This window comes from Heterocephalus glaber, unplaced genomic scaffold, assembly GCF_053883595.1.
Source record: "Heterocephalus glaber isolate CG9 unplaced genomic scaffold, H.glaber_assembly_v1.0 deba00000281, whole genome shotgun sequence".
In the NCBI taxonomy this organism is placed as follows: Eukaryota; Metazoa; Chordata; class Mammalia; order Rodentia; family Bathyergidae; genus Heterocephalus; species Heterocephalus glaber.
This window is the reverse complement of record NW_028258139.1, coordinates 28,884,768-29,028,946: the sequence shown is the minus strand read 5'-3', so window position 1 is coordinate 29,028,946 and position 144,179 is coordinate 28,884,768. Positions and strand designations below refer to the sequence as shown.

Here is a 144,179-nt window from a genome sequence, read left to right as displayed (position 1 = left end):
CCATGCATTGTGAGGAAAAGGCCAAACTGGACCTTCAGGTGCCACTGGGTCTTTCCACTACCAATTAAAGAAACTCCTACCGTGAGACTCAAGCCCATTCCACTGGAGTTGGTGTGCAACTGGGCACAGGTGGGTTCGCAGAGAGGAATAAGATGATTTCCAAGGCCAGTGAAAACCCAGACACATTAACTTTGAGTCAGCCTGAGATTTTTTCACAGCCCCACTATCAACCAATTTGTGTGGTACACGAAGGCACTGGGAGGGGTTTCAAGGCTACGTCTAGAGTCTCTGGTAGCCAAACCAGAGCAGCAGCCAGGCTGACGGTCCTTGGAAGGGAAGTAGCAGCCCGTGTGTCCAGCAGGCTGGGTAGCTCCTGACATCAGGAGAGCTAAGTGTGGCAGTGATGGTGATGGCTGCACAGTTAGGCTTTGCCTTCTCAGCTGGGCCACCTGCTGGGAGCAAAGTGGGGAGGCTGTTAACCTGCCAAAGGACACTCCAGCCAGCACCCAGCCTCCAGAAATGCATTTCCCGTTCCTGCTGTCATTAACACACAGCAGACCCCCTCTTCTCCACAGGTCCCACAGACCACCACTTCAGTCCTGCTTGATTTACCACTTTGGGAAGACTTCCTAGATTCAGCTCCTTCCCCAAAAGCCCACAGGATCCTTTCTTGGCTCAGGCTCAGAACTGCTGTCTTTCTCCTCTCTATCCTGGTCTAAGACTTAAGGACTCAACCTGTTCTTCTGGTGCCTCATGGCTGCCACACCTCATTTTTGGGGTCCTCCTTCTAAGGATAGAGGGAGGTTCAGCAAGTGGGGAACATTTGGAAGTTTCATCATGGGCCATATGTCTCAGCTCTGCAGAAGGGTGTCACCATGCAGCACACCCAGAGACAGGACCTAGGTTCTGGACCTCCAACCTTGGCAGAGGTCCCTGAAACTAGGCTTCAGCTGGTCTCACATGGTAACCTCATCAGAAAATCCATGTGGAGGAGAGGCTGGTGGGGGATTTTTGGATGCTAGGCACATAAGACTGCTGGGATCCTCATGTGACCTCAGCTAAGGGGCTGAGAAGAAGATTCCAGTGGGGTCGGGGATTGAATTCCTTGCCACCAAGTAGGGAAGTGGCTTAAAGCAGATTAAAATTTGATTTGGGAATGTGAAATTTCTTATATCCACAGTTACAATGTCTCTAATTTCCTTTTAGATACTTCAGCATCACAGTGTGATTTAATATATGCATCAATTAGTTTAAACCACACCCTACATGCATTCAGTTACCAATAAATCAGGAAGTCTCCCAGGAGTGGACTGCAAGTAATCTAATCAGAAAGCTCACATTCTAGAAATGGCTATGATAATTTCTTTTGCTAGTTTTTCTTCTTTTAGTACCAGGGACTTTGCTAATTAGTGCAATGAGTTAAGAAAGGGGTTTTCATTGGTGACACAGATGGGTTATTAATTAGCATAATGGGTGTAGCAAGGGACTCATACTGGCAAAATTAGTACCTTTCACAGTATATTCATTGAGTTAAATATCTTAAAGAAAATCCTCACACTTACAAGGCTGAGGTTGAAGAATGTAGCAAGCTCTAGAGTCTGCATCATTAGGACCAGTGTCCAGTCCTTGAGGTCTAACAGCTCCTCTCACAGCTGGGCTGAAGATTCTGTTGCCTGATTCCAATTAGAAGAACAAGTCGGGTCTGGGAGTATAGCTCAGTTGTAGAGTACTTGCCCACCATACATGAGGCCCTAGGTTCAATTCCTAGTACTGGAAAAACCCCTGATTTTTAGGATATTACTTTTATTTTGGAATGCAAAATGGTTACATAATGGAGAGAGACCTAGGCTTTCTTTGAGCTTATAGGTCAAATTGGATGGATTGCTTCTGCTTTTGTATTAATAGATGCTTGTTTAATAAATCATTGTATGTGAGGCACTATATTGGCAGGACTCTCCAGAGTAGCAGAACCAATTGTGTGTGTATGTGTGTGTGTGTGTGTGTGTGTGTGTGTGTATCCCCACCCCCTGCTGCTATAACAAATACCCAATAGTGGATAATTTATGAGGAACAGACATTTATTTTCTCATAGTCCTTGAGGCTGGAAAGTCCAAAGTCCAGGTGCCACATCTGATACCTGGTGAGGGCCTTCTTACTGTGTCCTCATATGGGAGAAGGAAGAAGGACAAAAAAGGTATATTCCCTCCATAAAGCCCTCTTCTAAGGACAAGTAAGTGGAATCCTCATGTGTCAATCATTTCTTTAAGTGCGTACCTCACAATACTGTCACATATCACATTGGAATTGAAGTTTAACATAAATTTTAAAGGTGACAAAAATATGCAAACTATAATTTGTTCTATTATCTATCTATCTATCTATCTATCTATCTATCTATCAGTTTATTTTAAGGAATTGGTTTGCACAACTGTGGAAGCTGGCAAGCCCAAACTCATTAGGCATGTTGGCAGGCTGGAGACACAGGGAAGAGCTGATATTGCAGCTTGAGTCCAGAGGCCATTTCTGAGCAGAATTCACTTTTAACCAGGGGACCTCAGTCTGTTTTCTCTTAAGGCCATAACCTGATTGATGAAGCCCATTCACATTATAGAAGGTACTATAATTTATGCAGAGTCTACTGATGCAAATGTTCATCCCATTTGAAACACACATGCAGAGCAACATATAGACTGATGTTTGGCCAAATATCTGGGTGCCACAGCCTACCCAAGTCAACACATAAAAAATTAGTCATCAGACACACAAGGTAAGGCCCTAGCGCTGGGAGCTCCAGGGAGAAATGGCTGTTGTGAACTGCAAAAGCAGTGTGGGTTTTTTTCTCCAAGGTGATTCTTTCCACAGAGCAGGCAATAGCCAGAGAGGGAATTCAGTGCAGTTCCTGCCATATTGCCAGAGAATGCTTAATTGAGCACCATTTCAGGAAGGGGTTGATTATTGAAGACTGAGATGCAGAACAAGGAAAAAAATAACCTCACTTCAGGGTTCCCAGTGTCACCATCCCACAGTGACTGGGTAAGAGACAGCTACTGCAGACTGGGATGGAGAGGGTGTGAACTAGATATAGAACCTCCAAAAAGTTTAAGCTCAGGTCAGGAAGGACAGAGCCTCCATCCTTCATGGTGAGAAGTCAGGCTGGCTTGTGTCACACTTAAAAACTGCTTAGGTCTGAAAGTGGCAGCATTGAGTACAACAAGCTGCTTGAAACTTTGTCCTGCTGCCTACATCTAGCACAGATATGAAGTCTGATTGCCTTCCCCATCTACCAGTGTGAGTAAGGAGAATGCTTCCCCAAACTCCCAACTGCCCCAAAGCTGATCCACAGGGCATGGAGAGGAAAGCAAAAGTCACACAACCCAATTTTTTGAAAAGATATCAGAGGAGATTCAATAACAGATTTTAAGGTGCTTGGTAAATTCAAAGAAACTATAATTAAATAGATAATGGATATAGTAAATGAAATGATCAGGAAGTTCACAGAAGATGCTAATAAAAAGCTAGCTGACCTAAACAAAACAATACAAAACATGAATGATCAGTTTATCAAAGACTTAGAATCCATGAGGTTTCAAACAGAAATCCAAGAGGTTAAAATTTCTCTTGAAACTATAGGCAGCAGAAGTGATCAGAGTGAGGACAGTGTTAGAACTAGAAGACAGGACTGCTATCAGAGATACTTTAAAAATAACAAGAGAACGTGAGAAATGGATTCAACAGCTGCTAGATGATACAAAGAACACTAATCTAGATCTACTTGCAATTAATTAAAAAATCAAAAGACAGCACAAATGGCATAAAAAATCATTTACAGAAATAATAGCAGAAAAATTTCCAACTGTAATAGAAGGATCAAATATACAGATAAGTGAGGTATATAAGACCCTAAATAACCACAATAAAAAAGATCCTACAAAAGAAAAAAAGAGCCTCTCCATGACAAATCATACTCAAAGTCCAACACAGGGATGGAATCAAACTGTCAGAGAAAAGCAATGACTCACTTATAAAGGAAAACCTATTAGAATTACAGCATTTCTAACATAAGCCTTAAAGGGCAGGAAAGCTTGGAGTGTTTCAAGCCCTAAAGGAAAACAACTTCAAATCCAGGCTTCTATCTTCTACAAAAGTACCTTTCCAAATTGATGGAGAAATATGGTATTTCCATGATGAATCACACGTCAGGAAATTTATGATCATTTTACCCACACTCTAAAAATTCTCAATGATATCCTAGAAAGAGACAATAAAATCAACAGCGTCAAAAAGTCTAATAAGTGAATACACCAGATAAGGTGAACAGTTAAGTGGAGGAAGAGGAGGCAAGGAGCAACTCGAAAGTAATGCAATGACAGGAGTCAATACCTTTCAGTAATAACTCTTAATTTGAATGGTTTCAATTCTCAAGTCAAAAGACACAGATTAGCAGACTGCATCAAAAAACAAACCCAATGATAATGCTGTACATGAGAAGGGCCGCAGATTTAGCTCAGTGGTTTCGCTGCCTGCTGTGCAAGGGCAAGGACCCAAGTTTGATCCCCGGTACCAAAAAAAAAAAAAAAATGCTGTACATGAGAAACACATTTAATCTCCCAAAAATTCACATACTAAAAATTGAAGGACAGAAAACAATATCCCATGCAATAGGAACCTGGAAAAAAGCAAGAGTAGTTATTCTAATTTCAGACAAAGTGGACTTCAAACCAACACTCATCAGGAGAGGAAAAGAAGGCCACTACATACTAGTTAAGAAAACTATTCAATGGGAATGGATAACAATTATGAACATTTGGGCCGGGGAGCTAGCTCAGTGGGTGGAGCACTTGCCTAGCATGCCATAGGCTCTAGGTTTAATCCCCAGGATGATCAAACAAACAAACAAACAACAACAACAAAAAACCCCTCTCAATTATGAGCATATATGCACCAAACACCAGTGCATCCGGCTTCATGAAACAAATACCACTGGACATCAAAGACCAGGTAAACACCAACATAAGCATGTCACAAATAGACAGATCAACTACACAAAAAACTCAACAAAGAAATATCAGGCTTGAACCAAACATTCAAACAAATGGACTTAATAGATGTCTACAGAGTTGCACCTAACAACCACAGAATATACATTCTTCTTAGCAGCACACAGACTTTCTCCAAAATGACCATATGCTCACCCATAAAGCATGGTTCAATAAATGTAAGGAATCAAAATTATTTCATGCACACTATCAGATCATAGTGCAATGAAACTAGAAATTAATGGCAAAAGAATCCACAGACATTATGAAAACATATGGAAGTTAAGCAGCATGTCTTGCATAATCCATAGGTCATAAAAGAAATCTAGGAAGAAATTAGACAGTTTCTAGAATCAAACAATACTGCCAGAAAAACATACTACAATCTATGTGAAACAGTGAAAGCAGTCCTAAGAGAGGAGTTTATAGCTTTGAATTCTCATATAAGAACAAAAGAGCAAGTTCCAATAAATAACCTAATGATGCACAGGAAAGTCCTAAAAAAGCAAGAACTATCCAAATCCAAAGCTAGTATGGGAAGAAAATTATAAAGATCAGAGCAGAAATTAATGAAATTGAGACCAAAATAATTTATAATCAATGAATCAAAGAGCTGGTTCTTTGAAAGAATAGACAAATAGCCCCCTTCAAAGACAAGAAAAGTCAGTGCAATTAAAAAAGGAAAAGGCAAAATTACAATGACACTGCTGAAATTCAGAAAACTCTCAGTAACTACTTTGAGAACTTGTAATCTAATAAATTGAAAAATTCAAAAGAAATGGATAGATTCCTTGATATGCATGAATTATCAAAACTGAACCAAAACAATGTAAGAATCATAAACAACTTAATAACAGGGAATGGAACTGAAGAAGTAAAAACAAAGAAACAAACTACCAGCTGACAAAGGCTCTCGTTGGAAGAAAGATAGTCTGCTCAACAAATGGTGCTGGGATGCAGAAGATTGAAACTGGACCCTTACCTCTCACCATGTGGCAAATTAGAATCAAAATGGATCAAAGATCTAAACATTAAAACAGAAGCACTAAACCTCCTGGAAGATAAAATAGGTAAAACACTTGAAGACATAGGTGTAGGAAAGGATTTTCTAAACAGAACCTCAATTGCACAAGAAATAACACCAAGAGTCAACAAACAGGGTTATATCAGACTAAAAAGCTTCTGTACAGCAAAACAATCAATGAGTAGCGTGAATAGATGCCTACAGAATGGGAAAAAATTTTGCCAGCTACTCCTCAGACAGGGGACTAATATCTAGAATATACAAAGATCTAAAAAAAAGAAAATTAAACTACCTAAAATTAAAGTCCCAGTCAAGAAATGGGCAAAGAAGTGAACAGACTCTTCACAGAGGAAGAAACACAAATGGCCAACAAATATATGAAAAAATGTTCAACATGTCTGGCCATTAGAGAAATTCAAATTAAAACAACACTAAGATTCCATCTTACTCTGGAAGGAATAGCAATCATTAGGAAATCAAGCAATAACAAATGCTGGCTTGGCTGTGGTGGAAAAGGAACCCCCCTTCACTGTTGGTGGGAATGCAAACTAATACAACCATTATGGAAATCAATATGGAGATTTGAAAGAATTGAAGTGAAATTAGAAATTCGATACAAGCTAGCTATCCATCTGCAAGGTATCTTCCCCAAAGAGCTTAAGTCATCCTATTACAGTGATACATGCATACCAATGTTATAGCAGCCCAGTCTTTTTGGTAATGGGGATTGAACTCAGGACCTTGCACTTGCGAGGCAGGTGGTGGAACCACTGAGCTAAATCCCCAGCCCTATAGCAGCACAGTTTGTAATAGCTAAATCCTGGAAGCAGCCTGTACACCTATCAACAGATGATTGGATAAAGAAAATGTGCTGTCTATATATAATGGAATACTACTCAGCTATAAAGAATGACAGATTTGAGACTTGTAGGAAAATAGATGGACCTGGAAAATATAATGTTAAGTGAAACAAACCAGACACACAAGCTGAAATACCATATGGTATCTCTCATTTGTGTGAGATAAAATACAAACAAAGAAAATGATAAAAGATGGTGAGAAAGGTACAAGGGGATGGATCTCTTGCAATAGGGAAGTAGTCCAAGGGAACAAGGGTGAAGGGTGAGGAGAAGGAGAAGGGAAAATAAGAAGAATAAAGATATGGTGTGTACAGGAACCTAATAACTCCAATTAATGTGAACAGTATAGGCCATAACAAGAGCTAAGACAAATAACATCAATAGGATTGAAAAATGGGACAGGGGAACTGGAGGAGGGAGCGGAGGGGAAGTGGATTTAAAAAAAGGAAAGAAACAAGCTGTAATATGTACATGTAACCATTCCCCAAGATAACTGTAAACTACATGAAGTGTAAACATGTACAAATAAAATAGAAAATTGAAAACAAAACAAAACAACAACAGAAAAGCCCAGGTCCTAATGGATTCATTGCTGAATTCTACAAGAACTTTAGCAAAGTTCTCATGCCAATCCTCCTCAAAGTCTTTAATGAAGTCAAAAGGGAAGGAGCACTCCCAAAATCATTCTTGGAAGCCAGCATTATCCTGATTCCCAAACAGGAAAGGACCCAACCAAAAAAGAGAACTACAGGCCAATCTCTTTAATGAACATAGAGGCAAAAATCTTCAACAAGACACTGGCACGAAGAATGCAACAAATTATCAAGAACATCATATACCATGACCAAGTAGAATTGTTCAGCATATGCAAATCAATGAATGTAATACATCACATAAGCAGAAGCAAGTACAAATATCACTTGATCATCTCAGCCGATACAGAAAAAGCCTTTGACAAAATCCAGCATCCATTCATGATAAAAACCCTAAAGAAAACAGGTATAGAAGGATCTTCTTTCTTTTTTTCCCTCTTATATTCTTTTATTGGTACATTTTAGGTATACAATACATTTACATTCATCACTGGGAACTTGTATCTTTACATGATATATCTTGGTTCTTATTTTTTCCCCATTCCTCTGCTCTCCCTTCAAACCCTCCACCCCTCCCTATTTACAAAGGCTTTGTTTCCATTTTGTATCTTATTTCAATCTGATAAAACCCACTTATGACAATCCAATGGCCAGCATCATACAGAATGGGAAAAGCCGGAAGCTGTCCTTCTAAAATCAAGACCAAGATAAGGGTGTCCACTGTCACCAGTCCTGTTCAACATAGTCCCCAAACCATTAACCCGAGCAATCAGGCAAGAGCAAGAAACAAAAGAGATATGTATAGAAAAGGAAGAAGTCAAATTATCATTATACTACATAGAAGACCCCCCAAATCCCACCAAAATGCTCCTAGGATTAATAATCAAATTCAGCAATGTAGCAGGATACAGTTTCAGTACATCAGAATAAGTAATGTTCCTGTACAGCAATAATGAATTCACCAAGAAAGAAATTAGAAAATCAATACCATTCACAATAGCATCAAGAAAAATTTAATATTTAGGAATTAATCTAACCAAGGAAGTGAAAGACCTCTACAATGAAAACTATAGCACTCTGATAAAGGACATCAGAAAATGAAAAGACATCCCCTGTTTCTGGATAGGTAGAACTAATATAGCCAAATAAAAATGTCTATACTTCCAAAACTGATATACAGGTTTAATGCAATCCCAATCAAAATACTAATAGCAAGGAACTAGAGAAAACAATCCTAAATTTCATATGAAACCAGAAGAGACCTAGAATAACAAAAGCGATCCTGGGCAACAAGGGCAAAGCAAAAAGCATGAAAGTCATGGACTTCAAGTTATATTATAAAGCTACAGTGATAAAACAGTATGGTATTGGCAAAAAGCAGACATGTGGATCAACAGAACAGAAGAGAGGACACAGAAACAACTCCAGGCACATTCAGCTGCCTGATCTTTGGCAAAGAAGCCAAAAACATAAGCTGGAAGAAAGACAGACTCTAACAAACGATGCTGGGAAAACTGGCTATCCACATATAGAAGTCTGAGTCTAGACCCATATCTCTCTCCAGGTACTAAGTGAAATCAAAATGGATTAAACATTTAAATGTTAAAACAAACATTAACCTCCTGGAAGGTAACATAGATAAAACTCTGGAAGACATCAGTGCTGGCAAGGAATTTCTGAACAGAACCCCATTTACACAACAAAAATACCAAGAGTCAATGTTTGGGATCATATCAAATAAAAAGCTCCTGCACAGCAAAGGAAACAACCAATGGAGTGAAGAGACACCTACAGAATGTGAAAATTTTTTTACCAGCTATTCCTTGGACTGAGGACTGATATCTAGAATATATAAAAAACTCAAAAAAATTAGCCCCCCAAAATAAAAGACCCAGTCAAAAAAACTGAAATCAAGAGACACTACTTGGAGGAAGAAGTGCTCATGGCCAGTAAAGACATGGAAAAATGGTCAGCATCGCTACCACTGGAAAAGTGCAGATAAAAACCACACTGAGATTCTATGTCACTCCAGAAAGAATGGCCATCATCAAGAAATCAAGTAACAGCAAATGCTTATGAGATTGCAGGGGAAAAGGAGCACTTCTGCACTGTTAGTGGGAATGTAGACTAGAATAACCAGTATGGAAATCTGTATGGAGATGCTTCAAAAAACGAAAATTAGAAATTCCATTTGACCCAGCTATTCCCCTTCTAGGTATTTTCCCATAAAAGTTAAAGACATCACATTACAGTGATACAGGCATACCCCTGTTTATAGCAGCACAATTCATAATAGCTAAATTTTGGAGGCAATCTGTATGTCCATCAGTAGATGAATGGATAAAGAAAATGTGATATTTACACACAATGGAGTACTACTCTGCCATAAAGAAGGATAAACATGCATCATTCATAGGAAAATGGATGCACTTTGAGACCACAATGTCAAGTGAAATAAATTAGAGACGTAAGTATAAATATTGCATGGTTTCCCTTATATGATAAGCCAAAAATATAAATAAAGACAAAATAAAAGATAGATAATAGAAAATAGGGATAGATCTTTTGCAAAAGGGAAGTGGGCCAGGAGATGAGGGGCAGGGTGGAAGGGAATAAAAAAGAATTAAAATGTGCTCTGCACAAGTACCAACTTCCTACAAGGAATTTGACCATTATGTACTACAAACATGTAGTAAGAAAAAAATCTAAAAAACCCAAGCTATAGTTACAAAAAAGATTGAATTCCTCCCTAGCTCCTTGCTTTAGGGGCGAGCGGCTGTCAGCAGGACATCTCTACCCTGCTGCTTCATTTCTCTCTACTACCTGAGACCTCCTCGTCATCCAGCTCTGTGCACCTCACCTTCTATTGCCAGTTGCAATGGTGCAGTCATGTGACCTGTGTTGCTTAGATTTATGGAGTGTCTGTGTTTATAACATTTTCTCCGGGCAGCGGAGCAGTCGTGTTTATTAAATACTTCCTCCTAACACGATTGGCTTGAGGTTACAAACTAGGTTTATGTACCTTCATTTGATAGCAGGAGATTTTTTTTGTTGTTGTTTGGGATCGAACTCAGGACCTTGTGCTTGTGAGGCAGAGGTGGTGCCACTGAGCTAAATCCCTGGCTGATAGCAGGAGATTTAATAGCACAAGAGTTGATACATTGTCCTCCTCCAGAAGAACAGTAGAATATCCTAGATACCTGAGTTATAAATATATATATTAGTCTTAAGACAAATATTAATCATTGTCTTGTAGAAATTTGAGGCAAAGACAAATAAAAAGCAATGAGTCTCCACCAGCATGTTCTGGACTGAATTGTACTTTAAGACAATTTGCTAGTGAACTTAACCTGCCTTCTCCTCTCACCTTTGATCAGTCCTGGCCCACTCTTGTTTACCAGAAGGACCCAAGGTTGGCCATACCGGAACTGGCTTGCAGCATCCAGACGCAAGCTGTCAGTTCACAGCACTGGGCGCTGGACCGAAGTGCATGCCCAGTGTGACCACAGCTCTGCACATGCTGTCACCTCCATTTCCAGTGTGAAACCTCAGAGTCTGCTCCTTGTGAATTGCCTGGGGTTGTGTAGCTTGAATGTGGCCAGGCAAAGTCCCAGCCCCGTGATACCATGTAGCATTTTTTCACTGATGAGCAAAGAAAGGGGCCCAGGCGGTTGTTGTCATAGCTACAAAGGGTATTAAAAAAAAGGTGACGCGCTGCCCCTGCCTGGGAAGTGCTTGGTGTGCCCTTGCTGGCCCTCCCGATGCTGCAAACTCTGAGCCGCTGGCTGTGAATGGAATTGACTTTGGCCGCCTTTAAGTCTCTGGGTGTTGGACTCAGGCATGGAGATAGTGTAAGACCCAGTGGGGTGACTAATGTGCTGATGGGCTTGTGCACCGCGACTCAGTTCCTGCCAGCTTTTCCCAGGCAAGGCTGGATGGCAGATGCTTTGGCCCCACAGGCTGTGCAGCCCGCTGCAGTTCGGCAGCTCCGCCCTGTGTGGGACACACCGCAGACCGGAGGCAAGTGGTGCACACTGTGGCCCGATAGACAGGAACGGACACTAGTGTTACATGAGTCTCGTGTGTCACAGACTAGTACTATTGATTTTATTTTTACCCTAGTGATTTAAAAACACAAAAACCATTCTCAGCTCGTGGGTCATTTCGAAGCAGGCATGAGTTGGACTTGACAAACGAGCCCTGTTTTGCCGGCCTCTCCTCTGAATCTTTGCTGCCTCCATCAAATTTCCCTGTCTGGTCTCGTTCCTCGGCATTTTATTCATTCCCAGGTGTCAATTACAGTCTTTAATAAAACAGTCTGTTCCGCAACCCAAGACATCAGCTTCCTCTGAAAATGTGCATTTTAACTGAGACTTCTGTGAGAATCCCTTCCTCCAAGAATAGCAGTCATCTTTCCTTTTGGGGTGAAGAAGTTCAGGATTCACCACCTAAAATTTGCTGCCTTGGAATATCGGTTAGTGTGAGCTGAAGGCACTTGAGAAACAGCGGCTGCAGGGAGAGCCTTGCTCTGCAGTCCCCATATGCTCCGAGCTCAGAGCCACAGGGAACTCAGTTGTCATCAGTCTGACAACCAGGAAGGCGAGCTCTGCTGCAGAAGAGGAGCCGAAAGTTATGTCACAGCTAAGCTCACAGCTGGACCGGGCCTTTGGGAAGCCTTGGACTCCTCTCTTCTCAGGACAAGGAGTCAGTTCTTCCGATGGTTACCCCTGAGCGCATGCATCATCCCTCCATTTGTGCCCCTGTTTTATTGATCAGTGGATTTATTTGCTTTTATTTTTCTTTCCTGCTAGATGATTAACATGTCAAGGGCTGTGACCATGCATTGTGACGTATCATCTTGGCTGAGAACTACCCAGCAGATTAGTAAAGTTCCAGTGTGTCTAAGGATGATAGACACAGGGGACAGCAACCTAACCTTTTTATTCCTGGGTGGGATGGGAAGGGAGAGAGGGAGGAAGCCTTCCTTGCTTAGGAGTGCTCTGGACTTCGCCATTGGCTTTGGATGCTGGTCTCCAGGGTCATCAGCCTTCCAGTGCCGACTCTTCAGGGGTGGCACCATGAGCTTCAGGCCTTCAGCCCTCAGCTGCCACTGGGTCCTCCAGCTCCCAGCATGCATGGCTGCTTTGGATTCTCACGCTTCTGATCAGCAGGTGGCCACAGTGACCCCTCTACCTCTGACCCTGTGAGCCCACTGGTGAAGCCCTGTGCATAATTACACAGTATTTGACACTGATTCTGCTCCTCCGGGGATTCTAACTAATACAAAGCTATCTTCTTCACCCTGAACCCTGGAGCTAGACACACAGCAGATGCTCACAAGTGTGTCCCTTCATCTATTCATTCCATGGATACTTTTGACCCCCTACCATGTATCGGGCACTATTTAGAACAAGGAACAGAACAGATGAAAACTGCTGCCATCCCAGAACTTTCTACCATCTGGGGTAAAAGGAGGGACAGAGAATAACTGAAGTGAGCAAGTTACATAGTACGTTAGAAGCTGAAATGCTATGGACAAAAATAAACCAGTGAAGGGCCCCCCATGGAGTGAGCATGTGATTGTCAACAATCATGTGATTATCAACAATCATGTGATCAGCGAATTCTGGAAGCCTAGGAGGAGAGAGCCATGTTCTCTTCGAGGGGAGGAAAACCAGTACGAAATCCCAAAGCCTGCTTGTGTTGGACTGTCTGAGACACACCATGGAGGCCCGTATGGTTAGAACTGAGAATGCAAGGAAAGAAGAGAATCTCACCGCATTAATTTGAAAGGTGCAGAGAACGTTCTCCTTGCTCCCAGGGACACTGAGGCCAGAGAGTGAAGGATGTTTTGGATCCCGTAGCACAGCTGGTAGTGAGGAGCTGTGGGACTGTACCTGTCTGTCAGAGAGGCCACTGCAGATGCCCTCCTGGTAGTGCAGGTGCACAGGGAGACCCGCCCAGACCACAGAAGCAAAAGGCCTCATTTCCTAGCAGGAACTGTGCCCTCACGGCCTATCCTGATGAAAGGGCAAGATAAGGCGCAGCCAGGCACTGGGTCCAGGGAGAGGGGCCCATATTTCTGCTCTGGCAGAATGTTTTCTTGTTCTGAAACTTTTTAGTGGTTGACAAGTTCTGGCCCCTGGTGCATCCCAGAATACAAGTCTTTGTTAAAGTGGTTGGACAGACACTTCCTTTCAAAGCCAGGGGCTGCCCAGGGGCTGAGATTCACATTTGCAAAATGTTGCTCTAACATGATACAATTTGTTTCTCTGAACAGCTCAGGGGACTGGAGAGCATTCTCAGATGCTTGGTACATCTGGAAGAGAAGGAGCAAGGGCCTGCTGATCTGTTGGTGGCCATTACTGTGGTTGGCGAGGTTGTCATCATCAGCATTATGTTTGTTGACTGTGAGATACAGAAAGGTATAAAGGCATGGTTCTTGCTTATAAGAAATTTATAATGTAGTTAGGTAGATGAATCTATCTATCCATCCATCATCCATCCATCCATCCATCCATCCACTCACAGGTTCACTCACATAATGCCTTGACTTTGCAAGCTTTTATTGAACTCTTGTTATACTCTAGATAATTACTGTAGATCCATATGTATACCCCAAAAGTATAAGGAATGGGTACTACCTGTGAGAAATATACAATCTACTTGGCTTTGTAAAATTATTCATTCATTCCTTCATTCACATATTTTTTTTTTGGTACCGGGGATCGAACTTAGGACCTTGCACTTGTGAGGCAGGCAGCGGAACCACTGAGCTAAATCCCCAGCCCGGATTCACATATTTATTCAATAAGGCTTTCATTCCCAAAGCTTTTATTGCGCTCCTACTGCATTTCAGAAAATCACTGGAGACTTGAATTATACTCCCTGCACTGGGGCCAGTGTCAGCAGAAGGCTTCCTGGAGAAGGGAAACTTTACTTAGACTTGCAGGAGGTACAGATTTGTAAATGGAAAGAAGAATTAGAAAGGGATGCTTGGCTCAGGCCAAAGGAGCAGCAGGAGTGGAGAGGAAGAGGCGAGGCAAGGTGGGGTTGGTTCAGGGAAGGTGGGGCAGGTTTTCCTTTCCACGTGGACGGGCTGCCTTTGAGCACACCCAGCACATGTCTCTGGCCGGATGAGGGGTATGGGGCCTGCAGCAGGTCCACAAGACCAACTGGATAGCTCTGTCAACTTCTGGGCTTCAGGATTAGGAATCCTACTTTAATTTTTGACTCTCCAGTGTCATTTTTATCAGGAAAAACATGATGTGCTGTTTCTCTGTAAGTTGACTCTTTTGTTTTATTTCTCAGTCAATTCAGACTTGGGCAGGGAAGAGGGTATAGCACAGGTCCTCCTCAAAGAGCCAAGAGAACAGCCCGATGCTGACCCGCTCACTGTTGAGCTACTGAATAAATGTTGGCTGCTACTTATAGATTACAAGCTCTGCTTGTAGAGTTCTATATCAACCTTCCTGATAAATTGAGAGAATGCGTTTCTGATACAGAAGGGTCATGACATCGTTAGAGAGGACAGGGTGAAGATTGAGGTTTGGAAGCCAGCAGTGTTCAGACAGAGGTGGGAGTCACATTGTTAGGTATAAGGGAGCACGGTGGGGGGGGCACCTACTCCACCGCAAGTAGCACCTGAGGGGACCCTGTATGCCTGGCAGTGAGGGTGGCTCTACCGTTGGCTTCTGAATCTTCAGGTGCTCTGTGCAACCTAGTGCTCTTCCTCATGAGATGCAAATGGACAGCAGACAATGTCTCTTCCTTCTTTTCTCCTCCCTCATATGCAGCAGCTGCATGAAACCTTGAAGCATTAAGCCGGGGAAAAAGTTGGGAAAACAGCCTTGATTCTGGCCTTAACATTATTGAGCTGCTGAATGAATGCCAGTAGCTACTAACCTCCAGATTATCTGAAACGTGAGCAAGAGGGAGCCCTGCTTGTTTAAATGAGGAGGTTCATCAGGCTTTCTGATGAACAGAATGACTGCAGTCCTAACTGATACAGGAAGGTTGTGATACCAGCAGATCCCGTCCTCTAGAGAGGGCAGGGTGAAGATGTGCTGGCGGTCACTAGTGTTCAGATAAAGTTATGGGTGGGACGAGTGCAGAGTGACAAGCGAAGAGCCCAGAATGACTGATTTTTCAGAGCCAGAACGCTGGGATAAATGAGGGAAGGTCACTGCTAGTCTACAATAAGAAACAGCAGACAGTGGCGTGCTGTCTCTCCGGGCTTCAAATCAATCATTTATTCATTGCCAAAGGACACCTTTTACATGGGCACCAGCAACAGTTTAGAAAGCAGTCCTATGGGAACGGGGTGGGCAGTGTGAGTTCAGGGATCTGGATGCAGCGTTTCCACCATTTCAAGCAAGCACCAGGCAGCGGCTGCACACAGTGCTTAGGGATCTCCCCTGGGCAGAGAGCAGGGGCTGGAAGATGCTGATTGGTCTTACACGATCCAAGAGTTGACTGTGTGATCCCTAGAAGTGTTTGAAAACAGTCATGAGATATCAGTTCTGGTTTTGCCTTTGGAAATGTCACTCGAGAATGGTAAAATTCAGCAGGTCTCAGGGACCCCAGTGTTTCTTTTCTGAACCACTCCCAGGCCCTTTCCCTTCTCGGTGCAGAGGGAGTTTGCTGACACAACCAGGTGGTGCGGCAGAACCTAGCATTTGCGGGTCACCAACGCACCTGGACAGCGTTCTGAGACCCAAGCGGCACCCAGAGTCTGCCTGTGAGGAGGGACAGTGCTCGTCTGTCAGTTTGCTGGTTGCAGAACAGTGTGGTGGTCGTGGATCATTAGACTCCACTCTCCTATATTTTAAGTTTGCTTTTGCTTGTTTTTTGAGACGGGGTCTCGCTACGTAGTTCAGGCTGGTCTTGAACTCACTGTGTGGTCCAAGCTTCGCAGTGATCCTTCAGCTTCAGTCTGGAGGGTGCTGAGATTACTGTCCTATTAATGTTGGTTTCCATTCTGCAGCATGTAGTTTTTCTTTCTGCCAAAAGATGGTGCTATTGAGAGCCATATTCGATTGCAGAGAGCTCCAGCTACTTGAGTTCTGGGAGATCCCCCTAGCTGCTCCCCTTGGACACTTTGAGTGTGAACTTTTGGCCACTCTGTGGGTCCTGGCTATTCTCCCCCGACCCTTCCCAGCCCTGCCAGCCCTGGCTGCAGTCGGCCCAGCTCTCTTCATATCTCAGAACAGGCCTCTCCTGTCTCAGCTACACTCAGCTCAGCCCCAGGAGGCTGGGAGCATCCGCCCATCCAGGTATGAGCTGATGGGGATCTGAAGGCTGAGCCCCAGACCGTGGCTGGTGCAGCCCTGACTTGAGCGAGCCAAAGGCTGTGGTGGGCATGATGTTCGGGCCTGGTCAGCTCCCAGGGCCCCTTAGTGTCCCCGAGTCCCTCCCCGGCCTGCCAGTGGGAGTGAGTTCTCAGGATTGGAACTGCAGGTCTCAGCAGATCTGAGGATGTGTGGCTAACTGTCCTGCCATCCCCTGGGTTTCTGTGGGGTTGAGGTGCTTTCCAGGAGAGAGCCTAGCAGACAGTCACGGTACCAGCAGCGGGCTCTTGCTGGTGCAGCCCTCTTCAGAGCTCTGGACGCCATGGTAACCATGACTTCGCTGGCTCTCTGACACAGCGTTGGTCAGGGCGGACCTGTCCAGAAGACCAATGCGCATGAGCAGGCGCCAGCTCCGGGGTCTGCCTGCCAAGGCAGTCCTGTGCTGGACTTGTCAGTTTCCTCTGCCATCAGAGGCTGTTCCCCTCTTCTAAGGCCTCTGCCCCGGGAGCGTTTTCTCCCCTCAAGCCCAGCTCAGAAACCCACTGCGGTCAAATCAGCCTGCCTGTCCTTGCTCTCCGGGAGGAAAAGTTGTGTGTTCTTGGGCTTCAGGCTTTTTCTGAGGGTTACTTGGGAAAACAGGGTGGCTGACATTTCAACGTGGGAGCCAGGCGCGGCAATGGGGCCTGGGCAGTGCCCCAGTTCTGCTGTCCCGCCTGGGCCAGCAGTGTCTCCATGCTTTTTAATTTCTCTGTTAAGCTCCAGTCTTTTATTGGTAAAAAGATAACAGCGCCTATTTATAGAGTTAGATAGAAAACTTTGATTTAAAAAATGATTTTTTGAAAACTGACTGTTTTAGGTTCTCTGTTAAATATGCTCTGCAACAGTGTTGTTAAATCAAGGCAGTATGAGCTACATAGGAATTAAAACATGTTTGTTTTCACATTAAAATTGTATGTGAGTGTATGACATAGCATGTCTTTACAAGGGTTGTTCACATTACTAAAATGAAAGGAAACAGATGAAATTAATTCTGAGTCTTTTTTTACCTAACCCAATATACCCAAAACATTATAATTTCAGTCTGTGCCACTAGCACCCTGTGTAGGCAGTGCTGCTGCCTGTGTAGACATCACATACACGGTCCCTTGTGGCCCTTTGAATGGGGCCCAAAGTCCTGTGTTGGAAACAGTGCGAGAGGCGGGCAATTTAGGAGCCTCATGAACCATGAACACCATTATTTTGGGACTGGATTGACTGGCAGAAGTGAGTTCCTGGTCAAAGGGAGCATTAACCTACTTCCCGCTGTGTCCTTGTCCTCTGCCCTCTGACAGGTGGGGACACAACTACAGGGAGCTGGACTCCTGTCCCTGAACGGGCCAGCTCCAGAACTATAAGAGATGAGTCTCGGTTCTTTATGAATTATCTAGTCTCAGCTGTTTTGTCACAACACTCTAAGAGTCATCCAAACAGTCTAAGAGACACACAGATACACATATACTGCACCTCCACTATATATTTTACATTTTCACACAGTGTTTGAACATTCTGTGGTAAAATGTTTGAGAAACACTTGTATCCTAATTTTCTAATAATAATTAATTCTTAGCAGGAAATATGCTAAGTGTTCAGTGATATCAACTTACTGAACTTGCCTGTACGTTCTGGAGATCTGAAGTGGAGGCCTGGGGAGAATGACAGGGAGGAGGAAAAGCCAAACCCGCTGGCTTTCCTGTTGGCAACCACACCCTGATCCTGTGGGCCGTTGTTTTGGAAGTGTTCCCAGGGCTCTGTTTCTCATGCAGGGTCCTAGAGCTTCCTTTGCAGTGCTGGTTTGCAGCTCCTAAGGTGAGAGGCCTCCGTACAAAGCGAGAGAGGCCTGAAGGGGTGCAGAAGGTGCTGTAGCTTGTTGCTTTTTCAAGGGTCAAAACAAATGGTGGCCAAGAGGATGAGTGGCTGACAGGCATCAGAGCTGGCAGGGAGGATCCCAGACCTTGTGTGTCATTCCGGAAACCCACACAGGGGAGAGACCCTGCAGGGCCCTCCGTGTGCCCCATGAGGCCACCTTCCTCCCTCTTAATTCCTTCCCTTGGCTTTCCATTGCTCCCGGAGAAGCTGGAGGTGGCAGAGGAGGAGGCAGGGCGGACTGCGTGTGCCCTCCCCACCTCGGTCTTCAGGCCCAGAGAAGCTGAGCCGAAGCGGGGTGGAGGGTAGGTGAGCACCAAATTAAACATGACACTGTGCTTTTAGGTGAAGTGGACTGACTTTTAATATCTAACAGTAACTGGAAAATTATGGGGTGTCGCTAAGGGATGCAAAAGGAGATTTAACACAGCAGCATCGAAGGCAGTGATTAAGTTTCATGCTTGTAGGTTTAGATTGTGCAAATGCTGACCAAATCATTATTTATCTATTATCTCATAGGGCAACTGAGTTAGCAACACTCAGTTTTCTGGAAAGCAGGCTTGTTGGTTTAGGCAGTGTTATATATGCACACTACCAGCAGCATCAAGGAGAAGGACTATTTTATGATGTTGGTTTCAGCCTCTAGTGCTCTGAGCAACTGGGCTGGTAGCAGCCTAAGGGAGACTCTGTGGCTGGGACTGAGAATCAGAGAGCTCCTGTCCTACTCAGAGGGGTGGGCTCTGTCCAGGTCCAGGCTGCTGCCCGACAGAAACAGCAGGGTCGGGTGTTCGTGTTATTATCATGGCTGCCAGATGCTTAGTGGTGGCTGGGTCACCACTCCGTCTTGGTCCCTGTCCATCTCTGTGTCAGATTGCACTAGTGCCCCCAATGCTTGGCCCCTCTCTGCAACCAGCCCTGTGTAATATAATTTTGCAATGTCCCCCACTGTGGGTGGGGCTACTTCCTCACTTCCTGTCTCGGGGCTCTTCTTGTGCTTTCTGCCCAATGGCGTGTGAGCAGACGAGGCCCAGATAGAGGCTCGGACTGCACTTGAATGAGTGGGACCGTCCACTGCAGCTCCTCCTTTGCTGCAAGTCCTGCTTGAGCCAGCCTGGGGACTCATCCTGGGGGAGGAGGATTCCCACAGCCAAATGCACTCTTAGTGCTGACCTGCAGATGGTCAGAACCCATGCTGGTGTTCCTGAGCCCGTGGTCTGGAGTGCTTGGCTATGTAGTGATTTTGAGCAGAAGAGAGACCAATGCCACACCCACAGCAGATGTGGGTAATGAGGGTTTCTTTCCTGCTGAGCCTCTGGTGGCCTCGGATCCTGCACCCGCAGCCATTCAGGCAGCTACTCTTAGTCCAACAAACAGAGAGGTGAACTGCCTGCCAGGCCCTGGAGGGCCAGGGGGCCTCTGAAGGCTGGCCCTGGGGTGGGAACATCATGGTGCCCTTGGCTCCCCTTCCTCCTTTGCCTAGAACTATGCCACTTGTCCTCAGAGGGCTGGTGATGCTACACCATGATGAGCTCTGCAGCATTACAGGGAATCTGATTTAGTCCGTTTGGTTCACTTTCCTAGCATTTGTACTCTGGGCTTTTTACAACTTCAAAGGGCTCTCACCCATATTCACTAATTAATTCATTACTCTTGTGAGTAAAACCTGCAGTGTGAGAGGAGAATGTCATTAGCAAGAATACCAGAGGCTCATTATTTAAAAGAGATTGCTCAAAGCTGGTCCTCCTCCAGCAGAGCTGTTAACCCTTTTGAAGCAGGCTGGGCCCCCAGCAAGCGGGTGCCAGGCAGCCACTGAGCAGCTACTGTGTGCTGAGCTTCCTGGCACCACTGGGATATGAGATGTCTCTAACAGGGTCTCTAACAGGGCTTGTTAGACCTTTAGTCTAGTGAAAATGTGGACTTTGGAGGTTGTGTAGACCTAAGTGTGAATCCTGAAGATTTATAAGCTGTGTGGCTTTGGGCTAAGCGGCCCCTATAAGGCTCAGTTTCCATGTCTCTGCAAGGGAACACTAATAGGATTTAGGGGCTAAGTGAGGACAGCAGCTTTGTGTAAATGAAAGCTTCAGGTCTTAAGTGGAAGAGGTCCTATTAGGAGAGGGGACCTGGAGAGGAAAGGTGAGGGCAAGAAAACATGGTAGGGAAGGTGGATACAACTATAGCTTGCATATTTTAAATGTCACAGTGAAACCTATTAATTTGTGCAATTAATATGAGTTAATATTCATAATAAAAAGGCCAGATCCTCTGGATTTCTACTGGATCTGTTGGAATTTCACCTTTTTACTCCCTAAGTACATGGATTTAAGCCTTTTCTTTCCTTTTTTGATAAGGTTGGCTGAGTTTGTTAATTTTATTTATTCTTTTGAAGCTCTTTGAGTCATTGAGTTTTTTGTATTGTTCTCTTAGTCTCCCTTGCATTGATTTCTGCTCTTATCTTTATAATTTCCTGTCTTGTATGAGCTTTGGATTTGTCTTGCTCTTTTTTTTTCTAGAAGCTTGAGGTTCAGCATTAGGTTGTTTATTTGAGCTTACTGTGTTTTCCTAATATGAGCATTCACTGCTATGAATTTCCCTTGTAGAATTGCTTTCATTGTGTCCCATAAATTCCAGTATGTTGTTGTAATGGCATTATCATTTAATTGCAGAAACTGTCTAATTTCTTCTGTGATCCATTGGTTGTTCAGGAGGGTGTTATTCAATATCCATGTGTTTATGAAGTTCTTGTGATTTCTTTTGCTATTGATCTCCAATTTCATTGTGCTATGGTCTAACAATTTACAGGGGATAATTTCAATTCCTTTGCATTTACTTAGGCATGTTCTATGAGCTAGCATGTGGTCTGTTTTGGAGAATGACCCATGTTCAGCTGAGAAGTATGTGTATTCTGATCATGTGGGGTGGAAACACTCTGAAGACATTAAATGGACATTAAATCCATTTGTTCAAAAGTTTGGTTCAATTCTAGTATTTGGTTGTTGATTTTTTATCTAGTTGCTCTGTCTATTTGTGATAGTGTATTAGGTCCCCCACTACTATTGTATTAGTGCTTATTTAATATTTCATGTCTGTTAATATTTGTTTTATATAGTTGGGTGCACTACTATTTGGTACACATATATTTATGATTGTCATTTCTTCTTCTTGGATTGTTTCCTTTACAAGGATGTAGTGACCTTCGTCTCTCTTAATTAGTTTTGGTTTAAAATCCACTTTGCCTGCAAATAGGATAGCTACCCTTGCTTTTTTCTGGGTTCCTGTCACATGAAGTATTGTTTTCTATCCTTTAACTGAATTTCTTTTTTGAATTAAATGTGTTTCTTGTATGCAGCATATTGTTGGATCTTGCTTCTTGATCCATTCTGCCAGTCTATTTCTTTTGATTGGTGAATTGACACCATTAACATTGATGACTATAACTGATATGTATTGACTTATCATTGTCATGATATTTTCCTGTTCTTGGCTCTTTTATTTTTTTTATTTTCCCCCCTTTCTATTTCATCTCTTCCCTTGCCTGATGGCTTCATTCTGTTGGGGTTCATGGAGTTGTAATCCTCATTGTCTTTTTCTAGGATATTGTTTAGAATTTTTTTGAGTGCTGGTTTGATATTCATGAAGTTCCTCAGTGTTCTTTGTTGTGAAAGTATCTTATTTCTCTATTGATTTTGAAAGATAGTTTTGCAGTGGCCAGGGATTTAGCTCAGTGGTTTCAGTGCCTGCTGCACAAGTGCAAGGACCCAAGTTTAATCCCTGGTACCAAAAAAACCCCCAAAACAAACAAACAAAAAAAGATAGTTTTGCAGGATACAATCTGGCCTGGAGGTGGTTTTCTTGTAGGGGTTGAAATACATCACTCCAAGCTCTTCTTGACTCGAGGGTTTGTGTTGAGAAGTCTGCTGTAATTCTGATGGGCTTTCCTCTGTATGTGATTTGTTTCTTTTCTCTAACTGCTTTTAGTATGTGGTTCTTCTGTTGGATTCTGGAATCTTGACTATTATATGGTGAGGTGTAGATTTTTTTGATCACATCTAGTTGGAGACCTATATGCCTCATTTATCTGTATATCAGACTCTTTTCCCCTACTTGGGAAGTTTTCTGCCATTACTTCTATGAATAGGTTTTTTATGTCATTTGTGCTGTCTTCTGCTTTTTTCATTGACTCTGATTTTATGTTATTCTTCTTTGCATCATGTAGCAGCTGCTGGATTGATTTCTCATGGTTTCTTGCTATTTTTAAGAAATTTCCCTTTTCATGGTCACTAACCACAATCTTGTCTTCTATATCTGATATTCTGTCCTCACATTGGCTCATTGTACTGCACATACTTTTGATGGAGTTTTTAATCTCTTGGATATCTGTTTGGATCTGTTTCATGGATTCTATTTCTTTCCTGTGCTGGGTGTTCATGACTTCCATCATGTTCCTGAGCTCCTCTGTTTTTTTAATTTGTTTCTGTTCTAGAGTCACTAAACATATCTTTTTTTTGGAGGTGGGGATCAAACTTGGGCCCTTGCATTTGTGAGGCAGGTGGCAGAACCACTGAGCTAAATCCCCAGCCCCACTAAGCATATCTTCATTCTGGTCACCATCTCTGTAGTTATCTGGGAAATTATTTCTCCTTTGATTTTTTTAGAGACCTGTTCATCTGTTTTGTTACTTCCTTTGTTATCAGTTCAGAGAGTCTAGGTGGTTGACTTTTGGATTGTTCTACCTCATTGACCACTGGATTTGCCTTTGGTGAGCTTGAAGCCTGGGTTTGCGTCTTGTTTAGGGTCTTCCCATGTCTATTTTTGTTGTTGCTGTTGATGTTTTTGGTTTAATTCCTGGGTTGATGCTTGCATATTGCTTATTGTGAATATCTTTATTGGTAGCATTTAGCACCCCCTAGGGAATAACTACTTCTCAGAGGTGTCTTCCAGGTATAGCTGGTCTTTGGGTTTTGAGTCTGTAATCACCCTCATGCAATCTCAGTTTTGGTATACAATGAAGGTCAACTGACTAGAATAATCATGTCACCTTGGCCAAAGTAATACAATCAGCATCCACAATAGCATCAAATACAGCTTAGAAAATGACAAATTGTGGTGACTATTAATCTGTCACCTTAAACCACATGAACTAGACTTGTGGTTATATATCAAAATCTGGAACCAACCAGAAATATGGTTACAGTAAATAAGCCCTTCAATATAGCAAGTTTACCCTCTGGGAAGAAGACTTAGGAATTGAGGGGGAAGTAGAGAAATAGAAGAAGAGGGAAAGGTTAAAAGTAGGGCTAGAGGACACAGGAAGATCATGCAAACTTTGGGAAACTGGTGCAGCCAAGAGAAAAGGAAGGAACGAAAAGAACAGAATAAACTAACAGCAATAGGAAAACTAGAAACTGTATTCATGCTCCTATAAAAATAAGAACAATCAAGAAAAAACAAACCAGGACAAAACCAGGAACAATAAGGGAGAGAAATGAAGAAGAAGAAAAGTGAAGAAAATAAAATAAAGAAAAAAGAAATGAGAAAAAAGGAAAGAAAAAGAAAAGCAAAAATATCCCCTTCAAGACATGTTTCTGTTGTTGGGGGAAGAAATTCCTTGCTGGTGTAATTAAGGATCTTGAGATGAGCTCATGTCTGTTCCCTGGATGGACCCTGGCTCCAGTATCCCACCCTCTTATAAGAGGCCAGAGAAGACACAGAGACACCTGAGGGGTGAAGATAACCGAGCCAGAGTCAAGGAAGCCCAGGATCACTGGGCTCGACCAGAGCCAGTAGAGGGAAGGCAGCATGGCTAACAACGTGAAGTAGGGTTTGTGGTCTCTGGGACTCTGATGGAATACACTGCAGCTGCTTTGGGACACAAGTCTGTGATGCTGTTATGCAGCACGGCTCTAGGAAACCAGTGCAGACACCATCAACCCGAAGTGACTCCCTCCCTCCCCGGAGCATGGGGCTCTCCTTGTATGGGGTGCTTGTGGTACCCTGGCTCATCTGTGTTATGGAAGATGAACCCCCTGGGCTTTGGAACACAGCCCTTCCCCCTTGCTGTGAGATGATCCCCACGCCTCAGCATATCTCAGGTCTCCCTCCTTGTGGCCTGAAGGTTCTGATTTACACAGAGAATTTACCTAGGCCCGGGACCTGGTATGTGTTTGACCAATGTCCCTTCACTGACCTCAGTGGGTTGTATTCATTTTTGCACCCCCATAAGAGTTCCTGGGTATAATAAATACACAGTGAAGATTGGTTGAGATTGTGATTTGTTGTTGTTAATGGTAGAAGTATCTATTTATTGAGTAACTGCTGTGTGTCAGACTTCATCTCAGCATTTAAATGATGTGTTTATTTAATTCTCACAGCAATGCCAAGATCCAGACATTATTATCTTTGTTTTATGGCTGAGAAAAAAGAGGTGTAGTCACGGTTGGCTCCCAGATCTGATTGCTATGTCTTCCACCACACCGATGAGGAAGGTTTGGCCTGGGCTCTTGCTCAGTTTCCTGAGTGCTGGCCTAAATTCTGCTAGTGCCTGTCTGCATACCCCTGCTATGCCCCAGAGCCACACGCTGTTCTGGTTCTAGTCCAGCTCTCTCTACCCGTGTTTGTCCCTTTCTTCTCCCAGTATGGGTGCAGGGTGAAAACCTATTGCTGGAACTGTGTCTCCTCATGGATCTTTTTGCATAACATTTAATTGCTGGTAATGACTGTGACCGTAGCAGCAGTCATCTAGCAAACTTCAAGTTGGCATTTCAATTAGCTGTACTGATTGCTGGGTCTGGGCATTTCGGATATTTGTAAGGAAGCTTAGCTGAAGAGCAGTCAGCTGAGGGACTTATTACCACAGTGCTTCTTGGGGGAATAAATAACCTCATTACAGCTCCTTTTGCTCTGCTTGGAAGAAGGGAAGAAAAGCTGAATCTCTGTGCTGTCATGTGGATGTGGAAGGCCTCAGTGCCCACAGTGGCAGTACCAGGAAGGAGGGCTTTCCTCCCTCTCCTTTCCTGCCTACCCTTTCTTTCACCTTCTGTTCCTTTCCTCCCCTTTTTTCTCTCCCCTTTTGTTAAAGATCTTGGTGGAATAATGGGAGTTTAATGCCCCCAGGCCTCACTAGTCCATGGGTGCAGATAGGTCACATTAACAGCTAAACCAGAAGCTGTACACCTCCCCACAGGTAAGCCCCAAATGCTCTTGCAGGCTCTCATGCCCCTGTGAAGGAAAGTCCTTCTCTTCCTCAGATGGGAGGACAGTGCCCCTGGGAACACCATAACCCTGCTGCCTGCTCAACTCAGCTGTCCTAAGGTAGGGCCACCTGGAGTCTTTGGGTTGCCCAAGCACTGCAGCATGGAGATGTGGACTTGGGCCTTGGTTACAAGGCTTAGACACACTCTGCCCTTCATTTCCCCCTCTTCTTTTCCCATGCCTGTGCCCCATGGCTCTTCTCCCCTGTCCACTCCTCAGTCTCAGATAAACCACAGCCCATGTGACAGTGAACTTGGGCAGATGCCCAGACTCTACATGCACACAGTGGGACCTGCTGCCACTTCAGTGAGAATCATTAAGATGGAATCTTACTTTCAATTTTGAGCCACTCCGTACTCTGTACTCTCCATAAAGGTCATGAAAAGTTTTCCAAGAAGAACACCTGTGTGTGGCACAGAATGAGTTTTGGACCTGGTAGAATGGGGGACCCTGATTTCAATTCTTTAATCACTTTAAATTTGTATGAGTTGGGCCTCTTAATAAGTTTTCCCTTCATTTCTTCATCTGGAAGCTCCTTGGGTAAAACACAATAGTTTGAGTAAAACATTTTCCTATTAGGAAGCCATGTAGATATTTTTAAGCAACCTTAAAACTTACTATACTGCTTCAGAATGTGCAGTTGCCTGTGGTAATGGATCCAACCTCCTTTGGCTGCTGCTTGCCACGGTGGTCTCCTGGAGTCCTCATGCCGGCCGTCACCCCTCCCACCCCCCCGCCTGGCAGCTTTCATCTTCCTCAGCATGAGGAGCTGGAAAAGGTAGAGGATTTGGCTAAAGGGGCCCGGGCTTTAATCAGCTTTACTGCTTATAGCACTGGAGCTCTGCAAAGGTTCCCTTATCTCCAGCGAGGAGCAAATGAGGTGTGAACGTAGAGTCTTTGGCATGAAGAGGGCCTTGATGCCTGTGACTAGACTCTTCCTTTTCATTGCAGGGTGATCCTCACCATGTTTCCTTAAGGTCGCATCACATTACTGAGGAAAGAGGAGCTCATGTCCAGTGCATCTTTTCCTTCATTTCGTCTCCAAGAGGAGGGAGTTCCAGGGTGTTCTGTGCTTTTGCACATCCCTTGGCGAGAGGTGAATGCCCCTTCTTCTGGTTTTCTTTTCTTTCTTTCTTTTTTGTTAAATTCTTTTATTGGTACACATTAGGTATACAACACAATTACATTTCTCATTGGGGATTGAACCTTTACATGATGCATCTTGGTTCTTATTTTTTTCCCATTCCTAGCCCTCCCTTTACCCCCTCCACCTTTCCCTATTTACAAAGACTTGATTTCCATTTTTTCCATTTCTCATCATTTTTCCTTTCCCTTCTTTCCTTTCCCCTGCCCCTCCCACTACCCCTACCCCTTTGGACCTTTTCTTCCTATTTTGTATTATTGATTATTCATTCTAATCATTGGTACATTTTAGGTGTACAATATAATGACATTCATCATTGGAAATTTGCACCTTTACATCGTCTCTCTTGGTTCTTGTTTTTCACCCTTGCCCAGCCCTCCCTTGAACCCCTCCATTCTTCACTATTTACAAAGATTTTGTTTCCATTTTTCCATTTTCTCATATTAATCTCATTCCCTTCTATCCTTTCCCCATCCCTCCCACTTCCTTCCCCTTTGCCCCTTTTCTTCCTATTTCACATTACCTATTGTACATTTTTTATGGCTGAGTAGTACTCCATTTTATAAAAACCCCCCATATTTTCTTTATCCAGTCTCCAGTTGATGGGCATTTGGGCTGTTTCCAAGTTTTGGCTATCACAAACTGTGCTGCTATGAGTATGGGTGCACATATATCACTGTGGTATGATACTTTTAACTCTTTGGGGAAGATCCCCACAGTGGAATTGCAGGGTCAAATGAGACTTCCAGTCCTAGTTCTTTGAGGTATCTCCATACTGATTTCCACAGTGCTTGCACCAGTCTACACTCCCACCAGCAGTGGAGCAGGGTTCCTCTTTCCCCACAGCCCCGCTAGCATTTGTTACTGGTTGATTTCATGATAGCAGCCATTTTTTTCTGGAGTGAGGTGGAATCTCCACGTTGTTTTTTTTATAAAATGGAGTATTACTCAGCCATAAAAAATGAGAAATTAGAGACATTTATAGCTAAGTGGATGCACATTGAGGCGATACTCTTAAGTGAAATAAATAGGACACACAAGTATAAATACCGAATAGTTTCTCTGGTGTGAGAAACTGAAAGTGTAAATAAGGACTTCCTCTGCTTTTCAAGTTCCAGGTGGTGCTCAGGTTAAGCTCTGGAGGGAGCCCCTTGAGAGCTCTCTCATTGCTTCAGCATACAGAGAAGTCTGCACCCTAGTGGAGGAGATCAGTAGTGCACAATGTATCGTCATGAGCATCAAGAAATCTACTCTCCAAACTCTTCAACTTCAGTGCTTGCGCAGTCAGAGAACACGGGCAGAACAGATTTGAGGCAGCTCTGCCCACACGTCCTGTAGGGACAGCCCAGCACCTATCTTTACAATACGACATATTTGGTTATTACTGTTTTTTCTCAACTTTTGGTGACTTTGTTTAAAAACCAAAATAGCACAAAACATCACATCTTACCTTCTGGCCCCATGGTTTGGTGGCCCCCCTCGGTCTAGCAGTAGGGTTACACTGCAACCCCATGCATGGACGTTTCATGTCCACAGAGATCCCTGATAATCCCACTTCCTTCTGACCACACATACTTGCAACCACCCAACTGACTCCCTAGTCGCCTAAATCTTTCCTAATCCTCAAGAGAGGACTTGGCACTTAAGAAATAGTTCCATAATAATTGACCTGACTCTTGAACACTTGGTCTGTAGTAATTCTGTATGTAGTTTTGGCTTTCCACTGAGCTTGGAATTTTCCTGAGTGGGGAAGAAGCAGAGTTTGGGTCAACCAGAGCTGGTCCCTCATGTGTACCTAAACAGTTTAGCATTAATAGATAAATTGATTAGTTTATCCATTCAATAAACAAATACTTATCTAATTCCCACTTTATGCCAGGTACTTGGCTAGACTTGTTGGCTTAGCAGGTAAACAAAAACCAACCAAAACCCAGCCCAACCCAACCCAAATCAAAGCAAACCAAAACACCAAACCAAAAATGACCTCTGCTCCCCTACTGCCCTTGTGAAGATATATGCCAAAGAAAATACTGTTGATAGCTCAGATGTTTTTCATCAAAATAGCACTATACCTGGATACATAAAATGGGCTTAAGCAGGTTATTATTTCAGGTAACAATGGGTAGGATATTAAGGTTTCAATGATAGCTTCTCATAATTACAAGACAAGGGCAGCAGCTCCAGGCTTCACAGTCAATCTCACCTCCTGTGGTCAGAGGCAGTAAATAAGCAGGAGTGAGAAAAATGTGTCCAGAAGCCCTCTCGCTTACTCATTCTTTTGTAAGGTAGACCGGGGCTGTGCCATGTGTTCATGCCTAAACAAGTCATTGGCAAGGAGAATGGGATTAACATACTTGGCTTGGACAGCTCAACTTTCATTTTTTGGGGTGGGAGAAGCCATTAGTTAGCCCCATGGCCCCTAATTCCAGAAGCAAAGTTTAGATTCCCTCAGCAAGAAAGAGTGTGGTTGATTGTTGTTTGGGAAAAGCACATCTTAACGACCATGATGTCATCAACATGGCTTCACTCAAGTCATCTACCTGTTACCCCCTCCACAGAGTAGGTTATGCTCTTTCCATTCTATGGAAAAGAGAAGTCCTCAGATGAGAAATCACTAAGGTCAGACAACTAGTACACTGGAGAATCAACCTTTGGGCCCATGGTTATGTTTACGCTTATTGATGCAGGGTTCTCTTTCCTCTCTCACATCCTGAAACACCAGCTTCCTAACTGTACATTAGCCATTGACTATGGGAAGTAAATGATGGGATAAACAGGCCCGAGTTCAAATCCCTACTCCAGCATCTACCTTGGGCAATTTCCTAAACCTCTCTGGCTTTACTTTTCTGTTCTATAAAATGGGTTACTAAGTCCTGTATCATGGAGTTCTTAGAGGACAAGAGCATAGGTGTGTAAAGAGCTCAGCACAGGGTAAGAGTTCAGTGATTGGTGGGTGTTGTTGTTCTTACTCTGAATCCCATGGGACTATCTTCAGTGATATCCAATAGTCAGTCTGTCCTTCCTTCCTGCTCTTTCCCCTTCTTTTCTTCTTTTTTTTTCCCATTCTATGTCTTCTACAAATCATTACTGATCACTTTTTTTTTTTGGTACTGGGGATGAAACTCAGGACCTTGCGCTCGTGAGGCAGGTGGCAGAAACACTGAGCTAAATCCCTGGCCCTACTGATCACTTTATTAAGTCATTGTCTCTAGGCACAAAACCCTGCGGCCTCGTGACTCTGAGACCAGGATGTGCACATGTATTGCCCCTCCCCTGCCTCTTACCCTCTGCTTCTGGAGGCTGGGCCTTCCCGAGGTCTCCTGGGGTCAGCAGCTCCCTCTGGCGGCAGCAGGGCTCTTGGCCAGACTGGGCACACCCCTCTTGAAGACATCTGTGGGCCAATGTCTCCTCCTTGCAGCTGCCTTCTGGCCCCAGGGGTCCTCTGAGCTCTGAGATGACAGCATCCCCCAGCCATCTGCACTTCTCAGAGGTCTGAGTTTCAGCTGGAGGGTGCTTCCTTCTGAGTGTCAGTAATTTCAACCTCTGCCCTACGTGGTCACTGTGTACTCTCCTTTGAATCACATTGGTAACTTTAGGACTGTACAACAGTTTTAAATTCTCTTTGTTTAACTGTTGGTGTGGGTTCTGGTGCCTGATTAGCTCCTGACTTATGCTCCCGTGGAGCAGGCTCTGTCCCTAGACACCAAGGAGAAAGCAGTAAACAAAGCTGGGAGTATGCAGCTCACAGAGCTTCCGTGCTATTAGGAATACAGAGGACAAAAACATGTACCCAGAAGACATAGTGCTTCTGAGATGGCAAGTGCTGCAGCGGAGAATACGGGGAGGCCCGGGAGTCCTGGACAGGATGTGCCTTTTAAGCTACAATGTTCACACGGCACCATTCAGATAAAATACTTTCCAGCCCCAAATATCGGGAATTATTAGTTTCTGTTTCATTCATAGCACAGCCTTCTTGTGGATCCGAGTTGTAAAATCAGGGAGAGTGTAGAGTTAATCGGCTCTGAGTGGATATCATACCTGCAAAAGAAGAGAAGTGTGTTAGTTGGGTGGCGTGTGTGTGTGTGTGTGTGTGTGTGTATTATTTTCTCTGAGATGATCTCATAATCACTGAATCCAGCATCTTTCTTAGATGACATTCAGAAGCTCATTTTAATCTTTGGATGCAATGGTTCAGAAAAGGACTCTGTCTTTCAAATAAAACCTCTTAGGAAGTTCCTCTTCTCACGGCTCTCTAAGGAACTCAGTCAAGTTTGTTTGGACCTGTTGTTTGTTTACTTCCCCAATCACTGAGGAGGCCTCTTGAATTGGAGAATGCTGCCCTTGGGGCTTTTCAGGTGTGTGATTTGCTTAGAGTAGCAGCTTTTTGAAGACCTGAGCAGGGTCTTCCTTGGGGAAGAAGGGGGCATCATGAGTCATAATTGCTCTACCAACCAGGAGAGAGAAACAGGACCCCTATCAAAAGACCAGCTCAATCTCAGGCTGATGGGCATGTAGTAGCTTTTTATAATGCTTTTACACCATCCTGGAAAAATCAGGACTCAGACTGTACTTATCTCTCTCCTGCAGAGACATTGTTTGCGTTGGGTGGGACGCTAGGCAGCCAAGCCAGGGGAGAAACTGTCCTGGTGGCTCCTAGGAGAGATCTACCCAGCAGATGCCTTGGGACCGGCTTTTCCGTGTGTTCACACAGAGGAGGATTCTTCATGTCCTGATTTAGTAGAAGTCATATCGTTTTTCTCTTTGACTTTCTAAAAATATTCTCAGGCTGCAAGGAATGTTTTGATTATTATGGAGGACGAGAAATGAGTACATTGTTTCCTTCCTAGTTGCAGTCCCTCTGGCACTGATTCAAAGTCAAAGTTTATTTAACAGGGTGGTGAAGGGAGAGATTAGGGTCTAAATTATTTCCACTGCCAGGATTTCCAGATGTCAGAATAGGTGGGCAGGAAGTGGACCACAGGATAGAAGAACGCTGGGGCTTTATACAAATGTATCTTGTTTAACCTCACATGTGTGAGACAGACATATTATTATGACCTTTGTCTTATACAGGAGGAAATAGAAGCTTAGAGATACGGCCTTGACTGGTTCATGATGCTATACCACGCTATCACAGGGTAGATAGGTTGTAAATAACGGACATTTATTTCTCAGTCTGGAGGCTGAAAAGTTCAAGGTCAAGGGCTGGCGGGTTTGGTATCTGGCGAGAAGCTGTTTCTGGCTCACAGATGGCCTCTTCTTGCTGTGTCCTCATGCGCTAAAGGGGCGAGGCAGACTTCTGGGAGCTGTTTTAAGGGCACTAATCCCATTCTTCAGGGCACTGCCTTCCGACCTAATTACACACCAAAGCACCACATCCCAGCCATCACCTGGGGGCTCAGATTTCAACATACGACTTTAAGGGGACACAGACATTAAGACCATAACGGACATGAGTCCCTTAGGGTTATGCAGTTAGTGAGGTTAGAAGTAGGATGTCAACCTGACTCTCTGTGACAAAGATTTGCAAGAGATCTTTCAGTTAGTCAGGTGGGTAACAGGGTTTCCAAGAGATAAACCACTTCATGTCCATGTAAATCATTCAGTATTGAAGGAGGACTTGTCTGAGAGGGAGGTTATCTTTGTCCCCTATTCTTAAAGAAACAGATAAAACCTACTCTAAACTCACTATCGAGTAGGCCAGGTATTGTCCAAAGTGGTTTCAAATATCTGATGTTATTTCATTTTCACAGAATATTGCAAGTTGGAGATTAACATCTCCATTTTAAAGGCAGGGTCACTGAAGTTGACCTGGAATTAGCTTCACTCTCCACTAGTTCCAGTTTTCCTGAGTCCAGGTCCATAGTTTTAAGGGTTATTTTCTTCTATGGCACCAGCAGGCTGTTGTTCTGGTTATCTACCGCTGGAAGCTCACTGCTTCAAACTAAGTGACAATCATGCCCACACTTTTTGTGGCTAGGAATTCTTTCTTTCTTTTTTCCCATTAAGTTTATTGGTACATTTTAGGTATAAAATACAGTTACATTCATCATTGGGATCTTGCACCTTTACATGATGCATCTTGGTTCTTATTTTGTTCCTCTTCCCCTGCCCTCCCTTCACCCCCTCCACCCTTCCCTATTTGCAAAGACTTCGTTTTCATTTTTTTCTTTTCTCATATTTTTTCTTTTCCCTTCTTTCCTTTCCCCTACCCCTCCCACTTCCCTTGCTCCTTTAGAACTTTACTTTCTATTACACAATATCAATTATACATTATGAAAATTACAATATCAAGATGTAGGAGACATTACCACTGATTTTACAGAATTTAAAAGGGTATAGAAAGCATATTACAAAATTCTTTTTTGAAATAAATTTGACAACTTCAAAGAAGTACTTTGGAAGACAAATTAATGAAACTAACTCTGGAGGAAATATAAAATTTGAATAGCACCTATTAAAGAAAGTATATTCCTAGCTTGAAAACCTACGTATATGATAAGAACAGGCTTGCTTACATTTTAACTGATAAATTATATCAAACATTTAAAGCAGAAAAAAAAGGAACACTTCTCCCCTCATTTTAAGAAATCAACATTGTGCTAATCTTAAAAGTGGATAAAGAAAATAGAAGAAAAAAGTATGAACATAGACAGAAATTTGCTTAACAAAACAAACTATGAGAAGTCAGATCTGGCAGAATGTAGAAAGTAGTTTTATTACAGGGATGGCAATGTTGGTTCAGCATTGGAAGATCCACCCCCAGAAGTCATCATTTTAACAGAGAAAAGGAAAAATCCATATGATCCTGTCAGTAGTTGTAGAAAAAATATCAGACTAAATTCTACAGCTGTTCATGGTAAAAGCTATCAGGAGACTGGAAGTAGAACAGAACCTTCTCAATGAATAAGACATGTACTCCATACTTCCAGCAAAAATGCCTTACATGAATGGAAAAGATACAATGCTTTCTCCTTAAGGTGGGGAACAAGGGCAGATATGCCTACTCTTCATCTGTCCATTAAGCTTTGAAACATAGGCCCAAACCAAAATAGTCTGGCAATAAAAATAAACACTTAGCATAGAATTGGCAAGGTAGAAGTAAAATCTTTATATGTAGATGAAATGATCACCTACAGAGAAAATACTGAGATCTCTAGGAGCCCCTAGAACTTGTATTTGAATTTAGCAGGACTAGAAAACACAAAGTGTATATAAAAATTCAGGTCTATGTATACTTGCTATAAATGAAGAATTGGATATTGAAATTTAAAAGTTATGTAGGAGTACAAAGGACCTAGAAAAGTAAAAAGAGAAAAAAAGTGTTGGAAGACGTTTATTACCTAATTTTAAGACTTCCTCTAAAGCTACAGCAATCAAGGCAGTGTTGGCATAAGGAAAGACATATAGATCCTTGGAATAAAACAGAGAATCTAGAAAGACACATATATGGTCTGCTGAGTTTTGAAAGATTATTTAACATTAACATTTTATAGAATATAAACTCAACTCAAGAGTAGAGGAAAAGATAGCATTTTCAACAAAAGGCACTAGAACAGCTGGTATGTGTATGTAAAAAAAATTGAAATCAACCCTTTATTTCCATACATAAAAATAACTTGAAAGGCTCTATGAACCTAAACATGAAAGACTAAAGCTATAAAACTTTAAGAAGAAATTATAAGGGAAAATGTTCATGAATTTAGAGTAGGCAAGAATTTCCTAGGATATAAAAAACATGATGTATAAAAGAAAAAAATTGATAAATGAGATTCCATCAAAATTTAGAACTTTAAATGACATCATTAAGAAAATGAAAAGTAGTTCTTAAACAGAACATATTTATAATGCATATAACCTATGGCCAGAATATATAAAGAACACTTACAGCTCATTAATAGACAGCTCAATTAAAAAGTACACACAAGAAGATGATAAATAGCCAGTACAGCACAAGGAAAAGTTTGTAACACTAGAATCAGAAAAATACTAATCAGTATAATAACAAGATTGCATTAGGCACTCATTATGGAGATGAAGTTTAAAGTTTTAAAAGAACAAATGTCAGCTAATGTGTGAACCAGTTAAAACTTTCTAATACTGCTAATGTGAATGTAAAATGATAAAACCATTTTGGAAAACAATATAGAAATTTCTTGTATTACTGTTAAGAACCAATAGTTCTGTTCTTAAGTTTTTACTTAAGAAGAATGAAAACACATGTTCACAATAGATTTGTACATACAGGTTGACTATCCCTTATCTGAATTCTTGGGACCAGAAGTGTTTCAGCTACTTCTGCTTTTTTTTGGGTTCCTGTCACGTGGAATATTATTTTCCACCCTTTAACTTTCAGTCTATGAGTTTCTTTTTGAATTAAGTGTGTTTCTTATATGCAGCATATTGTTGATTCTTGCTTCTTGACCCATTCTGCCAGTCTATTTCATTTGATTGGTGAATTGAGACCATTAATATTGATGGTTATAACTGATAGTTATTGACTTATTATTGTCATGACTTTTTCTTTTTGTTGGATTCTCCCCCTTTGCATTTAATTTCTTGTCACACCTGATGGATTCATTCTGCTGGGCTTCCTGAGATTGTGATTCTCATTGTCTTTTCCTAGGATATTGTGTAAAATTTTTACAGTGCTAGTTTTTATATTCATGAAGTTTCTAAGGTGCTCTTTGTCATAAAAGTATCTTATTTCTCCATCAATTTTGAAAGATAGTTTTGCAGGGTACATCAATCTGGGTTGGAGGCTGTTTTCCTTTAGGGCTTGAAATACATCATTCCAGTCTCTTCTTGCCTTGAGAGTTTGTGCTGAGAAGCCTGCTATGATTCTGATGGGCTTTCCTTCATATGTGATTTATTTCTTTTCTCTAACTGCTTGTAGAATTTTGTTCTTCTGTTGGGTTTCTGGAATCCTAACTATTATATGGCTATGTGTAGATTTTTTTTGATCAAGGGTAGTTGGAGTCCTATATGCCTCACTTATCTGTATGTCAAGTTCTTTTCCCCTTTTTGGAAAGTTTTCTGCCATCACTTCTGTGAACAGTTTTTTTATGTCATCTGCATTCTCTCCTGTTTCTTCATTGACTCCAATTCGTTTGATGTTATTCTTCTTTGCATTGTCTAGTAGCTGTTGGATTGATTTCTCATGATCCCTTATAATTTTAAAGAAATTTTTCTTTTCCTGGTCACTAATTGCAATCTTATCTTCTATATCTGAAATTCTATCCTCACATTGGCTCATTCTGCTGTGTAAACTTTCAATGGAGTTTTTAATCTCTGGGAAATCTGTTTGTATCTGTTTTTTGGATTTCATTTGTTTCCTATGTTGGGATTCCATCATGTTCCTCAGTTCCTCTATTTTTTTTTATCTGTATCTTCTCTAGATTTATCAATCATGTCTTGCACTATGGGCACAATCTTTGCTATTATCTGAGAAATTATTTCTGATTTCATTTTTTCCAGATCCTGTTTTGTTGCCAGTTCAGGGAGTACAGGTGGTTCAGTATCAGAGTGCTCTATCTCATTTCCCTTTGGGGTTGCTTTAGGTGATCTGGAAGTCTGGTTTTGAGACTTGTTTATGTGTCTTCTCATTTTGATGGAGTGAGGGGCTGTGCTGCTGGTGCCTGCACTGGGGGGTGTGTGGTACAGCAGCCTGGAAACCTCCTCCTGGGCGCTGGGAGCAGTTCACCTCTTCTGCATTGGGGGCAGTCGTGGCTCGGAATTCTGACAACACATGGAAAGCACAGCTCCCTGGTGAGTGGGGATGACTTAGCAGGCACAGTGCTAGGTCTTGGCCACACCTCCTGGAATGGGCCCCTGGACAGGCACATTCGGGCCTCAGTTCCTGGTCCTTCTTCCTAGCACTTCTATTGGGACTGGAACTTTCATCCTTACTGCCATGCCTGGTGTCTGAGTTGGTCAGGCTGGCCCAGGAGGAGCTATCCAGGTATACTCTCTTTTCACATGACCTGAGCCCAGAGTCAGCATCTATTTCCTCAGTGCATGGTGACCGTGGTAGATGGGATCTCACGTGACAGCTGACTTCCTCCAGGGTGATTTCACAGCCTTGGCCCCTTGACATGTTGGGCTGGACCATTGTTGTTGGGAATGGGATATCTGTGTAATGTAGGATGTTTGTCAGCATCCCTAGACTCCACCCACAGCAAAAATATCTTAGTCTATGCCAAATATCACCAGAGGGACAAGTCCTCCCTTTCCCTTGAGAACCCAGGGCAGAGTTTTACGAGGCCCTTGCAAAATCTACAGATCTTATGGTCTCTACTTGGGAACCCAGAACTTCCTTTCTCCCACTTTCTTCTAGCCAAGAAAGTCATCAAGCGTAGCCTGATTTTAGTGGAAGAAAATTTGCCTTTGCACTTCAATGGGAGGAGTAGCAAAGAATTGACAGCCGTCCTCTTTTATTGTGATGAAATAAGCATAACATAAAAATTACCATTTTCACCATTGTAGGGGTCCAGTTTGGTGGGCTGAAGAACATGACATCATTGCCTAAGCATCAGAATCACACATCTCTTGAGCTTCCCTCATTTTCCAGACTGACTCTCTATTGAACAGTAACTTCCCACTCCCTCTGATCTCAGGCCCTGGCAAGTGTCACTGTTTCCTCTCTTGTGTATCTATTTTAGATGTTTTGTTTAATGGACTCACACAGTATTTGTCATTTTGTGGCTGGATTATTTCACTCAGTTTAATGTGTTTCAGGTTCATCCATGTTGCAGTGCGTGTTAGAATTCATTTTCTTTGTAAGGATGAAGAACATTGTAGACATCCTTAATCTATCACTGCTATTCAATTTCCAATTTTCTCGGGCCTTTAAGTGGTAGGAAACAAGAATTCTCTCTGGCAAATGTTCGTCCAGGCTTAATGTTTGGTTTAGTCTGCTGTGCAGTGTTGGTGTAAACTGCCCTGGGTGGGTCTGCATAGAGTGCTTTTACTCTCTTGGAGGAAGAGGTTTGCTGCACACATCTGAAATATTACTATTGTGTTTGCTATCAGGTAAAAGTAGGGGGTGGTAAAGTCTGAATCTTGCATCCAGCACCCTCCCCCCGTTCCTGTGGAAAGTTACCCCATGGTCATGATGTGAGGAGGTGGGGCCTTGGGCAGTGACCAGGTTACAGGGTAGAACCATGTGAGCAGAACCAGTGCCCTCATAGGAGGCAGAGGAGGAGCGTGCTTCTTCCCTTCCACTATGGGGGGAAACGCAGAAGTCTCGGTCTGTGTGGAAAAGCCCTGGCCAGAGCCTGCCTGCTGAGCCTTTGTCTTCCCAGCTTCCAGGACTTAGAGCAACCAATTCTTAATGTTTGTAAACTTCTCAGTTGAAGAGACTTTGCTGCAGCAGCTCAAGCAGACTGAGGGAAGAGACAAAGTGGCCTGGCTCAAGACGCTGGGTGAGCTCATGGCCCCGAGCTCTAGGGGCCAGATCTTGAAGAGAGCTTGGAGACCATTAGGCTTGGTGGTATTTTACCAGCAATAACAACACCCACTTTATTCTTAATAACTTTTTAGGATTTTTTCCAATTGCTTTCACACTCTCTCCGGTATCTGATCTTTACCACAGTGCCATCTGTTGTGATGGGCCCTGCTACCTCTAGCCTGGAGAAACTAAGTCACATACACATCCAGGACATGCAGGGTAAGAGGAAGTAGAGACTGGCTAAGGAGAACTGGAGCCTAGCTCTCCTGACCTCCAGCCTTTCTGAGCTTCATGTGGATGAGTCCCTCACGGTGGAAGTCCTGGGCTTGGTCCTACAGGTCCTACAGGTTCTACAGGTCCTACAGCCTGGAACTTCTCCTTAGGTCTCCCTGCTCTGCCAGGCATTGTAATGCTGAGCAATTCTGTAAATCAGAGTGTAATGGAACCATTACTTATATAGTACTATGTATCACACATTATTCTGAGCACTTTGTGTATATAAAATCCTTAAAATTTCCAAAGAATCCTGCAAAGGTAGTAATATCCCCGTCTTATAGAAGGTGACACTGAGTCTTGGAGGTCAAGTGACTTGCTGGGCAGAGAAGCAAAGGTCTTCGTGGGATCAAGGTCCTAAACCCATCACCGCCATGGCAAATGTGGGAGTAAAAGTGGGAACCCGCTCTCAGCTGCCCTGTCCCTGTCCCCAGATGCCATGATCCCTGCTTTTCTCTGCCCTTCACTCGTCTGGGCTCTCTGCAGCCTTGGCTTCTCTGCCCATCTGCCTGATAACCTCTGGGACCTTGAGAGACGCTCTTTCTGCTGTTCACTGTGCCCAGTACAGTCCCCGGGCCTCACAGCAGCACCCTTGGCAGAGGCCTAGTCAACCTTGCCACCCGGGAGTGGGAATGCGGTGTCTCCAGGGCCACTTGTTTCCAGGAACTGTTTGTTTCTCAGTTTGATCTTCACTGGTGCAAACAGACAGAGGTTGTGTGTGAGGTTGTGGCAGATCTGGGAATGCCCAGCACTGACCCACTGAGTGACCAGGGGGCCATTATCTGTGAGCACGGACAAGGCCTCAGTAGAGACAGCAGGTGGCACTAGCACTGCAGGGGCACCACAAGTGCATTATGAGGAGAGGGCAAGGGGTCTGGGAGAAGAACTTGAGACACAGAGAATAAAAGTTTGATTTTTTTGCCACATCAGCTGCTAAATAACATACTTTCTCCAGAACCCCAAAGTCTTTCACATGTGAGAACAGCAGTGCCAAGTTAACGTCAATACTGTGGGTCCCTGGGATTGGCTTCTGAGATGGCCATAAGGTCCTTGTATTTGCATAAGTAGGTCCTGGATACCCGACCCGGGTCCGGAAATGCTGGGTAGGGGAATGGAAGAGCTGGGCTTCTTCTGAGAACTGGACCTGCATTACAGACGTGGATAGCAGAGAATACAGGATATTCTTAATTGTAACCTTCATTATTTCAGGGACTCATGTGGTCTGGTCTCAGTTGAGGCTCATGTTGAAGGCCACACCATGCCAATAGCTAAAAATTGTCCATGGCAGAAATTCTGGAAGAGGAATTAATATTCCTTCCCTACCCAATGGCTCAGAGAACACGGACGAGGAGGCCCTGTCCTTTCTGGAAACACTGCATGACGTCCCCTGTCCTGCTGCACGTTTCTCTTCCCTCTCTGAATTCCTTTCGCACTTTTTCCTCTGCTTCTTATGTGTATGATGTGTGGCCGATTGCTCTGCTGCCAGACAAAGTCGTGTTCAGCTCATTCGTTCAACGAGTAGTCAGCCGCTAGGTCTCTACTGCCTGCCTGGCACTGCTCTTGTGGGGATTTAGCAAGGAAAAAACCAGAAAAAATGTCCTGTCTTAATGGAACATAAATCCTGATGTGGAATAACAGATGACAGCTAAATAAATATGATATATAATATATTAGATAATGACAAGTGTAGTGGAAAATTAAGCAAGGAAAGCAGACAGAGTGCCAGGAGGAAGAGGGCTGCAGTTTTAAGTAAGGTATGACCTTGCCGAGAAGGTGACCTTGGAGCAAATATCTGGAGTAGGCCAGGGAGAGACTCCTGTGCCTGTCAAGGTGAAGAGCACTCTGAAGGCAAGTGCAAAGGCCCCGAGGCAGAAAACAGCCATGAGTGTGAAAGTGAGAGAGGAGAACACACCTCCATATGGAACTGGACAACTATGGGTTAACTGAGTTATTAGGCAACTATGTGTTAACTAGGTAACTGTGCTCTTTGTAGAATGTACCTGAGTAGCCATGACAACTTCTGTAATCTGTCACCAAAGGAGCATAATGCACTCAGAAAGTCCTGCAGAGCTCTTTGCTCTCCCTCTCCACTCTCTGCTTGTGAAATCCTGCTTGCTATATTCCCAGGGAAACTCCAATGGAATTAAGCTTCATAGATGTAAAAAGAGGTATACAAGGAGGTGCAGACTTCTATTTGGGGCTCTTGAGACTGACAGGAGTCACTCGCTGAGCCCCCGGCATCATTAAAAGCTGCTTTTTCTCCCATTTTGTGTTAAAGAGTTATCTGTGTTGGGTCCTCACTGTTTCTTGGTTCAAAAGGATAGCAGGAAGGCCTATCCTCTGTCAAACCCTGGGGGCTAGGACTGTGTGTTATAGATCTTTTTGTTTCTGCGCATATCATTTAACTCCTGCTGAGCCCTTCATGGGCATGAGTGTTAGTCCAGAAGATGAGAGCCTGGAAGGAGCTTCTAATACTCTCATTTTGCAAATCAAGGGCCTGAGGTCCAGAGAGGGAAAGTGACTATCCCAGCTGTTGATAGTGCTGTACTCTATGCTCCCATGCCTGGCACTCTTTGTGCTCTTGATAGAGAAGTGCTGTACAATAAGACAGGCCCTGGCCTTGCCTCCATTTCTATCCCATAGAATTTTTTGTTTTGGAAATGTAAGTTTGTCTTGCTGGGCTCCTGCCCAATGTATCAAAATGGTTTGTGACTGAACTGTGTGACCTTTTAGGAGTGTTCTGTTAAGCTCCGCCCCCTCACAAGAAGGTTCTGTTAAGCTCTGCCCCCTCTCAGGAATGTTCTATAACTCCACCCCTCTGCTTCAGGAATGTTCTGTAACTCTGCCCCCCCCCCCCGCCCCGCTTCAGCGAGTATGCTCACACAGCATGTGTTTCAGGAATGTTCTGTAACTCCGCCCCCCTGCTTCAGGGAGCATGCTTGCCTACCCTGTAGATCCCTATATAAGGAGGCTTTCATTTCTGGTAGACCCAGACTCCTCTGAGGCTGCTGGGGCTCGCCATTGTGATAAAGGTTTTTCTTCCACCTCTTCAACTGACTATCGGATTCTTGAGTCTTCAAATTATAAGAGCTGTGTTCCAGAGCTGCCATAGTGAGCTGTAAATCTCAGCTGTGCCTCAGAGCTGAGGCACTTAACTGTGACACTGAGCTGTAACACTTGGCTGTAGCACGGAGCTGCTCTGCTGCTACACCCTGAGCCTGCAGCCCTACCTGTGCTGCCATGCTGGAAAAGCACTTAGCAATCATGTGCTGGCTCCCATGTGCAGGTAAGAACCATCTCACAGTGCAGAGCCTCCTCCTCCTTCCTTCCTATGCCCCAGCTCTTTGACCCCCCAAAGCTGTCCCTTAACTCCTCCCCCCTCAGACCCTTTTGTCTCTCCTGCGGTGAGTGGCTTTGGCTTCTTTCCTTCCTATTTCTTTTCTGGTTTCTTTGGTTCCTTTCTGTCATCTTCCCTGTTCTGACCAAACAAACAAACAATAAAAAACCAAAAATCCCAACTCAACTAAACAAACAAACAAACAAAACAAAACAGCATAAAGCAGGCATCCAAGACAGAACAGAGCCAGGGTGAGGAGAGGCATATGAACAGTGCAGAGGGTCCCGTTAGCTGTCAGGGGTGGAGGAGAGGGAGGAAAACCCATTTGTGATTAATGTCTTTGGCAAATTGCTATTTCTGTTTCTACTGGGACTGTTGACAGCTACTGTCACTCATAGCCCATCTATTATTGTCATGCAGTAGTAGGGGTTGAAGTCAAGGCTGCATGCATGCTAGGCAAGCACTCCACCCCTGGTCATATCCCCAGTTCCCTGTATTATTTATGAAGAACTCACACAGCCAAGGTTTAGAGTTGAACTTGGATCCACATCTCGTGAAGGCCAGCCCGGCATTACACCTTTGTTAAACGAAGGAGTATATCAGCAAGTTGGGAGTTTATGCCTAGTTTTTGCAGCACTCTGAATGAAAAGCAAAGAAGCCACCCAGTTTTCTTCCCCGTGCTTTCCCAGTGCTACGACCCATGGCTCCTTCTGATTCTTGTTGGCATGATGGAAGCTCACATCAGCACATGGTAGGAGTCAGAACATGGTTTGCATCACTGAGAACGGTGCGGGTTCATATCCTGTGTGCACTTGCCGGGCCGTGGGGAGCCAGGGCTCGGGGTAGGCATTGTTCCGAGTGTGTCTGGACAGCACTCTGGAGAGACTGACAGTCACCGTAGGGGCCTGAGCAGAACCCCGACCAAGGAAGGAGAGCTTGTCTCTACCGCACTGATCTCAAGCCTCTCACCCGACCACCGGCTCCTCTCTTGGGCCGTCAGGCTCTGACCCAGGCGGCGTCTCCTGCTCTCCTGGCCCAGAGTGCAGACAGGGATCACAGAACTGCTCGGCCTCAGTGACCCTGTGACCAACCCTTACTTTTGGCTCCCTTTCCCTGGAGACCACCGACCCACACAGAACCTTACAAATGTGGGAAACTAGTGCATCAGAATTGAACTGTGTGGGCTTCAGAGACAAAACTTGGTTCAAATCCTAGCTGCCCCTTCCTGGCTGTGTGGCCTCTTGCAGGTTACTTAACCTTCCTTAACACCTCACATGCCTCTTCTGCTGAATGAGCATCAGAGTATCGAGCTCATAGGTAATATTTTCATTTGCTTCTTAACATCTGAATGGCCTGTGAAACTTTGTGGCCAGTCCCCACACTTGTTTATATCATTTACCCTCACTTGCCATGTGCTTCTTGAAGCCAGCTGCAGGAACTAGTTAGGAGTGACGGTGGCAGGTGGAGGTATCTGTATGAGATGCATCTGGATATGAGGCATGGACCTCTGGTGACTGCCTGAGGATGGTAGAGAGGAGCGGGAACCTCCTGGCCCTTTCTTAGTGCCATCCCTGGGTTTATCATGCATGGAGTCACCCCCTTGGGATTTCTTGTATTATTATGACTTTCCTCATTGTTTAAGCTGTCTGTCCTGGGTTTTTCGTTTCTTGAGATCGAAGGAACCCTATGTGATACAGTAATTGTCTGTGTTGCAGTGAATATTAAATAAATTCGTCTATATAAGACACTTCACACATTGCTTGGCACTTAGTAAAGAATCAATAACTGTTAGCTTTAATAAAAATGTGACTAGATCCATTATATCTGCCTCTGGGGATGGCCTAAAATGTAATTATGTCTTACTTGGTTCTCTAGAAGTTCTTGCCAGAGAGAAAAAATAAAGGAGAGGAGGCCAGCTGCTGTGGACAGAAGAGCTGACAGTGTTTTCTGTATTTATGATCATTTCCTTGGGCTGGATTCCCAGAGTGATATAACAGGGATGAACATTTCAGGTTCTTGCCACACATATTACTGAATTACTGTCCCAGTGCATTGTGCCTTTCTTTTTTCTGTATACAGCAAATATGAGCAAATGCCTTTTACTTTGTGTTGGCTAGTAACCTGGAAGTATTATTTAAAACATTTTTTTCCTGATAGGTAAAATGTGGACTCATCATTTAAATTTCATTTCTCTGGCTGGTAGTAACTTTACAAGCACTCATATCTGGGCATCAGAAATCTTCTGGTGCTGGGTGAGGTTCCGAAGCACTGGCCGAAATGGGCTGCAGAAGATTGGGAGGGAAGTTTCCCTGGCTTCCTAGGAACCTGCCCTCCAGTGGCTTTCTGGTTCAAAGTAATTAAAAGACTTGAAATAATTTTGATACTATCTTGGGCATCTAGAATTTCTTGGCTATGCTCTTTTGAGTCCTCTTCCTGAATGGGAATAGAAAAGGCAGAGCCAAAACTCTGGGTACCTTCTCACTGTAAGAGCTGCCCTTAAGTTGTGTGGGGGACCCAAAAGGTATTTTTTAAACATGAACAATTTGAATCAACACCAACCAACACGTCCAAATCTTGCAAGATTTTTTTTATAATAAAATGTCACTCTGGCCAGTGGGAGCAGTCTTCTTGCCAGGCTGCCTTCCTGGAGCTGGGGTCCACTCATGAGGCTCCTGGACAATTCAGTAAGCACAGGCCCTGCAGCTTGTTGGGGGTCCTGGACAACCATATTGGGGACTGAAGCAGAGGGTTGGAAAGCACCCAAAAGGGAGAGAGAAACAGAAGCTGAAGTCTGTTCAGCTCCAGGCTTCGTGTACCTTGCCCAGCAGCGATGCCCTGTAGGCATCAGAGTGCCTTTGGGGAGTAAGAAGGAAAGCACTCCTTTGCCTAAGCCTAACATGTACTAATTTTTATCACTGTACTAACCGCTAACCACATTGTACTTTTCCCACGTACCAGGCCCTGTGCTAAATGCTTTATACAGGGAGCCAGGTATTACTATTATCTCATTTTACTGATGCAAATGCAGCCCCTAGGTCCTGACAGACTGACTTGTGCAGGTAGCTTGATGTGGAACCTGGGTTCTAACCAGCTCTGCTAAGTCCCTAGCTTTAGTTAGGCCCCTCTGAACTCTTTGTCCCCATCTATGAGTTGAGTTTCTCTTCCACTTGCTCTTTAAAGCTGCTTTGCTTTACAGAGGCTCGCAGACCTGTTCTGTCTGATTTGTGTCAAAAACCAGGGCTATCTAACTCACGATGACCTCCAGACCGTCCCCTTTTTTGACAGCATTTCGTATGACAAATATCTGCACCCATTCAAAAAGAACTTTTGAAACAACATTTAACTATGGCTGTGGAATATTTCATTTGCATGGGCTGACTCCAAAAAAGGCACAAACAGCAGGGTCACACTTAGCCACAGGGACCTTGTCCCATGTGTGGGCCTGCTTAGCACTTCGGCTTTGAATAGCTGGCCCAAGAGCTTTGAAAAATGTTCTTCTCCTCCATTATTTTCCTAGGGAAATGTCAAAGGAACATAAAAGTCCCAAAGTTGTGCCTCTACATTAAAATACAATGAACTGGAAATTGTAGGTCTCTTCCCTCAGATCTTATGACGATAGACTCATACACAACTTTACCTCCTGGGATATAAAACAATGAGAGATAAATGGCGAAATGGAAAATTTTTGAAGTCTGCAATCATTTCCAAATTGCTATTTTCTCCTTATATTTTTAAGATGATATTAAGGTATGCTAACTGAATCTTCTCCCTCACATCCTCAGAAAACGTAATTGGACATGCAGCCAGAAAGTGAAATTTGACTTTATATATATAAGATTGCATATTGTTTTGGTGTACAATTGTAAATATATGAAAATAATTGGACCATTTGCCCACCATTGGTCAGATGATCTTGCTTTGTATAAGGATCTGTAAGAAATCTGCCACTTTCTTATGAAAGAAACCTCATTTTATTTGCTTCGCATAACCAAAGATGGGGTGGAAGGGAGCTGATAGCTTGGCATTCAGCTACAGAGCTGGTGGTTTGAATATTTTACATCTGTCAATGGGATTCCTTTTGGCATCCTATCAGGACACAATGAATTTGATTTGGGGAGGCAGAGACCCACACACCCCTTCCCTTGCGACAAAAACATCTATTGTGTGACCCAGTGAGCCAGTCTGAATTCCTCTGGCTCATGGTTCTATCTTCAATTGTCAAACAGTTACACTCGCTCCAACTTTTGACATTTCCATTTTATGTGATTCTATTGAAAGGGAATTGTGGAATATAAGATTTAATTTAAATCCTGTTTATTGTAATATGCAGACACTGTGAGTTGAGTGCTACTATTTTGAATCTCTGAGGGCTGAAATGGCTGACTTTGGAAAATACAAAGATTTAGGGGGGCTGCAATAAGCCAGGAGAATTGGCCCCTGTAGGGAGAGGACAGCTATGGAAAAAGGGAATTTGTGTGTTACCATAGTCTAGTCTGCAGCACTACTAGGTAAGAATAAAAACGTTTCTTTTTTCTTTGTCTTGTGCAGAATACCAAGTTAGGACCAATGCATGCAAAATGTAGAAGTGGGTTTCCACTTAACCCAACAATGAATTTCCTGTAAGTTCCATTTGTCCGCTGAGGAATGGCTGCTCAGGAAGGTGAGTAGCCCAGGCCACCATCCACAACAAGCCTGCCTGGCAATATGGTGATGTGATGACTGGCAAGAACTCTCAGGACCAGAGAGGTGAAGATGTCAGTCTACAATCATGGAAGGTGTGGCTTGTGTCTGGATGTCCCCTAAAACCTCAGGTGCTCATAGGTGGGGCTTTTCAGAGGTGGCTGGATCTGGGCTGTGTGAATATGGATTAAGTGTGCGTGCTCACTAAATTGGTTTAGCACAGTTCTGGGTGTGGATAATGGAAACCTCACTCTGGGTGTGGTTGGCACCCACCAATAGGCTTGTAGCTTGGATGGAATAAAAGGGAAATGAAGAAGGCAGGCTGCTTCTGTATCTTCAGAGGAGCTCCAGTCTTCACCGCCAGCTTGGGCTTCATCTCCTGGCTTCCAGCACAGGGCCTGCAGCCCCCAGCACAGACCCTTTGGCCCCTGATACGGACTCGCACGGGGCTCTGCAGTGAGCTCCAGGCTTCCACCTTTGACTGGATCTTTCTGATCTCCAGCTCCAGGCAGCCCTCTTGCCCTCTTCCACACCTGACTCTGTGGTCGGCCATTGTAAGCCCACCTTATCAATCCTTATATATTCATGTATCTTATGTTAAATCTGTTTCCTTGCTGAGCACTGCCTGATACCAGTAGTAAGAGTTAAATTTTGAATCCTAGTCGGTCTTAGGGCAAACCCTTTACTTTCCGAAGCAGTTACCATCCAAGCTCGAGGACTGCGAGGTCTGTCTTGGGAGGCCAGACTAAGCCAGGTGGGCAGGGGAAACTGGAACGCTGGGAAGGAGCATAAGTGGAATGTCCTCTCAGGTTGCTTCTACTCTTAAGGTTAGTGATTCTGTGGCCTAGTGACTCTGGCAGGCTCATGTGGAGACAAGAGAGAAAATGGGAGGGACATATTTTAAAGTGAGTAGGGAGACATTTTCTCCTTTCAGTTGCTCCCCTGAGCTGGTTCCTCCATAAGCTCAGGCTCCCCTATGCCAGGGCTCCCACATGCCTTCAGCTGTAACACATTGGATCCATTTCCGTTGTGTGAAGCTGCCTCTCCTGCCAGACTCTCCTGCTAGAGGTCAGGACTCATCCCAGGTACCTGGCCCCCTCTGCGCCCCTTTCTCATCCTCAGGAGGTTGTTGGTGTCCAGCACCTCCATGTTCTGGAATAAGTGAATGAGTATGGAGATGTATTTTATAAAACACCTTTTGCCATCACTCTAGGGCATGCTGTAATCAACTGCAGATAAAATGTAGTTATGACCCCTGACTAGGGGCTTTAACTGGATGGATGGCGCCATCTGTGAGGGGTGTGCAGGATGGCCATTGACTATACAATCACAAATGGTCCTGGTGCAGCAACCGAGGAATCACAGATAAGAATTAATATATCAACACCAGAGAGATCAAGCTGAGGCTTTGTAAAAGTGCTACGAAAATTAGCAGGAGAGTTTAGCTGTGTTTGGAGTAGGAAAGATAACAAAGAATATACATCCCTACAGCTGGGGGCAAGTCGTAGGTAGGTACACGGTAGAAAGAAACAAATGTGACAGTGTTTGTGTGTTTTTGTCTTTTTTTGTGGCCAACTCCTGAACTTTTCTGTCCATACCCTTTTCTGCGAATTTCCTATATCTTTGACTAAATTATTGACATGGAAATTATTATAAAACTATAACTTGACCTAGCTGTAGCTTCTCTGGTCCAGTTGATTGGTCTGGAAATGGACTCTGCTCTGATCTGGCCAACGGATTCTTTTCTTGGAGCAACTAGAATTGGGACAAAAGAGATTTGTCAAATTTTAGTGACCAAATCCATAAGCTAAAAATGTCAGCTCACTCAGTGGTTGCGTTCCTGCTAGGCTGTGTCCCAGGGGGCAGCAAAGGTGGCACAAGAAGAGCAGAGGTGGGAGACAGTGTGGGTTCCAGGCAGCTTCTGCCCACCGCTCCGGGGTCTCCAGACCCATGTACCCTGTCCTCCTCACTTGGTCAGGTTAGTTAACTTCCTTGTTTCCATAGCGGAAGCAAGTTGGAGTTGAGTGACATGACCACGAGGGTTCTCACAAATACATGTGTCTGCCAAGATGGATGGAGGTCAGCTGGAAACAACAGAGACCACATGTGGTTAAGGGGGACTGAGGAGAGCCTGAGAGTGGGCTGTCCACACAGAGCTCTCCCATCGAGGGTACGGAGGGAGCTTCCTGTCAGCAGCCTTTGGGTAATCTTGGGAGACATAGGCGGGGTCAGATTATGAGAAATAAAACCTATTTCCTACATGGACACTGCAAGTTTCTTTACCTTCTTTGCATTTCAATTCTCCCATTGGAATTGTATGAAGGTATGTATCTTTGTAAAATTCATGTCCTATTGCACCTTACTGCCTTTCTCATGCATCATGGGATGCCATGAGATTCTAGAAAGTGCTTTGTACAGCTTTACTTTCTGTGGAAAGGCCAGGGGTTGTCACCATCATTAAGCTGACTAATGTAATAAACAGAAAACAGTTGATAGCCTCTTTTATTACCAGGCTAGAGTCAGGTAATAGTTGTTAATGGCAATGTGCTTGCAACACTCTGCAGCAAATCCTGATGAATTGTCAATTGTCAATTCTAAGTCATCTGACTTGCCATGGGTTATGTATGGTACAATATGCTTGTGTAATACTGTAGTTATTTTACCAGGGTAAAAGAGTGTTATCAGCTTTTTTACCTTAATGAAAATCTTATAAAATTTATTGTCACCTGGCTGTAAACACTAGCTTAGTCCTGAAATAAAGCAGGCCATTTCCACCTCTATTAATTTCTTTTCCATTATTCTATGAAAAATGCACTATGTCTTTAGCGTGGCAGAGGGGGCCGACAGATAGTGTAGTATAATGGCATACAAGTCAGCTGAGGAAAGAATTTGAGAAAAAATGATCTCAAAAATAACAAATGCAGCATATATTAAGGACTGAACTTGTAAACTGAAGAGATACTTAGATATTCATCAAGTCTTGGGACTTCAACTTCCTTAACATTTGTGTATTCCACCTCTTTCTCTAAAACCCTATTGGCAGTTACCAAAGTTGGAATACACAGACTCTTCCCAAATTACTGCAGCTAGCTCCACACTGGTTCTGAGAATCATCTTTAATTTAGTAAACACATCACCTCTACTCGGGAACTTTGGCTTGAAGACATCTAGTAGGGATTTCCTGATGAATGACCTCTGTCCCTTCTTGCTACCTTCCATCTTTCATCTGATATCATGGACAGGTTTCTCTATTTCTTTTCTTTTTATTAGATTGGGACCCCCTACATGCAAAAGTAAAATTTCAATGATGCCAGAACAACCTCTGGATAAAATTAAAGGAAGGAAATAAAGGAATTTAGAAAAATTTCTTCCTTGACAAAGTCTGTATTTCAATACTATTTTCTGGTTGTGAATTCCTGTTTTACATATCATCTGCCCAGTAATAATAATTCTTCCCTTTTTCCTTGAAGACCTATCTTAATTTTCTTACCTCCACACCAGACAAAGCAGATGGGCAATTTAGATTGATTACATAGATTATGTACACAAAAATGCAAAAGAGGGAAACTCATTAATTGCCTTAAAATATTGCCCTGATAATTATCCTTATTTTATGTGGGAGGAATCTGAGGTGCAGAGTGGTTAAAGTGACTGTCCTTGCTCACAGTGCATGAACAAATGGCAGAAGCAAGTTTGAAACCTCCAGGGCACGTCATTTTTGAGGGCCGCCATGCAATGTTGAAAGGCTTTGCAAAAGGAGAGAAGAATATGGAGAGGAGGAGCAATGGTTTGAGAAGGACAGAAACAGTGAGGCTGAGGTGAAAGCAGTGCGTCTGAGACCACAGTGGCTGATGGGGTCAGCTACATTTTAAATTCACCAGCATCTGTGCGCGAATGCCTGGGATCCCCTCTCCTCTATACCTACAAATTCTTGGTGTGAGAAACTTTTCTTTTCCCTTGTTTTTGGTGGGGAAAACAGGATATCATTAAAAGGGCTAAGTTTCCCATCTGAGAAGTCTCTTTTGGCCTAAATACACAGAGAACCAGGAGTGGCAGGCAATGAAAGAGGTGATGATTCTGAATAAGATATCTGACATCTTATGTAGACATTTTGTAGGGAGGATTTGACATTCTGGAGCTGGTGGCATTGAGAGTTTTGAGCCCACTGATTAATGGGCAGTATCTGTCCTTTCTCCTATTCCATACTCTCCTGGGATGTGAGGATATTTTCATGAGTATTTTATTTCCTTCCATCTCTAGCACTTGACATGGCTTCCATTTCGTAACAATGATAAATAACTTTTTTGGAACATAGATGCTTGCGAGATCTCAGGGATGTAAGTAGGATAGTAGGATCTCGAGAACACAAGTCTCACTGAAGCAGGTTCAGGGGACGTCTGGGGTAGGAGTGTGGGAGTAGGAGACATTGGCCACATGGTTGAGAAACTGGGTAGCAGTAGATAAAATAAGAAGCGCAATGGGATATTGATCTTATATTATTGTTGTAAGATAGAAGATACATGGCTTAGAAATGTTGGTGGGCATAAGGGAAAAAGTTTTATTTTTTAGAATAAATTGTTTCTTCTTTGATTACTTATTCTCTCTTTAAAACAATTTATATTAAAGAGTCACCTAAGTGTTAGTATCTCATCTCTTCATCTGTAATAATAATTATTATATGACTTTAAAGCTTCTTCAAGTCTTTCAGCACTTTCCAGAACCTTCTGTGTATGGTTCACAGCTGACAACATGGCCGTCCTCCACGATGCAGCTCCTGCTTTCTTCTCCAGTGTCGTCTTTGTCAGAGGAGCCATGCTCCTTTACACAGATGATCTGCCTTCCCGCACTGTTCCCTCAGCTTGAAATTTCCTATTCTGCTCCTTTTCTGCTTGGTAATTTTCCTCTTAGCACAGGCAATGCCCCCAGAAGGCCAGTTCCCACCCCAGCCATCTGGGTGCTCCCAGAGCCATCCACGCTTTCCTCTTCGCTCACCCATGCCACATCATATGATGATGTTCTGTTTACTGGCTGTCTGGACTCTGAGTGTTTGATGGCAAAGGGCATGGCTTTGGCCTCTTGTCCTACTTCCTTAGCTTGCCTCCTGAGAGCACTGCAATAATTTTCTATTTGCTGTGAATGAAACAAGAGGAAAGGACCCTTACCCATTTGTAGCACTAACTGTTTCAAAATTCCACTGCCTGTTTCTCTTTTATGGCTTTAAAAGACAAATGTTTTATTGTTTGTTATTTTTATGGTTGCTTGATTCTAAATTCTATTTTCCTCGCATTTCTGTGTGGTCCATTTCAGACCTGCACGGAGTTTTTGAAGGCAGTTACGGAAACAGCAATGCACAACAAATAGCTTCTTCTTTCTTCCAACAACATTGCTACATCAAGTCCTATGTCCTATCCCCATGTGTGCAGTATCTGAGCTGCTTTTCCAGCCCCAGGACTGGCGGTTCCCAGTTTCATGTGATAATATGTAGGACAGTTTCACACATTGGTGCATAATACATTTAATTTCTCGGGGTAAATTCGTGGTTCAAAGAGTATAAAAGTTTTTATGACTCCTGCCACCACTCCTAAATTGCTTTCTGGAAAGATTATGCCACGTTATAGCCACACCACCTTATCTATTTTCCTTCAAAGTTCCTGATGGTGTTTTGCCATCTGAAAAATAGCATGGATGAAAGAATGGATATGCTTCTATTATTATTAGTTCTAAAGTAGAAGTTCAGAATATTTTGATATGCACTTCTGTAGTTATTAAGAAAGAGAATTGTCCTGTGTTTCTTGTTTGTATTTTCTTGTGTTAGTTATTTACACATATGGGTAGGAATAGTTGGAAGGAGAGGAGTAGACACTAATACTGAATAAAGCTGACCTAATCAATGGGCAATAATCCAAAAAGGTTAGCAAGGAACAAGAAAGGGAGTTTATCTTGTAAGGAGGGAGGAACATAATTTTTCCCAAGAGAAACACAAAAGAAGGCAAAAATATGTGAGAGGGAATGGACACAATAATAAGGAGTAGTAACTGATGCTTAATGGGGACTTAATGCGTCAGTTATGGAACTAATTGCTTTCTGTGCATCTCCTCGTCTAAGCCTCAGAACCATCCACTTCACAGATGGGGAGACTGGAGCTCAGTGAGGCCGGAGTCACGGTCACAGCCAGCTCCAGAGCACGCACCCTGGACGTCTGCGCTGTAATCCGGGGTAGATTGGAGGGGAGGATTCCTGTGCTTCTGACTCAGTGAAAGAGGCGAGGGTGTTGTCAGAGAGGCACCACGAGGAGAGTGTGCCGTGCCGCGAGGTGACAGAAGCAGCTGAACCCGGGGCATCTTTCAGCGATACTTCTCAGCCACGCTCTGGGCTTTGACAACAGAGACAGAGAAAAAGGCAGGGGGGGGGGGGGGGGAGGAGAAAAAGAGAGGGCGAGGCTAGGTTAATGAACTGCTGGGCACTGGCTGGGCTGAGGGAGGCCCAGCAACCTGGAGGGGGAGGGCGGCATTGAAGTGGTGGATGGGTTGTCTAGGCCAGGCAGGGCCCACAGGGGCACCCGGCCACCACTCCATCGCTACAGTTGTGACCCGGGCCACTGACTGCCAGACGCCATGATCGGCCATCTCTGGCTCTCAGGCTGCTGCCCAGGCTGAAGGAGGGTGTCACCAGCAGTCTGCTCTCAGGTCGGGCTCTTACCACCAGTGTGTTTCCCTGAACCCCAAACCCGCAGGTATCCCCATGCAGCTGTAGCGCGCTTGAGTGTTTCCGCAGGCGTATGACAGCAGCAGGGGGCAGAGGGAAGCTGCTTTCCCTGCCTCCAATATCAGCAGGAGAGCTAGCATGCAAACTCGGTATCTGATGAGGAATCGGAGGCTTAGAGGGTCAGAGAAGCGGCCCGGAGTTGCACCACCGGGGGCTGATGGAGCCAGAATCCCAGCGCAGCTGTTTAAAAATGTAGGCAAAGCATGTTCGGAAGTCAAAGGGCAGCGCTGATGCAGAAAGCTCTCAAGCCAAGCCAAGCCAAGGCCTTTAGGAAGTGGAAGAGAAGGAGGAAACAAAGGAGGAGGAAGAGGAGGACAGGGTGGTCAGGGCCTCGGCTTTGGTACTGATCTGTTCTGATGGACAAACCCACACAGAGGCTGGGTTTTCCCTCCTTTGTCTTCCCCACAGCTGCCCCCGATTAGCTCCTCTCTAAAGCCGCTGCCCATCGGGGGCCAATTCTCTTGCCCTTTGCCCAGGCTTTTGATCAGAGGGTGCTGGGCACTAAAGCTGCAGCTAGGAAGCTGTTCCTTGGGGCTTCCTGGGCAGGCTTCAAAGGTTGGAAAGCAATTTGCAGCTTTTGTGTGGAAGGCCTGGGGATTCGGGGAGGGCGTGCACTGGTTGGCGGGGAACTAATTAGGCCCAGTAACTGTTTGGTCACCTCAGCTTCACTTGAAAGCCCTCCAGGAGAATGGGGTGCGGAGGACGGGGACCACTTTGTGCTCGGCAGGAAGTTTGCTGCCGCTGTGCAAGTGGCAGGTTTGGAAAATGAGGTCTGGGGAGACCTGTACTTAATAGGCCCTGGGAGATGGCAAATGGGCCCCCCGGAGCCAAATCCTGCACATACATACTGCAGTGGGCTGTGCTGAGGCCGTAATACTGTAATGCTATGCATTCTTTTTCCCCCTCTGGGTTGTCTTTTTATATAGAACTACAAATTCTGGATCACATACACTATTGTATCCTTATTAATAAAAGATATCCACTCTTATCAATGAATTAACTGTTCCCATAGTGACTAATGCACTTTTCAAGAGTGAAATTGTAATGTTCTGAAAGCAGCTCCCCTAAGGAAATGTCAGAAACGTCTAAAGATATTTGGATTATTTATAAATCATGATTCTGCTGGTGTTTTCTGGGGAGGAGAGGAGTGGAAAGATGTGCTAGTCGGTCACTCTTTAGGGATACAGAGTACATGTAGAACTGGAGTTAAGACCTTCATTTCCAAGGTTGAGTAGACTTAGCTCTAATTCTGAATTTACTGCTTAGTAGCTGCGTGACTCTCCCCAGGTAAACATCACTCTCAGTCTACATTTCCTTGTGGGATGATCGTGGAATCTCCTAAGATTGTGAATAGTTAATAACTAAGCCAGGAAGGCACAAAGCAAGAGTTCAGTGTACATTAGTTGTTATGATTGTCACCGAAACACTCCTTTCTGCTAGCTGTTAAAGTTAATAAGTAACCGCCGCAGTGCATCCAGGCGCTCCCTCTGTCTCCCCTTTTACCCAGTAAGCAGCAGGCAGAGGCTCCCAGCTCATTCCTGTCTCCTCGGGGCAGCTCCAGTAGTAATTTTGATTTCTGTCTTAGTTACTGCATGTTCAGTCTTTAATTGGGACTGCAAGCCAACAGGACTGACTGGATAAATGTGTACAGGTTTGCTTCAAAGTTGGGCTAAGTATCACAACCTAGTTATGTCAAGGGCCATTGGCTGTGGTGTCGGCCAATGATTTTTCTCTCTCATGTGTCAGCTTTGCACTTCTGTCCCATTCGTGTTCAACATAGCAGCTTTACAGGACCTCTCTGCTGTTACCCAGGGCCTAGGGTTCTGTGGACAGGGTTTTGTTGTCCCGGCTGCACACCCTCATCAGGGGCGCCCTGCCTTTTCCCTGGGTGGCATCTCTGTTTTGTGCTCCTGGGGCAGCAGCGTAGCAGACTGAACTGGCACATAGTGAGAATGGGGTATAGCTGCTGGGTGGCCTGGCCTTGTTAAATGCTATGCATGAGAGTCTTGAACAAATGAGGAAGTATACTTTAAAACTCAGGGAGAACATTTATGATATATCAGGAACTCTGCTCCTTATTGTATAGACATTTCAATTTTATTTATTTATTTATTTATTTATTTATTTATATATTAATTGGTACATTTTAGGTATACAATACATTTACATTTATCATTGGGTGTTTGTACCTGAACATGATATATCTTATTTTTATTTTTATTTTTTTAATTAAATTCTTTTATTGGTACATTTTAGGTACACAACACAATTACATTTCTCATGGGGAATTATACCTTTACATGATGCATCTTGGTTCTTATTTTTTCCCCAGTCCTAGCCCTCCCTTCAGGCCCTCCACCCTTCCCTATTTACAAAGACTTTATTTCCATTTTTTCCATTTCTCATCATTTTTCCTTTCCCTTCTTTCCTTTTCCCTGCCCCTCCCACTACCCCTACCCCTTTGGACCTTTTCTTCCTATTTTGCATTATTGATTACTCATTCTAATCATTGGTACATTTTAGGTATACAGTATAATGACATTCATTATTGGAAATTTGAACCTTTACATAGTCACTCTTGGTTCTTATTTTTCACCCTTGCCCAGCCCTCTCTTCCACCCCTCCAGTCCTCCCTATTTACAAAGATTTTGTTCCTATTTTTCCATTTCTCATATTAATCCCATATCCTTCTATCCTTTCCCCTATTCCTCCCACTTCCTTCCCCTTTGCCCTTTTTCTTCCTATTTCACATTACCTATTATACATTTTAGTCCTTATTTACACTTTCAGTTTCTCACACCAGAGAAACTATTCGGTATTTATACATGTGTGTCCTATTTATTTCACTTAAGAGTATTGCCTCAATGTGCATCCACTTAGCTATAAATGTCTCTAATTTCTCATTTTTTATGGCTGGGTAGTACTCCATTTTATAAAAAAATCACATTTTCTTCATCCGGTCTCCAGTTGATGGGCATTTGGGCTGTTTCCCGGTTTTAGCTATCACAAACTGTGCTGCTATGAACATGGGCGCACATATATCACTGTGGTGTGATTCTTTTAATTCTTTGGGGAAAATCCCCAGCAGTGGAATAGGGGGGTCAAATGGGACTTCCAGTCCTAGTTGTTTGAGGTATCTCCATACTGATTCCCACAGTGGTTGCACCAGTCTACACTCCCACCAGCAGTGGAGCAGGGTTCCTCTTTCCCCATAGCCCTGCCAGCATTTGTTATTGGTGGATTTCATGACAGCAGCTATTCTTTCTGGAGTGAGGTGGAATCTCAGCATTGTTTTCATTTGCATCTCTTGAATGACCAGTGATGTTGAACATTTTTTCATGTATTTATTTGCTATTTCTACTTCTTTGTCTGAGAAATGTCTGTTCATTTCAGATGCCCATTTTTGGATTGGGTCTTTAAATTTTGGAGGTCTGATCTTTTTAAGCTCTTTATAGATTCTAGATAGTAGACCTTTGTCTGAGGAAAAGCAAGTGAAGATTTTTTCCCATATTGTGGGTTGTCTCTTCACACTGCTGGTGGTTTCTCTTGCTGTGCAGAAGCCTTTTAATAAGAAGAGATCCCACTTGTTGATTGTTTGTGCTAGTTCACAGGCAACTGAGGTTTTGTTCATAAAATCTTTTCCCACACCGATGTCTTCAAGGGTTCTACCTAACCTCTGTTCCAACTGGTTCAGAGTTTCTATTTTAATATTTAGATCTTTAATCCATTTCAGTTTTAGTTTAGTGCATGGCGAGAGATACAGGTCTAGTTTTAATCTTTGGCAAGTTGAAGCCCAATTTTTCCAGCACCATTTATTAAAGAGGCTATCTTTCCTCCAGTGAGGGTGTTTGGCTCCTTTATCGAAGATGAGATGGCTGAGTGTGTCTGGCATTGTTTCTGCATCTTCTAATCTGTTCCACTGGTCCTCAGGTCTGTTTCTTTGCCAGTACCATGTTGTTTTTATGACAGTAGCTTTGTAGTATAGTTACAGGTTGGGGATTGTTATACCCCCTGCCATGTCTCTGTTACCTAGAATTGCTTTTGCTATTCTGGGTCTCTTCTTGTTCCAAATGAATTTTTGGATTGTTTTTTCAAGGTCCATGAAGTGTGCTGCTGGGATCTCAATTGGAATTGCATTAAATCTATATAGCAGTTTTGGAAGTATGGCCATTTTCACTATATTAATCCTTCCTACCCAGGAGCAGGGGATGTCTGTCCATTTTCTGATATCATCTTCAATCTCTCTTTTCAGAGTGCCATAGTTTTCAGAGAAGAGGTCTTTGATTTCTTTTGTTAGGATGATTCCTAGGTATTTCAGTTTTTTGGATGCTATTGTGAAAGGAATTATTTGCCCTATTTCTCTCTCAGTGAGTCTGTCATTTGTGTAGAGGAAAGCTATTGATTTTTGTGTGTTGACCTTGCAACCAGCTACTTGACTGAATTTGCTTATTAAGTCTAGAAGACTTTTGATGGAGTTCTTGGGGTCTTCTATGTAGAGTATCATGTCATCTGCAAATAATGACAGTTTGACTTCTTCATTTCCTATCTTTATTCCTTTTATTTCTTTCTCTTGTCTAATTGCCATGGTTAATGTTTCCAGGACTATATTGTTCGGGTCTGTTTCTTTGCCAGTACCATGCTGTTTTTATCACAGTACCTTTGTAGTATAGTTTCAAGTTGGGGATTGTGATACCCCCAGCCATGCCTCTGTTGCCCAGAATTGCTTTTGCTATTCTAGGTTTCTTCTGCTTCCAAATGAATTTTTGGATTGTTTTCTCTAGTTCTGTGAAGTATATTGTTGGAATTTCAATCGGTATTGCATTAAATCTATATAGTAGTTTTGAAAGTATGGCCATTTTCACTGTATTGATTCTTCCTACCCAGGAACAAGGGATATCTTTCCATTTTCTTATATCCTCTTCAGTCTCCTTCTTCAGAGTGCTATAGTTTTCAGTGTAGAGGTCTTTTGCTTCCTTTCTTAGATTGATTCCTAAATATTTCATTTTTTTAGATGCTATTGTAAAAGGAATTATTTCCCGAATTTCTCTCTCAATGGGTCTGCTATTTGCATATAAGAAGGCTATTGTTTTTTGAGTGTTGACCTTATATCCAGCTACTCTACTGAATCTGTCAATTAGGTCTAGAAGGCTTTTGACCAAGCTTTTTGGGTCTTCTATGTAAAGTATCATATCATCAGCAAATAATGACAGTTTCACTTCTTCCTTTCCTATTTTTATTCCTTTTATTTCTTTCTCTTTTCTAATTGCTATGGCTAATGTTTCCAGAACAATATTGAACAGGAGTGGTGATAGTGGGCATCCTTGTCTTGTTCCTGATTTTAGTGTGAAAGTTTTAAGTTTTTGACCATTTAGTATGGTGTTGGCTGTTGGTTTTTCATAGATAGCCTTAATCAGGTTGAGATAAAGACATTCTATTCCAATTTTCTGTAGCGTTTGTATCATGAATGGGTGCTAAATTTTGTCAAATGCTTTTTCTACATCTATTGAGATGATCATATGGTTTTTGTCCTTGACTCTGTTAATATAGTGCATTACATTTATTGATTTATGGATGTTGAACCATCCTTGCATCCCTGGGATAAATCTGACTTGGTCAGGGTGTATGATCTTCTTGATGACCCTCTGTATTCTGTTTGCCAGTATCTTGTTGAGGATTTTTGCATCTATGTTCATTAGGGAGATTGGTCTGTAGTTCTCTTTTTGGGTTGGATCTTTTCCTGGTTTTGGAATCAAAGTAACACTTGCTTCCAGGAAAGAATTTGGAAGCCTTGCTTCCTGTTCAATTTCCTTAATGAGTTTAAAGAGTAATGGTGATAGTTCCTCTTTAAACATCTTGTAGAATTCAGAAGTGAACCCATCAGGACCTGGGCTTTTCTTTGTTGATAAATTTTTTATTACATTTTCAATTTCACTCATTGCTATTGGGGTGTTTGAAATTTCTATATCTTCTTCATTTAACTTTGGCAGTTTGTATGTATCAAGGAATCTGTCCATTTCTTCTGTGTTTTCCATTTTATTAGAGCACAGGTTCTTAAAGTAGGTGTTGATGATCCTCTGAATTTCTGCTGGATCTGTTGTGGCTTCACCTTTTTCATTCTTAATTGCATGGATTTGAGCCTTTCTTTCCTTTTTTTGATAAGATTGGCTAAAGGTTTATTGATTTGATTTATTCTTTCAAAAAATCAGCTCTTCGATTCAATGATTTTTTGTATTGTTCTCTTAGTCTCCATTGCGTTGATTTTTGCTCGGATCTTTATAATTTCCTTCCTTGTATGAGCTTTGGGTTTGTTATGCTCTTCTTTTTCTAGGAGCTTGAAGTTCTGCATTAGGTTATTTAACTGAATTCTCTCTGTTGTCCTAATATGGGCATTCACTGCTATGAATTTCCCACGTAGAATTGCTTTCATTGTGTCCCATAGATTCCTGTATGTTGTTCTGGCATTATCATTTACTTGTAGAAACTGTCTAATTTATTCTTTAATTTCCTCTGTGACCCATTGGTTGTTCAGGAGGGTGTTATTCAATTTCCAGGTGTTTTGTGGTTTCTTATGTTATTGATCTCCAATTTTATTGCACTATGGTCTGTTAATATGCAGGGGATAACTTGAATTCTTTTACATTTACTTAGATTTGCCCTATGAGCTAGCATGTGATCTATTTTGGAGAGTGACCAGTGTGCAGCTGAAAAGAATGTGTATTCTGATTTTGTGGGGTGGAACAATCTATAAACATCTATGAAGTCCATTTGTTCAATAGCTTGGTTCAGTTCTAGAATTTCATTGTTAATTCTTTTCCTAGATGATCTGTCTATTTGTGATAGAGGGGTGTTGAGGTCCCCCACTGCAATTGTGTTATTGTTTATTTGATTTTTCATGTCCATTAATATTTGTTTTCTATAGTTGGGGGCATTCATATTTGGTGCATAAATATTTAGGATTGTCATCTCTTCCTCTTGGATTGTTCCCTTCACAAGGATGTAGTGACCATCTTTGTCTCTCTTAATTAGTTTTGGTTTGAAATCTACATTGTCTGCAGATAAGATTGCTACCCCTACTTTTTTCTTGGATCCCGTCATGTGGAGAACTGTTTTCCATCCTTTTACTTTCAGTCTATGAATTTCCTTTTGAGTTACGCGTGTTTTCTGTATGCAGCATATTGCTGGGTTTTGCTTCTTAATCCATTCTGTCAGTCTGTTTCTTTTGATTGGTGAATTGAGGCCATTGACATTGGTAGTTATAATTGAGAGATATTGACTCATTCTTGCCATGATGTTTTATTGTTGTTGGCTCTTTTCTTATGTTTCCCCCTTTCCCTTTAGTGCCTTACCTTGTGTGGTGTCTTCTCTCTGTTGTCCCTCATGGAGTTGTGACCTTCATTGTCTTTTTCTAGGATATTGCATAAAATTGTTTGGAGTGCTGGTTTGGTGTTCATGAAATTTCTCAGGTGTTCTTTGTCGTGAAAGTATCTAATTTCCCCATCGATTTTGAAAGATAATTTTGCTGGCTACAACAGTCTAGGTTGGAAGTTATTTTCTTTTAGGGCTTGAAATACTTCACCCCAGGCTCTCCTTGATTTGAGGGTTGTGTTGAGAAATCTGCCATGATTCTGATGGGCTTTCCTTCATAGGTGATTTGTTTCTTTTCTCTAACTGCCTGTAGAATTTTGTTCTTCTGTTGGGTTTATGGGATCTTGACTATTATATGTCTAGTTGTAGATTTTTTTTGATCATGGCTGGGTGGAGTTCTATATGCCTCACTTATCTGTGTGTCCAATTCTCCATCTCTGTCTGGGAAGTTTTCTACTATTACTTCTGTAAACAGTTTTTTTATGTCAATTGTACTTTCTCCTGTTTTTTCATGGACTCCTATCAATCTTATGTTATTCTTCTTTGCATCATCTAGCAGCTGTTGGATTGATTTCTCATGATCCCTTACTATCTTTAAGAAATCTCTGTTTTCATGATCCTTAACTGCGATCCTGTCTTCTATATCTGATATTCTGTCTTCAGATTCTCTTAGTCTGCTCTGCATGCTTTCAATGGAGTTTTTAATCTCCTGAATATCTGTTTGAATCTGTTTCATGGATTCCATTTCTTTCTTATGTTGGGCGATCATGGCTTCCATTTCTTTCTTATGCTGGGCATTCATGGCTTCCAGCATGTTTCTGATCTCATCTATTTTCTTGTCTGTTTTTGCTCTAGAGCCTCTAATCATGTCTTTCACTCTACTCACCATCTCTGTATTTATCTGGGAGATTATTTCTGCTTGAATTTTTCTAGGGCCTCATGTATCTGCTTTGTTACTTCCTGTGCTATCAGTTCAGGGTGTCCAGGTGGTTGATTATCTGACTTTTCCACCTTGTTTCCCCCAGAATTTCCTTTTTGTGGTGTGGAAGCCTGCGTTTGTGCCTTGCTTAAATGTCTTCTCATTTTTGATTTTTGTACTGTCCTTGGTTTAATTCCTGGGTTGATATTTCAAAATTGCTTAATGCAGGTATCTTTATTGCTTGTGTTTAAAACCCTTGTGGAATGATTGCTTTTCAGAGGTGTCTTCCAGATATGGCTTGTGTTTAGGTTTTGAGGCTCTAATGACTCTGAGGCTATTTTATTTTCCTTATACCAGGAAGGAAAACTGATTAGATCAATCACAACATGTTAGGCCAAATGTTACAATCAGCAATGCCATAGCATCAAGCACAGCTTAGAAAATGACAATTTGTGGTAGTTATTAATCTATCACATTTAACTATGTGAAGTATAATCCCCTGTGCCTCTGTAGTGTGGGACCAGGTAGCAGAACAGCCAGAAAGCGGGGTGGGGGGGATGGATGGAATTGGGCCTTGCAGGAGCCCGTGCAGCCAAATGGAGCACTGGATGAAGGCGTGGCTCCAAGCTGCTTTGGGAGCCTCACTGTGAAGTGGGCAGGAACAGGAACACAGCCCAGGAGCCTCAGAGTGCTTGGCCCACCCGCGGAGAGAAGCACCAGATGAAGGCGTCGACATTTCAATTTTAATTAATACAAAATTCTGAAAGGCAGGCAAAAGTCGGGTCAGACATGCTTAGATTTGAATTCTGGTTCTATTCCTTAGCTGTGACCGTGCACAAACCATATGTGGCCTTGGCTTCCCCACCTCTAAAATGCCAGTCATGACACCTGCTTCAGAAGGCTGAGGGGAGGTGCGATGTTACATGCAAGGTGCAAGGCAGATGAAATGAATGTGAATTCTTTTTCCCAGTTTAAAGCTGCATTGAGTAAGTTCTGCAGGTGTGGTAAACCTTCAAAAACTGCCTTGCTTTGGCTCTTCTCTCTTTTCTCCTCTTGTTTTTGGCTCCTCTCACCTCCTTTTTAACCTTATGTATATCCAGGGTTCTCCCTCCTCCTCTGTGCATGGAACTCACCTCCTCCAGGGTGCTGGAACTGCATTAAGGTTCATGCTTTCTATGACTTTTCTTCTCAGCAATTTGTTCCCGTATTCTGTTTTCTTAAAGAAAAATTCTTTGTTTAAAAAAATAAAATGGACCGATTTCCTTACAAAGAGTTCTCAGCAAAACTCAGCCCAGGCAGATTTATAATTTTAGCATTTATATTACCCATTTTGGGTTTATTACCCATTTTCAAAAATTGTTAATTTTTTTGTTTTGGGTACCAGGAATTGAACCGGGACCTTGCACTTGCTAGGAAGGCAAGGTACCACTGAGCTAATCCCTGGCCCAAAATTATTCATTTTTGAGGGGTTGAGTTTTCTTTTTGTGTTTTTTGCTTATGACATTAGCTAAGAGTCTAAGATTCCTAAATTCTTTGATATTTTATGGATATTCAATTATCGCAAACAACATTTCATCAAAAGTCGATACATACTTCACCATTGAATTTTCCTTGCAAATTGTTGAAGACAAACTGACCATGAGTGAAGGCTTAATTTCTAGACCCTGTGCTGTCCCCTGGCTTCTAGGTGTATTTTAATGTCAGTAACACACTGCCTGGTTTACTGTACCTCTGTAGTAAGTTTCTGAAAGTGTGTAGTGAAAATTGGTTCTCTGAAAGCTCTTGATATCCTATCCTTGGAACCTGTGAATGTTGCTGTATATGATTAAAAAGGGTCTTTGCAGATGTGATTCATTTGAAGGTCAAAAAACAGAGATTATCTATGTTTTCTGGGGGCTCTCAATACAATCACAATGATCCTCATAAGAAGCTCATAAGAAACCAATGGGGGGAGGGAGAGGGGGAGGGGGAGGGAGAACATGACAGTGGAACAGGGAAACCTGAAGCTTGTTGGTTTCTCTTGAGGGAAACCAGAGACCCCGGAAAGCACTGACTTTTAAAGAAAGAAAAGGAGACAGCCTGGGGGACGAACAGCAGTTTAATTCCTCTGGCACTGTTTGACAATCACAAAGGAAAGAAGCAAGGCTTTTATACATGTAGGAAAGCAGCTTAGTTATTCTGGCTATTGTCTTTCTGATTTTCACCTCTGATGATAACCAGTGACTTTAAGTGACTCACAAAAGCTACAGGAGAATTCACAAGTCCCCTGTTTCCATTCACCAATCCTGTACATCAAAGAGCACGCCGCAGCCCTCTTCTTATCAGATAGTATCAAGAGAGCAGGATGATTTTTAGCCAAAAATCAAGCCCACAGGCCCACCATAAACATCAAAGATGTGCATAGTGAGTCGTATCTCTCTTACCACCCTAGAGTCATTGGATCGCAGTTCTCTGATCCCAGAAAATGGTAAATAAGAAAACTAGGAAAACCTGTTTTTCTCCTGTGAGACTTTTACAAGGTCTCAAAGTTTTCTGGCATTCTTTTAACAAACAGACTTGTGGAATTTCCCAGAAACGACTTAATTCTCTTAGTTAACAAACTTCTTGTGATCTATTCTTACAACTAGATAGCTGAATTCTACCATTTCCCACAGAAGCTGTTGTCTAGATGATGGGTGTGATCTGGCCACAAGCTAAGGAATGGCAGTAGCCACCATATCCCAAGAAGCCAAGAAACATAAACTCCCCCTGAGCCAATACTGACTTTAAGCCTCAAGCTTCCATGGTGACTTCGAGTTTCAGGAGTGTGGACTTCTCTGTTGTTCTAAGCTCCCACTTTGTGGGCATTTGCCATTAGAGCAATAGGAAACTCATACATGTAGGGTTAGCCTTCAAGCTTTTCTCTTTGTCTTCAGCTCTCAGCAGTTTGATTCTGATATGTTTTGGTGTGAATCTTTATTATATTTGGGATTTGTTGAGCTTCTTAGAATCACAGCTTAATAAATATTCATGAAATTTGGGAAGTTCTGACCATTACTTTTTCAAATATTTTACCTGTTTATCTCTCCTCTCCTTCCATGGCTCCCATTCCATGCAGATGGTTGCAGTGAGGCCTCCCTGTGAGGTGGTCTTGTGGTTTTTGAGGTTATGTTTCTCTTCAGTCTTTTTGTTCTTTTCTGGTTGGATAATTTCTATTGATTTATCTTCAAATCCACTGATTATTTCTTCTGCTATTTTAAATAGGCTGTTGAGCCCATATGGTGAAATTTTCTACTCTCGACTTTCTACTTTGACCTTTCAAAAGTAGTTTGTATTTCACTGTTGAGTTTATTTTCAGTCATTGTCATCATATTTTTCTTTGTTTTTTAAAAGAGAATTTCATGTAATTATTTGAATATATATATATGTATATGTATATTGCTACTTTGTAGTCTGCTGAGACCAACATCTATGCCCCCTCAGAGACAGATTTACTTACTCCCTTTTCTTGAGGATGGCTTGATTTCCTATTTCTTGGCATGTTGTGTGATTTTTAAAAGTATAATGGGCACTTAAAAAATATACTGTAGCAGTTCTAAAACCTGATTTTTTGATAACTTATCTGAACTTAAACTGGGGAATTTGTTTTCCTCGTAGTTTACAGCCTTATGTCTCTTCTCAATGTTTTATTTTTGTTTTTATATTTATATTTACCTGTCCTCTCAGGGCTACCCTTTTCCTGTACTGTTAGTGGTAGACCAGTGATTTAGGAAGTGATTTTGTTCAAATAGCTACAGCCTGTGAGGCCTGCAACCTCTGCTAGGTGTACTTTAGGCGTGGGGTGTACATTCAAACTGAGGTAGTCCTGAGGTCTGTGCACTCGGACGTTAGCAGGGTTCTCATCAGTCGAGGGTGTGCTGAGAGCTTATGTTCTGTGACTCTGACTTCTCTCCTCTCTCGGGTGAATTTCCAGCTGCCTTGTTGTCCCCTCTAGTCAGGTCTGCATCCTCAGTCTAGCAGAGCTGTTGGATTCTTCCATTCATGGTAGCAGCTGGTTAGATTTTTGCCTTCTGCTCCAAATTACCTGCCCTTGCTGGCAGAATGTGTGCTGATTTTTAAGATGTTTTCCCATTCTAGGAAAACTATCACCCTTGTCAAGCTGAGAAGGGATGGGAGCCCTCCCAGGTGATGAGCACAGATTCCTGGTGTGCCTAATAAAGCTCTAGCAGTTTTCATCAATACATGCCTTTCAATCCGCTACTTGCCTTTGCTTGATTTCTAGTTGCAATAGTTTTAAAATTTTGTGTTTATAGCTATCTATCTACCGATCCTCTCTACTGTATATATGTATTGAAGAATATTTGTACTTTTTATACTACCATAGCTGGATACCCAGGAGGCTTTCTTTTTTAATTAAAGAAATGACATGATTAGAATGCCTTTCAGAAAGAGTATTCTGCTGGGTGACAAGCGCTAGGAGAAAGGATGGAAGCCAGGGTTGGAGGAGGAAGGGATTTCTATGTCCTAGTGGAGGCTGCAGAGGATGGGACCAATGCACTGCTAGTTTGTACACCGAGGCGGCGGCAGCAGCAGCAGGGAGAAGGGATACTGCTTTTGTGACATTCAGAGTGCTTCATACTTGAAAATCCTCCTATCTTATGCAGTTCTCCAGCTGTTTGTGTTAAGGTTCTTCTCCCAAGTGAGAACTTGTGTTGAAGAGAGGGGCCCATTTTATCCTTTACTATATTCCTCAATGTCTCACATATTGCTTGACCTGTAGTAGCCATTTAGCACACATCTATCAGCTTGACTTAAAACAACAGGATAATTCTGTCATGAAATCTCCATTGTGGTTCTAACTTATTTTTCAGCCTTGAATAAATCAAGCAGCTTTTCTCACCTTATTATTCTCATCTTGTCAATAGGAATTATAATCGTAGAGTAATAAAGTTAGCATGAGTGATGCCTCATTTCACCCTAGGAGTGTGATAAAGACTAATAGGTAAACTCCAAAAGAATATAATTGGTGAGCTTTAAGTGTTCTCTAAATAAATCATAAATGTCTTCAACAATTGGCTACAAAGGGTGCTTAGTACAGATGACTCCCACACTTTGCTTCACTGGGGTGGTAGGAGCAAATGCCTAACTTCATCATGTTTTGAAAAACACCTCATGGTCTTTAAAAAGTGTTGTGCTATGTGTTGGAATGGCCATTTCAGAGGGAAACAATCAGCCACAAGCTGATTTTCAATCTCTCAAGAGAAACAAGTAGCCCTTAGGACTCTACAAAGGTAGTACATCTGTTGCTTTTCACGGGCACACCTGAGGGAGATTAGTACCCTTGTGCTTTGTGGATGTATTCTCAGAGCGTTGAGAAGACTCCCCTTAGAAAGCAAGAACAAGCAGTCTGGGATGGCATCTAGATTTTCAGAAGTTTACATCAAATGACACTTCTCCATAGGAGCAGTCCTCGCTGTCACAACATCATCAAATAATCTGGGACACAGTTATGGATAGAAATGGAATATGAATTTCCCCAGGCACCTGGAGCAAGCCTCTGAGCAGAGCATACTGGAGTGTGGCAGAGAAACCCAGAAGTAGACACAGCATCTGGATTTCACTCCAGGTCTTCCCAAGCAGCAGGACCTGAGTCCATTTCCTCCTCTTCCAAAAGCCCGCAGAACTCTTAGCCATCATTACCTTTATTGCTAACACGTGATGCACCCGCTGAACTCCGTGAAGGCCACTGGACAGAAATTCCTTAGAGAGCAAAGTGCTGAAGTCGTTCTTCAGGGAGAACCTCCAGAATGCACTCAGGGACCATCGAAACTGGCTTTTCAAGAACAGACACGTGCAGAAGCAGTCTGTTCTCTGGTCAACGTCTTTTGACACTGCTGAGAATTCCCCATACAGAACGTAACTCCAAAAGAAGCATGTGACCCATGAAGAGGCATGCTGACCTGACCCTCTGTCTGTCTGTGCAGAACCCCAAAAGACTCCCCCTCACCATTCCAGCGGAGAGAAGTACCTTCTCTCCTCTCCTTCTCTGTAAGTTCTCCCGATGCCTGCCAGACTTAGAGGCAAGTATGAGCTTACTGTTCCTGATTTTCTTGCTGGTTGACAGTGCAGTCAAGCTCTTTCTTTTGCAAACATGTATTGGCTTCATGCACATCTGTATTGCACAGTATTGTCACAGTATTGGCAGTTAGCTGTTCTGTTTCAGTGCTTTTAATAATTATCTTTTTATATTTTCAGAGCTCAGTAAATAAAATAAAATAAATAAATAAGACAAAGCCACTTTTATTGGCCAGATCCAAGAATTCACAAAAAAGGTAAACTGAGACAGAATTGAAGCAGAAATGAGCAGAATTGAAAGATCTGAAAGTTATCCTAGGCAGCCTAGGCTCTTGGAGAAATATTTTAAGGCATGGGTAACCTCTGTTCCCCAAGCTATAGTTTGGGCCCCGAAAGGGAAAACAGGCCAAGCCATGCAGTCCTTGGCCGTCAAAGCCCATAGCTGCTCTTGCCAGGCCCCTCTGAGCTTGGTGTGTGCTCCAGCTGGAGCCGAGATGTTTCCATCTGTGCCACTGCAGGTGGTTTTATAATTAGCCACACATTTGGAGCACTGTGAAGACAAGACTAGTGAGGAATCCATCCTCGCAGTGCATCTGTTGGATGTTGCCATGGACTGGAAAAGAGTCTGATCTTAAAATAAATAGATAAAACACTGTTGTGTTTTAAATCTTCTGAGGTTGCTTATTTCAGTAAAGCTACTACTGAAGCCGAATGATTGAAATGACAGTGAAACACAAGCTTGAAGTGTGTTTGTAGCCTGTGCTGGCGGCCCAGCTGGAGGCTTTCTGTGTCTCTCAGAGGCCGGCTGGAGCCGCTGCTGTCCTGCGGAGGGGCCACTGGGCAGAGGCTCCTGCTATGCCTCCTCCCCCTTCTGTCTCCTACTGAGGGGTTTGACATTGGCACAGCATCTAATTTATTTTTCACCCTTCTAGGCCAGGTGAACACACATTTTTATCTTATATTTTTGCCAAAAGTGGAAATAATTTCAATCAGATAAAAAAGTTTATTACTTTTAACTAAAAATGCATTGGTTTCAAGAGGAGTACCATTGACGTAGGGCTCCGGCTTAGCAGACGGGAGGGGTCTTGGTCAGCCTTCTCCTCCTTCAGCACACGTTTGGTTTCTGTTCTGTGGACATGAAAGAGAACTTAGAACCAAGTACCTTGGTGATGAGCTAACGTGTGTGTTAAGGTTGGGAAGATGATAGTTCAATCCTCCACCTGCTACTCATTATCTTATTTTCAAATTTATTTAGAACTAGCTGAGGAAAAGATATGTTGGATGTGTCCTGAAAATTCCCAGCAAGTTTGTTCTAATTTCCCCGACCCACAAAACTTCTCTGGTCTCAATTTAAGATCTTTTAATTGTTTTGGCTAACCTGCTAAACTGCCATTCACAATGTCCACAGCCAAACAATAGATGGTTCTTCTCAGCAGCAGCTAGCAAAAAGTTAGCTAGACTTCTATCAGTCATGAAAGGTAATCTTGGCTAGTGGCCATTGACTTAATGATTGGCATCCAGGTGGCATATGAATTTAAATTAGAATTTCATTAAAAGTTAGTGAAGGCCCAGAATAACAACACCATCTTGATCTTTTCTGCATCTTCTTTATGGCTCGTAAGACTGAGAATTAAACTTACTTGGACAAGTTTAAATGTAGATGGCAGAGCATCTACAGAGACAGAAACAGGGAGTGTTCACATTGTGTGCGTTAAGCATCTAAGCAGATCTCGTGGCCCACCTAGCAAGATAAGATAATACATTTCCACATTTACCATCTTGGATCTCCAGATGCTTTTTAGCTTTTTAGCTTTGATTTAAAAGCTTATTACTATAGAGAGGAAAAAAGCCCTACTTTCTCATAGTAAGGAGAACATGACTTCTTAAAAATCTCTTATGAACCAAAGTGATGGGTGAAAAATAAAAGAAATGAGGCTGGCTAGAAATTTGTACTTCACAAAACCAGCAGAGGTGATTTTCTGAATGTCTTTGCCAATAGCAACCGCTTGAAACTCAGATCGACTTGAGCCAAGCTAGATCAGTTTGTTCTTAATTTAGGGTACAAAATGGAAAACAATGAATCAGGAGAAATGGAAACCCAGGGGACCCAAAGGAAGCTGCTCAATATTTCTTATGTTTTGATACTGTGTTTCTGGTTCCAATCTTCTGTTTTCTAATCCCTCTGGCTCATGGCTGCCAGAGTAATCTTCCTGAAATAGCGCTTTGTGTAGGGGCCTCTCCTCAGAATCAACCAGTGTGGCTTATTGTCCTCAGGAGGGTGCCAGAGTCAGTTGCCTGGCACTCAAAGGCCATCTCATGTCCACTTGTCATACTGCTCAGCTATAGCCAAAGGAATGTGAATCTCGCTTCCATTCTCCCTTACTGGATTTTGTTTGAAGATGCAGTTCTCAGACTCTGGCATGCTTGAGATTTACTTGAGCAGCTTGGTAGAACACTAGAACACGCCACTGTCCTCCTTTTGTGGAATAGTCTTCTTGTGCCTAGATCTGCTTGCCTAAGTCCTAATCTTCTTTCTAGGCTGGTTTTAGATCACCAATACTTCAACTTAGAAAATGGATGTAAAAGAAAGAATGCATTCTTGGTGTGGAAAAAAACAACTGGCTAAAACTGGGGATGTTTGGAAAGTAGCAGGTCGAGTTCGATTTTGCAGATTATGTCTAAATGGCCCGGCATTGCTACACAGAAGGATGCTAACACTCTTATTTTTCGAGGTGCTCACCTTGAGGACAGAGAAGTGGGTGTAAATCCTCACTTCCTTCTGGAGCTAGGCCCACTTGGGGAAGTCCTGTATTCTTTTGACATCTAGTTCACTCACTTTCAAGATGGGTCATGTGACTTCTGTGGGGAGCAGATGCCCTAACACGTGTGATGCGCACAGCACGTTGTGGGTACTCAGTGGATGTTGGTCCCAGCTGTTGTCACATGGTGGGTGATGCTGCCACTGCATTGCTGTGTCTCTTGTTTCCAGCTGCCATCCCTTCATGCCTGTGTTCGAGCATTTCTCCAAGGCATGCTTTTCCTTCCCGTACACTGGGCGAACATGCCAGGGACTTACTTCTCTCTGGAGCAGCATTTCACACATGCCTTTGGGAGCTACGGTATAAACATCCCAGCCTCCTCATGCTGTGGGTGAGATAACTGAAGTCAGATTCACATGGACCCTCAGAAGGACACCACCCAGTGAAAATCTGGATACCCAGAGGCTTGGTTAGTTTGACAGCACACCTTAATGGGCTGACTTCTCTCCTTGTCTCATCCATGCCCCGATCACTTCTTCTTCTTCTTTTGAATCCCATCTCAGGGACTGATTCTTTTAGAAAAATCCAAACTATCATAGACCTCTATTCTATATTTCTTTTTACAACTCCTCTCAGTAGGACTAGTCTAGCTTTTCCCAATTGTTTTACGGATCTGGGTGAGAAATAGTTATATCAGCTTCAGTCCTCATAAGCCACACTGTCATAGTGTGACATAAGAAATGTGACAGTGGCAATAGCGTGCTACATCTTGGTCACTTTAGTGTGTAAACTAAAAAACCATCGGCACATTGCATGTCTCTGATATGAAATGATGACTGAATTATTGGTAACCAGCCCCACATTTCCTTGAATCAAATATTAATACTGCGATATTTTGCTTGTGGTGGCTGGCTTCTGCTTGAATGATTTCATCTTTCAGAAACCCGACCACGTCTTTCACCTCACACAAGATGAATTGGGTGCATTTTGGAAAGAAAGCTTGAGGAGAAGGAATGTTTAAACATTGGCTCTTGTGTTCTGTCAGAGTTGACACTTGGCAAGTGTTCCGTGAGACGAGTGTCAAGCACCAAGAGGGATTTCCATTGTCTGAGACTTTCATTAGAGTCTATTACAGAACTTTGCTTTTGCTGACCTGGTTCACGATGGCTTTGAAATGGGAAACACAAAACACAGGCATGACAGTTCCACTTGTGTGGAATGGGCTTTCCACCTGTGTGCTCTGTGCATAGCATTTGGTTGGAAGGGATTTGGTCTATAATCTCTCCTCTGAGTTCTGTAGCACTTTCAGTCTGCAGTGCTCTTACCACGCCTAAATATGTTCTGTGTTACACATTTATTAGTCATCTCTTCTCTTTTATTATTCTCCTTGAAGTTATGAAACACAGTATTGTTGACATTGAGATGTTGTATCCCTGAGACCTTACACTGTCCTCATTCTTGCAGCCCTAGCACTTAGTGAAGCATGTGGGATGTTGTAGGTACCCCATAAATGCTTGTTGACTGACAACTACTGGAACCGAATACGTGGGGTATTAGAACCTCAGATGCAAGGGACTTGTCCATCTCAGTAGAGTTCGGTATCTGCAGGTTCATTTTTCTTTTTTAAGTACTGGAGATTGAACCTAGAGCTTTTGCACCGAGCTACATTCCTAGCCCTTTTAAATTTCATTCTTGATTTTGAGACAGGGTCTCACCAAGTTGTTAAGTTTCCTAGGCCGGGGTCAAATTTACAATCCTCCGGCATCAGCCTCCTGGAATGCTAGAATTACGGGAGTGTAGCACCAGGCCTGGTTGAGAATTGTTTTGATTATATCCTCAACAACTCTTTTCTGGGTCAGATACATTCTCTTTAAGAACGCATGCTAAAATTGCTTTGGAAGATGTAATAATCACGTGGTAACTTTTGTTAATTTTATTAATGTTACAGTTCTTAGTGCAGTGCCGTCATTCAGTGAACTTTCATGGAGCGTTTACTGTGGTCTGGGCCCTGTGCTGGGTTCTCAGAATACTTACCTTTAAAGGACACCTGGCCACTCATTTCTCCATGCTTTTAGGCAATTACAAGTCACTGATGAACATAAACAAATATCACAGTAGTTATAAAATATGATTAGTGTGTTGTGAAAACAGGAGTCATTTGGAGTTCCCATTTCTGACCAAATGTTATGCTTAAATTCTATGTAAAATAGAAAATATAATAAAGCAACTCTGGACAACTTCCACTGTGTTGTATATGAATTAACTGTACCAAGCACGCATTGATCTATGTAAATGTTTTCAATGACCCTGGAAAATGTGTTCTATTATTTTATTTTTCAGATAAGAAAATCTTCTCAGGGTCTTGTGGACGGTAGATGGTAGATTTGGGATATGAACCCAGGAAGTCTGACTCCAAAGCCTGCTTTCTTAACCACTGTTTCTTATTATCTGATCGTTTTCCTTTTTATGTTGGTTGCCAAGAAGTTTGGAGATAAATCTATTACAGAAGTTTGCATTTACATTTGATTTTGACTTGCATTTCTTTACATATGTTTGTTTTGATTCTCATCTACCTATATTTTCCTGTTGCTTCTTGAAAATTTCAAATTTTCCTTCCTTACTGCTGTGTATGTGTGGGGACAGCCACACCACTGGCTCTAATGCCTCTTTCCTTCTTTCAGCAAAACTTTCTAGATGTACATAATGATCACATTCATCATGGGGAATTTGTACCTGCACATGATACATCTTGCTTCTTTTCTTCCCAGTCCCCTCCCTGCCCTTTGACTCCTCTTCCCCTCCTTGTTATAAAAGCTTTGTTTTCATTTTTTCCTCCTGTTCTCTTTTTTTCTTGTTGCTTCTTTCCTTCCCCCTGGCCCCTTCTGAGTTCCCCTTCTCATGCCTCTTTCAATGTTCAGGTTTTCAGGGGATGGTTTTGAAAAATTCAACCACCAGGCAGAGGCTCTGGCTAAGTGAAGCAACTTATTCTGCTCCACAGAGCTGGTGAGTGGCCAGCTGTGGCATGAGCCCAGCTCTCCTGACTTCCGGTCAGCGGTGTTTCTCTCCTGTGCCACACCAGCCCACACCATTCTGGTTCCATTACCAGTGGCACCCATTGCTCAGCCACTTCTGTCGTCTTTTCTCCCTCACTAATAGAACAGATGTAATGTAAAATCCAGAGAAGAGTCTGAAAGCCACGACACCCTCAGCAAGTTACCTAACTTCTATGGGCTTTACTTTTTACATTCATAAATACTCTAATATCTGAGGTGCTTTTTACATTTGGATGTAAATACTAACACCTGTAATATATTTAATAAGAAATTTATTAAATTCATATATCTACAAATCAAAACTTTGAAAATGATTTTCATGAGTATTAAAATTATTGGTTTAAAATTTTATTAAATTCTCTCAAACAGTTAATTGCAACTTTAAATTTAGTATAACTTATTCTTCCAAATACTGTACATGTATTAAGCAGTAAGCAAAGACAAATAGAGTTATTACAATACATATATTATACCTGCATTCAAACCTACTCTAAGATGTCATTGGTGTGGTTTCAGCTCATTGTCTTATTGGTTCTATAGTTGGTATTATATTTCCCAAGATTATTTCTTCACTTCCCAGCTTCACTGGGAGCTGTTTAGACCAGGTGTGTCCAACTTTCAGACTGGGGGCAGCATGCAGTCCTGGATAGCATGTCATCTCACCCCACAAGATTGCACACTTTTAACATTTTTTGTGGCTTTTAGCAATATTTTTCATGGCTTGATTGCACAGTGCTTGAGAGCGGACTGGGTAAGTGACAACGGAAGGCTCTGTGGGGAGGGTGAAGGGCAGTGATAGCTCTGCCTCTTGCACTCAGCACACACAGAGAAATGCAAACCCACATGTGTCAGATGTTACCTGCACTCGTGTGGCTTGGCCAGTAACGCGCAGTGACTCTGATGATTGTGTTTCAACCTACCTGCGTATGTGTGCCTGTGAGGACAGGCATTTACTGTTACTAAACAGATATGCATGCTTTCCTACTTTATTATTAAACTTGGGCTTGTGTTATTTCATAAGTGAAAATATAAAAACAAAGTTTTATTACTTAAATGCATTAACTATATTATATATTTTATATATGACAAAAACAATTCCTCCCCACTCAGTGCAGCCCAGGCAAGCCCAAAGGTTGAGCCCTGGCACGCTAGACCTTCTACAATTCCATTCTGACACCTACATGGGAAAGGTCGTAATCCTATCAGATTTGAAAGATAGAGAACATCTTTGATGTTAATATTTCAGCATCTGTGCTTGAAATCACTTGATCATCAGAGCATAAAACTTCTGCCTCCCCCAAGGCTGTTTGAATATATGCATTACCAATAGAGATAAACTTATGCTAATAAGGCATTTTAGGGTCACAATTTCCATATTTGCAATTTGACATCTCCCCCATAAAATGTACATGTTTTTCTTTTCTTTATGTTGTATTTTTTTCTACTTTTCAAATGTAAGAAATTACATATATATAAAATTTGTACATTTAAATTGTATATGGTTAGATTACTTTTCACAAATGCATATACCAAGTAATCAACACCAAATCAATTTATAGAATATTTTTATTATCACCCAAAGTTTCTTTGTGCCCTGTATTAGTCAGTGGTTTTCAAGAGAGTAGATTTAATGCAGGACACATAATTTACAAGATTGTCATGCAATATTTGCACACAAAGTCAACTGTAGAATAACACAAAGATCTGTCTGTGTGATGGAGGCCCAAAGGTTCCACTCAAGGGCTTGGAGCCCGTGCAAGGTCTGCGCAAGTCTGCATCTGTGCCAAAAGGCTGAAGGATCTGTGCCAGAAGGTTGAGGGCTCTGCACTGGAGCCAGAAAGTGATGCTCAAAATGGAAGTGAAGTCCAGAGCTCCCTGGAAGTGAACAGCAGCCATTCCTGTAGCAAGAACCCGGGCTCCTCCAATGGGACAGCTGAGTTCGTATCAGGAAAGCCAGGCGCAACAAGCATCTCCAGGAAAATCAGCAATGAAGTCCTCCCTCCTATTCTCCTGTACCTCTCCGAGACCATGCCTCAGGTGGGTCTTCTGTGCCCAGCTGGGTGTTCCCACTCAAGGTGACCATTAATCAATCCACCACGATCCACCCTGGTCAACTTGATAACCAGACACATTTCTTTAAACCATAGTCTCCAGTGGCAGATTTGTAGAGTTAACATGTCTTGATCTATTCAGATTTACATTAATATAACAATTACATATATACTATTCTTAGTTGCACTCATACCCACACCAGAAACAAATATTCAAAGGGTTCTCAAAATTCAAAGTTAAAACCATAATGCCTTGATAAAAACAGCATGGTACTGGCAAAGAAACAGACCTGAGGACCAGAGAAACAGATTAGAAGATGCAGAAACAATGCCAGACACACTCAGCCATCTCATCTTCGATAAAGGAGCTAAACACCCTCACTGGAGGAAAGATAGCCTCTTTAATAAGTGGTACTGGAAAAATTGGGCTTCAACTTACCAAAGATTAAAACTAGACCTATATCTCTCACCATGCACTAAACTAAAATCAAAATGGATTAAAAATCTAAATATTAAAATAGAAACTCTGATCCAGTTGGAACAGAAGTTAGGTAGAACCCTTGAAGACATCAGTGTAGGAAAAGATTTTATGAACAAAATCTCAGTTGCCCGTGAACTAGCACAAACAATCAACAAGTGGGATCTCTTCTTATTAAAAGGCTTCTGCACAGCAAGAGAAACCACCAGCAGTGTGAAGAGACAACCCACAATGTGGGAAAAAAATCTTCACCTGCTCTTCCTCAGACAAAGGTCTACTATCTCGAATCTATAAAGAACTTAAAGAGATCAGACCTCCCAAATTTAAAGACCCAATCCAAAAATGGGCATCTGAAATGAACAGACATTTCTTAGACAAAGAAGTAGAAATAGCAAATAAATACATGAAAAAATGTTCAACATCACTGGTCATTCGAGAGATGCAAATGAAAACAACGTTGAGATTCCACTTCACTCCAGAAAGAATGGCTGCTATCATGAAATCAACCAATAACAAATGCTGGCAGGGCTATGGGGAAAGAGGAACCCTGCTCCACTGCTGGTGGAAGTGTAGACTGGTGCAACCACTGTGGAAATCAGTATGGAGATACCTCCACGAACTAGGACTGGAAGTCCCATTTGACCCCCCTATTCCACTGCTGGGGATCTTCCCCAAAGAATTAAAAGAATCATACCACAGTGATATATGCGCACCCATGTTCATAGCAGCACAGTTTGTAATAGGTAAAACTTGGATACAACCCAAATGCCCATCAACTGGACACTGGATAAAGAAAATGTGGTTTTTTAATAAAATGGAGTACCACTCAGCCATAAAAAATGAGAAATTAGAGACATTTATAGCTAAGTGGATGCACATTGAGGCAATACTCTTAAGTGAAATAAATAGGACACACATGTATAAATACTGAATAGTTTCTCTGGTGTGAGAAACTGAAAGTGTAAATAAGGACTAAATGTATAATAGGTAATGTGAAATAGGAAGAAAAGGGGCAAAGGGGAAGGAAGTGGGAGGGCTAGGGGAAAGGATAGAAGGGAATGGGATTAATATGAGAAAATGGAAAAATAGGAACAAAATCTTTGTAAATAGGGAGGAATGGAGGGGTTGAAGGGAGGGCTGGGCAAGGGTGAAAAATAAGAACCAAGAGAGACTATGTAAAGGTTCAAATTTCCCATGATGAATGTCATTATATTGTATACCTAAAATGTACCAATGATTAGACTGAATAATCAATAATGCAAAATAGGAAGAAAAGGTCCAAAGGAGTAGGGGTAGTGGGAGGGGCAGGGGAAAGGAAAGAAGAGAAAGGAAAAATGCTGAGAAATGGAAAAAATGGAAATCAAGTCTTTGTAAATAGGTAATGGTGGAGTGGGTGAAGGGACGGCTGGGAATAGGGAAAAAATAAGAACCAAGATGCATTATGTAAAGGTACAATTCCCAATGAGAAATGTAAGTGTGTTGTATACCTACAATGTACCAATGAAAGAATTTAATAAAACAACAACAACAACAACAACAAAAAACCCCATAATGCCTTGACTAAATAACCTGATTATAAACAAGTGTCTAAAAACTACAAATATACATGCTTTACAACAATTCCCTTCTGTCTCTCTCACTTATTTTAAAATCTTTATTTATTTATTTAACAATCTACACTCTTAAAAATTAATAATTTGTTCACAAAGTGCAATATACCAATATAGTGTATTTGCATTAAAATATAGCTTCACATTTTAAAACTCCTCGGTTTCCACTTATGTACATTATTTAGCAATATTAAAAAATCAATATTATATCCAACAATATCACATTACTACATTGAGATCATATGAGGAGAGAGCTATAACAATCAAAATCCTTGCTTCCCATTAATTTTAACCACAGGGCACAGCAACACTAGGAAATGCCTCAAGGCATCTCCTGTACTCCAAGTACACTCTTCCCTTCTGGTAAAAGGCCTCAGGTCATTTTCCATTGTCCCGTTCCTTCTCAATGACCATATTCTCCTCAGGTTCATCCTTGCAATCCGCAGCTTCACTGAGGTCTCCCCTCTGGCCAAACACTTCCAAAATGCTTCAAATAACCCTGCTGGCTCTCCGTTCTCATTCCTAACATATATCTGGCCAAAAGCCCTCAACAGTAACTTTGCCACTGTCCCAACACTAGACTGCATTGAAATTTTTCTGCCATCCAGGCAATATCTCAAACATAAACAAAATGCAGACCAACTTTCTGCTAAAGCACAGAAGACATCACCTGGGATCCAGCAGCCAAGGCAGTCCTTCTTGACAGAAGCCTCCGGAATCTCATTCTAACTGGCAGAATTTCCATCAGTACTTTGATTTTCTGGGTTCTGAACAGAGTCTCCCACATAATTGAAAGCATTCCAGGGCTGCCTCTTTGGCCCCTCTCTCAAAACCTTTCCAAATTGATTCCAAAGGCTCTTAAACCATATGGCCAGGAAGTATCACAGCAGTGACCCTACTTCTGGTACCAATTTTATTGTAGTCAGGATGTGGAAGTCCCCACTATGACACTGGCCCTGACCTCAGGCAACCCTGACCTGAATTTTAGACTTTAAAAATGTTTTTTGAATAAACAGCACCACATATATCATGTATTGTTTTCTGTCTGTATTCTTTTTCTCAGCCTAAATTATTTTAGAGTCATTTAAATTGAGCATATCAGTAGTTCATTACTTGTGATCACTGATTTGAGCAGTGATAATACACCACAATTCATTCATCTATACACCAGACGTCTGGCATTTTTGCAGATTTTGGTGATAACAAATAAAGCTGCTATGCATGTTTGTTTATGAGCTCTTTCTGGGTATATGTATTCATATTTCTTGTATTTAGGAACTAGAATTGCTAGATTCTATAGGAAGTATATGTTTAACTTACATGCAAAATGTAAGAGGATCTAGTAGGTCTACATTCTCAATAACCTTGGTATTATTAGTTTTTCTTTTTAAATTTCAACCATTCTACTTGGGTCCTAGTTGATCACTATAACTTTATTGTGAATGTTCCTGAAAACTAATGATACTGAGCCCTTCTTAATATGCTCGTTCCCTATTTACATAATTTTGTTGGTGAACGTCAAAGTCTGTTGTTCTTTTAACTACTGAAAGAACTGGGTTGATATTTTTTTATAGAGTTTTAAGAGTTTTAAAATGTATTTTGAATGCAAATGCTTTGTCAGATACATGTGGAGAATATATATGTGGAGAATATTTTCTCTTAGTGTTCCATGCATCTTTTCTTATTTTGAAAAACAAAAGCTTTAATTATGTTGAAATTCAATTTCTACATTTTTAAGCTCACTAATCTCTTCTCCAGCATCTAAATTGTTATTAATGTTATGTGGTTTAATCTTTCTTTTTGTTATTTTATTTTATACCTCTAAAAGTTCCATTTTTTATAGCACCTATTTTGTCCTGATTATGTTCATATTTTTCTTTACATCTTTAGGCATACAAAGAAGCATCTTTGTAATTCTGCTAATTCTATTATTCCTGCCATTTTTTGTCTGATTCTACTGACTAATATTTCTCCAGCCTATGGGTTGACACATAGTAATTGTATGTATTTATGAGGTTAGTGTGACCTTTCAGAACATGCATACAACATGTAATAATCAGAGCAGAGTAAATGGCATATTTATCACTTCAGATATATATGATCTCATTGTGTTGGGTACATTCAGAATCCTATTAGTTTTTTTGAAATATACAATTAATTGTTGACAAATACCTTACTGCACTATAGAATATTAGAAGTTGTTTCTCTTATCCAACTGCACCCTTGTATTCTCTCCTTTTTTCTCTTCCTCACATTCTGTCTTGGCTCAGGTAACCACTATTCTCTACTTCACTGAGATGAAATTTTTAGCTTAAAATATATTTTGGATGCAAGTACTTTGTCAAATAAATTATTTCAATTTTTCCCCATTCAGTATGACTCACTCTTTCCTCTCTTTTCCTTTCTTGCTTTTCCCCCTCCCCTCCCTCCTTCCTTCCTTTTCATACTGGGAATCATACTTATGGGCTCAGCCGTGGTAGGCAAGTGCTCAACCACTGAGCTACATCCCCAGCCCTTTTTACTTTTTATTTTAAGACAGTTTCTTGTTAAGTGGCCCAGGGTGGGCTTAAACTTATGCTCTTCCTGGCTTAGCCTCTTAAAACCTGGGATTACTGGCATACACCATAGTATTAACATTTTTTCTACTGACCAAGAGAAATAGCTCATATTAAAACTTTATAGACATGCACTGAATAGAAGAAACAAAACGCTCATATGTATTTGTAATCTCTAGTACTTAAAAAGAAATCAAATTTAACACCTTATTATATTCATCATTCTTTTACTTTTTCACCTACATTACAATATGTTTAAATTCATGAGCTAATGAGCTTTCAGAGGTACAGCTTGTTGAAATTAATCGTAAAAGTATAATAATTATTTTGATGCTGAAATGTTCACAGCTTGGTGGTGCTAGCCCTTTAATTAGAAACTTTCCCCTTTTAAGCAGTGCTCCATAACCACTTTCAAGCTCCATCCATCATTTTTTTTCTCTAGACTTTCCAAAATATATAAAATGGAGTGAATGAGACTGTTTTCTTTTTAAAAAAATCTCTGTGAGTATTTGAATCTAATTTTAAATGTTTTAAAGAGTTGGTTATGCTCTCATTCTTGTGACTGTGACCCATGACAACTACTCTCCTCCCACAACCCCATTCCATTTTCTATGATTCTGCTGGTTTATTCTCCATTCGATGTTTAATTTCTAGGTTAATCCATTTTCCCCACATTTTGTTTTGTCCCTTCTCTGCTTTTTACATACTGAAGGCTGCTCTGTTTAACCTATGTTAGTGGCTTCATTGTCCCATGACTTACAGTTTGACTCAGTTAATAAAAGACACTCACAGGAGATGGGAAAGTTGGAGGCTTTCAGGAGAAAGTTTGAATTATTTACATCCCTGTCTGCTCCTTGTCTCAGTGTTTGGATAATGGTGAATTCTTCTATAGCAGAGTTTCCTGTGGAGAATTTTCTTTTTCTTCATGCTTCAGCTCTCATGAGGCTATTGTCTCAGTACTCAGTACTCAGTACACAGTGCCTGACACTTGGGAAGAGACTACATGACTCCCAAGGAGGTTTATTTTGGCTCACAGTTTGTAGAGGTTTCAGTCCACAGTCAGCTGACTTCAAGGGAGGGCGACATGGCAGAGGAGAAACATCTCATGGCATGGCTGGCAGGAAACAGAGCCAAGATCAAGGAAGGAAGGATATATACCATTTTAGGCCACATCCGCAGTGATCCACTTTTTCCTACCAGGCTTCTCTTCCCAACATCACACCCAGTATAAACCCATCATTAACAAATCCAGTATCACACACCCATGATCCAGTGTCATGCATCCATGATCCAGTGTCACGCATCCATTACTCAGCTACCTCCCCAAAGCCCCACCTATGAGTGCATGAAGCTTTTGGGGAACATCTAGACATAAGTCATAATAGCCACATTAATGTTTTCTTGTATGGTCCCTCCAGCCATAGGGATGGTGATGACTTATTGCTAGTTTCTGAGTGCCTCCACATCATTAAATGGTTCCCCTAATTCTACTATTTGTCATCAATTCTTTTTTGTTAAATCTTTTTGAGTGGAATTCTATTTCCTGCTGAAACACTGACGTCATGATTATCACAAAATTTTCATATCTTACTGTTGCTAATGCTTGAGCTTTCAATTTGGGGACAATACGGCTTTTGCACTGTCTGGCAAGGTTCTGTTAAACATTGTGGCATACATGTGTGCTACTCCTTCCTCTTTTGGAAGTGCTAGAGTTACTGTGGGTGTTACCCTAAAATGGGTGAACTTTTATACATCTAATGACCAGCTTCTGACCATCCAATTAATCACTCTCATTCAGAAATAAGAGATTACACAGGTGGCAGGATTCTCTCAGTTTCACACTTCTCTTGCTTTTTACTTTATTACTTTTCAACCCCTAGTAATAGTTACTGGTCTTAATTCTTCAGGTAGGAAAGCAGAGACTCTCTAAGATCTTATAAGCTGAAGATAAGGAATAAAGAATTTAAAACGAGAGCATCAGGATAATCCATCAAAAAGGTTAACTGGTTTTATTTGCAAACCAAAATAAAATAAACCAAACTTCTCTCTCAGAGCTCTATTTATAAACCTTTGGTTGTACTGGGGACCTCTGCAACATTACTGGAAACCTCTGCAGTAGGCTCTAGTCTCCTACTCAGTGTACAATGCAGGCCTGAGGAAAAAACCCAAAAGACAGAACTAAGAGAGACAAAAAGTGGGGCACCAGGATGACCAATGCCAGTGCAACCAACAAAGATGCTGGCCAGTTCAAGCCTCTGACTTTTATTAGTAATCAATCAAGGTAAAGGCAAGCTATGTGGAAAGGTAGTACTACATTCAAGGATGTGCATTTGTGTGGTTTTAATGGAAATTAATGTAAGCAAGGCTCATAAAAGACAAGACAAAGCATTCCCAAATTAGGAACAGAATAGACCATATATGGTTGTAATTAGAACACTGTCCATCTAGTCTGAAGGTTTTAGTTGTGGGAAGGGAATTTGAGTGCAAGTTACCTTGACCTCAACACATAGGCTTCTGCCAGACTTGCTTCTATAAACAACCAGTTGTGGGGTTAACTCTTCACAGCCTGCTTTGGGCATAATCAATATTGCAGTCTCCCACATGTTTGTGTCCAAGTTCAGATCTCTTCTGTACAGTGGTGGTGGTGGCTTCTCTCTTCTGAGGCCATGTTAGGTCTGAACTGGTGGCCCCTGTGGAAGTAGGGAAAGTTGCATCCACCCTAGAATTACTATTACTGTTTCCTTATTAGCCTTCACTTTGGCATTCATCTGATGTACCCTAGAATGCATGAAGTCAGCACCAAGCCATTTTGATTGTTTGTGTCTGGGAATTATTTTCTCAAGTGAACAACCAAGCACCGTTCTTCTCCTCTCCCTTAGGAATCAACTGTGGACTCTTTCCAAAAATGAGGTTGAAGAAGGCTAGTTTAGCCTTCTGATTTCAGTGGATGAGAGGCACGGATGAAATTTCCTCAGAGGATAGTCATGGTGTCTCCTTGTAAAGGATGATCTGTAACCCATTGCCTATATCTTCTTATCTTTTTTGACTTCTAGGGGTGGAATGGCCATGATGGTAAGAATCTAACCTTTCAGGCACATTGCGATGGTCTGCTACATTACTGGCCTCTGTTAGTCTGTGACTTCTTGCATTCATGTTCCTGGAATATGAGCCTGTTGACTGCTGAACCAAGAGAAGTGATACCATACAAGTTCCAGGCCTAAATCTTAAGAAGGCCTAGAATCACTTGTTTTTGCTTTTTTTTTGAACTTTTAGCTACCATGTAAGGAATCTGATTACCATTCTAGAGACATCATATAGATTTCATGGAGAGCCACATAAGAAGGAAGAGAACTTGAGTCTGTATGGAGAGCATGTGGGAGAGGAATTTAGCCATCCTCCAGGTTCTAGCTGAGCCCAGCCCCTAGCTGATCAGAACACTGTATGAATGCCTGTTAACCAGATGAGCTGAAGAACTACTTAGCTGTGCTTAGACCGACACATGTAAACATCAACGTGCCACTAAATGCACAGCAGAATGGAGACACACATGTTCACACACACATGCACACACTATAACCTGGATCCATAGGATGCAGAGCACATGTCCATTTTGTAGACTGCCTTTTGGATGAGCTCTTTATCTTCATTTTCCTGGTCTCGTTCATTTCTCTCCTACTACCCAAGGGCATAAAGGTAAGCATGCCCCAAATTCCAGATGCAAGACAGTAGGCTCAGACAGACACTAGGGGTTATCTTTTTATTTAAGTTTCCCTCTCTAAATTCTAGTTTCTTCTAAACATTTGTCAATATTTACCATTACTAAAACAATAAAGTAATCCCAAGGATTACTTTAGATTATAAATCTAAGGAATGGGGTGATGTTACATTTCATTATGATAATCCTGGACAGTGCTCCTCTTTTTCTGAGCAGGAGGTTATTCCTGGGGATGACGGTGCCTGAGATCTCGACAAAGCCCTGTGCACTTCCAGAACTCGGCCTTGCTAGCATAGCCCTGAGTACTGTTTGTTAGGACTCCACTTCCCCACTTCTGGGCATAATCTAGGACTGCATCCCTTTCTGGTAAGGTGCTGCGGTAACTTGGGATGGAAGTGATGGGAGATGCAAGGCCACCTAGCACTCTTACCTCTGCCAGAGCAGTGTGGTGGCCGTTTCACTAGCCAAGGTCCTGACATAAAGCCACATGGTGCAAAGCTTTCTTGCTGACCCTCCTCGACCTGCAGTGTAACAAGAATGTCATTTCAGGCCATTGATGTTCTGGAGTTTCACATAATTGGAGTCTGACCTACCATCCTGACTGACTCATTTGCTGATATAAGGGACACTCCTGTGGAGAACCCTTTATCTCTTATTTCTCTCTCCATAGTCATAGCTTTTGCCAGTGGAAGACATACAGGCTGTATTTCTATTGTCTGCTCTTCTGAGTGAGTTCTTGAATACAAAATGAAGATCAAAACCCTTAAGCTAACATTTGGGGCTTTCTCATACTTGGTTTCAGCCTTTTATGCCCTATTTGTTTCTTATTGCTTATGTTTAGACACTAAATTGCCACTGAGTTGGGCTGTTTGCCCTGTGAATTCTGTACATATTTTTTATGTACATAGCATAATGATTTAGAATAGGTGCTTATGAGTGAGAGAAGTTGGGCCCAAATTTTGCTCTTTCAGTTCTCACTGTGTGACCAGGGGAAAGTCATTTCATCTTTCAGAGATATTTTATTCTTTGATGAATGGGAGATACAGTATCTTCCTTGCAGCATTCGGGTCAGGATTGATGAGAACATGTTTGAAATGTTTAGCACAGTACTTGACTCAGAGTGGGGCTCAAGACCTCAAAGTCCCGAGTTTTCTCATTCTCTCTGGAAGAGGTCTCTGGTTAGTGACCCTCACACAGTCCTGCAAGGGCAGTTGAAATGCTTTGTTGTATCAGCTGTACTTTTATTTCCAGCCCCAAATGCTTTCTTCATCTGTAGCAATGACTTATCTCCTCTCTTCTGAAGTCACCAAATAATTATTGGTAGCTCTTGCAGATCTCAAATTATGATCGGACATATACCTTAACATTTAAATGTATTCTTTCACGGTTTATTAGGCTTTGAGCTTCCTGGGGGATGAAGTTCAGATCTGTTTCTTAATTTTACATGTCTTACAACATTCAATACTGGGCTTGGAACTCATCCCAGGTAGGAACTGAGTAGAGTCTGCGAATGATTGGTGAATGGAAATCCACCGTCTTGGCCTGGGTTATACAGTCCTCCATTCCATAGGTCCTCAGAATCTACCCAGTATTTTATTAGAAAGACAAGGACAAAGAGGCATCTTCCAAAGCCTAGTGAGCTAGGTACATCACAAACACTGCCTAACTGAATTTTCAGCTTAGCCCTTCCAGGTAAGCATTTGTCAAACCCTGTGTCCAAGACCACACGGGTGGTAACTGGCAGAGTGGGTGTACTGGCGTATAGGAGCCTTGCTGTTTTCATTACATGTTCTCACTTTTGAATCAAGCCTTGTAACAATTTTTGCAACTTTTTCTTGAGCCCTCGGGGCAACTCATTTTCTGCTCTGACTCTATTAAATAGGATGGAAATGTTTTAAAATATGTAGTTTTTAAACACACTGTGATTTTTTTCTTTCAAATACTGTCAGGGCTTTAAGGCTGAGACAGAGCCAATCAGGGTCAACACTTTTGGAAGATAAGTTCTGAATGAGGATACCGCAACTCTGAAATGACCTTGAGAATCAATGGGAAAATGGGTTTGGTTTACACGAATTTCACCCCAGCAAGCCCACAGTGTGGGCATAACTTAAGGAAGATCATTTCTGCTGGGGTCCATGGCCACAAACAGAAAGTAAAGGACTCAGCTAACTCTGGTGAGACACAGGGCAATATTTCTGAGGAAAGGAGAAAGCGCTTCATCAGAGACATCACCTCCAAAATCAATATCTCTCTGGATAGTTAATGACTGCAATTAGCATTTGCTGAACAAATGGGAACGAGGGAGACTTCAGGAGGTTGTCAAGGAGGGAGGGTTGGAAAAGGGCAGTGTTAGCTTATTACTCCTGGCCAGGAAGTGCAGTTCATTGATTTTAGTGCCTGGCCACCTGCTGAGCTTATTTCAGCCAAAATGAGCTCTACCTGAAGGCTAACAGAGAGGAATGTATTGTTTTCTTTGGGCCAAATCCAACGTGACCCTCCCACACATGGCCTTGTGACTCTTAAGGGTCAGGCTGTGGTTCCAAATCACCCCCACACCCCAACTTTACAAACTGTCTGTGTCAGTCTTATTTTGCCTGTAAACCCTGTGTTGTATGCTGGGTAGGCGCTTGTGAACTCAAGTCTGACTTCAGTTCTTATATAAACTGGCAACTCTTCTAACCATTGGAATTTCTGAGCAATCCATGACAAAATTCCAAGGCAGAATTAAGCTCCTATTCTTATTTCTCATCTACTTATGGATAATTTTCTGAGGCATTTAAAAAATGACCTCATGGGTTAATTGCTTATGCAGTTATCTGCCTCATCTGATTCTGGACACACACATCAATCTGTATTTGTGTGCAATATATATGTACGTGTATATATCACACATTTGAATGTGTGTGTGTACCTGTTATGATATCATTAAACATTTGTGGAATTATAATGAATTTACAGAAATTCACTTGCATAGTCTAATTATGATGACTAACTCATACATGGCACTCTGCCAGAAACTCTTGTAAGCACTTTTCATATATTAATTCCTTTAATCCTTATACCCATTATAGAAGGTTAATACTGTTATTTTCATCCTCCTTCTCTAGATAAAAAGCCAGAGGCACAGAGAACTAAGCCCATTGTCCAAGTTCCCACTGATCCATCCCCGGAAGTCTGTCTCCTGGGTCCGTCCTCTCTAAGCTCTATGGCTGTTTCCTGCTATACCAGTAGGAGCCGTCGTGGTCTGAGTGTTTGTATCCTCACTCAGAATGATATGCTGAAACCCTAACCCAACACTGGGATGGGATTATCAAGGACTTTTAGCAGGTGATGAGGGTAAGAGGGCAGAGGCCCAGTGGACAGAATTAGTGCCCTTTTACAAGAGGCCCCAGAGAGCTAGCTGCCATCCACCACTCTGAACAGGCATAGTGAGGACGTGTCTGTGAACCAGAAAACAGGCCTCCATCAGACTTTGACTCTACTGATGCCCTGATCTTGAGTTTCCTATGTTCTAGGACCATGAGAAACACATTCATCTTATGTTTAAGCTACCCAGTTTACGGTGATTTTTTATAGCAGCTCAAATGGTCTGCGGTGGAAGGGCAGGGAAGTTAATCACAGGTAGGAAAAATGTTTCTTTCAAATTTTATAATACCACCAACTATAGCAATATCACAAACATACAGCTAGATAAACATACACATTCATTCATTCATCATTCATCATTCAGCCAATATTTGTTGAGAGTCAATGTGTGGTTGACATGTAAATAGTGGTGTTAGGTGGTGCAGGTGCGCACGTGAGTAGTGTGTGTGTGAGCGTATGTGGTGTGTGTGTTGGGGGAACATATATTGCTTACTTGTTCTTGAGTTATAAACTTACTGTTTATTTAGGCCAACTCCAAATTCTGTGCTGGGACTACCCTTAATTCTCTCATTCTCTGATATTTTAGGAAAAAGAATTAAGGTAAGAGGGGAGCAGAAAGCTGTGAGTGGCTTGTCTGACATTCCACTGTGCAGTCCAGGGGTGTGCGGAAGGCGCCACACTGACCTTCCCTCTAATGTGGCCCACTCATGTCCCCCCCCGAAGTGGCCGCCTTCTGGTGTTGTGACCTATCTTGGCTGTCACTGAGTGGACCAGGGAATGGTGTGTGTTTTAGGGTGAACAACTCTATACACGAAGAGAGACACAGACTATGTTAAATTTGCTCTCTGGAAGTCACGTAGAGTCGAGCCCCGGGAATTTGGTTGTGTCCTGACCTAAAGAGATAGCAAAGAGAGTTATGCTGATGCCATGGAGGAGCAGAGGTTAGAGAGATCCGAGGGCCTCTGAGAGATAGAAGAGTGGTTGAAGCACCCAGATTCTCAGCCCTAGCCCTGTGAGATCTATGTTAAATTCTTGAATTTTCTGTACTTTTTCTTGTTTGATTACTCTCCCAAAACATCAAAGAACAACAAAACCTCAAGCTGCTTTTACATAGCTTCAGTGGATTTCTTTTCCTTGACCCTCATTTCTCCTTCAGAGAGAGAACTTGGAAAATTTCCTCTGGAGCCCCAGAATTACGAAGCTGGTTCCATGCTGTCACTGGGCCCAGGTATCACCAGACCTCCACTCCTCTAGTGTAAAAATGTAGACCATCCCACAATCTTTATTTCCTTTTCATCCCTCAGCACTGATGTAGCGATATTTCACAGTGGCCCTGAAAAATGGAAATAATGTCCCGGCTAAGCTAAAATGATTGCTCTGGGGATTGGGCAGGCTATGGCAACTTGGTCCGTGGTGGCTGGAGTGCTGTGATGGGAGGAAGGCATCTCAGTCTGCTCAGGGTAATGTTTAGAGTGGATCCCAAGTCAGTGCAAAACCTAACAATTGAAATTGATTTTAATGGAAGATTAAATCAAAGTCCTATGCAAATCTGATGGTGAGTGGATTTGGAAACCTCTCCTACCATTTAATTACCATTGCTGCACAGAAAAGTGGAAAGATGGTAGGGGCTGCCTACTTTCAGGTTGTCCTCAATTTTCTCACCTCTGACGCAGAGGACCAAGTACTGGATTAGATGGTCTACAAGGGCATTTCTAGCTTTATAGTTGACTTGAGTGGAATCAGAGCTATGTGATACCCAAGCAAAGGGACCAGTAAATGATGGGGTGTAGCTGACTTTATGCATTGAGTGATGAGAGAATTTCAGTCTAAAACATCCCTTTGCCATTCCTAGCAAGGATTTACCAGAGAAATAAAATTTCTACTGTAGGTTCAGCCAAAGCTAGGGACCTGCTAGGAGAAATTAAGATCAACACCATGGAGAGAAAGCAGTTTCAGTTAAATAAAGCAATGAGTATAAAGTGCTTAGCCTGGTGCTTTTCATGTTGAAGGTGTTTGGCAGAGGCAAATTATTTTCTTCTTTCTTCCCCTTCTCCTATATTTTTAGTTTTTTACAACTCTTTGGTTCTTAAGATCCATATAATCACATACTGTAATGTTTATTGTGTCCCTAGGAAATTAAACTCATTCTGCATTAAGTCCATTAAATTAATTTTTAGTGCCAAGAACGGATAGTGGAAGAAGATATAGGAATTCATTGGGGGAAATAATTCAGTTACCATCAGAAGCAAGATTTGATATAGGTAAATGCTTACTGACTGGCCACAGAAATGGAGGAGCAGATACAGATATTTTGAAGACAAGATGAAACACTGGATGGGTGAAAAGGAAGTGAATGCTAGTCCAAGATGGGATAAATTAATGATATTTCTCATTTAATTGAGATAAGGTTCCAGTAGTAAAATCAACTTCATTGTGTTATATGCCTAAGAGTCCACAGAGAATACAATAATATAATTAAAAAGCATTTCATGAGAACCAGAAAATCATGCAGAAAATACATAAACATCATCTTTTGCTTTTCAGAGAACAATTTATTTTTATATGAAGGAGGGATGGTAGTGGGATAGAACCAGATTTGGAGCCAAAGGATAAAAAGCAGGGAAAATTCTGAGGAATGATACTGCCTGATCCCTTTCCCTAGAAACATCTATACTTATATCCTGCAGCCTTCCATATTTGCAGCAAAACTAAAAAGGGAACTGACCTTTTAGGACATTGAGAACTCCACTTGTCCATGCTCATGGCTATTTAGTAGTGATGCGTGAGCAGGAAACCATGAAAACATCAACCCAACAACAGTCACTTAGCTTTTCTACGACTGGAGTTTTACCTTCTTCAAAGTTGCATCCTCTGACTCTTACTTAATGCCTAAAATAACCTTAGAAGTCTGAAATTTGTTTCATCATTTTAGATAAGGAAACAGAGGCTCAGGATTTAAGTGACTTTCTCAAGGACGTGGGAAAATACAAACAAAATTTCCATCACCAGATCTGGTTCTCTCTCTCAGTACCATGTCTGTTGACTCAAGTTTCTCTGGGGCTCTGGGGTGCACAGCCTGTGAACCTCATTATACTGTTCAAAGAAAACAGGGTTCATCTTGCTCACAGTGATGTCCATGTCCTCATTTTCGGCTAAGGAGCTAATAAACTGTTTTCTGACTATTTCAGTAATCTTCTAACTTTAGGGTGCAAAAGAATCACTGAACACATTTTTTTCTTTTTTGTTGTTGTTCTAGGGATCGATCTCAGGACCTTGTGCTTGCGAGGCAGGTGTGGAAACCACTGAGCTAAATCCCTGGCCCACTGAACACATTTTTAAAAATTCACATTTCTTGGTCTTATTTCCAAAGCCAGAGAGTCTGCACTTTGGTACCTATCCCAGGTAGTTCTGTTTTTGGCGATGGCCCCTACATTGCAAACAGAGCTCACATTTGTTTACTCACTTAATGATGCACTATCAAACAGAGATTCAGATAATTTGCTTTTCCCTTGTATTTTTGTCTTTGAATTCATAATGCTTACTCTCTCCATGACATTTTTTTTCTGGAATTATGACTTTGCCACTGCATTATGAAACTTTAAAAATAATTTAATGTGATCAAAACTTTTCTTAGGTTCATTTAGCTCTGGACAATGCTGTCAGACGTCACATGTTGTAGTGACATAAACCTATAGAATCTGTCAGGGTCCTTCTAGCCTGAACAGTTTTGAGCCTTCTATAGTAATTGTCCAAAATTCAGTTATAAGATATGATTTTCAATTACTGTTCCGGCACCCATTCTAGTAATCAAGGTAACCTCTTGGGGCCTTTTAGGTCACTCACTCTTAATGACACATACCTCATTGGATTGTAATGAAAATCGAATAAGATAAAGTATGTTGACTTCACAAACTGCAAACATTAAAGGAATGTCTGTTGACTTAGTTGCTATTAGTTTCAGACCAGAGTATTGCCACTGGCTTTTTAGTGAACAGTAATGTAGCAGAAACAAAACTGGGCTGTACAGGCTGATATCAGGCAGTGCACTATCAGCATACCCACATTCGCACTCCAGGTTCCAGTGGGCACAAAGGCTGTGAGTGGATTGCTTTCAGATAATTGAGAGGACAGACGTTAGGGATCCTAGTAGGCATCCATCCCCCAAGCCTACCACGAGGACAGTGCCTGACCCTTGGGTAGATCCTGTCAAAGAGAATACGCACCCAGAGCTGCAGAGGGATCTCTGTGCAAGGTCAGGGTGGATAAATGAACACAGATTACCCTCCAACACTGCAGTGTTGGGAACAATAGAAGGCTCTAGGAAGAAAAGTCATGTTGTCTTCTAATGGGGAATGGGGTACCAGTAGCAGTGACAGCAAAGAATGCTGCCTTTGAAAAGCTTGTTTAAGAAAAAAAGAAAAGAAAAGCTTGTTGGTAGAGGGATATTATGAAGGGAGTGAAGGGGAAAAATTATCAGTGCATGAATATACCTTGGGCATTCTGAAGAAAACTGTGGTGGTTTGGGGAAGGATGCATAGTGTTTAAGCGTTGAAGTTTCTCCAAGCTCAAGTCTAGACTAAATTTTCTCCTTATTCTTAATCCTCTTTCGAACAGATTTTCTTTTTTAGGTTGATGGAACCAAAAATATATACCCTTAGCTGAAGTGTGTTGTCTGAACTCCAAACAGATGCATACTTCTGCCTTTCAGGTCTCATGGCTACCTCTAGCTTGGGGAGTCCCAAAACACAGCACAACGAAACCTGCAATTTGACCCTAATCTTGTATTCCTTGGATCAATTCATGATTTTACATCTAATCATTTGTAGCAGTCATTTTCTTTCTCTTTCTGTCATCATTTTATCCATCCATCGAGTCCTCTCAGTTGTACGCCTAAATACCCATGATTCAGATGGTATTTCTCCAGCCTGCATCAGTGTGATGGCCACTCATTAGCATGCTCATTCGCTTTCCTGCTTCCTCACTCACTTTTCTTCATTTTACCTTCAAACAGCTGCCAGAATGATCATTAAAAAGACAGATCCTAGTGTGTCATCCACTAGTGTAGAGTCCCTCAATGGTCCTGCACTGTTTTTAGGGCAAAGACTGCAGTCTGCAACATGGCTGCTGTGGCTACACAGGCAGGGCCCATAGTGCCATCAACTTTTTCCTTTGTTCTCTGCCTCCAGGTCTTTCCTTAGCTGATTGGAGGCGCCCAGCCCATGCTCACCCAGGGGCTTTCACTGTCCTTGCCAGAGCCAAGAGATTCCTTCCCCTCCACCATCTAATTGGCACCTTGGTTTACTGGCCACAGAACGCAGGATTAAAACCAAACAAAAATCCCTTGCTCCACGCTGCATTCTTCTAACACCTTGACTTTCCCATCATGCCGAGAACCCTTGCCTGTCTCTTTCTCCAAGATATGACTTTTGCTCAGGGAGGAGCTGTTATTGATCATGTTCACTTTTACATCACCAGTGCCTAACATAGATAACACAATTGTAGATATTCCATAAATAGTCAGTAATTAAAGAAATATGAAATCCAGGGACAATCTCTTTTTGAGTATGCTTTAACTCATTCTACCCAATGACTTCTCACACCCCCGTGTTCATGGGCCAGCAAACTCTCACATCAGGCATCTAAGATTGTTAACTAAATAGCACATTTCTTTCTTTCCTCTAAAAGTAATTACTGGTTGCTAAATATTCAAACATACTTTGAAAAAGCAGCTCATTACATTATGTTAGGAAATAAATTACTATTCCTAATTGCTTCTAGTAGTTAATTACTTCTAATTATTAGTCTGAGTAATAAATTACTGCTCCTGATTATGTTGTGGGCACAGTTGGAGCATTCAAAAATGCAATTTTCACAGTTGTTTACATCAGAACATGTTTATGGAATTATAGAGCCATAATTATCTCAAATAACTGGTACCAAAAATAATAAACATTTGATAAATTCAATTGAAGTATGTCATTTCTTTGTCAGCTTATTTAGAAGATGAAGCATTAAAATGAAACAACCATGCTTGACTTTTCCAGTCTCTTCAGGGAATAACAATATGTTAAAATTGAGATTTTTGTTTTGTTTTGGTTGAAAGAGAATAAATTAGAGTTTCTTTTGTTATTTAAAACAAAAAAATAGTCTTCTAATAGTGCTAAAAATTAGGCTATGCTATCAGCGTACAATTCATAGGATAAAATAAATTATGGCTATTTCAGAATAAATTGTAAGAAATAGTAAAAACTCTACAAGTATTTTATTGAGTTATAATGTATCCAAAGCACACAAGTGTTTTTTTTTTTGGTACCGGAGATCAAACTCGGGTCCTTGCGCTTGGGAGGCAGGCAGGTGGCAGAACCACTGAGCTAAATCCCTGGCCTCCAAAGCATGCAAGTCTTAAGTGTAGAGCTTTCGAAGTTCCAACCCCCATCTTGAATATGCTGTTTTGTTTACCAGTCTTGCCAGGCCAGTGACAAAAGTAGGTAATGTACAGTAAGCTGGAGGCTGACTTTTTTTACTACTGATTAAAAAATATTGATTGGTACAGTCATTTATCATCACCATCTCTTCCCCATGGATGTCTGCCATCATGCTTTTCATGCTAGACCCGATTTTCAGTTGTCCCTAAGATCACTGTTTCTCTTGTGTAGCGCCCTCCTCTTGGATGTGGGTAGGATGTGGGACTTCTAACCAACACAATATGGCTGGGGCGATGGGGGGTGAGTGATTGCATGTGAGTGATTAGAGGATTAATTACAGAAAAGTTTAGAACCTGTCTCCCTCCCTTCCTCCCTTGCTTGCTTTGAAGAATCCAAGTTGGGAAACCTCAAGTGGCAAGGAACTATTTTACCCTCAGGCAACAACCAGAAAGAAGCGGAAGCTATCAGTCCTACAACCACAGGGAACTGACTTCTGCCTGCAGCCTGGATGAGGTTGAAAGCAGATCTTTCTCAACCGAAAGTGAGGTAAGGTGTCGGCCCTAGGTGATACTTAACTGCATCCTCATGAGATCCTAACCAGACACCTCCACTAAGCTATGCCTGGAATCCTGGCTCACAGAAATTGGGAGTTATAAATGCCTTGCTTTAAGCAGCTAAACCTGTGGTGACATTGACCTTTAGAAGTACCGAGGATTCTCTCTTCCCACTGTCCCTGACAGGTATGTATTCTCAAGAGATGGATCTTCAAGGCAAGATCATTAAAAGCTGACAACAGCATACCTCTCAAATGCTGATTTATGATTCAGTTTACAGGCACAAGACCTGGGACAGAAGCCCTGTTACATTGAACCAAGTGAAATCACCCTTTCAGTGAACCTAAAATGGAACATCAGGAATTCCACGGACATAGATACTTCTTGACTCTTCCACAAGGAGGCATCAGCTTTGATTAAGGCACTTAATCTCACTGTTTCTTCTTCCTTCCTATCAAATCAGGAGTAATAATAGCTAAGATGTTTTACACTTTTACCCACTTTATCTCACTCCATCCTCACAGTGCTGACGGCAGGTATTATTACTTCCACTTTCAGAAAAGAAATCGAGGCTCAAAAAGAAAAATAACAAGAAGTTACATGGTAGCACAGGCAGGATGCAAACTGGCCGGAGCTGACTCCAGGGCTCATGCTTTTGAATGCACTGTGCTACAATTCTTCCATCTCGGCGTGCGACAGTGCCGTCTCAAAAAAGTCAGGCTTTGTGTAGACAGATCGGGGCGTGAATGTAGTTTTACTCTCATGTATCACGTGGGAAAGTTACTTCTCTAGACTTCAATTTGCTGGTCTAAAATTTGTGGCTAACAATAGCTATCTCTTAAGAGTCTTTTGATACTCAGTTGAGTTCATGCTACAGAGACCATAATAACCAGTGAGAAAATGCAAATATATTTACTAATATCATGAAGTCAAAATGAGTTTATATGAATGAAAGTGCGGCTGAACTAGTAGCCTGGTATATTGTAACATTTATTGCAAATGTGTAGCCCTTAATTATTTAGAAAATGGAGAACTACTTACATAATTAGTATGAATCACTGCAATGACCAACTAATTAAGTAGTAGGTCCAAGAGAATTAGCCAAAGAAAGAAAAAGAGTAAAATATTTTACTGTCATCAGAGCAGATGAACATTTTGTAGACAAAAACGAACAGGTTTTTGATCTGGACAAGTCCCAGACTGAAGCCACACACACACACACACACACATGGACTTCCTAGTGATCCGTGAGCACCAGCATCCAGCATTTCACTTCCTCTTTTGGTTCATAACTAGTTGTTTAGGCAAAGCTTATCAGACAAATAATCTGGAGGGAGAAGGAGGATGGTGAGCGAGAGTGACATCATCTGACTTCAGTTTTGAAATAACACCCTGTCACTTGGATTGAGAAGAGACAAAGTAGAAAACAGCAGGCAGAAGGTTATTATAATCTAAGAAAGCTGTGGGTCAATATGACTGCAGTAGAGATGAGGAGAGGACTGTTTGAGTTTGGATTTGCTTTAAAGGTAGAGACACCAAGAGTTGCTCATGGATTTTTAAAAAAAATTTATTTTATTGGTATAATTTAGGTATACAATATAATGACATTCATCATTGAAAATTTGCACCTTTACATAAGCACTCTTGGCTCTTATTTTTCCCCCTTCCCCTGCCCTCCCTAAATCCCTCCATCGCTCCCTATTTACAAAGATTTTGTATTTTTTCATTTTCTCATATTAATTCCATTCCCTTCTTTCCTTTTCCCCACCCCTCCCACTTCCCCTTCCCCTATGATCCTTTTCTTCCTATTTCACATTATCTATTATACCATTTAGAACTTATTTACACTTTCAGTTTCTCACTCTAGAGAAACAATTCGGTATTTATACATGTGTGTCCTATTTATTTCACATAAGAGTATTACCTCAATGTGCATCCATTTAGCTATAAATGTCTCTAATTTCTCATTTTTTATAGCTGAGTAGTACTCCATTTTATAAAAAAACCACATTTTCTTTATCCAGTCTCCAGTTGATGGGCATTTGAGCTGCTTCCAAGTCTTAGCTATTACAAACTGTGCTGCTATGAACATGGGTGTACATATATCGCTGTGGTATGATTCTTTTAATTCTTTTGGGAAGATACCCAGCAGGGGAATAGCTGGGTAAAATGGGACTTCCAGTCCTAATTCTTTGAGGTATCTCCATAGTGATTTCCACAGTGGTTGCATCAGTCTACACTCCCACCAGCAGTGGAGCAGTATTCCTCTTTCCCCGCCAGCGTTTGTTGTTGGTTGATTTCATGATAGCAGTCATTCTTTCTGGAGTGAGGTGGAATCTCAGCGTTGTTTTCATCTACATCTCTCAAATGACCAGTGATGTTGAACATTTTATCATGTATTTATTTGCTATTTCTACTTCTTTGTCTGAGAAATGTCTGTTCATTTCAGATGGCCATTTTTGGATTGGGTCTTTAAATTTGGGAGGTCTGATATTTTAAAGTTCTTAATAGATTTGAGATAGTAGACCTTTGCTGAGGAACAGCAGGTGAAAATTTTTTCCTGCATTGTGAGTTGTCTCTTCACACTGCTGGTGGTTTCTCTTGCTGTGCAGAAACTTTTTAATAGGAAGAGATCCCACTTGTTGATTGTTTGTGCTAGTTCACGGGCAACTGAGGTTTTGTTCATAAAATCTTTTCTTACACCAATGTCATCAAGAGTTCTACCTAACCTCTGTTCCAGCCGGTTCAGCATTTCTATTTTAATATTTAGATCTTTGATCCATTTCAATTTTAGTTTAGTACATTTTGAGAGATATGGGTCTAGTTTTAATCTTTGGCAAGTTGAAACCCAGTTTTCCCAGCACCATTTATTAAAAAGGCTAACATTCCTCCAGTGAGGGTGTTTGGCTCCTTTGTTGAAGATGAGGTAGCTGAGTGTGTCTGGAGCTGTTTCTGCACCTTCTATTCTGTTGCACTGGTCCTCAGGTTTGTTTCTTTGCCAGTACCATGCTGTTTTTATCACAGTATCTTTGTAGTATAGTTTCAAGTTGGGGGTTGTGATACCCCCTGCCATTTCTCTGTTACCTAGAATTGCTTTTGCTATTCTCGGCCTCTTTTTGTTCCAAATGAATTTTTGCATTGTTTTCTCAAGGTCTTTGGAGTATGCTGCTGGTATCTCCATTGAGATTGCATTGAATCTACATAGCAATTTTGGAAGTATGGCCATTTTCACTATGTTGATTCTTCCTACCCAGAAGCAAGGGACGTCTTTCCATTTTCTGATATCATCTTCAATCTCTCTTTTCAGAGAGCTATAGTTTTCAGAGAAGAGGGTTTTGATTTCTTTTGTTAGGTTGATTCCTCGTATTTCAGTTTTTGGATGCTATTGTGAAAGGAATTGTTTGCCCTATTTCTCTCTCAGGGAGTCTTTTGTTTGTGTACAGAGAAGCTATTGAGTTTTTTGTGTTGACCTTGTATTCAGCTACTTTACTGAATTTGGTTATTAAATCTAGAAGACTTTTGGTGGAGTTCTTGGGATCTTCAATATAGAGTATCATGTCATCTGCAAATAATGACAATTTGACTTCATTTCCTACCTTTATTCCTTTTATTTCTTTCTCTTGTCTAATTTCCATGGCACATGTTTCCAAAACCATATTGAACAAGAGTTGTAACAGTGAACATCCTTGTCTTGTTCCTGATTTTAGTGTGAAAGATTTCAGTTTTTGACCATTTAGTATGATATTGGCTATTAGTTTTTCATAGATGGCTTTTGTGAGATTGCGGTAGAGACCATATATACCAATTTTTTGTAGGGTTTTTATCATAGATGCGTGTTGGATTTTGTCAAATGCTTTTTCTGCATCTACCGAGATTATCATATGTTTTTTGTCCTTGGCTCTATTGATTGATTTGCATATGTTAAAGCATCCCTGTATCCTTGGGATGAATCCCACTTGCTCAGGGTGTATGATCTTCTTGAGGATCTTCTGCATTCTATTTGCCAGAATCTTATTAAGGATTTTTGCATCTATGTCCATTAGTGAGATTGGCCTATAGTTCTCTTTTTCAGTTGGGTCTTTCTCTGCTTTGGGGATCAAGGTGATGCTTGCTTCCAGGAATGAATTTGGGAGTATTGCTTCCCTTTCAAATTCATTGAAGTTTAAACAGTAGTGGCAGTAGTTCCTCTCTAAATGTCTTGCAGAATCCAGCAGTGAAGTCATCAGGAACTGGGCTTTTCTTAGTTAGTAAGTTTTTAATTAATTTTCAATTTCATTGGTTGATATTGGGTTGGTTAGAACTTTAGGTCTTCTTCATTCAACTTTGCTAATTCATAAGTATCTAGGAATCTGTCCATTTCTTCTGTGTTTTCCATCTTATTGGCATATAGGTTCTGGAGGTAGGTACTGATGATCCTCTGGATTTCTGCTGGGTCCATTGCAATTTCATCCTTTTCATTCCTAATTGCATGGATTTGGGCCTTTTCTTTCCTTTTTCTGACAAGGTTGGCTAAGGGTTTGTCAATTTTGTTTATTCTTTTGACAAACCAACTCCTGGCTTCATTAATTTTTTGGGTCATTCTCTTAGTCTCCATTGCATTGATTTCTGGTCTGATCTTTATAATTTCTTCCCTTGTATGAGCTTTCGGTTTGTCCTGCTCTTCTTTTTCTAGAAGCTTGAGGTTCAGCATCAGGTTGTTTAATTCAGCTCACTGTTTTGCTAATAGGAGTATTCACTGCTATGAAGTTCCCTTGTAAGACTGCTTTCATTGTGTCCCATAGTTTCCGATATGTTGTATTGTCATTGTCATTTAATTGTAGGAACTGTCTGATTTCTTCTTTAATTTCCTCTGTGACCCATTGGTTATTCAGAAGTGTGTTATTCAATTTCCATGTGTTTATGTAATTTTTGTGGCTTCTTTTGCTATTGATGTCCAATTTCATCCCACTTTGGTCTGATAATATACAGGAGATAACTTCAGTTCCTTTGCACTTAGTTAAATATGTTCTATGGGCGAGTATGTGGTCTCTTTTGGAGAACAACCTATGTGCAGCTGAAAAGAATGTGTATTCTGATTTTGTGGGGTGGAACACTCTGTAAACATCTGTTAAGTTCATTTGTTCAAGAGTTCTATTGAGTTCTAATATTTCATTACTTATTTTTTAGTTGATCTATCTTTTTGTGACAGTGTGGTTATGAAGTCCCCCACTACTATTGTATTAGTGCATATATGACTTTTCATATCCGTTAGTATTTGTTTTATATAGTTGGGTGCACTAGTGTTTGGTGCACAGATATTTATGTTTATCATCTCTTCCTGTTGTATTCTTCTCTTTACAAGGATGTAGTGTCCTTCTTTGTCTCTCTTAATCAGTGTTGGTTTGAAATCCACTTGATCTTCAAAGAGGATAGCTACTCTTGCTGTTTTTTGGTTTCCCATCACATGCAGTATTGTTTTCCACCCTTTAACTTTCAGTCTATGAATTTCTTTTTGAATTAAGTGTGTTTCTTGTATACAGCATATTGTTGAATCTTGCTTCTTGACCCATCCTGCCAGTCTATTTCTTTTGATTGTTGAATTGAGACCATTAACATTGATGGTTATAACTGATATGTATTGACTTATCATTGTCACAACTTTTTTCTTTTTGTTGGATTCTCCACTTTTGCATTTAATTTCTTGTTGTGCCTGACAGATTCATTCTGCTGTGCTTCCTGGGGTTGTGATCCTCATTGTCTGTTCTTAGTATATTATCTAAAATTTTTTGGAATGCTGGTTTGGTATTCATGAAGTTCCTAAGGTGGTCTTTGTCATGAAAGTAACTTATTTCTCCATCAATTTTGAAAGATAATTTTGCAGGGTGCATTAATCATCTGGGTTGGTGGCTGTTTTCCTTTAGGGCTTGGAACACGCCACTCCAAGCTCTTCTTCCCTTGAGAGTTTGTGTTGAGAAGTCTGCTGTGATTCTGATGGGCTTTCCTTTGTATGTGATTTGTTTCTTTTTTCTAGCCGCTTGTAGAACTTTGTTCTTCTGTTGGGTTTCTGGAATCTTAACAATTATATGTCTATGTGTAGATGTTTTTTGATGAAGGCTACTTGGAGTCCTATATGCCTCACTGCTTGGGAAGTTTTCTGACATTACTTTTGTGAAAAGTTTTTTTTAATGTCATCTGCACTCTCTCCTGTTTCTTCATTGACTCCAACCAGTCTTATGTTATTCTTCTTTGCATCATCTAGCAGCTGCTGGATTGATTTGTCATGTTCCCTTACAATTTTGAAGCAATTTTTCTTTTCTTGTCACTAATTGCAATCTTATCTTCTATATCTTAAATTCTGTCCTCACATTGGCCCATTTGGCTGTGTAGACTTTCAGTGGAGTTTTTAATCTCCTGGAAATCTGTTTGTATCTGTTTTTTGGATTCCATTTGTTTCCCATGTTGGGATTCCATCATGTTGCTCAGCTCCTCTATTTTTTTATCTGTGTCTTCTAAATTTATTATTCATGTCTTGCAGTATGGGCACAATCTCTGCTGTTATGTGAGAAATTATTTCTGATTTCATTTTTTCCAGATCCACTTTTGTTGCCAGTTCAGGGAGTCCAGGTTGTTGAGTATCAGAGTGTTCTGTATCATTTCCCTTTGGTGCTGCTGTAGGTTATCTGGAAGTCTGGTTTTGAGACTTGTTTACATGTCTTCTCATTTCGATGTGTGTGGGGGGGTGCTATTGTTGCCTGCATGGCTCACTTCCTCTGTGCTGGGAGCAGTGCAACAGCATCCTGGAATCCCCTTCCTCTGGGTGCTCATGGATTTTATATGGGGAGATGAAAGAAAGTACTGGGGGAGCGAGGAAGGGGGAGAGAGAAGTAGGAAGGAGAGAAGCATAGGAAGGAGAGAAGGAGCAAGGACAAGGTTGGGGGAAGCACAAGAAGAATAGAGAAGAGAGGTTGAGGTCGATTAAAGATGACTATGGATTCTGAGCCCCTGGAAGGATGGAGTTGCTGCTTACTGAGATGGGGATAACTGCTTGAGAGCTGGTCGAAGCACAGGAGTAGGCTAAACCCTGTAGGTGCTGCATGCTAGGCTCAGCTGTCTGTTAATGTTTGCACAGAGCTGGAACAGGCAGTAACAAGCTGCAAGCTGAGGCCTGTGCTTAGTTGTTGGTATGCATTTGGTACTTGATATGAAGCCAGTTGCTGTCTAAACCAGGAGCCTTGAGGTGCTCTCTAAGGGACGGCAGGTCCACAGAGTGGTGATGATGGCCTGGAAATGGGTGGGAGGGTGGAGGTCGTGGGAAGGGGATGAGTCACAGTCAGTCAGTGGGGTTGAGGAGGCAGGGCATCAGGGCGTGACTGCAGGGCTGGTCACCTGAGGATGCAGAATGGAACTGGTGGCTCCAGAGAGGGGATGACTGGAGGAGATGCAGTTGTGTGCTCTTCAGGTCTCCTCCAGGACACAGTGGAGCTGTGGGGCACTTGAGAGTGGGCAAAGCTGTGTAGTGCCAATGGGGGCTCATCAGGGAGCACAAACACCCTGAATTCCTAAAGGAAAAATGTAAGAGGCAGTGATGGTACAGGAGGGTGTAGCTGGGCCAGGAAGGCACGAGCTCTCTAAGGCCATAATCCCCAAACTCTGGCCTTAAGGCTGCTGCCATCTTTCTTCTTACTGCTCAGTGTTATCCAGGCAGCAGCTAAGACTGAGCAGGTGGAGAGCTGAGGATGAAGTCATCAAATGTCTTGGTCACTACCTTCATCACTGAGACACAGTACCTGACACCTGCAGACTAAAGGGGAAGGGGTTATTTTGGCTTACAGTTTATAGAGGTTTCATCCATAGTCCACTGGCTCCAAGGCAGGGCACCTTGGCGGTGGGGGGGGGGGCGATCACAGAGGAAAAGCTGCTCACCTCAGGGAAGCCAGGAAGCAGAGAGAAGGGAGGAGCTGGGAAGGGAGATGGACCTTCCAGGTCATGCCCACAGTGACCTATGAGGCCTCTTCCAAAAGATCCCGCCTCCATAACACAACCCTTATTCCCCAGCCCTGTCTGGGAGCACACAAGGCTTTGGGGGACATTTCAGATCTAAACCATAACCAGGAGCTAGATGACAAGGGAGAACAACAGAGTGGGAGGTACCAGATAAGTGGTTCTTAAAGCCTTCTCAGTCCTACTTTGGGGGGAAGTTCAAGGTCCTCTTTCAAGGTCCACCTCAGTAGATGGTGAGAGGCAGAGACTCTCTGTTCTCTTACCTCGGGGAGCCCGCAGCAGGTTTACAGTCTTCCAGCTTGAGAGTCAAGCAAGTGGGGCACAGAGGAAGAGGGAGGACCTTTCCTGCTGCTGCAGATCACGGCTGTCTCCTTCAGGGACTGCCCCTGCCACCTCCTCCTCTCAGTGACCTGATTCAGGACAGGCTCTGCTACATCCTCAGGGGTGGCAGACTCTGTGGCCCAAACCGGGGTCAGAGGATGATGACCTGGGGCCATGTGGCTCCTGCCACAGCTGACAGGAGCACAGCCACACCCACTCACTGTTGGCCGAGTTCCTGCTGTAATGGTGGACTCAGAGGCTGGCAATAGAGAACTCAAGTTCCAGTAGCCTAAATATTTTATTGTGTAACTCTTTACAAGAAAAAAGAACTTGTATTTCCTGGCCAAAATATAATCAACATGCCTGGATCCAAGCTAGTTACCCTAAGAAGTTCCCGTGAGGTATCCCCAATCCTTAAGACAATAGAAGAGAGAATTCTGAGAGAGTTAGTGTTCACTAGGTGCAAGGTATTTGAATGGAGAAAAGTTCCAGCATTGATTTTTTGGGAATAACGTTTATTTGTGCTGGTGCCTTTTTTGAAAACCCAGGCCCAGCCTTAAGGTAGACCCTTGTGTCGCTACAATAGTCCCCTCCCTGCAGAGTTCTCTGACATTGTGGAGCACACCCCTGTGAAAGGCCTGATTTAGAGGTACACTGTGTGCATCCTAAGTTGCTAGGAATTGGAAGTATTTCCAAAGCTTAGTGTTGAAAACATTTGTATCAACTATAAAATAATATGCTGGCCTTAGTACGGGTGTGTGTGGGGCGGGGGGCTGGCGGGAAGAACTGAGAAAAACTGAAAACGAGAAAGGCAAAACCCAGCTGGCTCCACTATTTTGGGATTTGGAAACATCTAATACATCCAAACTTTGAAAACACTTTGTGACAATGTGTTGGAACATGAAAAAGAGAAAAGCTGAAATGGGGAATTATGTTTGTAATATGCAGTTACTGTTCTCATCACAGATGATTTCACCATCGGTGGCCCTTCACAACATCTGGGCTGGGCGTCATCTCAAGTCTTCCTTAGTTGTGCACAAACCCTTACTCTGTCAGCGCTTGCAGCTGCTTGACCCGAGCATCCTGAGTAGGAGTCAGTTCAAGCTATGCAGTTATAGGAGTTGCTTTTTTGGGGCCAGTGAGTCTGATGGGAGGTGTTCAAGGTGGGGTCCTACTGGTCCCAAGAAGGGCAAACGGTTCCCCATGGAAGCTGCGGTGGATGTCACTCGATCACTGCTGGTATAGAGTTAGTGCTAGCATGTCCACTGGATGGTAAAGCGAAGTGGGGGGGGAGATTGGGTCACTTAAAGCCCACTCAGGCTAACCCTCTAACCCTAAGCACTGAGCTCTGTTGTAACAGTTTAACTGCGACAAAAACAGGGATGTTTAGCAAGTCATTTCCTCTTCCTGAGCGCAGGCAGCCTCCCCTGAACCCTCAAAGGTCTGTACTCTCTCGCCTTTCCTGGCCTCCCACGGGCCAGTGTGGAAGATGTTGGTGTCACAGGGTGGGAGGAGCTTGGACTCCTGAGTCCTTTCTTGGAGAGATGTCAACCTTTGTATGGAACTGTGATGTTTGCAGAAAATAAAACTTTTCATTCTGTTAACAGCACTCAGATTTGGGGCTGTTTGTTGCAGCAGTTGTTATCTATTTCAATACATTTGCCTTGCATGGTTAAATTAGATAAAAGTAATTAATTTTAGGAAAGGAATACCTTAAGTTGAAAAATGACTTCTGATGGAGCAATGAACATGAATGAACAAAAGCCGCATGTATATAGTTACAAATTTAATGTTCATCAAAAAATGTGAATCACACAAAAATACATACCATATGATACCATTCCTACAGTGCTGGAAATACAAATAAAACTCAATGCTACAGTGTTTAGTAATTCAAATATATGCGGTAAAATTGAAAAACAAGGCAAAATGTAAGATGTTAACCCAGGGAGGGCAGCCTCAGGAATGCTATTAGGAAGAAAACCAAAGTTCAAAACTTTTGGCAACATCTAATTTCTTAAACTTGGTTTATGGTACAATAGCATTTATTTAATATTGTTTTTTTTTTTTGGGCCGGAGATCGAACTCGGGACCTTGTGCTTGCGAGGCAGGCACCGGAACCACTGAGCTAAATCCCCGGGCCCATTTATTTAATATTCTTTATAACAAATATTCAATATGTATCATTTTGTATCGATGAAAAATACGAGGAAGTAACATTGGCTCATTTAACTTGCCAATTCAATCATATATATACACTGGACATTTAACTACATACAATTGTATCACAAGCACTCAATTGTGGTTGGCTCAGACACTCACTAGTGCAGTGTAATGCTGCACAATGCTACAGATTCAGAGATGCATGCATTACTGCAGAGGGCTGTAGATACAGAACCTTGAATCTGAGAGATTTGATGGGTTTTCCTGGCTGACTTTGAAACGAAAACCTTCCAGAAGAGCTCACTCTGGAGTTTGGGCTGTGTCATGAGGAAGAGTCCCCTGAACCGAGTCCCCAGGTCTGGATCGGTTCAAGGCCACCTTGTGGGATTTCAAAACTGTGCCAGTTATTGTTCATTTGTGCGTAGGTGAGGGCACCCAAGCTAACAGGACTTTGCATTTGTTTTAGCCTGGAATTAAACAACTTGTCTGGGTGCAGTACTCAGGTATTTCATGCTGATTAGAAATGCTGGTTGCAATTTATCTATCTTTGATTAATTAAACATAAGAAAACCCGATTTGTCACTAGTCTCCACATGGAAGACTAAATTTATCAAAGCACGAGGCTCATGGGCAGAAATTAATAAAAAGAATTTCACCAATACATGTTGGTGAAAAGTTTAGAAACAGTGTACTGCATTAATTTAAATTCAGATTCCTTTTGAATTCATCAGGTTTGTTAACCATTCATTCATTCATTCATTATTCAGGCAAGCAATATTTACTGAGGCCACCTCTATGTCAGATGTTCTAAGAACTAGGAGTAGAATGATGAGCAAAGCCCTTGCCTCTGCCCTTGAGGAACTAGCAGCCCTGGGGTTGGTACTGTTGACAATGGAAAAAGGAGGCATAGAGCACAGAGGTCAAAAACCACTGCAAATGGGGTCAGTCAGATCTGGTTTAAGGCCCTCCTTGGTCCTTTAGCAATTGCAGAAAGTTGGGCAAGGGATTTAACTTCTCAAAGCCTCAACTTTGCCTTCTGTGAAATGGGATAGCAGCATCTTGCTCACAGGATCCCTGCAAAGAGCTAATGAGTTTGTCCACACTCGACACCTGTCTGTATGAGACTTAATCCATTAGGTCTCACAGGCCAGTTTCCACATCTCATCTAAACCCCTGGGAAACCTGGAGGTAGTGTTTGCTATTGTCTTCTCTTGGAAATTTGAAAGTGAGTCAGAGAGGGGGACAGATCTCCTTGGGTGAGCGTGGTGCTTGGGAGCAGAGCTGCTGGGAACTCGACCCTGTGCTGCTCACCACCAGCCTGGGCTGTCTGCAGCCTCGTGGCTCCTCTGACAACCCGGATTTTTATGCCAAGGGATCAGCAATTCTCAGCCGGGCACAGATGAGGTGATGGTGCTGTCCCGGGAGGTAGATCAGTCCCAGGAGCCGGGAGCCAAGTTTGAAAAATGTAATCTCTTTGACTTGCTTTTATGAAGAAACATAATATCTTAGCATTTCTTTATCTACTCCATAATTTATTTTGCAATGTCAGATTAGTAGAAAAGAGGGATTTGTCTTTACACAATGAGTGTGTGGTTTAAACTATAGGGTGAACTCAAATCTTCTGGAATCTTCTCTGGCAAAGGTCCTTGTCTTGGCTTTCCAGCAGCTGGTGGGTCTCACCTGCAGGGCCCATGGGAGAGTTCAGGGAACTGAAATGTGCTTAAAAAGTGTGGCTTTAGTGAAGCTGACAGAATCTGCTTACTAATAAAGACATCTGTGTGGCACTGGGTGGGAGGGCTGCCTTTAATACTGTAGTTGATCTACTCCCAGTGAGCCATGTGAGCTGTCCCTGCTAATTATCATAGCTGGCTGGTTGCATTCACAGTGAAAGATCTTCTGGGGGAAAATGTACTGCTTCCCACTGTTTCCAAGAAGTCACTGAATTATGACATATGATGGTCATTTCATGAGCCACAGTGAAGATAGCAGAGAAACTTTCCAGCAAAGGAGTGAGTCTCTCCACAAAGAACTGGCCTGAGGACAGCAGCAGGGAGCCAGTGGGTGCTCCAGGCACCAGGTCTCTGCTCTGGGGAGGAAAATGGCAGGGGAGAGGCTGCTTCAGTTATGGACCCCAGGACACAGCACCTCTGATCTGTGGTCTTAGGGTAGGCAGAGAAGGAGCCAACACTGTGCTCCTGTGCAGGCCTGGTGAGGTCTGTGGAGGTCTGGCATCGATGCCTCTGAAAGCTACAGCCTGGGTCAAGAACTGAGCCAGAGGGGAAGTGAGGACAGCACAGTAGCTACTTAGGTGTCGGTAGTCAAACCCAGATTCTAGATTCCTGACCCAGTGCTCTGCTTTCCTTGTCATCAATTCTTAGAGTTTCCAGGAGAGTCCATCAGAATCCCAGATACTTGCTTATCCCACTACTGTCCTTCTGCACCAGTCTGCGACCAGCCAGGAAAACAAGACCATGGCAGATAATTCTGGGGCTGGGGCAGACAGAGGTGTGTGAGTAGGAAGGGAGATGATTCAGCTTCACAACTGTAGGATGTCTGATTACTCCAGAGCCCAGGAGCGGGGCCACCTTGGAGGAGGGACCTGGAGAGCTAGGGCCACAGCAGGGGGACTGCGGGGAGGAGGCCAGGCTGGGGGAGCGCATTCAGGTGGGAGTCACCTCTGAAGAGAAGGGGAGGCGTCTTGAGCCTGACTGCTTTCCTCCCACACTGTAAGATTTTATGCTAGTATTTCCCACTGGACCAAGCTGCTGAGATGCTGGTGGCTGAGAGGTGTAAGAAGCGTGGTTCACAGAGAGCAGAGTGGGGGAGGACAGGCAAGGAGTGGGGCGGAGGAAGTGGGCAGAGCAGCCTCTCAGCCACTCAGGAGCCCTGACCTGAGCGTTCTTTAAGGAGTTAACTTTCAGCTGGCTGGTGGCTGGGGACCCTTGTGAAAACTTGTGGGTAGTCCTGGAGCCACTGAATCAAAGAGTTAAAAAGGTGGGATAATAACAGTAACTAGAAAGTCATAGCAGGTCACAGAGCAGAATGGCATGTCAGGAAGTGTACAACTTTAGTACCAAACAGACTTGGGTTCAAGATTTCAGGCTCTTTCACTTCAGTCATATGACTATGGGAAGTAAGTCAACGATTGTGGGTTTCTGTTTACTTATCTTTGAAATAAGGGTAATAAAACCTCCCTTGTACAGTTTTTCTTGATTTATCAGTAGTGAGTACAGAGCATTGTTACCTATGCTTAGTATATGCAGATATTCAATAAATAGTAGCTCCCAGGCATTAGCAAGACTGCTCTCTATACGCTTCTAGGAGTACCTTTATTTTTCTATTCAATTTTAATTTTTATTAGTTCATGTTTGCCACACATAATCATCACATGCCTTGTGAGGAGCTAGTAGATGTACATAACACATCTTCAATCTGTTTTCACCCCTTCCCCTCCTCTCCTTCCCCTCTCCCTCTAGCTCTTCATCCACTTCTGTTTGCAAAAGATTTATCTCTCTATTTCCTATTATCTATCTTTTATTTTGCTCTTTATTTATATTTTGGGGTTCTCATGTAAGAGAAACAAGGTAATAGTTAAGTGTCTGATTTATTTCACTTAATATTATGGTCTCAAGGTGCATCCATTTTTCTACAGATGACTCAAATTTATTCTTCTTTATGGCAGAGCAGTACTCTATTGTGTATAAATACCTCATTTTCTTTATTCATTCATCCTTTGATTGACAAACATACAGGCCACTTCCAAGATTTAGCTATTATGAATTGTGCTGCTATAAACATGGGTATGCATATATCACTATAATATGATGTCTCCAACTCTTTTGGGAAGATACCTAGTAGCAGAAGAGCTGGGTCAGATGGAATTTCTAGTTTTAGTTTTTGAGGACTCTCCATACTGATTTTTGTAATGGTTTTACTAGTTTACATTCTCACCAACATGTAGAAGGGTTCCTTTCCCCCATAGCCTCACCAACATTTATTGTTATTTAATTTCTTGATGAAATCCATTCTTACTGGAAGGAGATGGAATTTCAGTATGGTTTTTAATTTGCATTTCTCTAGTGGCCAGTTATGCTGAACATTTTTTCACGTATTTATTGGCCATTTGTACTTCTTCTGAGAATTTTCTATTCATTTCAGTAGCCCATTTTTTGATTAGGTCTTTTATTTGTGGGGGGGTCTAATTTTTTTGAGTTTTTTATATTGTCTACATTATTAGTCATCTATCCAAAGAATACCTGGTAAAATTTTTTCCCCTCACTGTAGGTTGTCTCTTCACTTTGTTGATTATTTTCTTTGCTGTGCAGAAGTTTTAAAATTTAATATAATTCCATTTGTTGATTTTTGATGTTATTTCTTATCCAATTGGGGTTCTGTGTAGAAAGTCCTTGCCTGTACCTATGTCTTCAAGAGCTTTACCTACTTTATCTTCTGGCAGTTTACGTGTTTCTGTTTTAACATTTAGATCCTTGATCTATTTTGATTTTTAGCTTAGTCCATGGTGAGATGTATGGGTCTAGATTCAATCTTCTGTATGTGGGTATCTGTGTTTCTGATTATTACATGGTATAAGCTTGAATAAGACAATCAATTTGTACACTTATGCTAGTTGTGAAGTCTGTGCATGAAACTTGCAGTCAGTGAAGAGAAGTAGAGGAACAGGCGTGGGGAATTCTTCATTCCCTGTTGAGCTAAAGCCTTATGCCTAGCACCTTTGTTCATCTGGCATCTGTGTGAAGTTTTCAGTTGTGTTCACAACATCCACGTCATTGTCATCATGCTCGCCACCATTTCTGCAATTTTTCCATCACTCTAGATGTGGACAGTTGTGTTAGTGCTCAGCACTCCTATGCCAACTTCTAATTTATTTACATTTGGATGGTTAAGTTTTATTGTCATCCCTGAGATTTGGAAGGACCTTATTGTTACTACTGATGAAACCTTCAAAGTCTTCATCTTCAGCTTCTTTTCCAAATATCTCTACAGTCCAAAGCCTGTGCCAAGCATTTGTGAGTGTTGATGAACCAGCAGCTTTACAAGCATTAGCTACTGCAGAAATGGAATTCTTAATTCTTTGAGCATGTCTGACATTCCCAGAGCCTCTGTTAACTGCAGCTAAAGGCAGAGGGAGAGAGAGAGAGAGAGAGAGAGAGAGAGAGAGAGAGAGAGAGAGAGAGAGAGAGAGAGAAGGAGTGAGAGAGAAATTTTTGCTTGCCTTCCATAGAGTAAAATTGCTTGGCACATAAAGTTATATTACAGATCTAACACTGAAGGGGAAACTAAATGCTGAAACATTATTTTACCCCCAAACTTTTCAGGAGAAGGATGAATGAAAGAGAGTGGTGGGGAACAATGAAACTAGTTTTCTCCAGTTCAGGTTGCCTGCACTGGTCTCCAGCCATGGGTACATAGTGAGTATCGAATCTGTCCACAGGTTTTTATCTGCTCCTTTGCTTTCTTGATTGCATAACAATGACAGATAGGTTTCAGACACTTAAATGTCAGAATGTTGGTGCTTCTCCATCACTGTAACATGACTCCCATAGAACCCTGACATCTCAGAGAAGTCACCCAGGGCTCCGAGTCCTGAAAGCCTGTTGGGTTCTCTCTGCAGCCATCACTGTGATTTTAGGAGCACAGCACTGATGTAGAGCAGTTTCATCAGCATTAGAAAATTTGTTCAGGATTAAGTTTTTCTCAGGTAAGAGGATAGCAGATTTATACATGTAGTTCTCAGCTGCTTCATGATTAACAGAAATCTTTCAGCATTGATTTTCAAATATTTTATGCCATAGCACTTGTTAAGTTTCTGCAGTAAACTTTCTGAATATTGATACTCACTTTCAGTGTTCATGTGGGCTAGCTGCTAGCTACTCCATGTTTCACTATGGTCAAATAGATCAGTAACACACATTCACTTTATTGTTTTAAACTCTAATAAACCCCAAATTAATATATTAATATTTTTCCCAGTACAATGTTTCACTCAATTTTCTTTAGGTTTTGATTATTATTATTATTTTTAAAATTAATTTTATTGGTACATTTTAGGTATACAATATAATGACATTCATCATTGGAAATTTGTGCCTTTACATAATCCATCTTGGCTCTTATTTTTTGCACATTCCCCCACCCTCCCTTAAACCCCTTCATTCCTCCCTATTTACAAAGACTTTGTTTCCATTTTTTCCATATTAATTCCATTCCCTTCTTTCTTTTCCCCTACCCCTCCCAATTCCCCTTCCCCTTTGCCCCTTTTCTTCCTATTTCACATTATCTATTATATCTTTTAGTCCTTATTTACACTTTTAGTTTCTCACACTAGAGAAACTATTTGGTATTTACACATGTGTGTCCTATTTATTTCACTTAAGAGTATTGCCTCAATGTGCATCCATTTAGCTATAAATGTCTCTAGTTTCTCATTTGTGTTTTTAACAGACATTTCAACTCTTCACTTGACTCCATTGTTCTTAAGTGCTCTTGATTGCTGAATATGGAAGAATGATGCTGAGGAAAGAGAACACTAGATCTGCCCATGATCAGTTATATGCTGAAATATGTCATGTGATTCAATCCTCTTGCTAATTGTCAAAACAAGGATTAGAATTTCCATTTCACCACTGAAGAAATAAATGCATAATCAACTTGCCCAAGTTGCACAGAAAAATGAAGTATCTAAGTCAGTGTTCTTTAAAATCCTGTCGGTCTAACTTCAAACTTGAACTTAGCAGGAATTCTTACAAATGTCTACACCAGATGATCCTGCCAACTCTTAATTTCCAGATTTGTCAAATGAAGGCGTTGCTCATAATCCTTCATCCATAATTCCAGAATCAAAAAACCCTGAAAATTAAGTGCTAATGTGTAAGTTTAGTACCAAAACTCATTTGACAGCAATACAAGACCCAACCTGACAGTCAGTGCTAATTTTGTCTCATTACTTTTCCCACCCACATGTGGCTCTGCTGTTAGCTGATATTTTTGCTGCATTGTGAAGCTTTTTCAGCTTTTAATTGCACCCTGAAAATGTCAAATAAAAAATCAAGGTGCCCTCTGAATAATAGAGACAGTAAGAGAAAGAAGTATTATTTTTATGAATAGCATACAAAGCGGAGTTGTTGAAGAAGTAATGGTGTGTCTGTAAGACTGTCTTACCACAGAATACTATGTGGAAACCTCTACCATATACCATTTAGTAAAACTAAAAGACAATTTGTTCTTTTACAGTAACAATAATAATCAAAACCTGAGGGCTGGGGATTTAGCTCAATGGTTCCGGCACCTACTCGCAAGCACACGGTCCCAAGTTTGATCCCTGGTACCAAAAAAAAAAAAGTCCTGAGCGCTGATGAACAGAGCTGCCCCCAGTGCAGAGGAGGTGAATCTTCTGGGCAGCCTTACCACTGCCCCCAGCAAGGAGGAGGTGAGCCTCATGAGCACCACCAGCACACACTCCCCCCCACCCCCGTGGAAATGAGAAGACATGAAAAGAAGTCTCAATACCAGACTTCCAGATCACCTAAAGCAACCCCAAAGGGAAACGAGATAGAACAATCTGATACTCAACCACCTGGAATCCCTGAACTGGCAACAAAAGAGGATCTGGGAAAAATGAAATCAGAAATAATTTCACAGATATCAGCAGAGGTTGTGTGCATAGTGCAAGACATGATTAATAAATCTAGAGAGGACACAGATAAAAGAGAGAGGGGCTGAGGAACATGATGGAATCCCAACATAGGAAACAAATGGAATCCAAAAAACAGATGCAAACAGATTTCCAGGAGATTAAAAACTCCATTGAAAGTTTATGCAGCAGACACACAGGTGTGCTGAGCGGGAAGACCCATGCTCCAATCAAGGGACTTTTAGTAGTGCCACTAAGCAAGCGCTGAGGAGTCAGCCCCATGTCATGTTTCTTGGGTGTTTTGTCTTGGTTTTTTGGGTCAGTATTTGGGATGGAGACATGCCAGGATGTGTCACAGTGCTGTCACCGTGCAGAAAGGTATATTTCCTCTTGGCACACAGTTGCACAGAAGTAAACATAAGCTTATTTTAACAGATTTTCTTTTCTTTTTTCTTACCCTTTATTTATTTAGTCCTCCATTGTGTGTTTTAAGTATTTCTTTTTTCTTTTTTTAAGGAAAGGAAAAGCTTGTCACAATCTAACTAGCTATGTTATTACTGTTAAATTTATGTTGTTTTGCAACTTAGAAACCAGCTGCAGTATGGCCCACTTAATAAAGCACATGAAACAACAACAAAAAAAGTTTGTGCAGCAGAATGACCCAATGTAAGGTCAGAATTTTAGATATAGAAGATAAGATTGCAATTAGTGACTAGGAAAAGAAAAATTTCTTTAAAATTGTTAGGGACAATGAGAAATCAATCCAGCAGCTGCTGGATGATGCAAAGAAGAATAACATTGCAATGATTGGACTCAACAAAGAAACAGGAGAGAGTGCAGATGACATAAAAAACTTTTCACAGAAGTGATGGCAGAAAACTTTCCAAGCAGGGGAAAAGAATTTGACATGCAGATAAGGGAGGCATATAGTACTCCAACTAGCCTTGATCAAAAAATAATCTATACATAGGCATATAATAGTTAAGATTCCAGAAACCCAACAGAAGAACAAAATTCTACAAGCAGTAAGAGAAAAGAAACATATCACATACAAAGGAAAGCCCATCAGAATCACAGCAGACTTCTCAATGCAAACCCTCAAGGCAAGAAGAGCTTGGAGTGATGTATTTCAAGCCCTAAAGGAAAAAACCTCCAACGCAGATTGATGTACCCTGCAAAACTATCTTTCAAAATTGATGGAGAAATAAGATACCTCCATGACAAAGACCACCTTAGAAACTTCATGAATACCAAACCAGCCCTCCAAAAAATTTTTGACAATATCCTAGGAAAAGACAATGAGGATCACAACTCCAGGAAGCCAGGAAGAATAAATCCATCAGGCACAACAAGAAGTTAAATGCAAAGGGGGAGAATCCAACACAAAGAAAAAGTCATGACAGTGATAAATCAATATATATCAGTTATAACCATCAATGTTAATTGTCTCAATTCACCAATCAAAAGAAATAGACTGGGAAAATGGGTGAAGAAGAAAGATCCAACAATATCCTGCATACAAGAAACACACTTAATTCAAAAAGCAACTCACAGACTGAAAGTTAAAGGATGGAAAACAATACTCCATGTGACAGGAACCCGATAAAAGCAGGAATAGCTATCCTCTTTGCAGATCAAGTGTATTTCAAACCAACACTGATTAAGAGAGACAAAGAAGGACACTACATCCTTGTAAAGGTGGAGGGGTTGAAGGGAGGGCAGAGGAATGGGGAAAAAACAACCAAGATGGATTATGTAAAGGTGCAAATTTCCAATGATGAATGTCAGTATATTGTATACCTAAAATGTACGAATATAATTATAAAAACACAATCGGATATAACAGTTCTAAATAGCCAGTACTTTCTGTTGCAGAAGCCAGGATTTGTAGAGAGTAGTCATTTTCTTCTAGGCTAAATCCCTAGCTTTGACTATCAAAAACCATAAAAGCTGCATGTAAGGTAGGACTTCATGAAGTGTCAATCTTATTCCATAGATAATAGCATGTTATCATTGTAGGGCAGAAGAAGAACATTTTCTCTCTCCAGCCACAAGAAACATCCCTGAGGAACATCTCAAAAGAGAGCAAAAGTGATGCAATGGTGCATGTTCTGGAGGGGACTGTGAGACTCATGGGCTGAATCTGTTTGAACTGGAGTAGAGGAAGGCAGCTGGAAGTCAGGTAAGTTGCAGAGGCCTTGAGAACAGTTAGGTGCTGGGTGTCAATTCCCATAACATACAGAAGACCCACAGAAGCCTTGAGAATTTTATACCAGCAGAAATGTGTACAGCTTGTACTGAGAGAGAATTACATAGAAGAAGGATGTTGGCCTTTAAATTGTTACTGGTGGTAAAGAAACTGGTGAAACTGCCCAGCTGCAAGCATGTACTCCCCTTTACAAACAAATAAGTATGACTCAGGGAAAACCCTCAATCTCAAAAGTTGAGTCTGTGATCTTAGAGGGAGGAGCCACAAGCCTTAGGGAATTATTCATAGGCCTTGAAACCTAAAGGAGTTTGCCCTCCTGGATTTCAGAATTACTTATCTCTTTCTAACATTTTTAAAAAATAGTAATGTTTATATCTACCACTTTGCTCTTCCAAGGATTATGTTTTGGGAGCAGACCACTTGCTTCTTGAGTTTCACAGGCCTCAGGATGGACTCCACCTAGAGACACTCTTACCTTATTTAGATGATTTGGATGCTGAGATTTGGGGCTTTTGAACTAATTTGAGTAGATGACGCTATGAACACAGAGTTTGTGGGTTGAAGCTTTGGGGCACTTTGGGATGAAGTACATGCATTTGCCCATGGGATGGGAATTGAGCTTTGTACAAAGGTGGAGTGTGGTAAGCTGAATAACGACTCCTTAAAGATATCAATAGTCTAATCCCTGGAACCACTGGCTCTGTCACCTGACGTGCAGGGAGATGCAGATCTGATTAAGTCAGGATGCATACTGAGACACTGTCCTGGATTGTCACCATGGCCACAATCAAATCACATGGCTTCTTGTAAGCAGAGATGATTTTCTGACCTTGATCAGAAACAGATGTGATGATGAGAAGCAAGGAAGAGAGGTACTTTGTGGCTGGCTTTGAAGATGCCACAAGCCAAGGAATGAAGATAGACAACAGGAGCTAGAAAAGGCAAGGAAATGGGATCTCTCCTATGGTGTGCAGAAACAGATGCTGCCTGTTAACATCTTGATTTTAACCTAGTAAGGCCCACTTTGGACTTCTGATCCCAGAACTATAAGATAAGTAAATTTGTGTATTTTAAGCCATTGTGTTTGCAGTAATTTATGACAGTCATTAAAAAGGAATACAGTACTAAGATATTTTCATAGGATCCTATCTTCTAAAAAGCAGGTAAAAACCATCACTAGAGACTTTTGGAACAGGGAAAGATTCTAATCAAAGACTCCATGGAGTAGTAAATAGCCTTCAAGGTTGCTACCAGTCATGGTCAACAGGGACTTTCTAGTGTGATCAAAGACTTGGGTAGATATGTGGATGCAGAAGGACAATCAGCAGCTGTCTGGGCGTCATCCATTAAGTAGGCCAGGCACTTCCTTCCTGCTGCTTGGTGACTCTTAGTTACTGTACCTCTGGGTCCAGAGACCTCAAAGTATGTTGCAGTCAGAGTTCTTAAATCAGTCTGTTCCTTTTCATCACCCTTGGGAGGCTCAGTGATTTTTATGCACACAGCAGAGCCCCATATCAACTATTACATCCTGAAATATCTCGGTTGGTCTCAGTTTCTTTGTCAGCTTCCTGAATGACCTTGGGCAAATCACCGTTCATTTCCTGATCTCCTGGGTTTTGCTTTCTTCTTTAAAATGATAGAAATATCTTAGTTCCCCCCAACTTTTATGGTCACTTTCACACCTGCCTGCATGTTCTAAAATTCTATTAGGATGAATTAGGAACCTAGTGAAAGGCTTTGAACTTTTCTATAGAGCGATTCTCAACTTCTTTAGGAGGCAGAGCAATTGGGAGGCATGGAACTCTAAGAACACCATGAGATACTGATATAATTAACTCTGGGATATTCAAAGGAATAGTTTTACTTCCCGACAATATGACAATCTCCATACAAAGTAAAAACCACACCCTTTTCATGGACCATGAAAAGAACAAACTGTTGATCTTCATGACTGGCTGTTTTTGAATTTTTCTGGTCATATTTGTCTGCTGGTTGATCACTTATTTTTCAACTGTCAGTACTTTTGGTAGCAGATGTCTAAAATGTAAGAAAGATGTATCTGGGAAGAAAACTTAACTGAAAAAAATGTGATCTAAAATGATTTTTTTCTAAGAATTGAAAAACAGTATCATTCTTTGACTTCATGGCAGAGTGGCTCAGTCAAGCCCATAGAGACCTGGCCAGCAATAAGGGGTGTTGAAGAACTCTCATGCAGTGAGTAGTAAGGAGATTCCTGAGGGGAAAAGCCACTCCCATTCTGCTTTGTATTCTTGAACATATTTAAATTTTGTTGTCTCTTCTTACTGTTTAATAATACCTGATACTTAGCGCACACTTAGCTATTTTTTCAGATGCTGTGCTTAGACTTGAGTCCGTATCGGGGTACTAACATTAGGGTCCTAGTCTTTCAGACAGACAGTGACTCTCACACAGTATCCTATCAAGGTTATACAGCTGGCAGGCAAGAGAGCCAGGACCCAAACCTCAGGCTTGATTGTACAGCTTGATCCCAGAGTGCTGAACCATCTCTCTCTCCCTAACCCTAAACCCAGTCCTTTCTTCCTCCTGTGTGTGAAGACACTCTCTGGTTCTACCTCCAACTCCAGGATGCACTGGGCTTTCCAAGCCTGACATGCTCAAGCCACTTACTGTGCGCCTGGGTCTCTGCTGTCTGTCCTCAGAGTCTGAGACTTCTAAGTTGGTCCCTGGCAGCTCCTGGGTAACTAAATACTCTATGGCCTCCTGGGTCATGTTATGAACTGAAGAACAGTGCAGAGGAGCAGACCAAGAGCCAGCATTTGCTGTAGGGACCCCCTCCTGCTCTTTGTTTTCTGGTACCAGGGATGGAACTCAGGACCTTGCGCTTGAGAGTCGAACACGGCATCACTGAGCACAATCCCCGGTCTCCTGCACTTTACCTGGGTGACTTGGTTTCAGCTCACACATCAACTTTCAGAGTTGTTCCGGATCCTACCATCTGGCAATTGTCTTTCTTTCTCCATGCCACTCTATTATTTTTCCTTCCCTTAACGGAAAGTGCTTGCCTTCTTGTGTATTGTCTGATCCTTCTCTTCAAGAGTGAAAACTTTAGGAGGGCAGAAACCTTAGTGCCTTCAGGAATGATTGCCATATAAAGCAGTTTGTGGAAGAAATGCATGAATAAGTATTCTGAAATGTTTTTGAGATTCTTTTTTCAGTAACTAAATATTGAGTATCTGCTTTCTGTTGAACATGGTTCTGTCATCAGTGTACTGGTGAGCACTGTAAAATGGACTAATTTTTAAAAATATCGAGTCTATATGTTTAGATAATCATCTGTCCATTTGATCAAAATTCAGGTGACTATATATCTGGGCTTGCCTTTCTCCATGCTTCTGTCCTGAGACAAGTATCAAAAATACCCTGGTTTAGATAATAAATTGTATGGTCAGTCAAGTTCAAGTTGATGTATGAACACAATGCAAACTAGTAACAAGTACAATCCTGGTAGGCACAGTACTGTTGTGCACAGTATTCGTGATTTGATGTTGCAAGTGATGGTGAAAGCATTTCATAGTACAGAACACAGCCTCAGGTGTGGTGGGATCCAGACCTCACCTCCAAGTTGTCCCCTCATCCCTGGGCAACTCCCGGCTCATCTTTCTGCAGAAACAAGCAGAGCCTTTCCCAGAGCACGTGTGCAAACCTGGTCATTCATTCTGAGCAGTCCACTTTGGTCACATCCTCTTTGTTCACCCTCAGGGAAACACGGGGAGCAAATGGGCTGAGGTATGGGTTATACTTTCCATGCTTGTACCTGAAAATGGAGCCCTGTCAACGGGTTGGAGGACCTGAAGGTCTAAAAATGTAAATCAAGGAATTTCTCAGAAAGGAGAAGGGCTCACAATATGGGCAGGGAACCTGTGGTGTCCTCTGCACCATGTGTAACAAGTGTGTGTTCTTGGACCGCTCAATTATCTTACTGAACTTGAGGAGTGACTTCAACCAAACAACTGTGTATCTGGACAACCAATTTCTTAGATTCCTATTTTATAGATCTAAATGAAGTTTTATTCTTCCATCCCTTCACTACGTTGTGTTAATTCCTTACTGTCCTCACAAGCATACAGCACACACACACTTCAGTACAGTATATTCATTTACACTCATTCACTCAGTCATGACACCACCAAGGGCAGATATTCAGGTTCTGCCCTGCATTGTCCAGTTGTGAGTTGATGCAAGTTGTGCAATATGTGGCCCTAAATAGCCCTCATAGAAACTCTTTGTACATGAGGAAAATGGTCTTTCGACATTTAAATGACTTTCCCAAGGTCATCCTCTAAGCCCTATAGTCTTTTCCTAGAGAAACTAGACAACTCAAAGAAGTGTGCATAGTAAGTGTTCTTACACCTACCATATCTGGAATGACACAATCGCTTTTTATTATGAAATCTTCCCCATGCCTTTAAGTAAACATTCTATGGAAGCCTTGGAATTTATAATAAGGTGCTCTCAGTTTTCCTCTTATATTTAGACAGATTAAGGAAAAACAGATTAAAAAACTCAGTGTAAATTTGTAGTGTTTATACCCTTAGGTGGAGAGGAAGTCCGCAGATGTGACTCATTCTATGAGCAGGTATGAAAGCACTGGAGTGTATGAATTTTTCTTGCGTCTCTTTGTTCCCAATCTTAGCCATTTCATGGTTTCCAAATCAAACATGGAAAGAGAACTGAGAATTTAGAGTAGTAGCTCTTGAAGTTTAGTGCCCTTAATAATCATTTTGGGTGCTTGTTAAAAATACAAATTTCCAGCCTTCATTCCAGGAGGTTCTGATTCAATAAGGATCTGAAATCTGCATTTTAAATAAGCCCCCTGGTGACTGTGATGTGGAGCTTCTACAAACATTATTTAAGAAATAGAGGTTTGAAATACAATTTTCCAATAAAAATGAGACAAGGCACTCTCCTTTTCTGCATACATTTAATACTCATTGAATACTAGATGCTAATAATGGTCAGTCCTGGGAATGCATAGCTTTTGGATTTCCAGAACAGCCTGTCATTTTCTTGTCCGTGTTCACACTGGTGACTATTTGGAAGCAGCATCCCTTTTAAAAGCAGATAACTGCGCAAAGGCCAGAGGTGGGAATGGTTCAAGGTTCCAGGAGAGGGTTTTGGGCGCAACGTGTCTCTGCTTCTGAGCTTTGCATTAGGATGAAGGAGTCGAGGTGGGGTCAGGAAGCGGGTTCTAGGGTGACTGTGGAGGGGTACTTAGGGCAATAGCAGCAAAGAGGAGGTGAAGGACGTTCTGATGCATCAGTAATGCACCCTCTGCTTTCTCATTTCCCTGTCAGACCGAGAGGCAGCAATCCTCCTTCTTAAGGTACAAAGCAAGCAAAACCTTTCCCATGGCCATGGCAAATATTTATGTCTGTTTTGTGTCTTGTCTGTGATACCGGGGTCAGATCGATGAAGCGGCTCACCCACAATCATGTAGGGCTTGTTCACTTATCTCTTATTGCTAATAACCCCCCAGAACTCAAGGCCTTGAAACAGAGCTTATTATTCCTGCCAGAGTTCTGTGATGACTGGGCTTAGCTGAATGGCCTTGCTGGGGCCCCTCACATGATTGCTATCAGAGAGCAGCTGGGGCTGGAGTGACCCAAAGGCCCAAATGTGATTGACGGCAGAAATGTCTTTTCACACATGTGTCTGGTGTCTTGGTGATTTGGTCTTTTCTCTCCTCCTTCCCATCTCATCTTCCAAGGTCTTGGCTTGGATTTTGCACAGCATAATTGACTCAGGGTTGTGTCACTATGTCATGGTTAACTTCTCAAATAGCAGGAAAAGAAACTCCTAGGCCAGAGAAGGCTACGTGTGAGACCAGAACATTATTTCTACCATATCCTGTTGGTCAAAGTTGTCACAAGTTTCTCCCAAATCCCAAAAGACAGAATGTTGTCGTCAGGGTTTTCAAGGGAATAGATTTAGTGCAGGGCACATAACTTATAGGATTATTTATAATATTCACCCAAAAGTCAAATGCAGAGGAGTGGAAGAGATCTGTCTGCACACTAGAGACCCAAAGAATCCAGCCAAGGGCTTGGATCCCAGCAGCGTCCCGCAGAAGTCCAGCTGGAGGCCTGGAGCCCACGACGATGTCCCTCGAAGGTCTGTATGGAGGACCTTCACCAGGAAGGCCCAGAGGCCAGTGGTGAGAGCTAGAAAGCCTGTGCCAGTGGGATGGAGGGTTTGCGCCAGAGGCTGAAGGATCTGGCGGTGCTTAAGACAAAGGTGAAGAGCAGCGCTCCCTGGAAGAGAACAGCGGCCATCTCTGGATACAGCAAGGACCCGAGCTCCTCCAAGGATGGGAACAGCTGAGTCCAAAGCTCTCCTGAAGGAAGACAGCAGCCAGAGCCCCTTTGAAGAAAAACTGTAAAAAAGTAGCTTCTTCAGGAAAATCAGCAGCACGCAGCCTTCCCTCCCATTCTCCTTTTATGTCATTTTGGCAGCAATCCTCAGGTGGGCCTTCCACACCCAGAACCACCCTGACTCAGTTCCACTGGGTGTTCCAAGTTGACCATCAGTTAATCCACCGCACAGAAGAAAGTACTGTCCCTTGCAGGGGAGGAGTGGGGGTTGCACTGCAGAGCAGGTGGGATGGAGACAGTTTTGCAGTCATCTTGGGGATATTTCATTCTGAAGGCAGGAAGGGTACAATAGATAACGAGAATGCTTATTATAGTAGCTAATTCTCACACGGTGCTAGGTGCATTTATGTATGTTATATATAATTCACATCTGTACCTATTCTTGTTATATAAATGTAATTGATATGCTCCTTACAATAAAGCTACAAAGTGGAATTAAGACCTTACCCTATTTTATGGATATAGAAACAGAGGTACAGAGAAATTAAGTGTTGTACTCTGATCAGCTCTGTGTGGCTCAGCTAGAATCCAAGACTAGCAGGCCAACCCTAGGAGCAAGCTCACTCAGGGCTGAGTCAAAGCCCATACCATTCCCCTGTCTCACACCCCTGGGTCTTTTGCTAGCCCAGGCTCATTTAAACCAATTAGGACCTTTTGTAAATAGAAAGGGGCTCTCTGTGGGTGTGGCTATGGAGGAAGGGGAGGCTTGAGCTCAGTTTTCAGAAAATACTTGGAGGGACATAGCATTGGGAGCGCAGAAAGGCTGGCTTTCCAATGATCTCTCCTTGTTCCAAATTTTCCAGACTGTTTCCTGGGATGGAACTGAGAGTGTGTGCCTGTGAAAGTGGGAGGAGGCCAGAAATAACTTGTCTGGGCTGGTGCAGGGAACTGCTATTTGAGCATGAGTTTGGCAAGACCACAGGGCCAACCAAGTAGAAGTTGGGAGAATGCAAGGTGGTTCAGCGACCTGAAGCGCAGCATGGAAGTGTCCCACCACCATTAGAAGTTCCACAAGCTGACGGGAGCTGTTGGAAGACCGGGGTGACTGGCTGGGCTGGCTTGAATGGCTCATGCTCTGGACGTTTTGTGGCCGCAAATGCCTTGAATCACTTTTGATTTTAATTTTAGAAAGAGGCGAGATTACAGCTAGAAATATCTACCAATGGATCACGAGATTGCTCTGCCTTTGGCCCTGGACATTCACCCTCCTCATTCCATTGGGAGAAGGGAATTATACTACTGGTCCAAGTTCCTCTGGAAGGCTTCCTGGACTCCTTGTGGATTTTTTTCTTTCTTCTACTTAGGCCCTATTCATTGTACTCATTTAGATATTCTACCATGGATAGCCATTTGGGCTTTTTCCTGGTTAGGGCCTTTGTAAATAGTGCTACTCTGTAAAACTTTTATGTATTTTCAAATACATATATATATATATTTTATATTATATATTATATTATTTATATTATATATTTTATTTATTTATATTTATATTTTACTATATAATATTATTTACTATTTTATTTATACACATTATTCATATTATATATATATTTATATTTTATAATATTTATATTATATATTATATATATATTTTATATTTATATATTTGTTCTCTGTGTACTTGAGGAAGGAGAATTGATGCCTTAGACATTTGTTTTATTTGGTAGATACTCCCAAAATGTTCCTTAAGTGATTGTTTCAGTTTATATTCCCCCCATCTCTACTCCTAGTGTGTAGAAGTTTTAGGTGCTCAATATCCCACCAACAGTTAGCACTGTCATTTTTTTCATTGTAATTATTCTAATGGGTGTTTGGAAGTATCTCACTGTGGCTTTGACTTGCATTTCTTGGGTGGCCAATGAGATAAAGCTCCTTTTCTTATGTTTGATGTTACTGGGTAGGGTGTCCCTACATTGTAGCTGCCTGGGTCAGATCCAGACTGCTTTGGCTGTCTTGTTGTACCTGTTGGCAGCATCTTGTTCACTCTCAAAAGCGGTCCCAGTTTGGAGAATACATTTTACAGCCTCCCAATGTAGCATATGCTTTTTATATGACGTACCCTTTCCAAGTGTTTTGATTGTTTCTATTGTGCTTCTTTCATTGATATGTAAGGACTACTTATATAATCTTGAGACAACTTATTTGTTGGTTATATGTATTGTAAATATATTTTACTCTGCGCTTTCACAAGGAAAATTCTTAATTCATTATTATTATGATTATTTTCATTAAGTTATTGGTACATTTTAGGTATATAATACAGTTACATTCATCGCTGGGATCTTGTACCTTTACATGATGTATCTTGGTTCCTATTTTTTCCCCATTCCCCTGTCCTCCCTTCACCCCCTCCACCTTTCCCTATTTACAAAGACTTTGTTTCCATTTTTTCCTTGTCTCATATTTTTTTTTCCTTCTTTCCTTTCCCCTGCCCCTCCCACTTCCCCTACCCCTTTTTACCTTTTCTTCCTATTTCACATAATCAATTATACATTTTGATCCTTATTTACACTTTCCGTTTCTCACACCAGAGAAACTATTTGGTATTTATACATGTGTGTCCTATTTATTTCACTTAAGAGTATGGCCTCAATGTGCATCCACTTAATTCATTATTTTTTGTTTACAACACACCTACCTAATTTTGTTTCTTAGCTATTTTTTAGATCAATAATAAGAATAACCTGAATAGCCTAACATTTTCTTACAGAGCCATGGCTCATGGGCTGAAATTCTGTTCCATCACTCATGCCCAAGGGATTGCGGAGAGTGAGTCTGAAGGCATCAATCAGCTGCCAGTTGCCGCCCTCAGGGAAGGGGAGTGGTCCAGTACTGTTCTTGAGATCTGGGTTTTCATTCTGTTTCTGCCATTAAACTGGTGATCAGTTTGTGTTTTGCTGCCCTATATCCAAACGAGAAAGAGGCATTTATTGGGTATGATTCTTATAATAATTAAGTGGCATACATTACATGTTATATAAAGGCATACAGCACTGTAGATGAAGAATAAATCCCCATTTTGTGCATATTTTCATTCTTCTCAGTTCCTTCTTTCCATTCTCTTCTTCCTTATTCTTCTTTACTTTCTGTCTTTCCTGTTTTGAGAGTCATGAGAAAAATAGAAGGCCCAGTCTCTTCACCTTTAACCTATAGCTTGCTGGAGACACAATGATTTAGAATACAAAAGACAGCATATGACACAAAAGCATACATAATAAAGTACAACAGTGTGTGGGAGAGGCACAAACCATAAATCTTATCAGAATTCAAAAATAGGGAAGATTGAACATAGTCTATGAAAAAATAAAGGATGAATTCTTTCAAGTACCTTTGAAAAAGAAATAATGTTAATCAAATCTCTAATACAGCTGCTTGATGGAAGACAGCTATGCTTGAAGTAAGTGCTTTGAAATTTCCCTTGTTCATCCATTAGAAACAGACATCTGCAATTTAGAGGGTAAAAACAAATGGCAGTTATTACCCCTCAAGTCCTTTCTTCTATCTGTTAACGACCTCGAAAAACCAGGCCAATTGATGACATATAACCCTAGTTGATTTTAATTAGTTTTCTATAAAAGAAATCAGATAAAATGTCAGTGCAACAGCAGATACCCAGGTGGAACATGTAGGCACTGTTGAATTTGGGATTCCTAGGATATCAGGAGCAAATAAAGACGGATTGCAACAGCTTGATAACCATGTTGTCATATCCTTGCTTCCATTATAGTCATTAAGCAGTCTCTTAAGTCATTTGGAAGGTAGCCAAGTGAGACCTCTATGAACAATAAGTCTTATCAGAGTGCAATGATAAGAGGATAAGAAATTAGGAAATTCTTTTTTACTTTTCAGTGCTGAGAATTGAACCTAGGACCCTGCACATGCCAGGTAAGTACTCTACCACTGACCTACTTCTCCTTCCCCAGACCTATCTTGATTTTCATCATAATTTTGTAGCAACATTATAAGTGGGAGTTTTTCTCCTGTGTATGTCCCTTCATCTGTAAAAACACGATTTCTTAAGATTTAAGAAAACACTGCCTTTTTCCTTAAGGCTTTTGGTCTTAATGCTCTGACCTCTGTGTCTTAGTCATTTAACAGATATTATGGGGCCAGGGATTTAGCTCAGTGGTGCTGCTGCCCACCTTGAAAGTGCAAGGGCCGGAGTTCAATCCCTGGTACCAAAAAACAACAAAAACAAAAAACCCCCTAAAAACAAATACTACAGAGTTCCTCTTTTATATTCAGGTCTTTGCCTGAAGGCACGGAGCTCGCACAGCTGTAATCACTGCTATCTTGTTAAGTGCTGTTTGTTTCAGTAATATCATGTGGGGACTTTATCATTTGTGTCTGTATTCCAGTTAGCCAGTGTGGTGTTGACACCAGAACACATGGAATCACTGCGAATCGACGCTGGGCCTTCTTACAACCAGCTTTTACTGTGTGTTTTTGTTTACTTATTTTGGTTGTTTTGTTACCCATGAGAATATTCTTCTTAGTTTTCTTCTCCTATTCTATCCTTGAAGCAACTCCAGTTTAGGCTTTGATTCCAGCTGGAGCTGTGTGGGAAGGCAAAATGGACAAAATCCCTGTGCCTTGCAGTGATACGTTGCCCTTGACAGTTAGCCAGACATTGTTGGCTGTGTGGGAGATGCCGAGGTCCCTGTGGTGCAGTGGAAATGGCGCTGGTTTCAACTGTGATGCTTGTGCAGGATGGAGGCCAGGACAGGTGTAGCGCCTGCTGCGGGTGGATTTGTCACCTTTGCTTTATGCTTTCAGACCCAAACTTGCTAAGAAAGAAAGGAATGTAAGATGGCTATAGGTTTGTAGCTAGCACAATGGTAGGCGCGGGTTGGCTCTACTCGCAGCATGTCTCTTGGGTGCAGTAGTTGGGGGTACCCAAGTGTAACATCAGTTTTTTTCCCAATTTTGTTGTTTCCTTTTATTACTAGTGTCTATTAATTTTACATATTGGGTTTCAGTGCATATAATCTATTTTGATCACATCCATCCCCCATTAACCTTCCACCCCTCACCCTTATTCGCTTCCTATTGGCTAATGATTGTCTCCATTCTATTTCCTTGCTATTTTTTAGATTCCACATTTAGGGAGAATATGTGATATTTGATTTTCTGAGCCTGGCTTATTTTGTTCAGCTGATGATCTTCAGACCCATACATTTTTTTACAAATGACAAATTTTGTATATTTTTTTTTTACTGAAGAATAATATTAGTTGTGTATATACACCACATTTTCTTTATCCATTTATCTGTTATGGGCACCTAGGTTGGCTCCATGTCTTGGCTATTGTGAACTGTGCCTCAATAAAAATTCTATGCAGGTTTTCCCTATACTATGCTGACTTTAATTGTTTTAGGTATATAGCAACGAAGAGGTTTTTTTTTTTTTTGGTGCTGGGGATCGAACTTGGGACCTTGCGCTTGCGAGGCAGTCGGTGGAAGCACTGAACTAAATCCTTGGCCCTCAGTGAAGAGTTTTTTGAGGATCCTCCATACAGATTTCCACAGCGGCTATAATAATTTACATTCCCATTAGCATCATAGAAGTTTTCTTTTGCTCAGCATCTTTTCCAGCATTTATAGTTTTTGTATGCTCTTTTCTTTTATAAGAACACCAAATAAAACTTTATTAGCACAAAAAAAATCACCCAGCCACAGCAAGGCACAGCAAATATAAACATGCATTAGTAGTCAAAGGCTGAGTGTTGCATACACATATATGGCTTTTCTCTTTTGCAGCCTTGGCAATAGCCATAGGAGTATAAAATGGCCTTCTGTAGCAGCTGGCAAAGGATCTAAGGAGTGCTCACTCGCCAGGCCAGTGATACAGAGCACATTAACAAAACAACGCAAGCATGGATTGGGCTACTGTAGTGTAAAATGCCTAGGCCAGAACTGAAAATTCAGTTCAATACTAAGCAAACACTAGCACTCGGTAGTACTTCTCAAGGTGTTCATCAAATTGTATTGCACACTATTCCAAGTGACAAAAGGTGCTAAGTAAAGTTATTTACCAATACAGTGATTGTACAGTGCTTTTTAAATCTGTAATTTAGGGTTCAGGTTTTTCCATGAAGAATTGACTACTGAAATTCTATAAATTGTACTTCAGCTAGAAGAGTTTACAACAAAGACATAAATACTGCCATCCCCATTATTAATTATAGTTTAACAATAATCTCAACCCACCACTGTGGTTACTATTATCTGACTTGTTTGGGAGTTTTCTAGTCCCCTTTTCTTCCTGGCTCACTAACTCACCGTGGGCACAGGAATGGATCCAACATTAATAAAACAATATTTAGACTGCATATGTCAACTTTAAAAACACAGGCAGAACTATACTTCCAGCGGCTATTCCAAATACTTGTTTTAAGTTAAAGCACACATTAAAAAATTAATACTTAGGACTTTTAAATAAAATTGTACTACTAACTTTATATTTGAAATTTAAGTACAACTGTTTAGAAAACCTAGTTTACTTGATAGTACTTTTGCAGAAGAGAAGAGGAGACTGACTATAAAATACATTAACTATTAAGTGAACTGCACTATACCTGCAAAGGCTATGTGTCAATGCCCCTCAAAGCCTCATGCAGTCATAGGTGGGGCTTTTCAGAGGTGCCTGGATCTAGGGTGTATGATGCTGGGATTAAGGATGTGATGCTGGGATTGATTCATGGTGTGATGCGATGCTAGGGTTAAGGGTGTGAGTGCTGTATGTCCCAAGTGTGAGTAGCCTGGAATAAATATGAGACAGAAAGAGGGATGCTGTTGTCTTTAGTCATTTGTAGCTTGCTACTTCACTGCTTTGCTGCCTTCTGCTCATCATGAACTATTTTTCCTCTCTAATGCCCCTCTGCCATCCATCTTGCCCTGGAGCCAGCCCATTGTGGACTGAAACCTATACAAACTGTGAGCTAAGTAAACCTTCCCCTCTTTAACTTTAGGTGTTGGATATTTTGTCTCAGCAATGAAGAAAAGTAACTGAGACAATACTTTTGTGGTCTCAAAGTTGCATTTTTTTCTAAAAGGAAGGCAGTTTAAAAAATTTTTTTGGTACTTCCAAAGCTTGATTTACAGTAACTACAAGCATCACTACTTTTGGAAAGTTATGTAAATTTTCTTAGAAAAAGTAATTTCAAACATTAGTCACACTGTTGAAATAGTCATTCATTATTAATAATTTGTCCATTAGTAAGAAATAGAATTCTTCATAGCAGAGGCCCAGAGTTGCCTCATTCAAATGCTACAGCCATCCAAAATCAAACTGTTAGCTAACCTGGCAAATATTTTTGTAGCTTTACTGAACATCTGTAGCTCTATCCTGTTGTTTCAGTGATTGCCATGTCTGAGTACATAACAGCAGATCACATCTGACTGAGATGAGTAACTCTGTTTGCAGAGTGTACGAGGACACCTTGCACTTGGTACAGTGCTTCCGAGAGGCGTAGTGATGTACATGTAAGCAGGCCAGTTAATGCAGGTTGAGGAAAGAAGGGTTAATTTTGCTTTGACTGCTTCTTGTTTCTTGTTTATAATGATGTGCTTTTAAAACTTCCTATAACATCCATGGTAGAGGGAGCCTGCTGCTCCCATCCCCCTCAATATGCCCATAGATGGCTTCAGATGAACAGCCACCTGAAAGGCCCTATTCAGTGATATAGTAGCAATGGTTCAAAAAATAGGAAAACCTAGGTTCTTCGTGACAGTGCAGAAGCTGCTGCAGTGGAGGACTGACACAGACACAGGTTGGGGCCTCACACTGAGGTTGTGAATGCACTGCTCGCCTCGGGTGTGCAGGGATCTATGGCATCAGCAGGAGCTCACAGTCCCTGAGCAAAAAACATGTGCCTTCCAGTCCCCCTTCGAGACAGCCTCCTGCTCCCTGCAGGTCATCACTTCCCTAACAGGGGTTCTCTAATGTGAAGCAAGGCTGGCCTGAGGCTGTGTACGCACTCAGTGTGTGTGTGGACTTCCCGGGCTCCCTGTCTGCGAACACGGGCACGGCTGTCTCAACATCAGTGCTGCGTCTCTCTCTGTGACTGCAGGCACATGGTGGCTGGTTGTGCCTTCTTCAGAGTCACAATTAGCTTGTGGAATTGAGGAACTGTCCCTCCTTGCTTCTGTCATTCCAGGAGCTAATTTGGGCTCCCATTTATATAGCCTGTGAGGTACCTTCCAGTGTATGATTTGTGGATTAGGAAGGGGACCCAACCTTTCTCAATACTGAGGCATCTTTACTCTGCAAGATTTCCTCTTTCATCTTCTGGAGAAACCAAAGGTGTAGCAAATGTATGAAAAAGGTTGAATGTGGACTCACAGGAACTGTATGCTGTTTAATCAAATGCCATTTTTGGGCTAAATATGAGCCAATAGGAAAAGGGCATTTTAAAGCCTTAATTCAGAAGCCTGTATTTTTTTATTGGAAAAGAGGGGCTTCGACTGCTTGGTGCAAGTTCTCATGGAGACACAAGCCCGCAGTGTGCTACACCTGTCTCAGAGAGGGGCTTCTCTTTCAAAGTGCTGTCTGGTTGTGCACAGAGCACCCTGCATACCACTTCTCTGCCTTTTCAGTCTACTGCAGTTCCACTGAACTTGAAAAATGAAAATCCTAAGAATGTTGGTTTTTTTGTGGAACAGGAAATTTTTCTTCTTCCCACTCTATGGAGCATATCAAAAGAAGGGATCTCCTTCTGAGTCTTGTTTTTGGGATAACACATGAATTATTATCCTTGAGCTCATTTAAAAATTTTGAGGGATTTCAGTGACACGATTTTTGTTTCTTCTTGTATTCTCTGAAGGGCTTAATTCCAGTCTTAAAGGAACATTTTCTCTTAAGGGACTACTTTGCTGCTAAGGAACCAAGTTTCCAGGCTGATACTTTCCTCTTCGACAAGACTGAAAAGATTCGGATGGCTGATTTTGAAGGTACTCCACCTTCCTCCCACGTTATTCACTGGTTACAAGATGGTGACCAGCAGTAGGCAGGCTGAGGAGTGGGTTCCCAGTGGCCACTCTGGAAGCTTGCAGATAAGGCTGAAGGAGGCGGGAACGTCCTGCTTGGGTGAGCTGTGCCTGGCTGCCATTTTCGAGTCTGGCAGCGGGCATGCTGTGTCCTGAAGATAGCTGTTCTGACTGGGGAGAGATGGAATCTCAGTGTTGTTTTGATTTGCATTTCCCAAATGCCTACAGATGTTGTAGGTTTTTAAAATATATACTTATTGATCATTTGTACTTCTACTTTTGAGAAGTGTCTGTTCAGGTCATCTTCCCATTTATAGAGTGGGTTATTTGATTATTTGATGTTAAGCTTTGTGAGTTCTTTTTTAAAATTAATTTTATTGGTACATTTTAGGTGTACAATATAATGACATTCATCATTGGAAATTTGAACCTTTACATAATCTCTCTTGGTTCTTATTTTTTTCCTGATTCCCTTGACCTCTCTTCAACCCCTCCATCCCTCCCTATTTACATAAACTTTGTTTGAATTTTTTTCATTAATTCCATTCCCTTCTTTCCTTTCCACTATGCCTCCCACTTCCCCTTCCCCTTTGACCCTTTTCTTCCTATTTCACATCTGTTATACCTTTTAGTCCTTATTTACATTTTCAGTTTCTCACACTAGAGAAACTATTTGGTATTTACATGTGTGTCCTATTTATTTCACTTAAGAGTATTGCCTCAATGTGCATCCATTTAGCTATAAATGTCTCTAATTTCTCATTTTTTATGGCTGAGTAGTACTCCATTTTATAAAGAAACCACATTTTCATTATCCAGTCTCCAGTTGATGGGCAATTAGGCTGCTTCCAAGTTTTAACTATTATAAATTCTGTTGCTATGAACATGGGTGCACATATATTACTGTGGTTTGACTCTTTTAATTCTTTTGGGAAGATACCCAGCAGGGGAATAGCTGGGTCAAAAGGGACTTCTAGTCCTAGTTCTTTGAGGTATCCCCATACTGATTTCCACAGTGGTTGCACGAGTCTACACTCCCACCAAAAGTGGAGTAGGGTTCCTCTTTGCCTACAGCCCTGCCGACATTCATTATTGGTTGATTTCTTGATAGCAGCCATTCTTTCTGGGGGTGAGGTGGAATCTCAGCATTCTTTCTATTTGCATCTCTTGAATGACCAGTGATGTTGAACATTTTTTCATACGTTTATTTGCTATTTCTACTTCTTTGTATAAGAAATGTCTATTCATTACAGATGCCCATTTTTGGATTGGGTATTTAAATTTGGGAGATCTGAGTTTTTAAGTTCCTTATAGAGTCTAGATAGTAGATCTTTGTCTGAGGGACAGCTGGTGAAAATATTTTCCCAAATTGTGGGTTGTCTCCTGACACTGTTGTTGGTTTCTGTTGCTGTGCAGAGAAAAGATAAGAATAATAAGAAGAGATCCCACTTGTTAATTGTTTGTGCTAGTTCATGGGCAACTGAGGTTTTCTTCATAAAAACTTTTCCTACACCAATGTCTTCAAGAGTTCTACCTAACCTCTGTTCAAGCCAGTTCAGCATTTCTGTTTTAATATTTAGATCTTTAATCCATTTCAATTTCAGTTTAGTGCATGGTAAGAAATAGAGGTCTAGTTTTAATCTTTGGCAAGTTGAAATTCAATTTTTCCAGGACCATTTATTAAAGAGGCTATGTTTCCTCCAGTGAGGGTGTTTGGCTCCTTTGTTGAAGATGAGGTGGCTGAGTGTGTCTGGAGTTGTTTCTGCACCTTCTATTCTGTTGCACTGGTCTTCAGGTCTGTTTCTTTGCCAGTACCATGCCAGTACCATTTTTATCACAGTAGCTTTGTAGTATAGTTTCAAGTTGGGGGTTTTGATATCCCCTGCCATGTCTCTGTTGCCTAGAACTGCTTTTGCTATTCTGGGTCTCTTCTTGTTCCAAATGAATTTTTGCATTGTTTTCTCAAGGTCTGTGAAGTGTTCTGGTGGGATTTCAATTGGGATTGCATTGAATCTGTATAGCAATTTTGGAAGTATGGCCATTTTCACTATGTTGATTCTTCCTACTCAGAAACAGGGGATGTCTTTCCATATTCTGATATCATCTTCAAACACTCTTTTCAGAGTGGTATAGTTTTCAGAGAAGAGGTCTTTGATTTCTTTTGTCAGGTTGATTCATACGTATTTCAGTTTCTTGGATGCTATTGTGAAAGGAATTATTTGCCCTATTTCTCTCTCAGTGAGTTTGTTTTTTATGTAGGGGAAAGCCATTGATTTTTTTGCGTTGACATTGTATTCAGCTACTTTACTGAATTTGGTTATTAAGTCTAGAAGACTTTTGGTGGAGTTGTTGGGGTCTTCTATGTAGAGTATCATGTCATCTGCAAATAATGACAATTTGACTTCTTCATTTCCTATCTTTATTCCTTTTATTTCTTTCTCTTGTCTAATTACTGTGGCTAATGTTTCCAAGACTATATTTAACAGGAGTGGTGATAGTGGACATCCTTGTCTTGTTCCTGATTTTAGTGTGAAGAATTTCAGTTTTTGACCATTTAGTATGTTATTGGCTCTTGGTTTTTCATAGATGGCTTTTATCAGATTGAGGTAGAGATAGTCTATTCCAACTTTTTGTAGGGTTTGTATCATAAATGTATGTTGGATTTTGACAAATGCTTTTTCTACATCTATTGAGATGATCATATGATTTTTGTCCTTACCTCTATTGATATAGTGTATTACATTGGTTGATTTGCGTATGTTGAACCATACCTGCATCCCTGGGGTGAATCCCACTTGGTCAGGGTGTATGATGTTCTTGATGATCTTTGGCATTCTATTTGCCAGTATCTTATTAAGGATTTTTGGATCTCTGTTCATTAGTGAGATTGGCCTATAGTTTTCATTTTTGGTTGAGTCTTTCTCTGTTTTGGGGATCAAGGTGATAGTTGCTTCCAGAAATGAATTTGAGAGTATTGCTTCCTTTTCAATTTCACTGAAGAGTTTAAACAGTAGTGGCAGTCATTCCTGTCTTAATGTCTTGTAGAATTCAGTAGTGAAGTCATGAGTAACTGGGCTTTTCTTAGTTGGTAAATTTTTAATTACGTTTTTAATTTCATTGAATGTTATTGCATCATTTAGAATATTTAGGTCTTCTTCGTTCAAATTTGGTAATTCATAAGTATCTAGGCATCTGTACATTTCTTCTGTGTTTTCCATCTTATTGGCATATAGGTTCTGGAGGTAGGTACTGATGACCCTCTGGATTTCTGCTGGGTCCATTGTAATTTCATCCTTTTCATTCCTAATTTCATGGATTTGGGCCTTTTCTTTCCTTTTTCTGATAAGGTTGGCTAAGGGTTTGTCAATTTTGTTGATTCTTTTGAAGAGCCCACTCTTGACTTCATGGATTTTTTGTGTCATTCTTTAGTCTCCATTGCATTGATTTCTGCTCTGATCTTTATAATTTCCTCCCTTGTATGAGCTTTGGGGTTGTCCTGTTCTTGTTTTTCTAGAAGCTTGAGGTCCAGCATCAGGTTGTTTAATTGGGTTCGTTCTGTTTTCCTAATGTGAGTATTCAGTGCTATGAATTTCCCTCATAAGACAGCTTTCATTGTGATCGATAGATTCTGATATATTGTATTGCCATTGGCATTTAATTGGAGGAACTGTCTGATTTCTTCTTTAATTTCCTCTGTGACCCATTGGTTATTCAGAAGTGTGTTGTACAATTTCCATGTGTTTTTGAAATTCTTGCAGTTTCTTTTGTTACTGATCTCTGATTTTATCACACTTTTTTCTTATAATATACAGGGGATAACTTTAATTCCTTTAGGACTTACTTAAACATGTTCTATGAGCGAGTATGTGGTCTATTTTGAGAACGACTCCTATGCAGCTGAAAACAATGTATATTTTGATTTTGTGGGGTGGAACACTCTGTAAACATGTGTTAAGTTTATTTTTTCAAGAGTTTGATTGAGTTCTAGTATTTTGTTGATTATTTTTTGTTTAGCTGATCTACCTATTTGTGACAGTAGGGTATTGAGGTTCCCCACTACTATTGTATTAGTGCTTATTTGATTTTTCATGTCCATAAGTATTTGTTTTATATAGTTGGGCACACTAGTGTTTGGTGCATATATATTTACGATTGTCATCTCTTCCTCTTGGATTGTTCCCTTTACAAAGATGTAGTGTTCTTCTTCATCTCTCTTAAACAGTGTTGGTTTGAAATCCACTTGATTTGCAAAGAGGATAGCTACTCCTGCTTTTTTTTCAGGTTCTTGTCCCATGGAATATTGTTTTCCACCCTTTAACTTTCAGTCTATGAATTTCCTTTTGAATTAAGTGTGTTTCTTAAATGCAGCATATTGTTGAATCTTGCTTCTTGACCCATTCTGCCAGTCTATTTCTTTTGATTGTTGAATTGAGACCGTTAACATTGATGGTTATAACTGATATGTATTGACTCATCATTGTCATGTCTTTTTCTTTCTGTTGGATTCTCCCCCTTTGTGTTTATTTTCTCCCCCCCATTAAGTTTATTGGTACATTTTAGGTATAAAATACAGTTACATTCATCATTGGGATCTTGCACCTTTACATGATGTATCTTGGTTCTTATTTTTTTCCCCTTCCCCTGCTCTCCCTTTACCCCCTCCACCCTTCCCTATTTGTAAAGACTGTTTCCATTTATTTCCATTTCTCATATTTTTTCTTTTCCCTTCTTTCCTTTCCCCTACCCCTCCCACTTCCCTTGCTCCTTTAGAACTTTACTTTCTATTACACAATATCAATTATACATTATGAAAATTACAATATCAAGATGTAGGAGACATTACCACTGATTTTACAGAATTTAAAAGGGTATAGAAAGCATATTACAAAATTCTTTTTTGAAATAAATTTGACAACTTCAAAGAAGTACTTTGGAAGACAAATTAATGAAACTAACTCTGGAGGAAATATAAAATTTGAATAGCACCTATTAAAGAAAGTATATTCCTAGCTTGAAAACCTACGTATATGATAAGAACAGGCTTGCTTACATTTTAACTGATAAATTATATCAAACATTTAAAGCAGAAAAAAAAGGAACACTTCTCCCCTCATTTTAAGAAATCAACATTGTGCTAATCTTAAAAGTGGATAAAGAAAATAGAAGAAAAAAGTATGAACATAGACAGAAATTTGTTTAACAAAACAAACTATGAGAAGTCAGATCTGGCAGAATGTAGAAAGTAGTTTTATTACAGGGATGGCAATGTTGGTTCAGCATTGGAAGATCCACCCCCAGAAGTCATCATTTTAACAGAGAAAAGGAAAAATCCATATGATCCTGTCAGTAGTTGTAGAAAAAGTATCAGACTAAATTCTACAGCTGTTCATGGTAAAAGCTATCAGGAGACTAGAAGTAGAATCTTCTCAACAGATTAAAGACATGTACTCCATACTTCCAGCAAAAACGCCTTATATGAATAGAGAAGATACAATGTTTTCTCCCTAAGGTGGGGAACAAGGGCAGATATGCCTTCTCTTCATCTGTCCATTAAACTTTGAAACATAGGCCTAAACCAAAATAGTCTGGCAATAAAATGATACAATTAGGATAGGATTGGCAAGGTAGAAGCAAAATCTTTATATGTAGATGAAATGATCATCTACAGAGAAAATACTAAGAAATCTCTAGGAACCCCTAGAACTTGTATTTGAATTTAGCAGGATTAGAAAACACAAGGTATATATAAAAATTCAGGTCTATGTATACTTGCTACAAATGAAGAATTGGATATTGAAATTTAAAAGTTATGTAGGAGTACAAAGGACCTAGAAAAGTAAAAAGGAAAAGAAAAAAAAAAGTGTTGGAAGACATTTAGTACCTAATTTTAAGACTTCCTCTAAAGCTACAGTAATCAAGGCAGTGTTGCCGTAAGGAAAGACATACAGATCAGTGTAATAAAACAAAGAATCTAGAAATAGAACCACACATATATGGTCCACTGAGTTTTGAAAGATTATTTAACATTAACATTTTATAGAATATAAACTCAATTCAAGAGCAGAGGGAAAGATAGTGTTTTCAGCAAATGGCACTAGAACACCTGGTATCCATATATAAAAAATTAACCTCAACCCTTTATTTCCATACATAAAAATAACTTGAAAGGATCTATCAACCTAAATATGAAAGAGTAAAACTATAAAACTTTAAGAAGAAATTATAAGGGAAAATGTTTATGAATTTAGGGTAGGCAAGAACTTCCTAGGATACAAAAAACATGTTGTATAAAAGAAAAAAATTGATAAATGAGATTCTATCAAAACGTAGAACTTTAAATGACATCATTAAAATGAAAAGTAGTCCTTAAACAGACCATATTTACAATGCATACAAACTATGAGCAGAATATCTAAAGAACTCTTACAGCTCATTAATAGCAACCCAATTAAAAAGTAGACACAAGAAGATGATAAATAGCCAGTACATCATAAGGAAAGGTGTGCAACTCTAGAATCAGAAAAGTACTAATCAGTACAATAACAAGATTGAATTATACACTCATTAGGGAGATGAAGTTATAAGTTTTAAAAGCCTTGTCATGACTTTTTCTTTTTGTTGGATTCTCCCCCTTTGCATTTAATTTGTCACGCCCAGTGGGTTCATTCTGCTGGGGTTCCTGGAGTTGTGATCCTTGTTGTCTTTTCCTAGGATATTGTCTAAAATTTTTTGGAGTGCTAGTTTGGTATTCCTGAAGTTTCTAAGGTGCTCTTTGTCATGAAAGTATCTTATTTATCCATCAATTTTGAAAGAAAGTTTTGGAGGGTACATCAATCTGGGTTGGAGGCTGTTTTCCTTTAGGGCTTGAAATATGTCACTCCAAACTCTTTTTGCCTTGAGGGTTTGCATTGAGAAGTCTGGTGTGGTTCTGATGGGCTTTCCTTTGTATGTGATTTGTTTCTTTTCTCTAACTGTTTGTACAACTTTGTTCTTCTCTTGGGTCTCTGGAATCTTAACAATTATATGCCTATGTGTAGATTTTTTTTGATCAAGGCTAGTTGGAGTCCTATATGCCTCATTTGTCTATATGTGAAGTTCTTTTCCCCTACTTGGGAAATTTTCTGCCATCAGTTCTTTGAAAAGTTTTTTTTTATGTCATCTGCACTCTCTCCTGTTTCTTCATTGACTCCAATCAGTCTGATGTTATTCTTCTTTGCATCATCTAGCAGCTGCTGGATTGATTTCTCATGGTCCCTTACAAATTCAAAGAAATATTTTTTTTCCTGGTCACTAATTGCAATCTTATCTTCTATATCTGAAATTCTGTCTTCACATAGGCTCATTCTGCTGCATAAACATTCAATGGAGTTTTTAATCTCCTGGAAATGTTTTGCATTTGGTTTTTGAATTCCATTTGTTTCCTATGTTGGAATTCCATCATGTTCCTCTGGACCTCTATTTTTTTATCTGTGTCCTCTCTAGATTTATTAATCATGTCTTGCACTATGGGCACAATCTCTGCTGATATCTGAGTAATTATTTCTGATTTTTTTTTTTTGGAGATCCTTTTTCTTTGCAGGTCAGGGATTCCATGTGGTTGAGTATCAGATTGTTTCATCTCGTTGCCATTTGTTGCTTTAGGTGATCTGGAAGTCTGGTTTTGAGACTTGTTTATGCATCTTCTCATTTCTATGGGGGTGGGATTTGTGTTGCTGGTGCCCACACGTCTTACTTCCTCTGCACTGGGGGAAGCTCTTCACCTCTGGGCTGGGAGTGGTGGTATGGCAGCCTGGAAGTTTCACCTCCTATATGCTGTGGGAGCTCTGCTCCTCTGCACTGGTGGTGGTGGTATGGTGGCCTGTAAGGTTCACCTCGTGTGCCCTGGGGAAGCTCTGCTCCTCTGCACTGGGGGATAAGGGGGGTGGTACCTTGAGCTCTTTATATCTGCTCACTATTAGTCCTCTATCAGAAGAGTAGCTGGGTGTGTTTTTATTCTGTTAGTTCCTTTTCTTTTACCATGAAGAAAATTTTTAATTTGATACCATCTCATGTGTTAATTATTGTTACCATTTCCTGTGTGGTTGCTTTCTTTTCCTCTGCTCTCTTTACCTGTGCCTATGGCTTCAAGTGTTTCCTGTATGTTTTCTCTTAGCAGTTTCAATGTTTCAGGTCTTATATCTAGGTATCTGATCTATTTTGAATTTATTTTTGCAAAATCTTCTGCAGACTTCTACAAGTGCATATCTAGTGTTCTCAGCACCTTTTAAAAAGAGGTAGCCTCCCCCACCCAAATATATTTTTGGCTCCTCTGTCCAGAATCAGATGGTTTTGTTTTTGTGTCCTTTGTTCTATTCCATTGGTCTATGTGTCCATTTTTTGTGCCAGTGTCATGCTTTATTGTTTCTAAGGCTTTGCAGCATAATCTGAAATTGGTTATTATGATCCCTACATCCTTGGTCTTTTTTCTTAGGATTGGTCTGCTTTTCTGGATCTTTTTTGTTTCTATATGAATGTTAGGATTGTTTTTTTCTAGTTCTATGAATAATATCAGTATTTTGATCTTCATAAAGGGCAAGTCCTGTCCCCAACATGACACCTCTTCTGCAGCCTGTGGACCAGCAAGTGATCTGTACCTGCAAGAAGCTGTACACAAAGGTGTTCTTCACCAGGTGTTTTAATGTCAGTGAAGAGATGACCTTGACTCTGGAAGATTTCTAGAAGAAACAGTTCAATGTCTTCCACTGCATCAACCTCATTGACAAGGCCTGGAAAGATGTCACATACCAGATCTTAAACTCAGCCTGGAGGAAACTGTGCCCAGAATGTGTCACTGAGCATGACTGTGAAGGGTCTGAGGCACAGGCAGGGGAAGAGTTTGTGTCCATGGGCAGGAGTATGGGTCTGGATGCCAGTGGTGCAGACACAGAGGAGCTTGTTGAGGACCATGAGGAGGAGCTGACCCTGGAAGAACTCACTGAACTCCAGAGTGAGCAGCAGAAGGCGCTGTTGAGGCACGTGCCACTGAAGAAGAGGAAGATGGGGAGGAGGTTGGCAGTGATGTGATAAAACCCATTACAGAAAATGGAATGAATGCTGGGGTTTCTTTGAGAAGCTCCACCTCAACATAACTGTAAGGAACACAGTGCTGAATCTGATGAGTGGTAACCTGGTCTCTCATTTCTGGATGGAAATTACAAGCAGCACAGGAAAAAAACAAGTGACATTAGACAGGCTTTTGATCAAAATTGACCCTGCATATAAGAGCCAAAGAAGAGAGGAACCCCTGAAGGAGGTCTCCCTGATGTCCTTATGGAGGGGCATCGCAGAATTCTAAGAGAGAGGAGAGAGCAGTGGGAATCAGGAGGACTTTATTTTAGGTGCACACAGCCTCAATGGACTCCTGTCAAAAGAAAGAGCAATGAACAAAGAAAAGTTCCAGTTTTTATATATTTGGTTGAAGAAAGGTGGTCTTTCTAGTGATGTAGCACATGAGTTTACTGGCATAGGATGAGAGCAGACAGTTTTGTAACTTTGCTTTGAATGGAGACAGTGTCTTATGACTCATATGAGAAGAGAGTGTCATACACTTTGTTTATGGGCATAGTTGTCAATTTCATCAGAATGAGGTGAGGCACTGCCTAAGGCTGGGCAGAACGTGTTTTTCTTTAAGTTCTGCTTCAGGGGCTCCCCCTCCAAACAGTGACCTCCTCCACATCCACCTTCCAGTCCTCCATACAGAAGTCGCCTCAAGCAAGTCTAGTGTTCTCTCTCTTCATGCCATGCTGTACTTTGTTTCCTATTTTTTTGTGGTTAGAAAATACACATGGTTCTGAACTGATTAACCTTATGGGAAAATTTGGTTCTGGGCTGGGAATTTAGCTCAGTGGTGCCGCTGCCTGCCTTGCAAGTGCAAGATACTGAATTTGATCCCTAGTACCAAAAAAAAAATTTGGTTCAGTTCACAACCAAAATTGGTTAGTGGCCATGTCTGTAGGGGTCAGAATGGTTTATCCTTATTTACAATGAAACCTTATGGAGCAATTTGATTCAGTTCATGACCAATTCAGTTTGTGACCAGAATCGTGAAACAGATTCTGTTCGTGAACTGAGGTATCATTGTAATTAACATCAGACTGAGACTTAATGGCAGCAACTGATTCAGCTCTTCTAAAAGTCTGATTCCAGTGGCATGGACTGATAATGGGTTGAAGTCATTTCTTTTTTAATAAGTACAGGATGCAAGTCTTTGCTTCTAATGAAAAGACTTAGTGAGTGGGCTCCATTGTTCTTATAAGCATTCTTGTACTTTCTAACCAGATACTTATCGCATGAACATCATGGGGTTGCTTAGAGAAACGAGAAAGGAAAAAGTAGATTACACAGCAGCTATTCCTCTTTTCCTACTCCTGCCTCACTTTCAGTACAGTGCAGACAAGAATGAGTTCAGAACCTTAAGTACATGGAAAGAGATCTTAATTTTCAGCTGGACAGGTTTAAGAAGTGAGACTACACATATAATGAATTCTTGCTAAGATCCCAGTGGGATATTTGCTTCCCTTCCTTTCCTCTTACAGAATGATGTTCCTAAACACCACAGCTGGAATTCTGATTATTTTTCTTTGTCTATGGCTGTGGTCAGAGGATTTTAGTTTTAAATTGCAGATTCCCAGGTCTGTCCATCAGGGTCAGATTTAATCTCTGTGAGATGGGAATCTTTGAATTTATAATTCAGATATTTCTGATGACCAATGCCTTAGTTCCTTTCTCTTTGTTGGGGCACAATACCTGAGACCCACAAATTAAAGGAGGAAATGTTTATTTTGGCTCACAGTTTGTAGAGGTTTCAGTCCACAGTCAGCTGGGTCCAAGGCAGGGTGGCATGGCAGGGGAGGAACAGATGAAACATGGCGGAGATGAAAGGAGGTAGAGGCATAAACACACTTCCAGGCAGGCCCACAGTGACTCGCCTCTTCCCACCAGGGTTCACCTCCCAACATCACCCCCAATTAGGATGGTCCAGTCCCTTTCACAAAGCCCCACCTATGAGCACATGAGGCTTTGGGGGGACATCTAGATGTAGACCACAACCCACCAGTCAGATTTAGGATCCACCAGTCTACCGAATAGGGCAACATCTATTAGCATGGCTCTGTGGCTTCCTGTGATGCCCCTTTCCAGCCCTCTGCCCCTTCCAGCTCATGTTTAGTGATTTCTCCTATGCTGTTCCTACCTTCACGTTGGCCAGAGCCCCATGGCTTCCCAGCCATGGCAGGTTCTGTGCACACCCAAGCTGTTTATGCTCATGCTTTACCCCATACCTGCAAAACTTTTGCACCAGGTGTGTGCTGGTTGGACTCAACATGCTGTAAGGGCCAGTTTAACCTGCACTACCATCTCTGTTTCCCGCTAACCACCCTTCTGCCTGCAGAATTAATTGATTTCCTTAATTCAGTGAACACTTTGTTTCTTTTATAGCTACAGTAACATATTTCCACTTCCAGAATAGGCACAAACAGCCAAATTGTGGGATGAAGTATTTTAAATAGATCAGAGCATTTAAAATTATTTTTATGCTTAATTTCAGCCAAGATGAAAATAACACTTGTTTTATCAAGAAATACAGAAGTGAGCTTATAATAAATTAAGCCTCCAAACCTCAAGAACAACAAAAAACTTCCCATCTCTTCTCCCTAGTCCCAATTTCCTCAAGCACTAGTTTTAAAAAATCAAAAATTTTGACTAGATAACACAAAATTGAGTAGAATAAAAGAGGAAGTTGCTATTTCTGTTGCCAGATGCTGTTTTCTCTCACACTGTTATTAGTTTCTTGGTGCTCCTCCAGGGATAGTCTGAATTTTAAATGCATGTTCAAATGCACACAAATAAACAGAAACCATGCATTTCTGTATACATGTCGCTCCTTGCTTTTATTATTTAACAATTCTTTTGGAGATCTGTTGCACATTTGAAAATAAAGACATTTCTCATTCTTTTGGTGGTGTATTATTTCATTGCTATGAGCTCTATTGTAATTTATTTAACTGGTGGAAAACTACTGATGGAAATTCAGCATGTGTAACTTTTGCTACTGTGAATAACTTTTCAGTGCATATATGTCATCGTTTCAGAGATACCTGTGGATAAAAGTAGAATTGCTGATGTACCTTTTCATATTTAACATACATTTCCAAGTTGCTCCTTATGGAGCATATATGAACCTATGTTCCCACCACAAATGTACTTGTTAAATCTTTGTGTTATTAAGATTTTTGTACTTTTTGCAGACCTAGTATTTAAGGAAGGAGTGATATTTACTAAGAGCTTTATTTTGCATTTCCCATTATAAGGGGCCTGCACATCTGTTCATGTGGCTAAAAGCCAGTTGTATTTATTTTCTGTAAATACCTTCCTTCTCATGATATATTGAAAATAATCAAAATTATCAGTTCTTTTCCCCCTGTGGTCTCTGGAATTTATGTCTTAGAAAGATATTTATTGTGAAAAATTATTTTTAAAAATTACACCTCAAATTTCAAAAATTGTTTCTCTCCAGGTGATTTTTATGATTTTATATTGTGGTGTGAATATTTTATCTATCTGGAATTTTCTCTGTTGTGAAGACTGAAGTAGGAATCAAACATAGTTTTTTTTTTTTTCTCATGTGGTAATCCAGTTACACTGACACTAGTACTTAAATAATCGATATTTTCTCAACTTGTATGCAAAGCGCGCGTATCACACATGTATTTGAATTCAATACATATTGATTCTGGCCTCCATTTTGCTTCAGTGTTTTTAAGGTTCAAGTGACAATGAAATGCTATCTTAATTTCTGTAGTCCTTATAAATTGTTTTGGTGTCTGTTTAGTTTCTATCTCATCCTTCTTTATTTCAGGATATGCTGGATATGCTGAAAATACATATTTGAAAACAAACTTTTCTATAAAAGTACCTATTTGAGGGCCGGGGATTTAGCTCAGTGGTTTTGCTGCCTGCTGCGCAAGCGCAAGGACCTGGTACCAAAAAAAAAAAAGAGTACCTATTTGAAATTTATCATTGAAATAAATTCATAATTTTTATATGGAGTCAGAATTATATAGATCCGGGAATACCTTATACATCTCTGTGACTTTTAGGAATATTTTTAAGTTTCTTCATATAGATCTGTAGATTTCTCATGAAATGTTTTTCTAAGTAAAGTAAATCCTTGGATTGTGAGTAATTTGTTCTGCAAATGTTCTGCAAGACAAGCAACCATTTCTAATAAATTTTAACTTGATAAATGCATGATGTTTCACAATATGAGTAGTACATGATGTTAAACTTCACATGACAACAGTTGAGCCAATGGTCTTGGCCTCTCTCTCCCTCCTTCCCTTCCTCTCTCTCTCTCTCTCTCTCTCTGGGTCTGTGGGTGATCATCTCCCAACAGCAAGCGGTTATGGAAGACATATCTTCTGCAGAGGACAAGGAGAAAAAGGCAGAAAAATCTCTCACTTCAAATAAAATTACTGAGATGTGTAAAATGTGGGAAAACGTGCAAAATTTTGTAGAAAATCACCACCCAAATAAGGCTGTAGCAGTGCGGGTGATGAATCTGTTTAATGTCAATGTAATGTCACATTTCTGGAAAATTCTCAAAAGGAGGCAAGAGCAAGTGTCATTGGATAGGTTCCTTGTTAAAGTTGCATGAAAAGAAAGATTCTTTGGAGCCAGTAGATATCAGTGCTTCCATTAACGATAGTGAAAGTCATCCTGCACAATAACTCTCCTCTCTCTTGTCTCCCTCACACCAGCCATGACGGTTTGCAAAGGGCAGATTAATTTCTTTATTTTTCTTTATGTTTTATATTTTATTATTTTAAATTATTCAATATTACAGTATTGTAATCATTTTTATATGAATATAAAAATGGGTTGTGGAATGGATTACCTGAGTTTCCATTATTT

General features: G+C 41.4%; 1 long non-coding RNA gene across 3 annotated transcripts; it reads left to right on the top strand.

Moving 5' to 3' along the window:
* The first annotated feature begins 41,828 nt into the window (after positions 1–41,828).
* On the top strand, positions 41,829–141,942 carry LOC106008792 (uncharacterized). 3 transcript variants are annotated; one of them, XR_015441527.1, is made up of 6 exons: positions 41,829–42,105; positions 46,705–46,816; positions 94,341–94,497; positions 114,640–114,802; positions 125,092–125,127; positions 138,800–141,942. It is a non-coding gene; the product is annotated as an uncharacterized LOC106008792 (long non-coding RNA). The 3 variants fall into 3 exon arrangements; XR_015441529.1 differs by lacking the exons at positions 41,829–42,105; positions 46,705–46,816 and adding an exon at positions 53,265–53,522 and having other exon boundaries at positions 125,092–130,193; XR_002392115.2 differs by lacking the exons at positions 41,829–42,105; positions 46,705–46,816 and adding an exon at positions 53,274–53,522.
* The last annotated feature ends 2,237 nt before the right edge of the window (positions 141,943–144,179 follow it).